We start from the raw sequence: 131,418 nt of genomic DNA on the forward strand, positions 1-131,418 counted from the left end.
CTTTCCAGCTTTGTAGTTTTTCTGAAATCTCACCAAATTTTATCATTATTCCAAAATTTAAAATATCTTTCTGTCCACTTATAAAAATTACCCAAATATCCACTCAATTATCTGAACCAAACCTGTCCTCACATGCCTGTCAATAACACTAATAAAAAATTCATCTAATGCTCTTTAGCTTCACATCTCTAATGCCCTATCAGTAAAAATTTAAAGATAGATTTGTCTGAAATAAGTTATAATTGAGAATGTCTTTTCCTATTCTACATGAAGGAGCTCATCTTCAAAGCAATCTGCACAAATCCCATTAACAGCAGTAACAGAATTTGTGCAAGTAACTCCCCAAACACCACTTTGAACATTAAGCCCTTTACTTAATTCAATATCAGATAAAAATCATGATCTAAGGCAATGCAAAGACTTGATATTCTGGTTTGTGTTTCACAATGGACTGGAGACTCACACACAGAGACATCCAGGCACATTGATGCCACAGCTTAACAACTTTAAATGAAAACAGGAAAGCTGCTTCTTATTCAAGGAATTAAAAAAAAAAAAAAAAAAAAAAAAAATAGCAACTTCATTCCCAGAAGAGAAAGAAGATAGAGAGTCTTCTTTGAGACCTGTAGATACAATCTTTTCCTCCACCATATCATTCTTAAAAAATATTTGGGTTCTTTTCTACCCGCACACAAACGCAATGTACTCCCATAAAAATTTAGATTTCACTCAGAAATGCCATGACCAAGGTACCACCCAGCCACCCTCTTAGGGACACCATGTTCTCAAGCACTTGAAGGAGAGGGAAGGTAATACACTGACTTTTTAATTGTGCTAGGGACCCTGGATCAGGGAGCAGGAGAAACAGAGTCCAAATTTTTCACTGCAACACTGCAGGGTGTGCAGGATCATCCTGGGCTGCCTCAGTGGTTCATGTGATATAAGACAAGACAGCAGGACTTCCCCACTGAAAAAGGATGTATGAATTTATTCCAAGTTCTTGGCTGAAGATATTCTCATTAATGTATTTATCACTCTGTAATAACAGAGGTTAAAAATTAAGTCAAGCTCCAAGGCACCCGAAGTTGTAGATACTGAGCAAGCACAGAACAAAATGAGGGGTTTTTCCCTCAATGAGATGATATTTGAGGGCTTTAATCCAGGTTTAAGAAGATCCTTGGAGGCAGAGAAGCCCTCAGATGGTCCAGGTTCCTGTTCTTCTCTCCTTTTGTGCTTTTCTCTCTTCTCTCCATGACAGAGAACAAAAACAAGGTGTCAGACAAAGCCTGGCACTCAGGAGCAGGGCACTGAGTGGTTGTGCCTGGGGACCCACCAATCCCTCCTTGGCCAGGGAAAGTCCTGCTCTGGAGGCTCTGAATAGAAAACTGCACTGGTAAAATGCAATTCAGCTCAATCATACATGCAGGGGCTCAGCAGAGCTTGCAGTTTTCCTGTGCAAACCTACATTTTCACAGTTTGGATGTTCGAGGTCCTTCCAGCTGTGAACAACAGTGAATTTCAGAGCAATGTTTGCATTTTGATGTGGTGATCTCCCCCAGCACACTCTTCCCTAGACACAATTGTCATCTCACCTTAAACCAGTGGCAGCACAGTCCCTGATTCCTGCAAGGTCCCCAGGTCTCAGTGACAAGTCCATGAAAATGATAATAGCACTTTCTTCCCCAAAATGCCTTTTGCTGGGTGTCACCACAGGAGGCTCCTTGGCAGGGAATAGCAGAGAGTATCTTCTTTCCTTCCTTTCCTTTCCTTTCCTTTCCTTTCCTTTCCTTTCCTTTCCTTTCCTTTCCTTTCCTTTCCTTTCCTTTCCTTCCCTTCCCTTCCCTTCCCTTCCCTTCCCTTCCCTTCCCTTCCCTTCCCTTCCCTTCCCTTCCCTTCCCTTCCCTTCCCTTCCCTTCCCTTCCCTTCCCTTCCCTTCCCTTCCCTTCCCTTCCCTTCCCTTCCCTTCCCTTCCCTTCCCTTCCCTTCCCTTCCCTTCCCTTCCCTTCCCTTCCCTTCCCTTCCCTTCCCTTCCCTTCCCTTCCCTTCCCTTCCCTTCCCTTCCCTCCCCTCCCCTCCATCCTTCAGGACAGAAATGATAACCACAGTTATTCCTTTAAATCTAATCCATCTTATCCTTAAATTTTGTGCTTTTACTTTTATTAATTGCTACATTCATCACCAGTCAGACTGAGTTCTCCAAAATGAAACAGCCATTCCATGGCAACATCAGCTCTGGGGTTTTGCCTGGGAATATCACGCTTCATCATCCAAATGCCATCACTTTTTTTTTGTTTTACATGCTGTGGAAGTGCTGGGGGAAGGCTTGTTGCTGGAGGTCTTATTTTGACACCCATCTGAAGGTCAGGTTAAACAAATGCCAAATAGGAACAAGATTTGTCTAATTGGTCTTGCCTTGCAGAGGGGAAGCAGTCAACCTGACACCTCAAGGTGTCCTGCAGCACTGTTTTTTTCTCTGGTTTTAAGATTTTATGACATATTAGAGAAGACAGCATAATTACAACTTCGGCTGAGATGTAGTTATAAAATCAACTTACAGTAATTGAGTACAGACACTACAGCAAGAGGTGTATCAGTCTTAAGTAAATATTGTAGCAGTAGAGGGACTTGGAGAATCATTAAATCTCACAGAAAGGCATGAATCTTGAAATTAAAAAAGCAATAAAACTGCTATTAACAGCAGCGGTAACAGCAACAACATGGTTATTAAAAACAGTAATTATTTGCCTTGAAAAGTCTGTCTAGAAACCTTGGGAGTGAAATTTAACTACCTGCTTGTTTTGTTCATTCTAGTACACAGGAAAGAAGGATGATGTTCCCTCAGAGACCTGAAAATAAAACTTTTGTTTTGTAGGTGTTTCTTTACAGGATGGTTGACTACATGCTGGTGTTCATATTTCCACTCATGACTGCTTGATTGTGTCAACAAATCAGATCAAGTATCTAGAAATCTTTCACGAATTAATTGCACATGAGAAACACTACAAATGGATGTGTCTTCACAATCTCAGCCTGTGATACCAGAAGCAAGACTGGCTGGTAGGTCTCTTTCTCCTGAGGAAATGATGTATGGCAACCCTCTTTCATGTGTGGGTCATTAATTTCGAGGAACTCAGTTGAAGTATCTTGCTGGAGTTTTACTAAAATCACTTCATATTCTCCCAAAATCATCTCTCTGCAGAGCTGAGTTTTGCTTGAGCTGGGGCAGAAATTTAAAAACCAGTGTCTGACCTTTGCATTACTTTCAAATGTCTATGTAATGAGCTATGGGGAGATATATGGATTTATTTTCACCTCTGGATCCTGAAGAATACCATAAACCATTCAAGTTTTTGCTCTTTTGGTTTTATGTCACCATCGGAATCACCTCAGAATTACTTCCTTTGATAAATCCTTCAGTGATTTCCGTTGATAAATCACGTTTCAGTGAGCTTCTCTGTGGCCCTGCAGGCCATTTGCCAACAGCCAGCAGCACCCCCTGGTCTGATGCTTTATCCCAAGGCTGTCTGGACAGGCCACTTCACTGACCACCTGCACCACAGAGCCTTGGATTTAGTACAGTGGCATAAGGAGGCAACCACAGGATAGAATCCCAAGACTTGTTGACACTGTAAAATACCAATTTTTCAATGGCTTGATTATTTTTAAAGTCACCCTACCCCTATCTGCTTGCCCATGATTGATGGAAAACAGCCTTGAAATTGGAGAAACAGTAGAACACGGAGGGAAGAATTTTGTTTCTCCCCTTTTGCTGTATCCACAAGAGACATCTAAATAGGACTGATGGAGCAAAACCAAAAAGAGACATCCAGACACTTGTTAGCCAGTTCTGCTGACTCTGTGCTCACTTTCTGCCATGCACACCTCAGTGGGTGCTGCTGGGGTGCAGCACCCTGCCTTCACTGAGGCACAGGGGATGGCTGAGGAGACCAGGGGCAAATGTTGGCAGCCAAGCCAGCCCAACAAACAGACCTTTAGAGCAGGACTGAGGATGCCATCGAGAGGTCTGACAGGTGACAGGACTTGCAGAGCTGGAGTTCAAGCCCAGCACAGCCTGTAAGTGCAGGGGAAAATCACAGAGACACATAATGCACACAAGGTTTTGTCTGACATGCAGGTCTGTCTGAAGCCCTCCCTTTGAATTCACAACAATTTTTCCCTACAACAGAAGGGCTTCCCCCATCTTCAGTAGCTGCTGTGCACCTGGGGAAGTTTTATTTTCTGTCTCCCTACTCCATGTGCTGTGGCCTTGCTGTAACTCTCATCCTGCCACCACCAGCTCCTCTGTCACTACCCCCTCCTCTGCCTGTTGCTCACTGAATTATTTTCATTCCTGCTCCCATCACCTTCTTAAAACATCCTTGGATGCTGCTGTGCCTCCTCACCACCTTTTTTGTTTCATGTCCTGCTTCTGGGAAGAACTCAAGATGGATAAATCCAAACTATTCAGTGTTGTACCTCTGGAAGTTTGGGGGCTCAGTGAAGGTAAAACTGATCCAGGCAGCTTGAACACACACACACACATCAAAACACAGCCCTGTCAAACAAAAAAAACACCACCCCAGAGAGATATGTGACTTATTGTTACTTTATTAACAACGTGGCTTACAACTGTTTCAAGTAAAAAGGGATTTCATTCTGAATAAAAATTAAAATATAACTCTGAATATAGATTTTCACTTATTTACATGGAAACATATATACAGAATAGAATCTTACAGCAAACTGACAACATGCCCTTCGCCCTGGGAACTTTAAAAAGTAAAAACACCAGCATTGATTGATTTATATGTATATATATATACACATACATATACACGCACATATATATACATATATATATACACACATATGTATCAACACACCAAAGGGATTATGTACACAAACTTCGAGTCAAAACCTTCAGTACAAACTGGAATGCAAAACAATTCAAAGTTTTCCAACATGCACCACCACGAATGGAGTTCACTGCTGGTTGTGGAGCCAATTCCTGCTGTTCCAGGAGAGACAGGAGGGTTTAAGTGCCTGCCTTGTCCTACACAAGGCACATGAAAAGACTCAACTCCCCTCCAAGGCTGCATTTGAGACTCTCACTCCTTTGGAACACACAGGACACCCCTGCCTGTGCATGTGGAAGTGTCATGGTACCATTCCCCAGGTTTTCCAGAAAGCAGGAACAACTTGGCACATCCTGACCAGGTTTGGCAGAACAGGGATTGGGAAATGGAATGCACACATTTACAAATTACAGACATTTATATGTCCATAATCTCCAGTGAGGCTGGAGCAACAAGAAGCAGGTGGGGTGCTTTGGGAATGAGCATTTTCATCCTGTCACATCACAACACACAGCAGAGTGTTTTGTATATCCACAACCTGAACTCAGGGCAATGTCACCTTTTCCTGTGGGAGAGAGCTCAAGTTTTAGCCTGGTATTTCCTATGGAGGTCTGGAAGGTGCAAGAGGAGTCCTCAGCCCCGAGAAGACACACAGGAGTTGGGTACAATGAAGAAAGACTCCTTTTCCCTCCTATCCAGCCAAGCAGCCTAGAGACATCTGAGCCAGATTTCTCAACTTCCATTGGGAAAACAAAATTACAACCTTTCAGCATTGTAGGTCTGAGTCTATTGCCAGCTCCTTTCCCTCCTCTCACCTGGCCCCTGCTGGGACTCAAACACCATCTCTGCTGTGGAAAAGAAAAGCTTCCAGGAGTGATGCTCACAGACCCAGCTGTGCTTCTGTTCTGAGAAGTTCTCTCCACAAAGATAACTCAAGTCCAGAACTCCAGGCTCTCTCCTCCTGAAGCCCTCTCTCCCCTCTCCCACATCCTTGGCAGTGATCAAGACTTACCTTTTTCACTGCAAAAATTAACAGGACAGACTGAAAAAAGAGAAAGGCCACGAGTACTTGTAACTATGACCCAGGTTTGTGCACTTCAGGTGTCTTCTGCAAGAGAATTCCTGTGCATGGCACCAAATCACTGCAAAACCACTCTTATTCTGCAGGACAGCTGACATTTAAAGCACTGCTGGGCTATAAAATTCTCATCTTTGATGACTGGCTCATATTCTATATGCAGCCATTAACACCATTTACACTTCTTGCTGGAGTATTGTACCAAAGAATAAATGAGACCATTAAAGGCTTCTGCTCCTTTATTGGGAGTTCATGAGCACCTAAGGACACTAGTCCTCTCTTGTGAAGTCTGGCAGACTGCAGCTGCATTTGTACCTGCTAGGAGAAGGAGGCATTTAAATTTTCTGTTAATTAAGTGCAGACTTTTTGACTTCTATGAGAGAGAAACTGGTGAAGAATTGGTCCCACAGCCCACACATCTATGAGAGCCCTATCACTAACCTCAGTTCTTTCTGGATCAAATCCTGAGTAACAGATTCCTTTAGTTCTGGGTCAGCTGATGTGATAAAGAATATTTACTGAGGGGAAAATATACATGCATCCACATTTTGAAAGAATTTTTACATAAATATACTGTATAAAACATCTCCAAAACTCCCAGGACTGTGGGTGAAGGAATATTTGTTGAGTGTACCCAAGTTAAGAAGTGTACAGTCACAAGAAAAAAAAAATCCTAATTTTCAAGATGTTGCAAATTACAGAAAACATATCCTGGAGTAAGGAATCAGCTTTGCAATCCCAAGCAGTGGAAACTACAGCGTGACAGATCTTAGCACCACAATGGAGCCCTTGGGACTGAATTTATCCACGTGCAATAAAGCTGGTTTTAATGGTGTTCAGTTGCAGCATGTTGTTCTCTTTTGGCACTTGAACTTGGAAACGAGAGGAACACTCTGAGTTCATTGTCCTCCAGATGCACTGCACCAGAAAAGCACACAGTTTTTGAAGTGCCCTGTTGTACAGAGCTGAAAACACTGCAATGGCAAAGCAGCTCTGCCAAATTCCATTCTGTGCCCTGAAAAGACCAAGGCAGGCTTTAAGGTGACTAAATGTTGATTTTGGCTGCCCAACATTGCCTGGTTTGCCTTCAAAAGGCTGAGATGGGGACACCACACAGCTGGGACTGCAACAGGCTGAAAGTTAAAGCCAAGGAATTGGGACTTTCCAGTTTAAGGCAAATGAGCTGTTTGCCCAGAATAAAATAAAGGAGTTTAGGTGTCCCACTGAGAAACCTTTTAAATCCCAGCAAGCATCCAAATACCCCTGTCAGGGTGGGTCAGGCCATCTCAGCTAGGACATGCATCTACAGGATACTTCACTAAGGAAGGCTGTGCCTGGACTTTGGGGTTCTCTGAGGGCACACAGCATTTTTAGGTGTCTGCACCCTGCAGGACCAAGCTATCAGGGGTTATGGAATATGGGTATCACAAAAGAGCTGGAAACCCTGAAATCCTCCCCAGAACTGAGAAGCCTTCGTGCCTCTGAGGGGTAGGAAAAGCCAGGGTTTGGTCATCCTGGTAGCTGTGTTTATGAGCTGAAAAAGGAAGAAAAACCCAAACCAAAGATCAGTGTTCTTGAAGAGCATCCATGTCAGCAGGAGGAAGGCAGGACAACCAACGAGGCAATCATGGACATTCCTTAAGTTAATGATTTAATCCAATTTCAGAGATGGACACTTTGAGGCTGAAAAGTGGAAACTGGCTGATTCTGTCAATGTGAGGGTTGTGAAGGGAGCAGGGACCTCCCATGGATCCGTTCAGCCTGACTGAGAGCAAGCTCCAAGGAAGCCAGTACAGATAAAGATGAGCAGGCACCATACACTCTTCAGCCCCCTGTTTTTGTTCCAAAAATGCCCATCTTTGGTCCTGTGCCTGAAGACAGTCCAGCAACACCTGCACAGCCTTCCTGTGGGAGCAAAGTGTCAGTGTGCTGAAGGTCAGCACCCAAGAGCCCAGAAACAACAGCAGGGCTGCTCCCCAGCCCTTGGCAATGGCCTTGGGCAGCCACGAGTTCAGCACCTCACAGCAGTGCCTTTTGTAGCTGGTAACACAACAAACTTCAGGCCTGGATGCCAAATTCAGAACAGGGAGGGGAGCTGTGGCTTCACCACTGTCATTAGTGCATCTCTGAAACTGCAGCAGTCTGAATTTAACTTGGAATCAACCAGGTCTGGAACATAAAAACCCCACAAACTTACAGTGGTTAACACTTCTACATTGCAAAGTAAAGTGGTATTTTACTCTAGCAAGACTGGATTTCCATCATCTCCTTTGAAGTTCATTACTCCAAAGCTTTGCTGATGTTCCAGAATTGAAACAAAGTCCAGGCAAGTGTAATTAGCTCCTTCTGATCTCTGCTCCATCTGAACACATTGCCCAGTTAAACTCCACACCAGTTATTCTCCATTTGTATAAAAATGGCCCAAGAAGTTCAGCTCCAGCTTTTCTGGAAAGCAATCAGTGCAACAGGCAGCAGTACCCCAATCCTGTATCTCTTCCCAACCTGCAGACTATAATAGTAAAGCATTTACCACACAAGGTAATTTTAGCATAATTTCTGGTTATCAATTTCTCTGAGAGGACAGAAAGAGATAAATGAGGCAACACTAAAGAACAATAAAGTGAAAGAAAAATAGTGAGGAGAGAGAAACCTGTGGAAATAACAGAGTCGGCGCAAGATAAAATTAAAACTTTTTTTTTGTTGTTTAATAGTTCGAGTTTTGAATATGATTTAGCTTCCCTGAACAACCAGTAAAGATTCCCATGTTCTTGGCTCGATGCTTCACCCATTCCCTGACTGGCCAGCACTGGGGCTGGCTGCTCTCAGAGTCTGTGTGTGTCTGCCCCCCAGTCAAGCCTCCACGAGGAATTAGCTGCCATAGGAATATCTACAGTCACAAGGCTGATGGAGACAAATAATGACATTTTTGCAGTGTGTCCCAGAAGGCATCAAATGCCTCTGACAAATCCCAGAGGCCAGAAACTCCAAGAACATCAGAGCAGCAGCAGAAGCTGGATTTGACGAGTAAAGGATCAGTGCTGTGATGCTGTTTAGCAAACAGCCTTTCTGCTTCCATTCCTTGGAACGTCCTCATGTGCCAGTTCTCCTGACAGAATCCTCCCAGGAGCTGTGTCCTGATGACAGATGGAACACCAGGACTGGGCTGAAGTGAGGAGGAGCTGGGAGAAGCAGCCTCCCTGATTTTCTCAGCTGTTCTCTCACTTTGCTGGGCACAATCTTTGTGTCTTCAGAGGCGAAACACTGAGCAACACTTCTAGGGGACCCTGAGAGGGATCCAAAGGAGTTCTCAAATCAGTTGCACTGACACATTTCACTGCTACTGTCAGTAGGAAATCCAGTCTAAAACCCAGTTTTTTAACATCTCCCCCACTATAGAACCTTGTTCCTGGATTTCTGAAGAACAAAAACCCTTCATTTGATGCATTTGAACTGATTAAAACTTGAACAAGATCTTCAGAACAAAGCAACAGCTGAGAACAGATCCAGTCCTGCTCATCTCCCATGTAAGCACATTTCTGATGAAGTCTCAGCATCTGGTCCATCCCACTTCTCAGTGACAGATCAGGAAACTTGCTGAAAGACAAGTTGGGAATTCCCAAGTGATACATGGCAGAGCCAATGCTTCTTGCCTAAAACACTCTCTGGGCAAGAGCTGGATGTATTCCAAAGTATTTATATCTGAAGGTCCCCCCTCTTCTCCAAAGAATTTAAGAAGGAAACCAATGAAGGAGAATGCAGCAGCTGCAGCCTGGTGTTGGTCAGTAGGTTCTCCTGAGCACAGGGGTCAGCAGGAGTCCCTGTCCCCAGTCTGCTGTCACCATATGGCTCAAAGACAGGTCTTTAAATGGACTTGGATTTAAGAGTTAACATTTTGATTATGAAAGCCTTCATGTTCCTGTACTAGAATGGAGCATTGTACAGATCTTATCACAGAGATATTCAGCTGATAGTGCAGAGCCAGCACAGCTCAGGATGTGCTGCTGCCCCACCAGGTCTTGTGTCACTCCTGTGAGTCCACTGCAATTTTGTCTGATATCACAGACACCATGGCTTGAGTCCCCTCTCAAAATTCAGCCAGGAATAACCATTATATGCCTGATATAACTCTTTTTCCTTTTGTAAAACCAGAGAGGTGGGAGGAAAAAAAACAAAAACAAAAATCCCATTGATCACCAAGGCCAAACTTGCAGTTAAACCCCAGGTAATGCTACAAATGATGACTTACATTTCAATATGAAAGAAGAGTGTCAGAGTTGTGTAAAAGAAATGTTAATGTCCAGAAACTGTCCTAGACAAACCATAGCCACCTGGAAATGTCTGACCCTTCTCCTTGGGAATGTGTCTTCCACTGGTAGGTTTGGTGACAAATCTGATCCATGCTGGCCTTGCACCACTGGGGAATGGGTTGGAGAGGCTCACAAGGAGATGCCAGCAGTCTTTCCATGTGCTTTACAAGTACAGAAAAGTTAGTTCCATTTGTAGCTCGTTTTCTTTTTGTGTTTGTTTTTCTTCCCCCTATGCATTACTTCCAATTCCACTTGTTCTCAGAAAAGAAAAAAAGATATGGGGGAAGAAAACCCCTTGAACAAGCTGAAAAGGTAAAAAAGAGAACAAGGAGGGGCACAGGAAGGAATGGAGTGCAGTCAGTTGGCATACTGTGCATAGAAAGCAACTTTCACTCGCTCGATCTGGTGGCACAGTTTGATGGCTGGACCCAGCTTCAGCTCCATGCACTCCTGCACCGTGGGCAGTGTCAGCAACAGGAGGGCCTGGCCATCGATGTCCTGGGGACAGAAACACAGGGAAATGTTTTTGTTTGTGGACTCTGCAGGGCAGAATGCATAAGCAAGTTTGGAGGAATAAGAAGGGCAGTTTGCCCAAAAAATTAAGTTATTTTATCCTCTGCTTTTTTCTCCCACTTTTTTGACACTGCCCATCGCCTTTTCCTAAGATACAACATGGCTTTTCAGAAGTTGTCCAGTGTCTCTTCACAGGTTCTCCCCTTAACCCCCAGCTTAGGAAAAGCCTCCCAGGTGCTGAAAAGAGGTTTCACCTCAAGAACCCCAGAAGAGTCCATCAGAGGTCTGATCAGCCCCATTTCATGCCTGAGGAACTGAAACAAGGGGCAGACTGCAGACAGACACCAGGAGACAGCTGAATGGAGAAAGCGATGCTGGTCCCCCTACCAAGTCAGACCCTCTCCCCACCTCCTCTGGCCCACAATTTGTTCAGCACAGGTTTATGTGTGCCTTGTTCTGTTGCTCTGCACCCAGGTTCCACTGCTGAATGACCAAGAGAGGGACCTGGACCACCCAACGCCCTTGCAATCTCTGATGTCCCACAATCCCAGAATGGTGTAGGCTGGAAAGGACCTCTGCAGGTCATGCTTTCCCTCAAGCATAACTGCAACAAACTCCATGAACCAGTACCCTGCGAACTTCTGTTTGCTTTATGATCTTAATAAGGAGCTTAAGTTCTCTTTATTCTTTAATGGACTGAGATGATCAGGCCACAGAACTGCTTTTTACCCTTTAGGGACCATCAGAGTCTGTGCACAGCAACTCACAGCCAACATAAACTCCCCAGGACTGCCCTGATTACACAGCACTGAACACTGGAGGATTTACTTGAAGTGTTGCTTTGATCAGGACTGCCCACAGCTCAGGTCCATCCTCCACTAAAGGTTGATGGCACAGACCATTACACCAGGGCTTCACAAGGCAAAGCTCCAGTCATCTGTGTCAGATTCAAGCCCCTATAAAACTCTCTGGCAAAGGAGAGACAGAGTTGGCTTCCAAGCCCTGGCACTGTTCCAGGCTGGTTAACAAATGTCTGGCGCTCGCTGTGACACAGCATCCTGCTCTGGGGAGTTCCACTCGCTCCAGACTCACCCTCCACCTTGTCCCAGCCCCAGCACTGGAGGAATCCATGGTGAAGAATCAGAGGCAGTTCAACGAGCAGCTGGCCACACCACTGACTAATTACCCACACTTGTTTCTTCATAACTATGGCTCGTTAGTGCTGCCCTTTACCCTCAGCAGTGGCTGCTACTCATTAGCCAAGGAATGGCTCTTTCCACATAAATTTTACACACTCACACTGGCTTGAGATGAAGAATACTGGCTTCTGCTCCTGCAAAATTATCTGCTTAATGAGGAGAAGACTGGCATCTCCTAAATTTAGGTCATCCAAGGTCTACCTGGCAGATCTTCAGAGGAACATAGTTAGGTGTCTACACACTTGGGACACTTAGGTGTTAATGGCAAAATTCAGACAGCCAGTTTGGGCTTCAAGCAGCACTTTACTGCTTCCAAGGCCAGTATTTCAGAACGGGATGTGGCCTGAAGAAAGCCTGGTATGTACCAGGTAACTCTCACCTGTTTCTACACTGAGATTCCTGCCTATGGGACATAAGTATGGTGCCATGGACCATGGCAAAAAAGGACTAAACCTCCTGCTTTCCACAAGGGTTTTGAGTTTCTGGACTCTCTGAGGATCTGGCAAAGCTCTGACTCAAGTTTCTAAGGGTTTTCATGCCTTGCCAAAATTAGCATTATAATTTGGCCTCATGGATCTGAAGTCTGGTCACAGTCTCTGTCCAAAGCCCCAGGCCCAGCCAACAAGGTGGGATGTGCTGTAACATGAATAGGCACCACAGACACAAAGGGACAAGTGACAAAATTACTTTTACCTGCTCCTGAAATATTTTGGCAAGGGGTGCACAGTCAGTGAGTTTAATAAATCTCACAACATCAGTGACAGTCCACTCCAGTGGGTTACTGTCCAGGACGAGCTTTTCTTCCTCTTCTTGCTTAATCTCCTATGAGGAAAAAAACAACAGAAAGGCTTTCATAAAGCAAACTTCCTCCTGTGGATAACCAGGGCAGGGATGCCCTCCTCAGGTTTGGCAGCAAAGTTTGGCACTGAAGGTCAATTCAAGAGGAATTCTGCTATGAAATGGTGTCTTGGCTTGCAAAGCAGGATGTAACCAGAAGTATATACTCTATCATCACCTGTTGAAACAAGGTGGGACAGTGATCCTTATCTCTAAATGGGATATCTTCTGCTAATGGGCCATCAGTTAAAACCAGGTGGGGCAGTGTTCTTTATCTTTTCCACAACACATCCTTCCTCCAGGGAGATATCTTCTGTTCATGGCCATTGAATCCCACTGTGTGACTGATAAAATTCCATCATCCCATGGGGAGATGCTCCACCCAGGGCAAGGAGCCCAACATTTCCCACCTAGATAAAAACTGAGATTTTGGGACACCAAAGCAGCCTTTTTCCACTGGTTTCCAGAGGAAAACCAGACCTTTTCACATCATCACTGGACCTTTGGAGGAAAACTGCACCTTCTCCGGGAGCACTGCTCCAACTGAGCCACATCTGTCACTGCAGGAGGATGCAGCCACCATTTAATGTGACTGCTACCTAGGTGTTAATGGCAAATTTCAGACAGCCAGTTTGGGTTTCAGGCAGGCTGGAAGCAGACTTTCCATGCCATTTTAGAACAGGATGGAACCCATGTGGCCTGAAGAAAGCCTGGTATGTACCATTACCTGTTTTTACACTGATATTCCTGCCTATGGAACATCAGTATGGCACCAAGGCCCTTGTCAACAAAGCACTAAACCTCCTGCTTTCCACAAGTGTTATTCACAAGGCTACCCTGACCAACAGGGTGTCAGGTTGGATTTTGACTCTGCCAGTGTTTTGGGTTTGTTCTTTGTTATACTGTATTTCTATTTTAATTTTCCTAGTACAGAACTGTTATTCCTATTCCCGTATCTTTGCCTGAGCACTCCTTAAATTCAGAATTGTAACTTGGAGGGAGGAGATTTACATTGTCTATTTCAAGAGAGGCTCCTGCCTTTTTTAGCAGGAATTTCAATCCAAGACAAAGAGCACACACTCACCTCCTTGGCTGGCGTGCCCTTCTCTGCCTCACTGCAGGTGTGGGGCTGGGCTCTGCGGCTGCGCCGCGCTCTCTCCGTGGCTGGGGGCCTGTCCAGCTCGGTGCTGCTCCGCAGAGTGACCGCTCGCCGGGGCCTGGCCGAGGGCACCTCGGCCGAGGACGTGTCCGTCTGGTCATCGCGCAGCTCCGAGCTCGTCTCCTCGCTCCCCGTCTCGTCCTCCATCGCGTCCGCCTCGTCGTCCTCGCTCTCCTGCACACACCAACAGCACCCAGGTGGATACAGCAAATCCAAAGGCACAGGGCACACACTGCATTCCCTGCCATGCTGGGCCGGGGTAATTTTATTTTAACTGAATTATCTCGTTTTCATTACAGCGCTAAGTGAATTAACCCTCCATTTTTGCAACAAAATGCAGAAAAAGAAAGTGTGCAGCAGAAATTATTTTTTTCCCCCCCAACTAAAGGTCAACAGTAATAACTCATCTAGCATGAAATGTTCCTCTCCTGGGCTGGTATCTCAAAACTTGTGGCGCTGCAGATGCGCAGGAGGAGAAATGGAAAATACTAAGAGGATAAAATGAAATGATAATGATAAAATTACTGAGATGAAATAAAAGCAGGAACAGGCTGGACTTTAAGCTTTCAAATTGCTTCAAATTGGTCTGGGTGTTATTGGTCCTGAAAAAAGGTAAATTTTGGTGCCTTTTGAAAGTGTCTAGATGTCCAAGATAGCACTCTTGTAGTGACAAAACTCAGGACGTCGGATTTCACCCAGATTTCCCTGCCTTCAGCACAACACTGAACTGCTGCAGGTGAAGCACAAAGTTCCATCTGAGGTATTATACCAGATTCTTGTTATTTCTGTCACACAGGACTTACAAGCACTCACCATTTTGTGCATTTTGAACTTTATATACACATAACTTGCCCAAATGGCTTTGACAGCTTATCTCTGATCCAAGTGTGAGAAGGCACCCAAAGGCACATGTTCAGGTCTTGAGTGAAAGAGCAATTCAGACAAAGATAGTTGTATTGGCTGAAAGGTTGAAAAACTTGGCTAATGGCTGATTTAGGCTTAACATAAGTTTAAGTTCCTTTGAAGCAGGTATAATCTAAGGAAATGAAGCAGAACTACACCTAAATGAGGACCAAGCCATGAAGATTCAGGCAATCAAGTGAAAGCTGAATAAAATAACCTACTCTAGCTGAAGTAGAGGGAATTTAAGTCAACCAATTTTATTTCACATTGCACAAAGCAGCAATCACTGGCACTCAGCTGAGGAACTGAAACCACACATGAGCTCTGTTATTGCCACTGTGGGAAAAGCCCCCAGAAAACAGCCCACATAGAACTGAGTCTATTCTAGGTTTAATTTGGACATGAATCTTTGCTGAGGCTCAGACACCCTGTTGTATCACACAGCAGGCTGGCAAGACTGAGCCCTCAAATTCCATGTAGTTGGGACACAAACCATTTGCTTGTATGCTAAGCCTTGATGTTGTAAAGCAAAAATAATAGGACTATTTAATGAAAAAAAATAAAATTCCTTGAAATCACAATGGCTATGAGTTATTATTTATTGCAATACTTAAGACATGGATCACAGAGCTCCTTCACCCTGCTAAATGCTGTGCAAAGAATCCAACAGGCTCATCTACCTGCTTTTAAGGAAGGAAGTAAAATAAAGAGATATTAGGCAACATGTCAGCCAGAGAGCACTGGGAAAGTCGGAGCAAGAAATCTGCTTGCTACTCCTGAAATGGAGAAAGTAATAATCCCCAAAGTGCCCCAATAAAACCAGTCTGACCTTAGAAGAACAGAGCAGCAAGGAGGGATCCAAAATAGAAACTGAAAGTGTTCAGGTGTGCTGAGAATACCCCAAAAGGAAAATGGAGAATGGGGAACAAGAAGAAGGCACCCAGGGGTTTTTGCTGATGTATCCCAGTGTGACACAAACCTCTGCAGAGCCTGCAGCATTCGAATCCACAGCTGATGATCTCCTTTTCTTCTGCACAAAGATGGATTTCCGCCTCTTTCTGCGTCTGGCTGGCTTGACATGGCCACTCTTCATGTTGTTATTTTCCCCAATCGGTGGCTTAATGATTTTTTTCCTCTTTCCATAATAATAAGCTGGAGAAATGAAGCACAATGCCTATTAAAAACTTTAACCACCCACTCGGCTTCTTCCTTGCTAGAGGGTCAGAACTGTACTCTAAGTGCAACTTAAACTTTAAACTAAATTGATTTGGAAAAAAATGTACAGCATAAATAGGTCATGTTGGACTAGCACAGAATGTCACAGCTCTTATGTATCCAGATTTACTGATGATGAATGAAGACTTCAAAATTTAACAACATGTGTTTAGGCAGAGCTGTGCAGTGATTTGAAGGGAAAGAGGCCAACAAGTTCCAGATTTTATCAAGTGCAGGTAACAGACACCCTTCCACTTGCTAAAATTTTCAGCACAGAGGGAAGAGGGCCAGCTATCCTCAATCATGTACAAAGGAATGGGTTTTTATTACTTTTAACTATTTTGTGGCGCAGGTTGAAATTAAGGATCTGAGAGTCCTCTGACCTTTCATTAAATGTTTGTATTAAATGCCTTTTGACACACTCTGGGGATGAAAGACACTGTCCTTGACCAGCAAGGGTATCCCAGGACAACTAAAATGGCCTTTGGCACCCATGCCAAAGTTCATAACTGAACTGAGCCCTTTCACCAAATCAATGAAGTTCTGAGAAAAAAAATCATCCAGTCACATAAACCATCAACTTTGAGATGGGACCACCTCAGCTGGAGCTCCCTCAGCTGCCCTCCTCCAGCTCTCCATTTGCTACCAGTGGGAGCCAGGAGTCCAGCTCATGTATAAACTTCTAAAGAAACCCATCCTCAGTGATCTCAGCAGCTCCCTGAGCCCACTCCTCTTTCCACCCCAGCACCAAATTCAAGAGAACTGCTTTAGCTCAATTACACTGCTTTCTGCAACCTGTGTGGAAGCAGGACAACACTCTCTTCCATCTTCCTGACCTGTTTAAGAGCCAGCAATACCAGTAATACTGACAACAAAAAGCACTGAACACTAACAACAGCCTTCCTGAACAGGTAGGATCATGTTTAAATACTAAACACTCTGAGTAGAGAGTCAGTATTCCCAAAGCTTTCAGCACCTCAGCACTGTGCTCCTGTCCTGTGCTGGTGTGTATGCCAGAAATTCTTTACCAAGAGGACCTAATGAAGTTGTCTGAGATGTAGCAAGTTAAAATCTCAGCTTCCCACTGCAGGCTCCTTTTATGTGCTCCTTGTGTTAACTTTAGATATGAAGAAAAGCCAAGACTGCCAAAAAGTGATGATGTTCAAACAGATGCATTAGGATGGAGTGAGAGGGACAGTTTTCTGGTACAGGACTCTAAGGGAACCTGTTGTGGCCTCAGGATTAAATAACTGCTCTCAGATGAGATGAATCCTCATCACTATTAACATCACACAACTCCTGCTCTTCACCACACACCACCTCCCACTCCTCTGGCTCCCAGCCAGCACCAACAGGCACTTCTCCAATACTCACTGTACTTAGTTTTGGTGTGGATGGAGCAGTTCTCAGGGCAGACTTCAGCCACCAGCACAGGGCTGAAGAGGTTGGGGCAGCACTCGAGCTTTGCACAGACCCTCCTGCAGAAATCTGCCACCTGGTCCGACGTGCGCACGATCTTCACGGTCGCCCTGTACGTCTTCCCTCTGTACCTAGGGAGGAGTACAGCAGCCCACATCACCCATCCAGCAAAATCCTGAGGTGCTACACACCAGACTCTCCTCTGCCAGGGAGAGATCCTCCCCAGGGATTTTTAGGAGGGTGTCTCCATTGAGAATGCACTTTTTTTAGTGGTTCCATTTCAGATGGACTGAGGAAGGAAAGGGTGAAATAAATGCAAAGTGTGGACATAATTTGTGAAGGTATCTTTGTACACACTAGATATATCTGTAGATATGGCAAGAGAAGGAAAAAAGTCTCAGCAGGCTTGGTGAGGATACTGCACAGGACAGCAAGCCCTTATTGTGAACTGATGCAAAGTTTTGGGAGAGAGATGCAGCCTCTCTTCATATACTGACCCATGATCAGATGCTATACACCCTGCAGAGCTTTCTGGTCAGCATCCTGTGTTTGGACTGAACTCTCTAAGCCCCCAGTGCACTTTTGTTTTTCTCCACTGCCATCTTTCCTGCTCCCATATCATGTTCCAGCTCCCAACAATCCCCAAGACTCGAGGTGCCATCTGTGGCTATCAGGACACACTCCTTGTGAAGAAGCACCCGGGTGAAACAACAATCTCTGCCACCCTGGGACCAGATGAATTCACCACTCTGAGACATGGGCACTACAAAAACCTGAGGAACTCATCAGGATTTATTTAACAGGGCTGCAGCAACAGGCCCTATAAACTGATTCCTACAGGGAATGCCTGGAGCAGAAACCTGCAATGAAAGGTTTGTCTTAAATTTGCTACGCCACTAAAACATTTATTTCCGTGTTTCATACGAAGTGTTTCTGAGCGATAAATGGCTGAGAAAGATACAGTTACAGCCCTGCTGTACTACATTGTAGATGTGAACCCTGGAAAACCAATTATCCCCGTAATTTATTAAACAGCAGCAGCAAGCTGTTGTAAACAGTGAGATAAGGTTTTTAAAACATCTCTGACGCATCCTGAGGAATGCAACATGAGAGACAGCCACGCCAGAGCCCGGTGCTGGCATTACAGATGTGCTCAGAGGAGGGAAAAGTAACACACAACGAAAGAAAAAGAGGGAACAACAGAGGAAGAAAGATTACTGGATGGGAGGCAAGGAAAGACAAAGATACAGTCACCAGGAAAAATGAAACAAAGCATTTTTTCGTGCATTAAGATCTGCAGTTTCCTAGCAGCTGCTGATAGATATGGCAGAGGAGGAGGAGGTGGTGAAATAAAGATGTGACCGGAGAGTTAAAACATTCAGACAGCTCTTTCTGAAACAAAGGGCTGTGGGAAAAGGGTTTGAAACTGTGGTACATGAAGTGTTATAATGGGGAAACCCAAATGAAACTTGGGTCTGAGAAGAGCCCAGTCCAATCATCCTCAGGTTGCAATCCAAATTGTCACCTCAGCATAAAACCTGGATGAGCATTCCTGCAAGGTGCCAGGCTCTGGTACCCCTTTTGGTGCCAAGTCAGTCCTGGATTCATTCACCTGAATGCATGAATGATTTAATGAGCCAACTTCTCACACACCCTTAAAGACCTGGAGAGATGATGTAAAAGGGAAAAGTGTTCCTTTCAGGTACAGAGCACTGTTATGGTCCCAGCTTCCCTATGAAACAGCTGCACAACCAAAACCACCAAATGCCACAGGCATTTAAATGCATCTACTTATAAAAGTTTTATATTTCTTTTCAATGTGTTTGAAAAGACTCCTGCACTTATTACTTCTCCAGGAGCCATTAAGTTTAATGACAGCCTGGATCACTGGGTCAGTGAGTCTGAGACAGGCTGCAGGATTTCACTGTGCTGCTTTCACCTGGACCCAAACACGCAAATAACTCTGCTTGGACTAAACCAGCACTTCCAGACAAGCACCAGCCTCGAGGGTCTCCACACTGGAAGAATCATGGCACAGGGAGCACTTTTACCTACACCTCATTTTATGTGTGGATGCATCTGAATTTAACTCACATTTATTTGTCCTTGTTCTGACTTTCACCACTAGGATGAAAAGGCTGCATCTGGTTTTGTTTCCCTGCAAAAGCACTCTAATCAAATTGCTTCTTGATCTTCTTTCTTATAAGCTAAGAAAGCTGCCTGATGGGTATTATTCAAGGATGGCTGACTTTTTCTAACTGTGTGCTTCCTATTGTGTTTGGCTGCCCAGGAAGGACCCATTGTACTACAGTGCCTGCTGAAAGGAAAAGATGAAACTAGGAAAATGAACAACTGGCTGATTTCATAGTCTGCTTTGAATGCAACACACATTTTAATTAAAAGAGAGGATGGCAAAATGGAGATCTCCATGACTGCAGCAATCTGTCTCAATAACCCAAGGTGTTAGTAATGGCCACAGCAATATTTTTTATATCATTTTGGTCTTGGCAGCACTTCCTTCAACTATAAACCAGGTTCTACTAATATTTTCCATACTCCTCACACACTAAAGATTTTTAACACAGGCACCACCAAACGTAATCTGAGCTGTTTCTAGGACAGCCATGTGGAAGGAGCTTCTTTGTCAGAAAATCGTTTCCATTAGCATCTCTCAAAAAGTTGCCAACTACTGATGCTCCTATTTATGTTTTTATACAAGGGCTTCTGTCTTCTCAATCACTTGCAAGCAGCAAGTGTCTGCATGCACAGCATGGCAGCACTGGAGACTTGGAAAATTTCTGTGTCAAGGATAATATTTTCAGTTTTCTTAGAAATCACTGTTCCTTTTTTTAAAAAAAAGATTTTTCAGCTAAAACCAAAGGAATCTTTCTTTCCTCTTCTCCTTTCTCTGCCTTCAGATCCCAAACGCAGAGAAAACCTTAAGGCTGGAACTATTTCCATGAAAAATACACTTGCTGATACATGAGCAAAAGTATTAAATGAACAGCACTTTGCAATAGAATTCTTCTGTTGAAGCTCCCTAAAATAGATTAGAGGTTCATGAGAACACAGTGCCTTCTAGAAGCTCCAGTTAGGGACTGCTGTGTGATGACACAGAAAGTCTTGTGCTGAAAAACTTCAAACAGCAAGAACACTGAGAACCTCATTTTCAAAAGTCCCATTTTAAGGTGTTCTGACAATTCTTGAGACTAATTTGAACAACTCAGTAGATAAAAGTCTCAGTTTCCTTTTGGGGGACTGAAAACTCCTTTCTATGCTTTGCAATAAATTTCTATTTTGTCTGTCTATCTTAAAGCCTGCCAAACATAAGGAGTTAACTTCCTTCAAAGCTACTTAATCACCCAGTAGCATTTTGAACACAGGATTCAGAAAGGGCACAGGAAAGCTCTGGTTCTAAGGCCTCGTCTCATTAAGTCTCCTCTGATTACAGAAATAAAAGGTTTAAGTCATTCCATTGATCCTGGTTTGGAAAGCCTTGCTCAAAATGAACACAAATTAATTTCCAGTGTTTCTTCCTCAACCCCAAACCAGTTTCCTCATCTCTCAGGCACAACTCGCCCTTTGCTTCTTGCCAGTCCCCTCCTGGCCCTGCATGTTCTCAGAAATGGCTTCCAAGAGGATTTGTGCTAATAACCTTTCCAGCAAAGTTAAGCTGACAGCCTGTAGATACTTGGATCCTCCTTCCTGCCCTTCCTAAGGAGGGGTGTGATAATTGCCTTTTTCCAAAGATTAGGATTCTTCCCTCACCCTCATCAGTTTCCAAACACACCAGCAAGTGGCCTTGCAATGACATTGGCCATCCCCCCAGGCAGAGCTGGCTGCATCCCAACTACCTGTGCAGTTTGCTTTCAGTGTCTTTAGATAATTTTCCACCTACTGTGGGTAACACTTGGTTCCCTCAAACAGGATCAGGGCCCTGGGAAGCCTGAGAGCCAAGCCCCACTAGCAAAGGCTGAGGCAAAGAAGATTTCAAACACCTCAGCCTCACCCATCACAAGTTAAAGGCAGTCTTCTAAAGCAGTGCAGTGGAAAGGCTTTCTTTGAAATGCAGCCTCATGAATAAGCAATGATGTCTGGCATGGGGTAAATGTTCCTAAAGTTCAGCTACAGGATTTGAGCAGTTCTCACAATTTCTTTTAATGAAGGAGTCCAGGAATACTCATCTTTATTATTTTGATCAGCTGGGCTTCATACAAGACCCAGGAGATAACTTTCGGCACACACTGCTTTTGTTCATGTCCAAAGTCCTGCAAAAATGGGTAAAACCAAACAGCCCCTTGTCAGCCCTTAGAAATGAAAACCCTTGAAAAAGCATAAAGTCCCTTTAGCATTTTATGTAAAATTGGGAAGGCAAATCAAGATGTAGGCATTGAACTTAAGAGCATCCAAACTTTAAGGGTTGAAAGCTGGCAGCTTCAACTACCCCTCATGGGAACTCAGGAGGATCAAGCCTGACATTTCTAACTCATCATCACCAATAAATCAGGTTTGACTCTTTTCACACAGAGCCAGCAGCACTGATGGGAAATGGCTGCCATCACACACTGCAAACACATCTCTCTGGACAATCTAAATTGTTTTATCTTCTTTGCAAGGTGAGAGTAATTGATTCCACAGTGACCACTCATGACAGCAGAGTGAACTAAATGCAGGCTGCCCCAGGACTGAGATAATGCATTCCTGGCAGTGCAAAACCCTGCCTTTGGGACAGTGGGAAAAGCAGACTTCTCTTCACCAATCCCTCTGCTCTGCTCTATTGCAGGCACTGCAAACAAACAGCACTGCCAAGACCCAAGGAGGTGCCAGTCCACATCAGAAAGAAGGTGGTGACATGATGTGTCCCATCACAGCTGGCTCTGGAGCTGTCATCCTTAGCAATAGGCACCATCCAGAGCCCATGGAGCTGCAAGTTCTCATTGCAGGTCTCTGTTACTCATTTCAGGTCTCTGTTTAAGATTCTGGAACACTGTCACACCTGGTGGAAGGTGTCATGTGCTGTTTGTATGTTCCACAGTATCTGGTTTCATGACTGTGTTTTCTGCTTCGGAAAAACCAACTGCAATTAAAACTTCTGGATGGAAAAACTCAAGCAAACAAGACGAAGAAAAAAGAAGGAAGTTCTAGGACAGCCAGACAGCCTTGGGGCATGTCAATCCTCTACTATCCACTCCTAAAAATACTCAAACCACCCACAGGCAAGCTGGCATGGCCACCAAGCCCTCTCTGTGAAGAGATCAGCTGCAGAAGCCAGAGAGCTGCAGGAACAAGGAGCTGTGCAGCCCCATGAGCTCTGTCCCCTCAGGAGCAGAGGGCAATGCCACACTGGAGGAAAATCCACTGCTGCTCTCAAAAGGCACTTCAAACCTTGCTGTCCTGACTCTGAGCCTGTGATGATCCATTCTGTGGCTTGACAAAGCTGAAAGATGCTGCCTGACATCCTGCAGAGCTGAGGTTGATGCCTGCTGGGGCAGCCAGCACAAAGGAACATGTACGTGGGCTGTGACTGGGGGGCCAACATAAAATACTATCATGGATGGTCAGTTAAAATTTTCCAGGCTGTCTCCCATTAGAAATATGGATTGCAGCAGCCTTAAGAAAGGTATTTCTGCTTTTACACAAGGCAGAGCCCCACACTCACATGGGAAACCCCAACAAAACCCTACTCAGGATACTGCTAATAGGGAAAGTGCCTACAAGCTCAGCTCTTTGCAGGATGTCAAGTAACACAAGGCATTACAACTTGATTTCACAACTGCTAAGTATCTGTAGGAGTGAATTATCTGATATTTGCAGCACAAGATGTGGCACCCTGGAATCAATAAAAATCAGGTCATGGACAAAGACGTGTTCAAATGGAATCTGCATGCTTTAGGTTGACTTTTAGATTTCCATCCACAGCATCTCCACTGACAAACACAAAAGCCTGGCAATCCACATGGGTCAAAGAAGCAAATTAAGAGTAGGATGTTTCTAGTAGATTTTTATTTTAGTTTGCAATCCTCCTTCAGGAAAGCAGTTTAAGTGCACACAGAGCAAAAGTTTTCAACTCACTCCCTTAACCTTTGCAATATCTGCATGGGTAAAGATCAAATACAGTAGCCATCAATAGTGCTGTGTTTGGAAGCTATTCATATCAAATAACCAAGAGAAAATTGCTTTTCTTTGAAAAGGAGTTACAGAGTTCAGTACAAAGGGTGAGATTCACTACATTTAACTACAGTACTTAAAAAGTCAAGGTGACCATTAGCCAACAAAGAAAGCTTTCTTCAAAGAAATATTTGTTGACATCCATCTTCAAGTGGGAAGAATTATTCTTCAGAAGGACTCTGGAGAGAGCTTAGGTGAGACTCCCCTCTTTCAGAGAGATAATGGTTGTTGAAATACCTCCTAAGTATAGTGCCCATTATTTAAAGAAGACATAAACAGGTAGATTTTAATGCTGGAAGGAGGAATTCAGTATTCTTTGGTGCTGTTTAGAAGAGAACTGAAGAATATATTCTAGAAAGGCATCCAATCTTGACCTGAATCTCTGATCTGTTACTACTCTGCCCTAATCACAATCCTGCTAAAAAATCTGTCCCTGCTAATTCATTTGAACTTTCCTTAGTGCCATTCATTCTCACCAGTTTTTTCTGCATTAGCCTGACAGGCTCTAATTTAAAAGCAGCAATACTCCTGCTTTTAGAAAGCCAAGAATTGAGTTCATTCAGTAATAGCCAAGCTTATAAGAACAGCTTATCATAAAACTCAGGACTTGACTTCATCAAAAACTGGATGGCTGCTTGGAGAAAGACAATAGAAATGAACCATTCAGGTGAATATTTCATTTCTGAAGTTGCTATGGAATGAGTCAAATAATTCAATGAAGCAAAACGATAATTAGAAAAGTAAAACTCTCACAATAGAAAAAAACCCTTCTCTTATCTTGGTTTTTTTTTTTTTTTTCCCTAGCCAGTTCCCTTTCTGAAACCTCCCAAATAAAAGAACACACATTGAAGACTTACTTTGCTTTAAGTGTTTCCTCCTGGAAATTCCACTGAGGGTCTTCCACAAGCTGCAGTTCTCGTAAAACACTCCCTGGCTTGTAAGCTGCATTGATCACCATGCTGAGAACCTAAGGGGAGATAAAACCAACAACAATGATGGGTTGAAAAGTAGTCCTTGACCACACTGAACGTGGTCCCAGGTGCTGCAGGTGTTTGTTTCAGTCCTGGCTGCACAGTTTAAGTGCTGGACGCAAGGAGAATGGATCATTGATGCCATATTATAGACATATTATAGATAACACAGACAAAAGATAAAGATATCAGAGTCTGATAAGGTAACTACATTAAATGCTGCTGTTTAACCCCAAAAATCTGCTAACCAGTAATTCTGCCTTTGTGACAGATCCTCTCATCCCAAGCAGATTCCATAGACTGCATCCATCATGGACCAGTTTAATAAAAATATAAAGACAGAAACAGTTCTGAAGGCACAAGCTGGGTCATGTGCACCCCCACACAGTGAGCACTGAAGGGGAAATTCACACATTTGAGGTCAGCAGTGTGCTTAAGAGCCTGAGAGTTGTGTGCCTTGACTGTATTAGCAGAATAGTAATGAAGTCTCCACAAAAAGAGTTTGCAGGAGGTGTGCCTGGAACCCAGTGTGTGTCCACTCCGTACAGGGGAACACATGTGCCAACCCTTTTAATCCAAAGTCACTGAGAATAAAAATGATTCCTGCTATTGGCTCAGGAAATCCAAGCTTTAATAGCCTACACTTGGCATAGGGAGATAAACACAAGGAAAACAAATCTCTTAACAGCACCAGACCGTGTGTTTGAACACTCTGCATTGTATGCACATGAATGATCCCACAGTGAGTCTGGATTGGTTTTCATCTAATTTAGCTCTTTACCTAACGCCTGTTCTTAATTCCTTGGGGGCCTGCAAATGATTTCAGTATGATGAATATTAAGTTTATCCAGCACCCATGAATGCAGTTCATCAGAAATGAAAAAGTAACTAGGTCATACTGCAGTGACCAATGTGTTTATGTTTGTTTGGTTGGTTTTCTCTGAGTTGGTTTTTTTTTTTTTGCCCCTCTAAATCCAGCAACCTGAGGATTTGCTAGCATTTTGAAAACCCTACAGGATTAATTATTTTCAGGCAAGGGCTTCACTTAATGCTGCAGAGCACTCTGTAAAATGGCACTGGCTGGAGTTGCTTGGATAGGTTATTTACTAGAAGCAAAATTTAATTTATCATTGGGCTCTTGGAATCATTACTCAAACCACTCTTCAAAAAAGTCCATTTAGAGACACCAAACACTGACAGAGGGTAGATTTAGACTGGATATGAGGAAGAAATTGTTCCCTGTGAGGGTGGTCAGGCCCTGGCACAGGCTGCCCAGAGAAGCTGTGGCTGCCCCTGGATGCTGGAAGTGCCCAAGGCCAGGTTGGGATGAGGTTTGGAGCAGCCTGGGATAGTAAAAGGTGTCCTTGCTCATGGCAGGGGTGGCACTGGATGATCTTTAGGTCCCATCCAATCCAAACCAATTTAAAATGCTATGAAAACAGTTTCTGAGTGAGCCCTTCCAGCTGCTCACCCACATTTCTTAGCCAGTCTCTCCCCACACAAACTGAGGGGCACTGGCCTCTGATGTCAGGAAGCCAGGAGTGGGTTTTCAAAAACATTGAGTGCCACACTCATTCACAGCTCATCAGGGGCCTTGATCAGCAAATCCAGGGTGTTATTTAACCCCTGTGCAGGAGTTTGTTGGCTGCTGGGACATCTGGGGCAGAAAGCATCTTGCAGAGCAATTTCCACCAACAGTGCTGTCCTGCCCCTCAGCAGAGTACTGGTGCTTGTGTGAGCTGTCAGAATAGCTGGGAAATGAGCAGGAAAAGAAAACCCAACCCTGCAATACCAGTGTGGCCCTGTCTGGGCATTCTCCCAGACACCTAATCAGCTCCAGCCCTGCACAGGCACCCAACAGTGCCAGGACTTTTCTCAAAGCTGGCTTGTCACCAGCAGAACTCTGTAAACTTCTAAACTCAGTTCAAAATAAAGAGTGTTTTGTAAGAACAATTATTTCCCTTTCAGGGAAGGAAAAAAAAATAAAATCTCTGGCTTTTTCTCTTCTTGTATCTCAAATGAGTCACTGGGTTTGGCATTCTACCCTACAGCAAAGGTCCATCATCACAGTAACAGTGGTACCTTCTAACAACAGTATCACTTCATACTGCACTCTATTAAATGCAAACAAACAGGTCTTTGGAAAAAAAAATTAACTGTGATTTAAACAAAACCAGTGAAGAAACCTAGACTAGTTTCCAACTTTCTCTGCAGATGGAGAATTACATCAACCATCTCAGACCAGTCAAATTTCCTTTGGCTGGAGCGTGACCAGTCTGAGATTTTGGTGGTTTAACTTCAGCCCTCTGCATCAGGGATGGTTTGGGTGCAGCCACCTGTGCCTTGGAGCACAGAGGGGGATTAGGCAAACCCAGCCTTTGCTTTAATCCATCAGTGAGGTTTTATTTTGATGCTGCTGACCTTTGGGTTTTCAGAGCTGAGTGAGTTGAGTCACACCAGTGAACACCATCACAAGCCTCTGCCCAGCCCCACAAGCACCTGATACTCATAAAGTTCTCCATGTCATGTATTTTCATCTGCACAGGGGCTCTTTTCTGAGTATACCTGGTGTGCCTGATGCCACTGGGCAGTTCAGCACTTTTCTTCCCATCACAGCTCTTTGGTGTTCACACATTTCCCATCTCCATCCCCCCTGAAACAGCCTCAACCCTGGATGAAGTTTTCTTTGGGGATATCACTGACAAGGTACAGCTAAAAATATGATCACAACTCTTTTCTCCTGTTCAAGACCTCAATGATCAGCATTCTTATGAGGAGAAACTGAATTTCCCTCCTCTATCTGAGATATAATCCCACACCTCCTACCTAACAAGAGATGCTAAATTCCTGCCTCAAAGCAGGGCAGCAAACTGTTATTTTTTTTAACTTGGAATACTGCTGCATCTGTGGGACAGAGGGAGGAGAGCAAAAGAGTTATCTGGGATTTGTTCATTAGATCATTAAGAATCTAAAAGGCATCTTTTGTCATAGTCCATTTTCTTTTTAAATAGAGAAAGATCAAAGTGTCTTAAAAATAGCAAGAGCAGTAAGCAATGAAGCTAGTTAATCTTTACAGTATTATTTCTCTAAGATATGGGGGGTTACAGATCATCTGGAATCTTAAGAAGACACCTTGTTTTATTTTACAATGTTGCTGAGGTGTTCTTGGCATATATGAAGAACTGTTTGTGTTTCTTAGATATTCTGACCCAAGAACTAAAACTAAAGCTGATCATGTATTTATTTTAATTTAACTTCAAGTCAGCCTTTATTATACAGAGTAGCTACCTTACAGTCACCACTTTTCAGCCCAGGTGCAGCCTGGATGGCAGTAGCTGATGTTTCCATTGTATTTGGCTCCCAGTTTCAACTTGTTTTCCAAGAAAATACCTCAGAAATGAGATAAACTTTGCAGCTGATGTCAAATAACAGGCACTGCCACCTCACTTGCTCCTCAGAGTGAAAAAAACCACAATAAACCAGTGGTCCCAGCAGAAAACTTGTGCTGGCACTGGGAACAGTGGACAGCCAGGCTGTAAAAGTATTTTTGGTACTAAACTGTACAACAGTTACTTGTTACTCACCTAAGACTTTGGGATTCAAGGGTGCACACACAGGATGATGCTTCAGTGCATCAGTGGTGGAGGCAAAGACAAGACCTTGGGTGGAAAGGGCTGAGGAGCATCAGGAGCTTCAATTGTGCTGCAAATTTTTACCTCCATCCTGCCCATGGCTCTCTGAGCTGCTGGCTTCTCTCATCTCAGCAACAGCTACCAGGAATCAGCTGTATCTCCCTTACAGCAACACTTTGAATGTTTTCTCTTCACCTTTCCAGATTTTGGAACTGGTTCTCATGGCCAGAACAAGCTTTGGTTTGTGGCCATAATAAGCTTGAATTTTTTCTGCAAAGTAACACGGACCAGTGCTGGGCCACTGCCAATGTCCTGCTCCTTGGGAAGTTGTTTATGTCTCCAAAAGGAGATGCCCATATCTCCATGACATTGCTATTTGCTCCTGTGTTGATGGCAACCCACACTAAAGCTGCTCCCACCCCACAGAACTGCCCATGTTTCAAAAGCATCATCTGCCCATCAAAACCCACACTGCAAAACCTGCCCCTCTTTCTTTGTTCATGGAAACCCATCCAGGTGCATTGTTCACAAATTCTGGGTCTGGCAAGCCATGACTCATACTTTCCTCTGAAATGCCCCCAAAAGAGAGCTGGGCCATACCTCCTTGAGGACCAGCACACACTTGCCAGGCCCCACAGACTGAGGTAGCTCTGCAATCCTGCCTTTGTTTAAATATGGACCTGAGAAGCAGCGGTGGTTGATGTAGAGCTGGGGGCAGCAGTATCTCCCATTGATGGTGCCTGCAAGGAGAAAGCAGCAGTGAGGTGCCTGTAGCATGTCTGCATCATCAATCAAGGGCACTTCTTCCTCCTAGATGTGGGAGGGAGGGGAGGAAAATAAAGAAAGCACAAAATTCTACCCCAGGATAGAAGGTAGGGAAGCCTCTGCTGTTCAAGGCCATCCAGCATGGGAAAAGGAAGTGTTTTTAACAGTGACTGATTTGGCTGCTCACCCTGCTGAAAGGAGGACTGGCAAAGGATTTAATCCATGACATGAGCCAGGGCTCTTCAGAATTCACACTGCAAGGGGAACATGAGCAACTCACTGCACCCTGCCAGGAAGGGAGGTATGAGCTGAGCCTCAAGGACAGGGAATCAGCTCAGGGAGAACATTCTCTCAGTGAAGAGCCTTAGAAACCCCTCTTCAGCTCCTGTCCAACCCCACAAGCCCTGCAGTGCCATTCCCTGACCCACCAGGGGTCTGCAGAGCATTTTCCTTGCCTGGGATAATTACTCTGGGCTCCTTTATAGCCCATGGAGAGAAATGTGAACTTCTAGATGTGCTTCACATGCCTTCCAAGTGGTTATCCACATTTTCTGGTTATCATGGCCAAAAAGACCCTGATTCTCCCCATTTGACTGTAATGGGGTGTTGGCTGCAGTACAAACATGTGTCCCACAGCCTGCTGAAATAAAGTGAGTTACATCCTGTCCCTGCTGCTGGGCTTACACCATTAATTGGATGAATATTGCACTCAGAGCCTCCTGCCACTGCTGAAGGGGAGAGAATCTGCCTTTAGCAGAAGCAGCAGCCACACCACACTGATGTAACACAGGGGACCCATCAGGTCCTGCTGTACCAATTTCATCAGTGCCAATTAACAACCTGCACCCATGCCCACCAGAGAGATTCATTAACCTTAATATCATCACCTGACATGGGCAAGCTCCAGGGGTACTCTGACAGCCCCAGCAAGACTGTGGGGAACCAGACCCTCACCTGTTGTACATCAGGTGGGTTCACTCCTCCTCACAGCCCCTGTGACAACTCACTGCCTTTCTGGGGTCCTCCCCTTCCATACAGGACATGGGTCTTTGAAATAAGGATCCTCCCCTTCCATACAGGACATGGGTCTTTGAAATAAGGATCCTCACCTGTTGTGTCTAGCTGAGGAACTGGGCAGAGGTCATGAGGTATTTTCTCAACAGGCACTGTGGATGGTAACCTGTTAAAAGAGAAACTGGGTGTATTTAATAGAACATGTGGTGTATTTAGCAGAGTTAGGACAAGGGGCCAGAACTAGTCCTCAGGCTGGACCAAAAGATACACCAGCAACAGCAAACCTCCAACACATTTCCATTTCCACATGGTTGATCACAGACCAGGGTATTGCAGATGAAGGAGCCAGACCCACCCCTTCTCTAAAAATATACTCTGATGTGTCAGCTTTAGACCTCCAGGCTTCAAATTCCTTCCCTTAAATCCCTTAAATTCGAGTTTCTACAAAGTGCAAGAGCTAGACAGGGAAATGCCCTCCTGGTACATGTCCATCTTCCCTAAGCCTCCCCTGCTGGCCATCAGGCAGGGGCTGCACAGCCCCAACCAGTAAAAAATTGCTGTTACTGTGACTTTTTCTAGTATGCTAACAAATATTTCAGACTTAAAAGAATCCTCTTGCTGGCTGTGCTGCAGTGTCTGGGCAGTAGTTACCAAGCCACACAGCTGCTGTGTATTATCCCCCCTGGAAGACCTGATGCATTCCTGTAAAAACACCACCTTAAATAACAACACCAAAACAACTTACTGTTTTTCTGGTTGCACAACTGCAATTCTCCTCTTCCTTCGCACTGCAAAAATGAAGCAAGGAAGAAAAAAAAAAAAAAAAATAGTTTTTTTACCCTTCTGTCCTGTTAAGTACAGCCAGAATGCATAAAAAGCTGTGTAAATGCACTGACTATAAAAAGGCTTCGAACACAATGAAATGGTACTTAATTACTATCACCATCTTTCCTTGGTATTTTTTAAGTAAGTCACTACATCATTAAAACCTACTTTAAGGATGTAATAATACATTTAATCTTTCCTCTGGAATGCTAATATTGTGTTTTATGGGATCAGCATAAAAGAAAAAAAATTAAAATAAAAACACAAATATTTTTCCATACAGAAACACATATGGATAAGATTACATTTTACAAGCATGATTACCTCCAGCATAATTTATCCCCAGCTATAAATTGTGATAAGGCTGCATAATGTTGCCATAGCAGTATTCTCCTAAATTAGGCTCTGGCTGTCTGATTTTTAACTTAAGCTTATTTAACTCTTCGAAAGGGCTGATAAATTTTAAAATTTGCCTTTCGGATGTTAATTAATATAAACAGTGAGGGCAATTTTTCACCTGGTGGCTTGAGATTGGGTATGTTGGAACAGGAGAATAACACCAAGCTACTGAGCTCTCATGAACTGCCTTCAAATGCAAATAAAAAGGGAAGAAATTTGTCTTAATATGCACTGGAGGCAGGACAAAACACTGTGGGCTTAATTGTGCTGTGGGGGGATTTGAACTGAACATCAGGAAAATCTCTGAGATGGCAAGGGCAGTGAAATGAGGGACAGATACCCTGGGAAAGGGCAGAAACTCCATCACAGAATGGCAGCAATTATTTCTCCATTTAGATGGAGCAGATCCTCTTGGAAAGGGGCACCCAGATGTCCATTCCACCTGGTATTTTATGGTTTGGGCTTTTTTTTTCAATTTGAGGTCTTTGCCCCTAATCCACTCAGCTGCCTGAGTGAACCTGGCTCAGCACAACAAAACCTGGCTCCCCTCTGACAACCCCACTGACCAAAGCCCCTCTGCAAACCCACAACCCACTGTGCAATCCCACACCATGGAACAGCCTTCCCCAGCACAGACAACCCCATTTTTGGAGGAGCTGATCACAGAGATAAGTACAAACTGCATAATTCCAGTCTGGTCACTAATTAAGATTTATTCCATTTATTGCAGTACACTTCCAGCCTGGTTATTGGTCTGCTGGGTAGGTTGATAGTGTCAAAAATGGGATTGTAGACCTTAGGAAAAATCCCTGATATATCCACTGCTCAGGTCTCCATGTACTTACAAACAGCTTTGTGTGGTGGGGTGAGGTTATAAGCATTTGCTTCACACCAGCCAACAGGGAAAATGTCCATAGACTCCACATCAACAATGTACTCTGGAGAGGGCATCTGTGAACCTATAAGAACAAATTTATAATGGGATTTAGGCATGGGAACACCAAGCTCAGAGCCATCCAAGGATCCATCACGAGCCCAGGGCAGGGAATGATGGAACATGTGAAAATAAATCTACTTCTCTTCACCAAAATCAGGCACCATTTCATCTACAGTTCTGCACAGACAGCAAGGATGGGGCTGCTGCATTTACAGTGCAATGAGGTTCAGAGGAAAAGCCCATTAAGAGCACTTTGAGGGTGTGCAGTGAAGCAGGGAGGTTTATCACACATGGCTTCCTCCAAGAAGATGGCCTGGCTGACCCCTGGGTATTTTGTAAAGTTGCATAAGTGAGTTAGAAGGACTTGTTGAATGCTTGTTCTTCATGGTAAGAGAGTGTATCTAGGCTTTTCCAGGGAGGTAGGTAATGTGAGAGAGAGGCTCTCATGTATCAGTGCTTCCCTTTTCTTGTTCAGCTCTGCCCTTGAGTCTCATTTTTTCCAGGGTGAGAAGTGGTCACTCTTCTGTCCAGGAGTGCCACAAGCTCTCCTAGGGCTCCTCACATGAGCCAAGAGCTGATCATCCAACAGAGAGAAGCAGTATAAAAATCCAAATGGGATAGTGCACCAAGGCCTCTGGCACAATGCTGACTCCAAAACTTCACCTGAAGTTTCTACTTAAAGCAATTATCTTCCAGTTTGGTTATTACACCTCCTTTAGAAGAAAATCCCATCTTCATTTATGTGGTCCCACTCACAGAACCCAAGAATTATTTAGGTTGGAAAAGACCTCCATGATCATCAAGCCCAACTATTAACCCATCACTGGCAGGCTCATCACTGAGCCATGTCTCTCAGCAACACATCTACAAGACTTTTGAACACTTCCATGAATAATCATCCCATCACTATGGGAAGCCCATACTTGACCATCCTTCAGTGAAGGAAATTCTTCCTACTTTTTTTTTCCTAATTTGCCTCATTTCCACTCAAAATCCAAAGATATTCCTGCTGGCTTTTAGTTCCTCCAAAAACAACTCTGTGTCCTGAGTCAAGGCACCATTTTAACTACTCCAATCCAAGTTCAACTGCAGTGGCACAGCTGGGCCAGCAATTTCACCTCCTCCCTCTGCCAATTCCACCCCAGGACAGCATGGGGTGAGCTCCTAATAAAAGGGACCAAGGGATCAGCAGCTTCCTCTGCATCACCCTCACCCTGGCATCTGTTAAAACATCTTTGCCTCCTGTTTAAGGCAGCAAGTGTTTGACTGTGCACAGCCAGATGACTACAGGGAGCTTGCCACTAATGTCTGTTCATCAAGGGCTTGTGGTGTAATTGAAGCAGTAATTGAACTCTGTGATGGGAACAGCACCGAGGCTGAGGTGCAGCATTTGGATCATTAATAAACCTGCTGCTCTGAGAGTGTGTGGCTGCATTAAAAGCATGAAGCAGGCAGGGAAATAGGTGCTGGTGATCACACTGCTGGAGGAAATAAGGAAAAAAATGCAATCATGATGTCTGTGTAGATTCATGGATGTGTTCATGTGTTTATCTGAGCCCTGTCATGTTCATGCATTATCCACTGAAAATGCAGTGCCTCTTTCACTGGATATGGGGAAGAAAATGGGATGAAGGCATAGGGGAAGGACACAACCTGCTGAATACAAGATTTCAGCAGCTGAAATTCCCTGAAAAACCATATCCCTCCATGAGACAATACCCATGGTCACTGCTCAGTTTGAACCTGATGAAAGGTCCCATGAGGAGCTCCATTTCCACCTGACACCACAAACCCAGGCAAGGAGCCCACATGACAACAGTGAGTCAGTGGCAAGACAGACAGTGAGCAAGCCATGGATCAAGCCCTGAACAGAGCAAGAAATCAACACAGACCCCACTGAAATGCCACCAGGACTGGGAAAACCAATTACTTCATTATTGTAATGGTGTTACTCTGAAGAAACAGACTCAATTATCTTAGAGGTCATTTCCAATCTTAATTATTCTACAATTCTAAATCATTATAAAGTAACCAGATCAAATGTACTTTGCTGCTTACAAGCAACAATAAAATAGACATGAAGTGTCTTTTCCAACCAAAATGGTTCTGTGAACATTCTGGTTCTGAAGTTTACAGCTGCAGCCACCCTGAGGAGCAAGAAAGCAGCACAATGCCCATTATCCTGCAGCACCTTGTTCATCTAGTAAGACATATTCACAGCTTCTCTGTCCTCCCTGGCACTGCTTCTGCCCTCTGGCAATTGATAACCCTGCTTTTCACTTCCAGCACCTTACTGCTTCCTTTGGCTCACTCACAGGAGTAGAAAACAGCTTTTCTGAGACTCATTAGTTTCATGTGTTGTGTTTTATGTTGCTCTCTGATTCTCAGAGCAAGAAACGTCCATGAGAACTGGGAGGTTAAAGGGAAAACAAGGAGACTGGAAACAGGGTGAGGAAAATGTCTGTGTCCTGCTATGAATCTTACAGGATGGGTAGAATAGAGCAGCAACTCTAGAAAACTGTAAAAGGGGAAATTACAGGAAACCTCCCTGGAGAAGTGATTAACCAAAGGGTTTTCCTCAAATTCCTGGGCTGTGCAGGGAGCGTGCATTATTACTTGTATAAATTCACACCAGAAAGCTTCAAGCTCTAAAATCTAAAATGAACCAGTAAAAATTAACAATGCAGATGATGAGTAATAAAGCAGCAGAGAGCACAGAGCATCCCATCAGTCCTGAGCTTCTCCTCCAGCACGGGGGAACCGCACTGCTGCTCATTAAACGCTCGCCCTCGAGTTTAGGGTTTTGCTACTGTACAAAGTGTGATTTATCACACAGTGTTCCCTCATGTCCAACTCAGCTCTGCTTAACTCCTGTGTTCCTGCTTTATGGCTGCAGCCTGGGCTGCCAAACTGGGAGGGCAACAATGAAAGCTTCAGAGGCGCCCGTGATAAACGGTGGGACTTGAGGTTTTCAGTGAGGGGCTCCCGTGGTGGCTGGGGAGCCTTGCTGCTTCCAGAATATAAATAATCCATTAGAAACAACACTATATTAATGGAGTCAGAAAAACCCATGCCACACTTCAAGCCACATTTATTTTACAACTCTGCAAGCAGAGGTTTTTTTGGTTGGTTTTTTTTTTTTTTTTAATGCCTGCCTTTAGCATAACACTGTGCATACTGTAGTGATGTATTCCTACAGCAGCAAAGATTTCTTTCTATTTCTGCAGTCTTTTGCATCTTTTCTGTTTATTACAGATCATTCAGTTCCTGGTATTGAGATATAAAGCAAGCTTAAAGCAACTATATATCAGAACTCAAAAGAAAGGAGATGCACACAGGATTTTTTTATGGTAAATTGTAAAAAGATATCCTGTAAGAAATTAAAAGAGAGAAAGAGCAGAGAGAAAGAGCAAGGTGGGGGTGTGTTGCCCTCTTCCTGCATCTATCCACATCTTTGGCATATACAAGTGAAGGCACTTGGTCATTTACAACAAGAAGTTCCCAAAATGGGTCAGATTCCTTGATCAGATGGGTGTAAATCCAACAACAGCCTTAGTGAGAATGGAATTCCAAACAATTGTTGGTTCCAGCAATTAAAAAAAAAAAATTGTCCTGTGTCTGGACCAGGGTGCAGATGAGCTTTGCTACCTTGAGCCTGAAGGCAAAGAATTAGCTTAAAAACCAAAACCTGCACTGCACACAGCTCTACCAAAAGCAAACACCTGGGAGGTTTGGGTTACCTGGCAATGTTTTTACCAACTTTAAGAACTTTCATTAGAAACCTCTCCTCCTGTACAAACTGCCAGGTTGGAATTGCTGTAGAAGTCTCAGCTGCACAAGTGAGGCAAACTTTTATTCCCAGGATGAAGGTGCACGATGATGGCAGGAAGGAGGTTGTTATCAGGGTGATAAAGATGGATGGGAGGGTGGAGGAACTTGCAGCTCCACCAGAGAAAGAGCAGGTAAATGGAATTCCTTGTGACAAACAGCTGGTCAATGTGTATAAAACTGAAAGCCGGAGAGAGAAATTTTGTGCAGAGGATGAAGGGCAAAATGAAGTGTGAGTGAGTGAGAGAGTGAGTGAGTGAGTGAGTGAGTGAGTGAGTGAGTGAGTGAGTGAGTGAGTGAGTGAGTCAGTCAGTCAGTCAGTCAGTGAGTGAAAGACTGAGTCAGTGAGTCAGTCAGACAGACAAACACAAGCAGCCTTTAGAGCAGGTACCTTCCAGGTGCAGCCACATCAACCGTCCTTTCACCGAGGTGATGGAGGCAACACAAATCTCTGCAGGGTTCCTGGGGTTCACTGCCTCCAGCTTCATGTTCTTGGTGAAGCCACGGCTGAAGGATGTCTGAAAGAGCCAAGAGACAATGCTGAAACGTGGCACTGCAGCACTGCACAGCTTCAACCAGACTGTCTGCTGGGAAGCATAAATTTAGCTGGTTTGCTATCCTCTGCAAGGGCAGGATACCCTGAAGAATGCAGTCCAGAGTTAAATCACATCTGTGTGCAGCCCATGGTGAGGCAGCTGTGTCCCTGCAGCACTTGGGGTCTGCTGCTGGGGTCTGCTGCCCCAAGGACCCCATCAGAGGAGAGGGATACCCAAAGGAGGCTGTGACCCTGGAGAGAGGAGCCCATGTTGGAGCAGCTTTGCACCAATATCCATATGAAAAATCAATGATGAAATGCATTTCACCTTCTACTCCTGCCCCTGACTCCTGGGAGACTGCAAGGAGGCTGCTCCACATCAGCTCCAAGTATGTTTGAATTATTTGCCAGTGATGCATTTTCTGCTAATGTGATACAACCCAGAGGGCTCCCAGAACTCCTGTGCTTAAGCACCTCTCACCTTGCTAGGAGCAACCTTGTAAAGCAAAAAAACCATCTTGTCTGAGACCAGAGAAACCTCTTCACATATTCAGTCACCCAAGCTGAGTATTTGAGTATTCTTTTCAATTATGTTTCTTTTCATGGAGTTTTCATGATGAGTACCCTGAACAACCCAATCTAGTGGGTGGCAGCAGTGTCCATGGGATGGGGGCATTGGAACTATGTCCCTTTAATGTCCCTTCCAACCCAAACCATCCTGTGATTCCATCTTAAGCTCAATGAACAAGGATTTCATTGGCTGGAGTGTAGATGGATCCAGCTGTGTTCATTGCCACTGCTCCCTCCTGTCACCTACACTCAGTCCCTTCCCAGCATCTCTCCCACTGAAATCTCTCTCCCTGAAAACACACTAATGCAATACTTGTGTCCATACCAGGGCCTCCCTTCTGTGGATTTCCCTCCCTGCATCTCTCTGCACACAGTAGCACAGAAAGGGGTCCCTGAGATTTTTTGCTAATAACAATAATAATTGCCTCTGATTCAGAATGACACCAAACCCTCACCTATGTGAAAAACTGGAAGTCAGGCTCAAATTCAATCCTTCTCTTATTGGTGGAACACCAAGGATCATGGGCACTTCACCTTGAACCACCATTGAAAGCTCTCTGAGAGACTGAAAACTCATGGCTTTCGTCTCTTTTCCATCCAAGAACATGCTGCTATCTCAAACACAGCTTGGACTGCCTCAAGCTTTGCTCAGCACAGATCAGCTTCACCCTGCAAAAGCTGCTAATGGCCAGGGCTGTAGGAATGCAGGCTGAGTTTGTTTAAATGCCTTTTATGTTGCCTAACAAGGAAACGCCATTTATCATCACCCCAGCTCCTTTCATTGCAGTTCGGTGCTGGAGGCTCATTTATACAAAATCAATGGCACAACAGTTAGGTGGAGTTTATTTTACTAAGCATTTGGGTATGTCAATCCATTTCATAACTTCCTCTCCTTGTTAAAAATCCCTCCTGGAGAAACAGCTACAGCACCTCCACTGCCAGCACCAGGTCTGGCTGCACGAGGTGGGAGATGCAAAAAGCTTCCATCAAAGAGCCCCTCACAGCCACAAACCGAGGGGACCAGCCAGGAGGCTGCACAAGTGACAACAGAGAAGCTCCCTCTGAAAAGAATTGTGTTATTAAGAGTGATAGAATAAGAGACATGTGTTCATCTGGTGAATGTTTCCTTAAAAAAACCAAAAAAAAAGACCAAAAAATGCTCAGACCTGACTTAATCTTAGAGGGTATTATGCAAAACTTTTCTCAAGGCTGTCAAGGCTAAGAGAAGAGATTCACTACTTGCCAAAATGAAAAGAGATATAAAGAAAAGGTGGGGATGCCTGAAGAAGAGAAATGCAAAAATAGCCCCACTGCATTGGTGTGATGCAGCACTGCCCAGATTCCCTCAGGACTGCTGGAAATCTTTAAAGTCCCTTCAGGAAGGTCTTTATGGGGTAAGGAAATCCCTCCTCTGGTTTGACTCTCAAGTCAGACTCTGTTCATGGTACAGGTCCTCTGAGTTTGCCAACAAAAAAATTCACCAATTCACCATCAAAGCCTCCAAGGCAGGCTGCCCCTGGGCCACTACTGATGAGGAAGGCCATGGAAAACCACAGCTGGTGCCTGTCTCCATTCTGCTTTCCATGAGCACCCCACCCCTCAGTCCTGTGACTTCTGAGCCCAGAGAAAAGCTGTACAACTCCTACAGAAACCTGTCTGGCCATCATTCACACCACCACTTCATTTTGCAAAGCCTTCTGTGCTCACTTTGGGTGCCCCACTAAGATTTAGGTACCACCATCAGGAGCATTTTCAGTTACTGATGGGATCTCAACCTCCATCAGCTGATGGGCACATCAAGGAGAGCACCAGGTCACTGGAAAAGGCAGAAGGCTACATCTGCCTTTCCCCAAGCAATGAATACCTGTCAGATCAAGCCACACAGGACTGTCAGTGCTATAAAACAGCCTGCAAAAGATTATTTCAAAAGCTGTGAATCTTAATGGCATCCATCACTCTCACATCACTGTTGCTGCATCAAGGAAGGACATGAACTGTCCCAAGGACAGAGCATCCACGAGGGCTGAGCATCCTCTCACACATTTTTAACATTTAGAACTTTAATACATCTGGTTTGGTTAAATGTATCCCCCTGGGATACAGAGAAAACACCTGAAATGTAAAAAAGAGCAAATGATACTATGCAATTTCTTTACCTAAATTATTTTTAGTAGCACTTGAATTAATTGCAATAACCAGTTGAGATCCTTTTTGTGCTGTACAAAACCAGAGAGGGGAGGAAGAGCAGGATAACTACAGAAAAAGACAAGACTAAAATAAGGTTTTTTTCCCTTTTAGGGATGGAGACCTGGAAAACTCCCCCAGTTTCCTGCCTAAGGCCTCATGGTGCTCTGGGGAGCCTCTCAAAGCCGTGCAGCACAGTTTCTGTGCTGCTTCACATGGATGGACAGGAGAAAAGCAAGAACTTACATTTCTAAAGCACAGGTGAGGTGCTGCCTCAGCTCCACACTGCTTCTGGTAGTCTGCCCAGTCAAAGTCCTGGCCAGAGTAACCTGCAGGAGGACAAAACAAAAAGAGCCATCAGCCACCAGTCCACACCACACTCAGAGGACAAAAGGGGCCCCAAGGAGATGAACATTGATGTGTGAGCATCTCACCCTGCCTACACAGCACCAGAGCCCCTGGCTGCTCCAGCCTCCACTCACACACCTCCTGCATTCCACTGCCAAGGCTCCATTAAAAACCAGTAAGCCATAATCATTTTCCCTATTTTCCCTTTTCTGTGAGCATCTCCCAACTTTTAACAAACCCATGAGAAGTGCCACTGTCCCAAATTTCCACATGGGGTAAGTTATTGACTTCCTTCTCCTGCTTTTAGCTAAAAGTCTAAAAGATGGGATCATGGAGCTGGACATGGATTATTTGCTGGTCCCTCAGGAGTAAACAGGAGTAAATCAGCACAATCAGAAGCTGATTCATTCTCTCTTTCAGAGATAAATTCTCCTCTCTTCATCCATGTACCCTCCCTGACTGACTCCCCAGCAGCTCAGGGTGTGTGAGCTGAGTCCCATCCCAGGAAGAATGTTACAGAAATCTGGAGCAGAGCAGGAAAATGAAAGCAGACTTCCCAGCCTCAGCAAGAGGATCATCACTTCAGCCTCTGCTTCTAGGTAAAATAAAGAGATTCTTTGATATGAGCATCTCTCAAGGAGTCCATCACAGAAAGACAAATCAGAACTTTGCTCATCCACTATTCTTAGCTGGCAATTTAGGCAATAAATTCTTGGGACAGAAATGTTTTTGGTTTTGTTTTTTTTAATTTGCTTTTGGGGGCTTTTTATTTGCCTGCCTCTTAGTCTCTATTTTTGCAGTGCTTGAAACCAGGGAGTGCCAATCCTGCCCAGCTAAAGGATTACCAGGATACCCTAATGAAATTACTGCAGAACCACTCTTACTGGAAAGTTTCAGGAGTCACCCAAAGGCCAAATTCTCCCCTCAATCTCCCTTCCTGGCATCTCAGCCTGGCCTCATTTCACAGAACATCCCTAAATGCTTTTTGCATTGATAGTCAAAAAGGGACCCTCAAGATCAAATGTGAATGAATCATTTATGACAATGAAAATTGTGACTTTTTTTTACAGGCAAGGACTGGAATACTGAGTGTAATCCCCTATCAGTCTGCCAGATCCCAAAAAAAGGAGGTAAAATTTTTGAAAACAATGTGCCAAGCATCCTGCTAAGATCCAAGTATCTTGGATAAGATGATTTCTAATCCTAATAATTGCATTCATGACAAACAAATTACTGAGATAAAGCCTTGAGCTATGATGCCTGTTCTCTATGGGGTATTAAAGTGCATAATAATTAAAAAACTAAATATGCACAGGGAGGGAAAAGAAGGGCAGTTACTTATAAAGAATGGGTTTTTTTTAGACAAGAAAATATCCTTGCATTGTTTTTAACAATTTCTGCAACAGTATTTTCTTCACACTTCATCTCCTTTTTTTATCTCCAATTTAATCCCCTCACAGATGGGTTTCACATCTCGATTTCAAGCTACACAGATGTTGTCAGAGTAGATGGAAAAGGCCCATTAGAGGTGTTTTAGTGACTGTGTTGTCACCACATAACTGCTGGCCTGGCCCTGCAGCACTGGAACCACTGGAATCCCTTTTCCTTTAGGCTTCAGCAGGGAATGGAACCCAGGGGGACAGCTGGGGAGTGAAAAACAAGGAGGATTCCTAGAGGGGAACACCCAGGAATTGATTTAAAATAAGCCCTGATTGGTCTGTGGCCTTTTCAGGGTGAGGCTGCACCTGCAGGGCTGTGTCCAGCTCTGGGCTTTCATGGCCAGGGAGACCTGGAGGGGCTGGAGAGTGTCCAGGGCAGGGAACAGAGCTGGGAAGGGTCTGCAGCCCCAGGAGGGGCTGAAGGAGCTGGGAAAGGGCTCAGCCTGGAAAAAAGGAGGTTCAGGGGGAACCTGGTGGCTCTGCACAACTCCCTGACAGGAGGGGACAGCCAGGGGAATCAGAGAACAGGGACAAGAGGAGAGGAAATGGCACCAAGCTTTATTTTATCATCATCACCCTCATTTTACAGAGTAAGACACGAGAAACAGTAAAAGCCCTCATAGCTTTATTGTTTTTTTTCCTTGCATCTTCAACACTCTCGCATTCTCTCACTCTAAAATTTACTTTCACATAACTTTCTGAGGGTTTTGTACCTTTTCTATTTCCCATGGGGGGGGTCAGGTTGGATATAAGGAAGAATATTTTCACCTAAAGGGTTGTCAGGCACTGGAATGAGATGCCAGGGAAGTGGTGGAGTGCTCACCCCTGGAAGTGGTCACCCTGGACACTCAGTGCTGTCTGGCTGACAAGGTGGTGATCCAAGGCTGCACTCACTGATCCAGCCTGACTGGAGATCTTCTCCAGCCTCACTGACTCCCTGATTCTGTGACCCTGCTCTCAGCTGCCTCCCTCAGCACATGGGGAGGTTCCAGGCACCCAGTGCCCCATCAGCACTCACACCCTGCCATCCTGGAAGGTGACAACACCTTTTTTTTGTTTGTTTGCACAGCTCAGCTGCTGCTCCTCAAACCTGCAACACCTTCACTGTGTTTGCCATCTCATCTCATGGAAGAGCCCAGCAGTCTAACCAGAAGCAAATATAATAATACAAATGAACTGGAGGCTTTGGAAGTGGCTTTTCCTTAGTAAGCTTTACAACTAGGAGCATTATCAAAATGTTTTTTTCCCCCCACTTAATAATAGCTCATAAAACAATGATTGTTACTCTAAAGGGAAGTAGTCTATAAATCCTGCTCTAACAAATATAAACAGAGCTTGTTCAATGTTTATACAGCAGCAGTTAATGGGCATTCATTTTTGGCACTGTACAGGAAAACACTGCTCTCTATTTCGAGTAGCAAATATTTGCACCTCTTGTTCATGACCCATTTACTCTTTGTTTGTCTTCAATAAAGCCCTGATAGGCAAAAAGGCAAGAGAATGAACATCAGACAAATAAAGGACTCTGAACTCCAATACCCCAACCTGGCACATTGTTCTGATGAAAAAAATCAGCTGATTTTGGGATCAGAAAACCTCTTTGTCAAACCTAAATTAACCAAGAGTTTGGATGTTTTTCACTTTCCATCTGCTTTCTTTTCTGGTGGTTTATGGGTTTTTGTTGTGTTTAGTTTGTGGTTATTTTCAAATAACTCATTCTAATACCATTTTAGTAACTCAAACAATGTGAAGGTGCTAAAATTCAGTTGGACATGCAGCCCTTATACACACTATAAAAGATATAGCAACACAGAATGCATCTATCTGCCACTGCCTTTATGCCTTTTTAACAGCTTCCCCCCAGGATTTCTGATCTCACAGCAGAAAGCAAATTTCATTTTCACCAGGGGAATAAGGAGAGACTTTCTGCACTTTTTCAGGTGCCCAGGTGGATCCCAATAACCAGGTGTCACAAAAGATCACAGAACCACAGAATGGTTTGGGATGGAAGGGGCTTAGAAAGTGCCTCAGTTCCACCTCTCTGCCATGGCAGGGACACCTCCCACTAGACCTGGCCAAACTGAAAAATATTCACAGGACAGATGCTTCAGATAGGTCTTAAAATGTTGGCATCTAAAAGAGAGTTCACACACACTTGACCCATAAAACACCATCTCAGACAGGCTTTGTATCAGCATGGATTGGAGATTTTTAAGCCTATGGTCTCCTTCAGTTAATTATCCTGCCTGGAGCAAGCTGCATGTGAATTTGGGTGGAAAAAACCCAAAATATTCCATTTACTTTCATTTTTAGCAACTTTTCTGTCCAGTATCAGTGAGTGCTTACACATTATCATTACACCTGGGTTTCAGCGGGGGAGAGCTAAAGCCCCAGGCAGCAGATTTATTTCAGCAGAAGCAGCAGAGCAATCATGGATGCACCACATGCAGCTGCATGCACAGGGTTCCAGGACTTTGGTGGGAATTTCAAATTACAGGTGCTGAAGAAGCACTCTGGATATACATAAGAGGATTCTGAGTCTGGGAAGGAATAACCCTTCTCTTCCCTGGGTTTGGCAGCATCATGCTTTTTCCAAAATAAAGAGAAAAGTTCACACGCAAAACTTAGCTTGTTGAGGGGGTTTTTTTTGAGGCCTTTCTTTCTCCCAAGTAACACCGATTTTTGGCAACAGACCAACAACCCAGCCAGCTTCAAAAACCTGAAATTCCAGGGAACCAACACATTTTTCAAGCAAGGAAATATTGCTAGGGCACCACAGGTGGTTGTCTGAAGTTGGGAGTAATTAACTGCACTACTCTGAAGTTGAGGAGCAGCAGGGCTGGAGGCTGTTTCTCCAGGCTCTGACCTGAACACTGCTTGCAGTGTGCCCTGGGATTTGTTGAGACAGCCAAGGAAATCCCTCCACACTCCTGGGCAGCTGTTTTTAGCTCAGACATTCAGATTTAGGAGCTTTGCTTGGCCTCAGTGTTGTACCAAGGTGGATGAAACAGGGTTTGCCTCTACAGTGACTGGACTTTTAATGCTCCTTTTGCTCTCTACACACACACAAAGAGCTGCTAGGATTCATTCCACAGGAATTCATGAGGATTTCACAAACTTTAATCAGATTTCAAGGCACAGGGACATCAATCCACCAGCAAGACACATTTGTTGAGATGTTCATGGGCTAGAAGGAGCCAGAACAGCTCCAGTCACTCCAGAGAACTACCCTGGCTTGAGATACTTCAGCTGATCCTCTACAGCAACCACCACCACAAAGTTAAAGGCAGTAATAACAAGAAAATGTCTTTCAGAGCAAACCCAAAAATGCCTGAGAAGGAATACAAACCCTTGGGAGGTGTGAGATTGACTCCGTTTTTAAGGCACCACTGTATTGGCAAGATCCCCAAGGAATCTGCATGGCAAAGCATCGAGATTTTGCTGGGTTCAGGTCTCAGGTCATCAATGGTCACTTGTAAATAATGATTGTTAAAAACCTAAGGGGTGAAAAAGAAGAGACCAAAATCAGGAGTTAAGATTTGCTGCAACATTAGGTAATGCAGAAAGCTGAAACAGCCAAACCTGGGGATCAAACTACTGAAAATAATCTGCTCTCACCTAAAACTTTTCATCAAAGTGTTTCTACCCAAGAGATCAAAGCCTGAGTTTTAGAGATGGGTGAAATGAAGCAATGGAAAGCACTGAGGTTCAGGGTGCCACAGCTGAGCAGCAATGGGAGATGATCCTGGAGACCCCAGAGCCTTCCAACTCCATTCAACTCTTTTATTTCCAAAGGTTTCTCAGATGTGCAGGGAAAATACACATGGATGGAGGGGAGACAAAGACAGAAGAGGGATCTTTTTTTTGCATTCAAGTGGTAGATGAATGTGCTCATCCCCACTGGTTGTAACTGGAATCAGCTGGTGATGCTTGTGGGAAAGAAAGAATTCATTAGGAACATCCATGGATTTTAAACCTATTACTTAATGTGTTCTCCAGCCACATAAGTTCCACTCTTGTTGTATTTTTTCTAAATGTGGTGGAAATCAGGAAGAGTTTCCCAGTCAGGCTCTTTGCATCCCTCCTTTCTGAGCACTCACCTTGGTCACTGATGCAGGACAGATATGAAATGGCTCCCTCATATTCACTGCCTCCAGCTTCATCCCCACAGTGAAGAAGTGGTTTCTCAAATCAGCATGGTCCTGTGGGAAGAGGAACATGTGGTGACACCAAGAAGGAGCCAATACATCTGAAAATCTATTTGAAAGGTGTGCAAGTGGGTTTTGTTAACTTAGCTGGTCCTATGTTCTTTTCATGCCAACCCAAACACAAAGAGAGGGGACAACCTCAGCCCTAGGGGACACATCTACAGCACCAAGCCCATCACACCTAAAGCACAGGGCATGTCCCTCTCAGAAATGGCATTCAACCATAACCTGGTCCACAAGGAGACTGTGCTCACCAAAATAAGGACCTGGCTGCTTGAAAATCTCCCATGGGCAGAGCCTCTCCATCTCTGACAGCCACCACCCTCTGGGAGCCACTGAGACTCCAGAGGTGCCAGGATTCAAACTAAAGCCCCCCAGGGTTTCACAAGATGGACGCAAACAGCTCAGCATGGCCCTGATTTACCCTGATGGATGTCCAGCACCTGCAGGGCACCAAAATAAGCACCTGGGCTGGTTTCCAAGATGGAAAGGTGTTTTGTTTTTTTTCCAGCCAGGAGACTGGAAACGGATTAGGGCTTGGACAGTGAACTCAGACCCAAAATGTGGGCAACCAGAGAACATGATGGAAAACAGGCAGCTCTGCTTGAGTACATGCTCAACATAACACTTCCACCTGGGATAAAACCTGCTGCACCCACAGGCTACACCAGAGGGTTCCCCACAGCAGCTCTGGGGATGCAGGATGCAGTCCTGAAATTCAGAAGCAACCCAGATTCACCCCCCTGGTTTGCTACCAGTTCAGTGTTTAACACCTAATTACTCCATCCCTTGTGACCCCTATCTAACAAGCTGCCACCCTAATTCCAGGGTAATGACTGCATCTTGTGTTCATTCAATAAAAATGTCCCACAGTATTTCTAAACCACTGGTGCATTAGCCAATACAAGCACAGAGATGTGTTATATTTAGCATACACTCACAAACTACTCCAAAATACATGTAGAAAGCTTGCTATCTGTAAGTGGTTAGCAACAACAATCCCATCTACATTCATTGCTACACGTGGGATTCTTGTTCTAAAATGATTTTCTATTGATCCAAAGTTGTGTTTCATTGCCCTTTCTTTTCCCAAGAACTGTCTGCACTTGTAAGGGCTTAACAACTTCTATTTTGGGATCTTACATTCCAACTGCTGCTAGAGATAAGGATTTTTACAAGCTCCAACCACTGCTAAATGAATGGTTGTTTTCATCTTACCAACCTGCAGTGTTACAGTGGTTCTCACCTTTAGGTGAGAACCAAAAAGCAGAAAAAAACACCAATTATAATGAATTTTGTCTCAAAGGAGAATGAAACACTGATGAGGAAACTGAGGAATATTTAAGAATAATGGATATTTAAGGAACTAATGGCTGAGGAAGGAGCACACATACAGGAGACTAAAGCATCCTTTTCATGAGAGCATGCAATGATAGGATGAGGGAGAATGGTTTTAAGCTGAAAAAAGGCAGATTTAGATCAGATATTAGGAACAAATTCTTTACTGTGAGGGAACTGAATTCTTTACTGTGAGTCACCTGAACCCATTTCTCTGAGAAGCTGTGGATGTTCATCCCTGGAAGTGTTCAGGGCCAGGAACCTGGATAGTGGGAGTTGTCCCTGCCCATGGCAGGGGAGTGGAAGGAGATGAGCTTTAAAAACTGCCACCTTTAATTCTGAAAAGGCTTCAGAGGGAAATGATGGCTGCAAAACTCCAATCTCACCAGCACTGAACTTCAAACCCCTAAAGGAAAAACAGCATTTTGACTGGAGGGCTGCCTCCTCCTGCCTGAGGATCCACACTCTGAGTCCCTTAATCCTTGGGGCAAGGTTGTAAAGAAAAGGCAACTTTGCAAAATGTGCATCTGGAATCAGCATCTCCCCACAAACCTTCCATGATTCAACTCACGCCCGGATCCAGCCTCAATATGCAATAAGCCAAGATCCACCAAAGTACTTAATCATGTTTATCTTTAAACATGCAAGTAGTTTAATCAACTTTTAAAGTGATTTGTTGATTGAGACCAAAATATACTGACACCAAACCATACTGCTTCTCCTTTTTATCTGAATCATTTTCTTTGGTGTTTCTCCTTCTATTTGTTTTTGCTTTTTTTCAAAGGGGAAAAATAATCAGATAGGGAGAAAAAAAATGTACCAATAATATTTAAAGGTATTTTACTTCAAAAGTGCTGTGTACCTTGGGATCAAATCTCCCTTGTCATTCAGCATAGCAAGTAAATATTTTCCATTAAATTAGCAGCAAGAGTGAATTCACAAGGGGAGTTTACAGGATCTCAAGTACATCTCCCCTTTGAGGGTCAAAATCCTCTTTGAAGCAGGAACATGCATTTCTTTGGAGAAATGCTGTGGAAGTAAAAACCCTTTCTGTGTTAAATGTCATTTTCGAGATGGAAAAGCTTTCATGGAGAAAAAGTCTTTGTATTGTACATCTCTGGAAAATGGACAGAGTCTGGATATTTGATCTGTCTTGTATACTGGATAAGAGAATCATCAAAATTTACCAAAGCAGCTTTATATTTTTGCAGCCACAAAAGGAAAGAAAAAAGATTCCTGATGCCATTCTCCGGTTCCAGCGCTGGAGCTGCCTCAGCCAGCAGGGAATTACTTCGGATTTGGCATATGCTCCTCTTCAAAACTCCAATTAATTTACATAATTTCTAAGAATAGGTTCCAGAGAAGTGATGGCAAAGCTTTTAATTAGTATTAGACTCAAAGTGATACACTGGATAATGAACTGCTCTCTCTTCCCTTTATTCACGTTGACAGGAACGACGCCTGTTTAATAAAAGCAGCTACAAGGAGAGGACTGGAGGGCTGAGACTTTCTCCTGGTCCCTGCCAGGCTCTGCAGCTGAACAAAAGAAATGCCTGAAATTATAATGGGTGGCAGAATTCAACCCTTTGCTGCTATTTCACAGCATTCAATACCACCAGTGAGGATGTCACCAGCCATTATTTTCCAGCAACTTCTCCAAGTGACTTTCAATTTCCTTTGAAATGGAGATCAACAGGCAGAATAGTTTTGACCAGCTGGAGCATTTTAAAGCCTCATGCATGGTGGGCCTTTATTCCTATTCCCAGGAGAAGCCTTGCTGACCACACAGAAGTTTGGGTTGGATATCAGGAAAAATTTCTGCACTGAATGGGCTGCCAAGCATTGGCTCAGGCTGCCCAGGGAAGTTTGGAGTCACCATCCCTGGAGGGATTTAAAAGTTTAAAAGTTGTGTAGATGTGGCATTTGGGGACAGGGTTTGGTGGTGGCTTGGCAGTGCTGGGTTAATGGCTGGACTCAGTCTTGGAGGCGTTTTCCAAACTAAATGAGTCAATGATTCTGTAATTCTATAATTTATACCAGCAGATCACCTGTCCTGGGGTTCACAAGCCCTGAGAGGGGAATGGAAACCCCCCCTGGCTGCTGAGGAGCTGTCAAGTAACTTGGACTGACAACCAACAAGGATGCAGGAGAGTCCCTTACAGCAAAGTGAAAAAATCATGCCACGAAACATTCAACAAATTAACGTGGCACAAGCAGCACAGCTGCTCACTCCAAGGGTCACAGGCTCTAACATGATGGATTACAGCTCACGGGTAATGAGTGAGGCACTGCAAAACCCCTCAAAGAACGTCTGTCACTCACAGTCCAAACCCACTGGCAACAGCCAGAGCTGTCACAGCTCTCACTATAATCCCAAAAAAGCAATTAAACTCAGCCCCACACTCACAGCTTCAGAGCAGGGAGCACATTTGCAAATGCACAGGCTGTGACCCTCTGGGCCACCTGAAAGGCAGCCCTGCTTTGGTACACATGTGCACCATGGTTTTTCTTGTGTTTCTGTAATTATTCTGCAAAAATTACTGATGGGCTTGGCAACAGCTCACTGCATCCAGCATCACACACAGCTCTGGGAACTGCAACATCTGGAGGTCAAGTAACAAGTCAGCCACAGTGCTGGGAGCAGAAACAGGCTCCAAATTCCCAGCCTGCCTTCTTTAGGGTCTGAGATAGCCACAACATTTCCTCCCTCACAGCTAACAAGCCACCAGCAGTGTGGATTTCAGAAATGCCAGGTGACAAAGCAGCCTAAATGTCATTCCAAAAGAGATTCCACAAACAGATTTAGAAAAGCACTGCAACTCTTAAGGATGTGAGTAAGCCTTAGGGAAGTATCTTTGTGGGTGACATGCTGAAGTCCTGATAATTAAGTCAGTATTAGTTTTAGATGATAGAAAAAGAAATTCCAAAATCATCACTGCCATTTGCCCAACCTGATAGCTAAATACCAGGTCAACAAATGTAATTTCTGCCAAAAAAAAATTGCCATTTGGGTGTAAATAAACTCAATTTTGTCCATGTCACAGGAGTGGAGCTCAGGTAATTTTACAGTGCACTGGGTAAAGCTGATAGAGCAGGGGAACCTGGCTAAGCTGCTTTTGTCTGTGACACACAGGGAAGCTGCACTCTGGGCTGGCTGCTCTATCTGTGTCCCCAAACCCAAAGAAAAGCATCACTTTCAGATTGTGAAATGTCCATTTTTAGCCCATTCTGCTCAAGAGCACTGGAGTAATAAAATTTTAAACACAGCAGCTTACACTGTGTATAGTAAAGAGCAAAAGGCTCTAATTTGAGCCTAATTTTCAAATTTCAGGCTTATTTTCAAATATTCTTAAAAGCCAGGACTCTTTTGGTCTAGGACAGTCAGATGCACACAAATTGCAAAACTGCAACTTAATGCAAAATTCAGAACTAAGTTTGAATGCTGGAAAGTTGCAAGGTTGAGATGCTGATTAAAAACATTGACCACTTAATACACTATTGACCTGAGCCTCCTTTAACCATTCTTGCTTTCAGTCCCACCTCTCCTGGTTTACCCTAATAAAGGACACAGAGGAGCAGGCCAGATCTGGTATAACTGGGAACATATTAGTTGATTTGGTTTTTGTTTTCAAAGAAATCACTTCCCCTCCACGTTTTCTCTAATTTCTCCAAGAAACTGGCTGTTTCTAATAGACCTAATTTTAATCACAAAGCTCACGTGTGGGAACCAGTCACAAACACTGCAATAGCAGTGGTGAAACTGCCTCCACAGGAATCTGGCATTTGGTTTTTTTTTTAATTGAGAAAAAACAAAAAAAGGAAACAAAAAAGAAATGCCACCAAATGCAGCCCTCTGCATTATCTGCAGATGAATCAGTCTTGTTTGTGATTCACCAACTTCCTTTGCTAAACACGATTTTCCCTGAAGGGAGACAGAAATCCCCTGCAAGACACAACATGTGCAAACTGTCCCCTTGCTCTGACAGGAGCCATCAGAGGAAAACCAAAATGTGGAGATGTGGGGTGGGATGACGAGGAAAAGGCGCTGGGAGGGAGATTTAGAGACACCACAACCCTGAAGCAACGAGAGCCAGCTACAATCTGCACCTGCTGAAGAGCCCCTTGAAAAACTGCAGATGCTTCTGCCGAGGATTGGATTTAGCCCTACGGATTTTAAGCTCCTCTTGTTGAATAAAAAATAGTTACCATAGAAACAGCAACATTGCAGAGTGGCCGGTGGAAACGCGAGCACACCTTCTCCGTATGGCTCGGGCCACCACAGATGGCATTAGGGCAAAGATCCCCTCCCACACAGCTCCTGCTTGGCTCTGCCTGGCCACTGGAAGCGTGGGCAGAGGTAGAAGAGATGGATATTCATCCCCTTGGGGGTTTTTTTGGTGTGTTTGGTTTGGGTTTTTCAGCATTGCAGAGCCACAGTGCTTCAGTGAGATGCGGTTGTGTTCCACGCCCAGGGGTGAAGTCACCTAAGGGTGGCACAGGTGGGAACAGCTACCTGAGTGCTCAGAGTGAAACCAGCAGGGTCTCTGCTCACACCCCCTCAACACACAGCCCCTGGACTGAGGAGGGACCGAGGATGTCCTCAGTGCCATCATGGCAGGAATCACTACTGAGAAATCAACAGGAATTTGTTAGAGCAGAGAGGATCAGGAGTCAATTCAGTGCACACTGTGGGCTGCAACCACCCTGAAAAACAGCTATGGAACAGAACTGTTTCTGCTTTCTTTGAGGACATCTATTCACCTTTAGATCATAAAATAACAGACTCATGGAATGGTTTGGGTTGGAAGAGACATTAATGATCATTTCATTCCAAAGCCTCTGCCATGGGCAGGGACACTTCCCATATCCCAAGCTGCTGCAAGCCCTATCCAACCTGGCCTTGGACACTTAGAGGGATGGGCATCCACAACTTCTGGGCAACTTGTTCCAGTGCCTCACCAACCCCACAGGAAACAATTTCTTGCTAATATCTGATCTAAACCTTCTTGTTTTCAATTTTAACCCATTCCTCCTTGCCCTGTCACTACATGCCCTTGCAAAATGCCCTGAAATGGGTGACTTTTAGGTATCACCCACCCCATACATGGGAGCAGATGCTGCTGTAGGTGCACACCAGCCCCTCTCAGTGGAAAACACTGCCCAGGGATGTGGAAGGCAGGAGCTCAGGATGTCACAAATCCTCTCACACCAAGCCTGGATGCAGTGGTTCAACTAAACCAGGCACTCTGGATGACCTCTCCCCATCCTGAGAGAACCCAGCACGTAATAAAGAAAACTACACATGCCAGAGGGATGAGAAAGGCTGAGGAACCTGGTTCTCACTCATCCCATCTGCTTGGCTTGAGCAGCCTCTAGCATTTCTCTCCCAGCCCTGATTTTCATATGGTGCTGCCAAACAGACCCTGGGGGCACCTCAGACACGGCTTGGCTTTGCCCAACTCCTTGGACTGCTCTCCCAACCCAAATCCTTGCACAGCCTTGCCCAGTCAGGAGAGAGTTGGACAGGGTTAGAGCTGTTCCCTGCTCACAGAGGCTCCATCTCACCCTCTGCTATCAGACACATCCCCACTCCCTCTGGGGTGTCCCCTGGTTCTCACAAAGATGAACAGTTTCAGTGGAGCTGAGGCAGGAGTGGATCAAAAGGCAGCAGAACAACAGAGGGATTGGGAAGCCATGCAGGTCCCCCAGCCAGGCAAACAGCAGCCATGGAACAGGGCTGGCTAGCCCAGGGATGGGGAGGAACAGATGGAGGATAAATAATCTGGCAGCCTGCAGACAACACGGCAACTCGCGGCTTATTAAAGCACAGTGTGCAGAGCCAGGGCCAGCCAAGCCATCAGGGCATGAAGCAGCTCAGGACTGGGGTTTGGCTTCCAAGGAAAACCAAAGGCATGCTCCTTTTAAGATGCTGCATCAGCACATGCCCATCCACTGAGGGGGATGAAGACAGAAAAACCCTGCTGGACTTCAAAGCTATTCATGCAGCCAGGTCAGGATTGTCCATGAGTTGAAAGATCCCATGGGTTTCTTCAATTTAAACTCTTCCAGAATAAAAACACTGGAAGAAAACACTCTAGAGCACCCAAAATGTTTACTAAATTCTGAAAGATGTTGTCTTTTTTTTTTTTTTTTAAATCAAGGTGTTGGAGAAAGTGTCACTCTTACTCTCACTACAGAAATGCACAGTTCATTCAATGGAAATTTTTTTTTTTTTTTGTAGGAAGGAGTCCTGATTAATGTTTGCCTTCAGGCTTGTGAGTGTAGAACTAGAAGCACCACTCTGTTCTGAATTTAGGGGCAGCTCTTGCCTGGGTGGTGGATGGTCCCTCCATCTGTCTCCTTAGGAAAGATCTGTCCCAACTGATTGTGCCATTAGTTTTAATATTAATTAATACTATTAACTGGCAACAGGAGACATCCAGAAGCTCCAGTCAGAAATAGGGGAACACTGGGCTGGGCATAATACAGAGAAGGTTTTTGCTAGAAATATTTAGAGTTGGATAAAACAAACAACAACTTCAGGAAAGGAGGAGAGGAGGGTAAAGGAATGGGACCAGACGCTCTAAATCAGGAACTTCCACCTGTCTTAGATAACACTTCTCTCTCCTGATAAAGCAGTTTATCAGGGTTTGGTTCAGGGATGTGGCTGGTAACAGTTCCATCCAAGCCAGTCATCAGGATTCACTTCACAGGAATTGGGAACAGGAGGCCAACAGGCAAAATCCATGGAAAGAGGATGAGCACCCCAAATCCTGGGTAGGATTTAGTTGCCCAAACAGTGGTGTCTGAGGTGAGGATCCACAACATCTGCACAGGAGACTGGAGAAAGCAGAATGGGAGGTCAGAGAGGATATCCAGGACCTCCTGTCTGCCTCTCCCCAGGAAACTAAACCCATTCACCTTACACAAGCTGCTGGGCTGTAACTCTAAAATATGCACTGACTGGTGGATTAGGGCTGTGTTTGGAGCATGGTTCCCCCTTAGAGAGCACCAGCAATGCCAGCCCTGAAGCAAACCACTGAAATTGTTCCACTGATCTCAAAATCAGGCCCTGGTAACATTTGGACCATCTTTATTCACAACAAGCCCTGACTATTTTATCAGGTGTCCCCTGCAGCCCAAGCCATCATTTATGAGCAGCACCAAACCAACCCAACAGCACTCTGAAATCAGAGCAGGCACAGCAAAGGACACATGTCCTTGGGTTGTGGCCTTTTGGAAGGATTTGTGCTCCTAAGCCATTCAAACATCCTTGAAAAAACCCTGTCTGTTTATTTTTCTTCAAGGATCAACATGTTTTCTGAAAAGCAGGGAACGACAAAATAGCAGGTGCAATGCAAAAAGCTTTTGTGAGGAGGAAAATTTATTCCAGGATGTGCAGTTTGCAAAACACTATGTTTAGTAGCTGCATAATAGCAGCATTTTCTGGCAGTTAAACATCACATTCCTTTCTCAAAGGATCCTAAAGCATTTTACAAACACTTCCAACATATGGCCAAGTGTAAAACAGCACCAGGAAAAAAAATAAAAAAGAAAATCCTGTTTGCAGCCTTCTCCCTCATTTATACAACCAGCTCCTGTGGTCTGGTGTCCTCTCCCTGGGTGCCAAGAGGGGATCAGGGTTGTGCTTCTGCAAGGGGTTTTTGGAGCTGCTGCTGAAGACCACCACGTGCCAAGCTCAGCTCTGCCACACTTCTGAGCACTGATAATTCAGGCTCAAACCCATGGTTTTGGAGTTCCCAGGCAGAACCCAACCCTGTGACACCAAAACTGAGCAGTGTCACTGCTGACAGCAGCCATGGGCTGGCAGACCCTGCGAGCAGCCACTTCTTACACTACTGGCCCTGCCAGTGCCACCTCCTGGGGACAGTTTGGTGGCACCACAGTGACACTTCCCTCACTCATGCAATGTTTTAAGGGCGATATGGATTAATCCAGCCTAGGGGACATGCTCATGAAGAGCAAGCACACACCTACACCCTGCTCAGCCATGGAATTCTGCAGGGAAATGTGGGAAAAGCAGAATGTAACTGCTCAGTGTGCAGTTACCACGTCTGCCAAAGTAGACATTTTCAGCTTTCCAGAAGATCTCTAAGAGTTGCCAGCTGTCAAACCTTGTGTTTTTTATCTCATCTAACACACGACAGCTACAGCAGCAAGGAGCCCCAGGCACCATGTAGAGACACTACTGTGCTGGGTCTGTAAATAAAATAAAAACAATTAAAATTAAAAAGAAGTTGTAAAAGACACCTCTGGATATGACACTATTTGCTGGGATCTGAGATTCTACTTGAAGGTCCCACACATTGGATTTCTTTGCAATATCAGTCGAGTTTACTCTCAGTCTCCTAAAGCCTTAACTCATGTTTAAGTCATTACAAGAGGAAGACTTGCTCACAGGCACAGATGACATCTTGTCTTTTTCTCCTTAATTCAGATGTACAAAATGGGGTTGATTCACCCTAAATGGGCAGAATAAAGTGATGCTCACACACAAAAAATTTCTTCCATCTCCTGCCTTCCCAGCACCAGGGCTCAGACAGCACCAAAGTCTGAATTCTGCCCATCTTGTGCTCACCCTCCACATTATGATAAACAGAGAAGTCCTACTGACCTAATCATGGACCTAAACATTGACATTTTTGCCACATTTGGCCCCAGAGTAACTCTTCTCTTGGGCCACTCAAGCATTCCAAGGTTTTGCATTGTCTTTCAAGAGGAACATCTTTGCAAGCTCCAACCACACAGCACAGCAACTGGAATTTGCTGAATTCAAATTTATGACCTGCATGCAATAATCAAAATAAGTGGGTATAAGTCTGGCACGCTGGGAAGAGGCAGCAACACAGCTGTTAGTTATAAACTTTTTTTTTAAAAAGGATGTTTCATGAGCCTCATCAGAAACATTCTTCACTCTTTCACACAGACAGGAATAAAATTTACATGAGAGATTCCCTTTTGTGATTTAATCCCTGCCCCACACAAGGAATTTTTGATCTTGAAGCTGCCAGTGCAAACTTTTAATAGAGCTGGCAGATGGGAGCCTTGGATGAGAGGAATGGCAGAGACCCAGAACTCTCTGCACGCCACTTCCATCCCAACTCAGGGCTCCTCAAACCCACATCTGTGCCCAAGGTCAACACACATCTTCCCTCTTCTCCCAGCACAGCAGAGCTCCCACACTGCCAATGAGCCACTGCCTGGGCCATCAGCAAAGTGTCCCAAATTACAGTAATTTCATTATTATAAGCTGCACTGAGTATAAGCTGAATCTCCGGGTGCCAGCAACTTTTCGTTCTTTGTCCATATTTAAACTGCACCTGATTATAAGCCACATGTTACAATACAGAGTGTGATCAAAGGTATCTGTTCTATCACCATCTGTTGAGGGTGGGGCAGTGATCCTTATCTCAACGGCAGATATTCTGCTAATGGGCCATCCATTGAAACCAGGCAGGGCATTGTTCTTTATCTTTTCACAACCCATCCTTCCTCCAGCCAGTCATTTTCTGCTCATGGCCATTGAGTCCCACTGTGGGACTGATAAAATTACTGCATCCCATTGGGAGTTGCTCCAGCCAGGGGGAAGAGCCCAACATTTCTTACCAAGATAAAAACAGAGGTTTGGGGACACTAAGGGAGCCCCTTTCTCCACTGGACTCCAGAGGAAAACCGGATTTCTCCACATCCCCACTGGAGCTTTAGAGGGAAACTGCACCTTGTGCAGGAGCACTGCTCCAGCTGAGCCACATCTGTCACTGCAGGAGGATGCAGCCACCATGGGATGGGACTGCTGCCAACACCCTGCCTGACGGGTGTCAGGCTGTACTCTGACTGTGTCAGGGTTTGGGGTTTGTTCTTTGTAGTGCTGTATTTCTATTTTAATTTCCCTAGTAAAGAACTGTTATTCCTAATTCCCATATCTTTGCCTGAAAGCCCCTTGATTTCAAAATTACAATAATTTGGAGGGAGGGGTTTACATTCTCCATTTCAAAGAGAAGCTCCTGCCTTTCTCAGCAGACACCTGTCCTCCAAACTAAAGCAGCAACTTTTCCTTCTTTGTCCATATATAAGCCACACCTGATTATAAGCCGCACTTCGGGTTTGGACCAAAATTTTAGTTAAAATGGTGCAGCTTATAATCGTGAAATTACTGTAATGCAGCTACATTGATGAGCTCAGCTGGGCAAGGAGCCTGGATTCCTCAGGGGAAGCTGCTGGCACGTCCCTGCAGGGAGGGTGAAGGTGGCACTGGGGTTTTGTGGCAGCCAGAATGGGACATTACAACACCCTTATTCCAGTTATGGAACCATAAAATCATTTCAGTTGGAAAAGCCCTCTAAGATCAAAGCCCAGCTATTAACCCAGCACTGCCAAGGCCACCACTAAGTGCCACATCCACACATGAACTGCACAATTCCATGGATGCTCTGGAGTATCCCACTGCAGGGCTGCTTAAGGGCTGGGAAGGAACCCAGAGGGTCCCCAGGTTGGTGGTGGGGAGGGCAGCCTGGTTCTCCAAGCAAGAGGTGACACTGGAGACATGGGGACACTGCTGTGCTCCCACAGAGCTCCCTGAGCATCCTCTCACTGCCCATCCCACCCCAGCCAGCATGGAACTGCAGGAAACCAGGATTATCTGGAGCCACCATGGTTAACACAGGGCAGATTTACACAGGAAATTAAAGCCAGTGCCTTGGGGCTGAAGTATCAGAGAATAAAAAATAAAATTAAAAGACAAGATGTAGGAACAAAATTGTCTCTCGCTTTTCTACAGGTCCCCAAAGGAGGTTTCTCTACCTTGTGGCTTGTGATCAGGTGAAAACTTTGGTGCAAGGCTCACAGAAATCTGTCCAGTTTATGTCAGCTTTTACATTCACAGCCTTACTATTTCACAGTTGTGTACCATGTTTTTGCACAGATCTAACAGAGTAAAACACACAAAAAACATCTGGAGAAATCCCTGCTGGCCATCCCCAGCCCCTAGAAAATGCCAACCAAGAAATAAATCCACACATAAAAAGTGTTTTATACAAACATCCAACCTGCGACCTTCCATGGTTATGTATTATAGCAAAGGCCTTTCTGGAAAAAGTTTAACATAAGCTGCTAAACATGGCATGGTATTTATTCATCACAGGTTCCACAAATGAAGGAAAAGTATCTTTTACCTTGAACACTTCCATTGGAAGAGGAAAATTTGCTGCATCATTAAGGGATTTTTCCAGAGCGCATTTCCACTCAGTTATAGTCTTCAGAGAATAGATATCTAAAGGGATGACAATAACACAAAGAAAAAAAAAAAAACAACAAAACCAAGAGGTGACTGTTCGGAGATCAAACATTTTTGGAAAACTCAAGTTCTTAAGTCATATGAATGGACAGAGCAAATGAAATGAACAGTGTCCATATTCCAAGCTGTGCAGCATGGATAAATTCAACACAAAAGCAACTGGCAGGGGCACACTGGAGGAAGATTGTGTTTTATATCCTGGAGTAAAACCCAGAAAAATTCACTTCCTTCAAATACTGCTGAAGGAATGAGAGTCATCCTAACTCATTACTTGAAAACAGTGAAAAAACTCTCCTTTGATTTTCATTTCTTAAAACACCTCATGTTTTCTATTTGAGGAGCCTCAGGTCTTCAGCCAGTATTAGTCATATTTGAACAAAACAAAAATTATCATTATTAAGACACCTGTTCATCAGAAAGTGTTTGGGTTTTAGGGTTTTTTTTTAATTGCAGGGTTGTGTCAGGTGTGAGAAGAAACATTTCAGCTAAATCTCCACCCAGCCACATTTTTTGGTATCACACTCAGACCAGAGCATCACACCAGAGCAAGGATTTACACTTAGGAATTTTCATCATTATACTTTTAGGCAACATCCTTGTGTAGCTTCACATTGCTTCCAGTGAGTTTCTTTACACAGGTTTAATATTATTAAATCATGATATTAACAAGCCCTTTATGGTTCAGTGCAGTGAAATTCCTAGGAATCATCAAAGGGAACAATGAAGGAAACAATACAGTGATGAGAAGCATTATATTGGATTTACTCCTGCCCTAGAAAACATATTGTTATCTTGCACATAACAAGTTATTGCAGAACATTCATATCAAGGCCTCAAAGAGAGAAGATAGGTAGATAGACTGCAACAATTATTAAAATGGAAATGAACATTTGCTCAATAATAAACTTGAACCTTGATACAGAGTGAAGAGTGTGGAGCTTTTCTTTGGCCAGTCTGGTTTCCCACATTCACACTGAGGTTCAGTTTGGCCCAATTTGCATTTAAATCCTGCACATCTAATAACTTTATATATTTACTAGCTAGCAGAAGATTTACTGCTGTATCTTACAATTCTGAAGGAGGGAATAAAAAATATGTGTTAAAAAAAAAAGGAATTGGCAAGCACTGTTTCCACCTAGCACTGATGGTACAAGGGAATTTTATGCTCTGAACTCAACAGATTTAAGACCTTATCAAAACAGGATTTGCAGAATCACTCACTGAAGTGGATGTATTTATACTTCCACTGTATCAAATCTCACTACTTCAGAACAGACATCAAGGATATGCATATGAATTTAACCACACTTGAAGGGGAATGTTAACCTTTCAAGGCAGTATTTTTAATTCCTCAGCTGTCTGGTTATTAACAGGAATACAGATTTCAAGTCTTTGTTTACAGCGTGTGCAGCGGGCACAAGTGTTAAGAAGTGCACTCTTTATCTAATTGTTCATTATTTTATAGTTTTGTTGCCCCACTTCTCCCTTGCTTGCAGGAATTCTGATCAGCATGAAGTGCAGGGAGGAGGACAACTCATCTTGTTTCTTTCTTTTTTAGTTTAATTTAAAGGGAAATACTTAACACAATATGATTTTGCCCCAGGCTGCAGCCAGCCTGTTGTTTCAAGTCTGAGTTCAGGAAAACTGTCCCTGATGCTTCCCTGCTGGAAACAGACCCTCATTTTCTATTGTGATGTCAGTGAAGCACAGGAAAGATGAAACTGGAATTTTGGGCAACTCTGGCCAAAATCAGCAAAGACAAGCAGCAACTTCTCTGGGCAGTGTCAACAAAATTCAAAACACAGAGGCAACTCCAGCGGTTTCAAGGGGCAGCAAGGAATATCATGTGCACATTTAATTAGTGGTGTCTTGCTTATGCTGTAAGTGCACGGACACCAAATTGCACAGTTAAAAGAGCATAAAGCATTTTATTTAAGTGCCAGGGCTGCAGGTAATTGAACAAAGTGTACTGTGTCAATTTGTATTAGAGTTCACAAGTAGTGAGCAATTAAAATGACTGGCAATTTGTCTTTAAATAGAAAGTAGCATAAAAGGGGATGATCTTGTCCTGCATAAACAGCTGAGCTCAGGCCATCAGTGGCTCTGTGTCAAGCAGCCTGTGCCAATTTGCACTAGCAAGGAGGCTTATTCCAGACTCAGATATACATCTGAAGGGAAAAATAAGCTATAAACCCTTTGATCCAGTTAAATGGGTTTGTGAGATATACAGAGTGCAGTAACAGGTACCAGCAACAAGTTCAGAGAAAGAGAACTGAAAAAACAAAAAAAAACCAAAAAACAAACAAAAAAAAAAGGCATGAAGGTGGGAAATCCATCCAAATGGATGGAAGGAGGAAAGAGTAGAAAGCTAATGGAATGAACAAAGAGGAAGCACAAATCTCCTCTGGGCCATTTCTATATTCACCAAACCTATACAGGCCAAGAGAGTTCAGAGACAGTCAATGAAAAAGTTGTTTCTCTGTAACACAAAGACTCTGTAATAACAGAGTGGGTGATATTCATGCTCTCCAGCATTCACATCTAATTTAGAAGTGATGGGTAACATTGATTTCTACCTATCAGTGAAGAAAAACACATTTCCAAAAAGCACTCAAGACCCAAGTCCCAGCCAAACTTGCAAACATGAGAATTGAACGTGTTGGGGTCAATACTCCACATCAGGTGTGAGGGACAGAAGCCACATCAGAAACACCTTCCCAGAGGAGGGGAATTTAACACTCACAGAAAAACTTCACCCACATCACAAAGAAAATGAGGCACAGACCTGGACACACTGCTAAACTACACAAAAGCAGGTGGATCAATCTGTGATCCCAGACTGGCTTAACTGCAGTCCCAACCCCTGATTTGAACACTAAACTCAACCCTAAAGAGCTTCTTCTCCAAGTTGTAATCTCCTGGTGTTTCATATGGTCTGACAGACTTGCAAAGACTTCAAATTAATTTATTTAATAAAGAATACAGTTCACCAGACCCACCCTAAACTCCAATTAGATGAATCTCCCCTCTCATTTGTGCCACAGCCAGAAACTCCTGACAAAGCAATGCAAATGCTGGAAAAGGACAAAACATCTCAAAAAACATCAGTGAACACCATGAAGGGAGACAATATTTCAGGGAGTTTCTTTACCTGCAGGTGGGTCCATTCTGTATTTATTCTCTTGACACCAACCGACTGGTCGAAGTCTGCAATCCAAGTAAAACAACCACTGGTCATAGGATTCAGTCTCCTCCAATCCCACATAGCGAAGGCGTAATCTTCCTCCAACATTTTCAACCACACTAACTATCCAGTACTGAAAGGGATTCTGGGAATCCTGCAGCTCTATTAAGGAATCAACTGTAATGAGGTCTACAGGGTTTTTTCCTCGCAGAGGCTGTTTGAATAGAAGCAAAACTCCTTATTTTAAACTTTATTTGAAGACTTCTCAAGGAAACAGATGACAGCAGAAGATTATTTTTGTTTTTCACACCATCATCCAAGCGATCAGCAAACAGTCTGTTCTTCTTCTATTTTACCCAATGTCTTCCAAGTGCAAATTCAGAAGTAAAACAGAAAACAACAGTTGTGCTAATTTCTCAACCGACATCATCAACAACAACAACAAAAAAAAAAAGAATAATAAAAGGTGGAACAGCTCACAAGGCACATCCATTTAGGATGCTCCTGAACTACTCAAAGCCCAGTTGTAATGGAGGGTATCAAACAAATTCTCATTGATTGCAGCTGATAAGAACCAACCACAGGACTGGACCTTAATATTTACCTAAAAAGTGACTACTTTGTGACCCAGAAATTTCACTTTGTGTACTGATCTCCTTCACCAAAGATCAGCTTTATCTTGCTCCTGCTGGCATGGAGAGCAAATTATCCCCCCCAGCCATGGATGCAGGAGTCTGTGGGAGCTATTCCAAAGCTCAAAGCCCACAGCAGGTTTGGATCCAAGCCCAAGGCACACAGGATTTGCTGGGCCAATCCACCATGCCCAAGAAATCCCAGTGACTGAGGTTATTTGCTTCCACATGGTTATTTTCTGGGATCCCAGTTCTGCAGCCTTTTTCATGTGTGTAACTTTGCACCTGCAAGCACAGGCATTAAAAAACCATGAGATGCTCTGCAGAACAACCCCTTTGGGGCTCAGTGTTTTTTTATTGTGAGCATCTCTGTGTTCTCAAGCTTTAACATAATGGTTAGGTTTCTTATTTTTTTATTAAATACAAGTTTGAACTCTTATGCAATGTCTCAGTTCCAGGGTTTTAAGAGCAGCATTAAAATGACCCCAAGACTTGGAAGCATTGGTCCCCAAAGGAGATGCTAAGCAAAGGCAAAATACATTAAAAACACACTTTTTTTTCCCTGGGTTTGTCCCACTTTGACTTAATTAAACCATATAAACATCTCACTTTACTTTTAAAAATATTAATTCTGTAAATCAAGAGTCAGTCCAGGATGGTTCTTTCTAACAGTGGCTACAGAACAAAATAAAGAGAATGCCTTATTTTTTAAAAAGTTCTTTTTCCTACTGAATATTGTAAGTACTCAAATTTTGAGATGCAACTGATTTTCATACAACCCTCTTAATCAAAAAAAAGCAGGCAAGAGAATGAGAATATGGTAAAAAATGCAATTAAAATTAACTAAGAGCTTATCACACATACAACTTTAAACAGCTTTATGATTAATAGATACTTCTCAGAACAATGTATTTGCCATATAAGCTACTTTTCTACACTGCAAGCTGTAAGCATCTGTATAATCTCTTCAAATATTATTTCATGGCAAAATGCAGTGTCAGAATTTAATAATACAGCAGAAATCCACTTTAATGTGGATTTTTTTTCTCCGCTCATACAACTGCTTCATTGCAACAAAATATTCTTTAATATGAAACGATGGTGTAATGATTTAACTTATTATAATAAATCCCTGGCTGTATCAGAGTGAATATTGCTTCCCTGATTTGTGTGCTAAATTTTAAGCCAATGGGCTGTCACTTACCCCGTGAGAACTGAATGGCTAGGATTAATAATCAGCTTGCATGAAATATTAACATTTACCATAATGCAAGAACCCTTCACATGCATAGCTGGCATGTAAAAACAAGATTTTAAAAGTAGCACTACATATTGATTTAACAGTCTAACAACAATCTGCAGCACTCATGAACAGCAAATCTGTCAACAGGGGCCAACATACATTGCACGACACAGACAGCACTGAGCACATAAAACACCAGAAAAGGGTCAGAAAGTGTTTCAAGCCAACACAATGTTTTCTCTCTCTGCTTTCCTGCCTGGGGCTGCCTCTCTTCCCTGCCTGCAGGAAGGGGAGGTTTGGCACATCAGAGATGGGGTTTGGACACCATCAGATTTCTGCATGTGCCACCCAGGAGCAGCCCAGCGATGGAGATGCAGCAGGAACAAGGGTGGGGATTATTTGGGGACTGCAAAGGCTGTTCATCCCTCAGACTGGGGAGAAAACCCTTAATGGTACAATAATAATTCTCCCTGACAGGTACATTCATACTGATGGGCATGTGGGAAAAGGATGCAGCAGGGGGTGGTGGAAGCAACCAGGGACAAAATGATCAAAAACGGTGCCTGGATGCACACTGGCCTCCCCCAAAGCCAACATGAGCACTTTCACAAAGGTAAATTCCTGTATGCCCTCGCTCTCAGCCTAAATACACAGGGACAAAGGACGAGGGGCTCCTGCAGGATCTGTCCCCACAGCAGCCACAGGAGAGCAGGGCAGGCCCTGATGAAAAAGCTGCCCAAGGTTTCAAGGTGCAGCTGTGGGATTTTTATCCAGGATCTCCAGGCACACTGAGGCTTTTCACCCTGTGGATTTGCTGCACAGACTGAACGGGTGCATCTAAAAATGGACCCTTCTGGTCTTCTGAGGCCCTTCACCCAAAAACTTCCCCTAAAGGTGACTGCTGGATTTATGTGGAGGGAATGTCCTTGAGAGAGCATGTCCCATGTAAAGATAAACCTGACAGTGCTCCCCATCAACCTACTAAACCCTCTCTCCAAGCTGTGCCACAGAATCACAGAATGGTTTGGGTTGGAAGGGACCTTAAAGATCACCCAGTTCCAGCCCCATGCCGTGGGCAGGAACACCTTCCTCTATCCCAGATTGTTCCAAGCCTGTCCAGCCTGGCTTTGAACACTCCCAGGGATGGGGCAGGGATGGACTGGCAGCTCAGCTCACCAGTTTGACAGATCTACTGGGGTTAGAAGGGCTGAGCTCTCCCTCCTGTGGATCCCCTCCATGCTCCCCTTCCCCACCAGGCCTTGCTGAGCACCCAACGTTCTAAAGAACTAAAAGGCAAGAACAAACTGCCCATGAGTGGGTCAGAAGCAGAACCAGCAGGGCCCAGGCAGGGCTGGCACAGATTTTGGGGCACACAGACACTGCAAGCACACACGGAGGAGGAGGAACTGCAATCTAATACATACGCCTTCCAGCAAATTCGCAGGGGCCGTCCTGGCGCCGGTCAGATCCTGGATGAGAAACTCTGTCCAGTCCATGTATTTCTCCTTGATTGCTGGGGAAGGGGAGGGAAGAAAATAAATTCTTAGCACAGCAGACTGCAGTAACTTGCACCTGTGTGTCACACAGTGGGCCTGGTGTATTTATTAAGAAGAAATTCTTCATTATTAGAGGGATGAGGCACAGGGTGCCCAAAGCAGCTGGGGCTGCCCCTGGATCCCTGGAAGTGTCCAAGGACAGGTTGGATGGGGCTTGGAGCAGCCTGGGACAGTGGAAGGTGTCCCTGCCCATGGCAGGGGACTGGATGAGCTTTAAGATCCTTCCAACCCAAACCATCCTGAGATTCAATCACTTTAGAAACATCTCCTTGAGATTTACCAGCTCTAAAGTTCTGGATGCAACAGCAACTCAGACCAGGAAAAAAAGCTGCTTTGTTGCCCAGTTCTTTGGGCAACCTGTGCACACAGTTAAATCCCAAACAAAGGGGAAGGTGTTGCTCCACTGTAGCCACTGACAGTGATTTACAACATCGTGGTTTATCATCCCCATCTCTCCCATTCAGAATTGGCCACTGCTTGTGCAACCACTCGTTTCCTGCTTATCACCTGGGCTCAGATGTGATTTATAAAGTCTCTCTGTATGTTCACTAATGACCTCTGGGAAAAAAAGAAGCTGTGCAAACTTTCAATTCCTTGACAGGAGACCAGAAACTCCAGGTGCTTTTCCAACAAAGTAGTAAAATCAACGCTGAGAACATCATATATCAGCTGATAAATCAATACATCAGCAAGAAAAAAAGACTTAAAAGTCTTTCCCTGATCAGGAGCCTCTGTTTCATTTAGAAAAAAAAATGAATAATTTCTGAGGTAAACACTGTGAACCTGCATTACTTTAGGACATGTAAGTAGTGTTATAAGATTTGAACTGAAATACATAAATTTTGCCTCTTGGATTCACACTGAAATAATGGACACATAAAGGCAATAATTCAGCAAATCTCAGCTTCAAAGACAGAGATGCCTCTTCATATGCACCATGCAGTTGCAATCAGAAATCCAGAAATTAAGACTTTAAATCTACCTGCCTGTAAATGAGAATTAAATTACATCTGAAACTTCATTTTCTTCCCAAAATAATCTTACTTATATGTGAATCATCTGGAATGCAGTTATGGTGCTAACTTAGAAACACCTATAGAAGGGAAAAATCAAGCATTTAAAAATTTCAACATTTCCTCTGAATAAACAACTAAATAAGTCATTTAAAGACTATTACCCCACAGTAATCCACAGGATTGGGCATGGATAACAACACAAGCCCACCTTAACCTCATTTCTGAGCTGTGCTCCTTCCCCAGAAGCCATCCAGTTTAGATATCTAAATTACTTTAAATGTGCATTTAAATGTATTTAAAATTATCAAACCTTGCATTGCTGGACTTGAGCCTCCATAAAATACTGTTTGAACTTGCCTGGAACCATTCTTAGTGTTTTACAGCACTGATTTTGCATGACTTCCAGAAGATTTATGTCCTTTGCATTATTTAAGAAGAAAGAACAGCCTTAGAAGAAGTGGTTTAGATATGACACTTTCAACACTCCTGCTGTGTACACCTCATCAGTTCCTGTCCACCTACCTCAGGATAAAGAAAATAAGCTAAATTCTGGCACCAGGGAGAGGACAGTAATTGTGGTAATGAATGAGCTGGAGTCCCTCTAGCTCAGAGTTCTGCCTCTCCCTGAGAACAGCACTGGGTGCAGCACAGAAAGGTGCAAGTTGAACTCGATTTTGGCTCATTCCCACAAAGTTGTCATCCAAATTTCTGAATGCCAGAGCTACACTACCAAGGAATGACAAATGTGATAAAAAGCACACAGTTTGAACTTTCAAAGCTGGCAGGAGTTGGGGGGGGAGACAGGGGGAGAATAGGATTTTCAAAGTTGACAAGAGATTAACAGATTTCAGGGGCTTCCACTTCCAGATGCCCAACTGGAGATGTCACAACGGTGTCTGATTCACAGATCTGGCTGTCTGTCAGTCAGTCTCCCTTCCAGAGAGAAAAAAAAAATTCCCCTGTCCTTTTTAAAAGACTTGCACCTCAGTGTTTGACATCTAAATAAGCTGATGCCTCTCTCCACGTTCAGATCTGAATTAGAAGCTTCTGAAGTCCAAAAGTCCCAAGGTGACCTCTGTTTTCAAACTAAACAGGCTCAGCTGAAAAAGAAAAAAACCTGAGCTATTCTCAGTTTCTAGGTGGTTTCAGAACCACCCTTCCCATACAAATCTAATTTCTAGGGTTTTCCTTTATTTTATTCTGCTTTTGTGGCATGGATAAAACGACTCTGAAAACCTCTGAGAGACAATAAATTGCACTGGAAGCTGTAGAAACAGGGATTTGAACGTTCCTATGTGCCTATAGAGCACAATCAGCCTTCTCAGCTTTACAGTTCAAGTCACCACAATGCAAATATTAATTTTTAGTAGTAATGAAGTGAATCTGAATGATCATGATATCTGCAAAAGCCTTTGAGGACCAAGCAAAATGTTAAACAAATATATCCAAACCAAGGAAAATCTGCTGGGTAAATGAGAATAGCTGTCAGTGCAATGCATGGGTGCCCAAGCTGAGCATCCCTCTCCAGAAATGCTGATGGTCCTCTGGCATATCAGACTCAGCACATGGGGACTGAAGCAGAGAACTTTCAATCCCCATTTCCCATTTTCCCTTGTTAGCTACAGGAAAAGGCTCTACTGAGCCTCTCCTACTGCTGGACAGGCTGGGAGAAATCTGTTTTTTTTTCTTTGGACAGCTGGTGGGAAGGGAAGGTGGCCAGGATAAAGAATCCTGCTCCATGGTGACCTAAACTCCACTAGTATTCCTGTTTTCAAAACATTTTTCCCTGCCTTAAAATAAATTCAATGAGTCAGGAGTGGTCCATGGGCTTCACCTTTCAATATATCCATTTTCCTACAACCCCTGTGAACTTCCCCTGTAGCCCTGCTCCAGACTGAGTTCATTCAGGACTAAAAACACACAGAGGAAAATCATCTGAACCCAGAGCACCACAGAAACACCTGAAAAGTTCTCAGTTTCCCTCCCCAGTTCCTGAGGAGCTGGAATGATGCAGCAGTTCCCAGACTCAGTGATGGGCTGCTGAAGGCTGAGCCCAATTGATATCAGTGAAATCATCCATCCATACCTGTAAAGTAAAAACCAGGTCCTTGTAGCTCACTGCCTCCTCCCATGAAAAAAATAATTATTTCAGAGATCACCTTCTAGTTTAGCAAATATTACAGCAAATTCTTAATGAGAAAGAAAAAGGACCTTTCTAACATTAACACTCTGGTTATAAAACTGAGTGCCCCTTCCAGAGACCTGAACTCCACCATTAAACAGATCATATCCAATATCCCTCAAATTCTTCCCACTTTTCTCTACTCAATTCACCTTGTCCACAACGTCTCTGACTCCCACTCCTCTCTCCCCTTCTGAGCCACTGCCATTTCCTCAGTTTTACTCATTGGTCTCATTTTCCTGAGTTGTGTCTTGAGGCTGGACCTGGCACCACCTGAGGAGCAGGGGGTGCTGCCAGCTGGTCACTGGCTGATGTGCAAAGTACCATCAGTGTTTATCATCAGGGTTTCCCCATCAGCTGCTCAAACCCAGCCCTCTGCCCTTGCTGTGTGTGTGCTGACCATGAAAACCATCCTGAGTACACTGGAAATGCTGGAGCAATGCACAGCCCATCCCCTCCAATCCCCCTGAACACAGAGCCAGGACAGCAGCTTCATTCCCTGCAACCCTGTAAATCTCTGTGCCCTGCCTCAGCCTCAGCACATAATGGGTTCAGATTTATCTGCCTCTCTAGAGAAATAAGAGATTAAAAGCACACTGGCAGTCCCATGACAGCACTGAGGCACAGGCACTCCATTCAATGAATATGAGATACTATTATCACATTAGCAACTCTTGGGATTTTATCTCGTTTTCTAGTAGTTGCTGTTTTGCTGAGAGTCACTCCTCTCAGGTCATGGCTTTACATGGAAATTCTCTTTTTCTTTTTTTTTTTTTTTTCCCCAAGAACAGGACACTACAAAGTGCAGGCAAAACCTTGAAATCTGAAAGACTGACCAGACAATGGAAAGAACATGGTTGGTTTTTCACTTTTCATGACTGCTTTCTCCCCCAAGGCAAACACTTGATTGGCAAGAATGAGACTCAGGGATCTGAACTGCTACATTTGGTGAAATAAAGGAATGGTAGCACAAATAACTTACAGGCACACAGCACCTAAAAATAAGCTACTCCTTGAAAACACCTCATCATGCCCCATGGACAGAAGTGCCCAACAAGCAGTAACATCAAATTGTGTTCATTTTTGTCCATACCTAAAAAAAAAACCAAAAAAAAACAAAAAAAGCAAAAAAAAGAACAAAAAAACCCCAAAAAAACCCCAAAAAAACTCTTCATGGTGGGTTTCTTTTTTGTTAATAACCCAGGATCACCAGCAACCTGTCGACACCTCTACTGGAGAATCCCCACTGGAACCCATCAACCTCTAAACAGCAGAGTTTTAATTTTCTCACATATAAAGAACAGCATCTTAAACAGCTTTATAAAATGGTTTAAGATCTTTCAGATTAATCTGCTAAGAGACAACACTCTCAGTGTGGGAACTATTTTTATCATTAAAAGTTTAACTCTTTCCTAGGACTCAAATGAACAGGAATAGTTAACAAGGGGAATTATAGCTGGGCAGGACCCAGGTAATTCTTCTCCCTCCACTGTGAAATAACCTAAAATACCAGGTTATAAATAAATAAACTAAAAATACCAGGAAATAAAGTAAAATACCAGTTGGATTAATTTTCTAAACAAATAATTCAGGATGATCAAAATTTAATATAAATATACAAACTAGATATACATATATATACTAATACAAAAATAATATATATATTTAAGATACATTAAAAAAAAGCTGCTGGTGCCAGAAAGAAATGCCCAGAAGCTGGAGAGAAGGATCACAGATCAGCAGGAGAGCACCTGAAGGGCAACACAAAGGAATTCCAGCCACTCCATCCAGCAGGGATGGGTGACATTACAGTGGAGATCTGCCAGAGGTCACCCAGGAAAATTAAGGCTGGAACATCCTGTTCTAGTGAAGGTGGGAAAAGATGATCTTTATGGTCCCTTCCAACCCAAACCATTCTGTGACTCTGTGACAAGATATGCAGTTTTTTAAAAGCTAAACAGCATATTGCAAAACTATAGAAAGCTTACAATATTGACATTTTCTTTTAATTTTAAAGTTGTCACACATTGGATGCAATATTTCTAAGTTACAAAAATATTAACACATAAATGTTGTAACTATGTTATACAGGTCTAAATGATGGAGTAGAAATGAGATGTCTTTATATCAAAATAACATAGAATGCTAAAACAATTTGTTTAGACTTCACCCATCAAAACAATTTGTCAAAACTGACATGTTCTCACAAAATATTTCCATTTTGATAAAACAGCATTTTGACAGGAAACGGTTGAATCCCCACATTTTCATTCGTCTTGCTGAACTATTTACATCCTCGTGAACCACACTGGATGTGAAAACACGATGGGGGTTGAGTGCTGCCCCTAAGCAAAAGGCTCAGGCTGTTTCTGAACCCTTCCCAAGACCTTCAGGGCTGGGAACACTGCATACCCTACAAAGCCAGGTCCCCTATTAAGAATTTCCAAAATAAATTAAGTAAAACCAACATTTCAAAAAATTTACTTAGTGCTTGAAAGGCATTTTTTTATAAAAATGACTGTTTGCTTTGAATTCTTTTGCGGGCTCCCTGAAAAAAAGCCAAATGGGGCTAAAGACATCTTCAAACAAATTTCTTACTTAAAACTTCAAACAGTCGTCTGTTCTCACAGCAGCAGAGTTCTGTGGTTTGAACTGGATCACAAAATAATGCAAATTCAGTCCAGAAAAGAAAAGAAAATGCATCAAAAGCTGTTGATCTGATTTCCTTGTGAGCCATAAGCCACAAATATCATGAGACCCCAACTTCAGAGCTCAGGCACTGCCTTCTATACACCTGTCTATTAAATAGACTGTTCAAGGAAAATATTATACAGAGAGGATTTTCATGGAAACCAGAAGCCATAAGCAACTGTCCAACAAAGAATACAGGTGCTCAAAAGACACTTCTGGACCAGCAGTGCTCTGTGGTCCCATTCAAGTGAATTTACAACAGGCTAATGAACAGATGCTGGAAGGAAGTGTGATGTCTGTAGGAGAAGTGTAGCTCTTGTATTCTCTGAAAGCTGTTAATTCACCTGCTTGCTCATAATTATCTCACTTTTAAAAAATAACACTAAGTGCAAACTTCAAAATAATGTTTAGCCCATGTGAGCTGCTTAATTTAATAACAACATTCTGCATGTTTTTAAAAATTTTTAAGGTATTTGATGCCCTCTGTTTTTTCAGGCTATCCAAACCACCCTGATTTCATTTGTAAGAGAAGATTATGCTGCAGTTTCTATGGTCTTGACCCGAGAAAGGTCCAACACACAGAATTTAATCCCTCCACGCTCAACTCTGCATGAAAAAGCAGTCCTTGATTAGAAAAAAGCAGAGAGGGGGAAAAAAGCCAGATAAAGGCTTTAGGTTCTCACCTGAACAACTCCCTTACAGTTTTTTCTGTTCACCTACACTGAATTTCAGTACAATGCAACTTTTATCCTTCCTGCTGCTATTCAGGGTTTCCAAAATGATCTATTTATAACCTCTGGATGAAAACAAGCAAGCTGATGAGCAAAAAGCTGCCTCACTGTCCACAGGACACTTTGCTTCCCAAATCCTTTGAGCCCTTCACAGACGTGCACACCATTCCCCTCGGGTTCTCTAGTCCTTAATTAACTGCTCTCTTTTTAACAATAAAAAAGCAGTGGGTGCTTTGGGAGTTGCTTTTTCATTTCTTGAAGCTTGCACTGGCCATGAACTCCAGCCAAGCTACAGAACCATAGGTGGAAGATGTGGATGTGGGAGAAAACCGACAAGGTGAGTGGATGCTATTATACTGATTTTGGTTTTTTTAAACGATGCAAAATCTTGTAAAAATCCCCTCTACTAACTCTCTGCACCTCAGGAAGCTGAACAAGACACTCTGTCCTGATAAAAGAGTCACAACCAACTACTGAGGCACTCCCATGCAGCAGGATCAGCTGTCATCACCCCAAACACAACACTGTGAATGCAGACACCTCTTCTGGGATCCCACTGCTGTGGCTTTCTGCTTCCAAGTCCAACTGTCCAAGACCAGAACAGAAATTTGCCTCAGAGATCCCAAGAGCACAGAGTGCCACAAACCCAGATCAGCCTGCCCTGACTCCCTGAACACAACAGCCTCAGGCTCCCATCCAGCAGCAAATTAACTACTCATAAGTACAGTAAGTTCACGATTATGACACACGTTACAATACAGAGTGTAATAAAAGGTATCTGTTCTATCACCATCTGTTGAGGGTGGGGCAGTGATCCTGATCTATGTGGGAGATATTCTGCTAATGGGCATCCATTGAAACCAGGCAGGGCATTGTTCTTTATCTTTTCACAGCCCATCCTTCCTCCAGCCAGTCATTTTCTGCTCATGGCCATTGAGTCCCACTGTGGCACTGATAAAATTACTGCATCCCATTGGGAGTTGCTCCAGCCAGGGGGAAGAGCCCAACATTTCTTACCAAGATAAAAACAGAGGTTTTGGGACACTAAGGGAGCCCCTTTCTCCACTGGACTCCAGAGGAAAACCGGATTTCTCCACATCCCCACTGGAGCTTTAGAGGGAAACTGCACCTTGTACAGGAGCACTGCTCCAACTGAGCCACATCTGTCACTGCAGGAGGATGCAGCCACCATGGAATGGGACTGCTGCCAACACCCTGCCTGACGGGTGTCAGGCTGTACTCTGACTGTGTCAGGGTTTGGGGTTTGTTCTTTGTAGTACTGTATTTCTATTTTAATTTCCCTGGTAAAGAACTGTTATTCCTAATTCCCATAGCTTTGCCTGAGAGCCCCTTGATTTCAAAATGCTAATAATTTGGAGGGAGGGGGTTTACATTCTCCATTTCAAAGAGAGGTTCCTGCCTTTCTCAGCAGACACCTGTCCTCCAAACTAAAACAGCAACTTCTCGTTCTCTGTCCATATATAAACCACACCTGATTATAAGCCGCACTTCGGGTTTGGACCAAAATTTTAGTCAAAATGGTGCGGCTTATAATCGCGAAATTACTGTATTGTGATTAATTACCTCTCTTCAGTCAAAGTCAATACTTGGCTTGCACTGAAGTATTTAAAATATTTTTTAAAGGGATAAAAAAGAGGCGTGCTGATAATGGGAAGTGACTCTGCTCTGTCTTGGTGGCATTACTTATCAATTGCAATCAGATTATGCAGATAAGGAACAGCAGCAAATCCATCAGCTCCACTTGCACTTTGTCACACCCCTTTGTTTAAAAGCTTCACCCAAGTGTGATCAGCACCATCCAGCCTGGAATCACCCACACAGCACTGCTCTCCCTCGGGATCTGGGACTGGGAGAAGAGAGCAGAGAGATACAGGTGGGACATGGCAAGAGGAGAGGGGAATTAATCTCCTGTTGGAACCCAGAAACCTTTTTGAGCTTTCTGGCACTGACCCCCAGGAGAACACTGCTTTGGACCTGAGGCCTTGGAGAAGGCTCCAAATTTGAGTGATAGAGTTAAAATCATAGGTGTGTAGTTAAATAGAAATGTGTGATTTCACATGGTAAAGAGTTTTGAATTTGGGGTTTTTAGAATATAGTAATAGGACTGGGACAAGATGGAGGATTTTGGGTGTTGTCTCTTTTCTGTCTTCTTCCTTCTTCTCCATGGTTTCAGGCAGTAGTTTCTGGTTGGACAGTCAGTGCTGCACTGCAGGTCACAGGAGTTTGGTTATTGGATCAAAAGTATAAATAATACAGGTGTTAGTTCCTTACTGGACTGTTTAGCTTTAAAAGACCTTGTAACCAGCTACATTCACCTCCATTTTGCTCACTTTTAGCTGGTAGCTACAAGTGTTACAGAACTCTCTGTACTTTAGATAAGATTTAATAAACAACCAAGTCCAAACACGAGAAATTAATCTCCTTCGTGTTTTTAATCCTGACTCTGAGTGAAGACAGAAGAAAATGAAGACAAGCCACTAATTAAGTGGTGCAGTTACCACATTTACATTCTCCCACCCTTCACCTTGCAGGGATGCAACCAATTCTTTCACCTGGTCCTTCAGCACAAAAAGTCACCTGTGGCCATCCAGCCTCAACAGGTTGGAATTTAAGGATGAAGCATTCAACTGTTCAGAGCATTTACCACATATTTATAGCCTAAGTTAATGGTTGCCCTCAATGGTATTAGAGGTCTTTTCCAACCCAAATGCTTCTAGATTAATTGTTTATTTTTAAGGTGTTTTTACACTGATTTCACCTGGAAGACAATTCTGCAATGTTTTCACCTAGACCAGATGCTAAAACCTACCCTCATTAACACCACCAAAAATTGGTAAAGGAATGCAAAAAATATCTCCTGGACACAACTATTTTTGAGTGTCCTGGCTTAGGGCAAATTTTTGGAGGAAACTTCTGAAGTGGTCTTTTCCAGAAAGTGAATTCAAGCAGCACCTCCCCAACCAGTTTCAAGAAAAGTGGAAAAAACTTTTTATTTAACAAGTGAAGCATTCCCATTAAAAAATGAGTAATATTAAACAATGGAACCTCTCGTTGTTCTGAAGATCTAGTTCTGAAAGCACACAACCCAATATCCAGCATAAGCAGAAATTAAGGAGAATAGGGACAGAAGTAGCATAAAGTCACCCTAGGACAGTGGGACAATTATCTGTTTTCTTGTATCTGCAGGCATGAATGAAGGCTGATTATTCTGATTTTGTTACAGAATCCAACATGGCAAAAATGGGCTGGATTTTAGTCTCAGTTACCTCTGTGATAAATTAGGGAAAAAACCTGAGGCGTAGCTAAAGTCAGAGTGTTCCACCCAGAACAAGTGGTTTGTGCTCCTCCAAAATTTCCTACCTGAACAGAAATTGCACACTCTTTAAACACAGCAACAACACTGCTCTCTGCCCCACTCAATTCCACATACAAGGTTGTTGTCAACAACTGTCTTAGAAACAAATCAGGACCGTCTGCATTAAACCATCCTGGATGTGCACAGAGTTCCTGAAAGGCATTTCTGAGAGCCTGGATTTTGAAAGCTCTGCACACACCACATAACCATAGGGGTTCTCCCATCATTAGTATCAATGTCCATTAGGGTGATGGCTCACTGTGAAAATGAGCATCCAAACTCTGCAGCTCGTGGCACTTAACCCCAAGCCTCCACGCACATTCCCTGATTATTTTTTCCGTCCGTGTGCATTAAGCACCGTGCCCAGGGCTCAGAAGAGATGGATCATGAGCACTGAGAGCTCCAGCTCCCAATCTCCACACCCAGGAGTCTTAATGAAGGCCTTGTCAAATCAGCAGTTTGGGAGCTTTCAGGGAAAAGAGGGGGGACATGGCATTGTGACTGTAATTTCTACATCAGTTTTCATCCCATAGAGATAAAAAAAATAATAACAATAAAATTGCAAGAGTGCTGTTATCCAGGGAAAATCAGCATCCTTATCAACGTGCTCAGAAGCAAAACCAGATCACAGAGCTCAGTGTGACTGTTTGAGAAGTTATGAATTCACCTGTATGAGACATAAGTACATACACCAGATTCCTTGCACTTAGCAGGCATTTGCACCATTATTTCCTTCCAAATTGTAGCCCCTCTGGGTGAAAACCTAAAAAGTATTTAGTCATCTTTGCAGGCAAAGAGATTTGCTGCTGCAGGTAGACAGAAATACACAGACAAATGTAACAAAAATTGTAAAATTCCGATTTAAAAGCTTTGAAAGCCATGGGGGAGGATGTTTGTGCTTCTTGCCCAGCCATCAACCCTGGTAAAGACTCCTGCAGCACTCCACAGCTCCTTGGGTACTAGCTCCCCATCAGAAATGCAGAAAGAGGAAAACAAGTACATCTACAAAGCAAAATGGTAAATTCCTAGACAAATCCCATCCAAGTCATAATTCCTAACCACAGCCAGAACTATTGCAAGCCAGCCACCAGCTTGGCTCAGACCTGAACCAGCATTTCTGGGCAGCCCTGGGCACACGGTTATGCCAACAGCAGGTATGAATTAGGGTCTTTCACATAAAACTGCACTGCCCCAGGTGTCACTGGTGCCACACAGTGAAAGAGAGAAAATCTAGAAGTTTCCTGAACACCAAACACCCTCCCCTTGGCTTTCCCTGGCAATGGACACAAGAGGCAGCTCCATGCCCTGTGTCTCTGGGATCCCACAGACCAGCCCTAAATAGATTTTGTGGCATAACACCACCTAAAATTTATGGGCCATTCCATCTGGGGATGTCACTGCAGTATAAATATCCTGCCCAGAGCTCTGACCTCACAGCTCCAAACTCCATCCAATTATCCCCCATACTAAGTGCCTTTTCTCACCCCCAAACCCCACGGTCGCTTTCTGAAGGATATTCTTTGGAGACAGCTCTGTAAAACCCAACAAATTTACAGCAGCACAATGTTCTTACATAAAGCATAAACCAGTTCACTGCACAATTATATTATTTTTTTTTCTCCCTGGCAGTGCCAAGAGTCTACAGCAAATATACACTACAAATAAAAGCATCAAAACACAGAAGACAAATATAGGGATGTGATGTCCAACAAATCCATTCTGATTGGGGTTGGGATTTGGGGTTTTTCATTTTTTTATTTTTTGTATTCTACAGTAAGAGGAGAATGAGTGGGGATGATGCTTGCAGTTTATTGCATGGATTATATTGTTTAACACACAACAGAAGAAATACCAATTTTAAAGAAAAGAAAAAAAAAAGGACTGAAGTTTTGGTTAATGCTTAAAATTGAGGGAGCTTTTTTTAGAATCACAGAATGGTTTGGATTGGAAGCGACCTTAAAGATCCTCTTGTTCCAATCCCCTACACAGGCAGAGACGCCTTCCACCACACAAAGTGGCTCAAAGCCCCATTCCAGGCTTGTCCTGAACACTTCAGGGATGGAACAGTCACAGACTCTCTGGGCAGTGTTTTCCAGATTTTTTCCCATTATTTTTTTTCCCCCTGCAGCAATTTCTAAGTAAAAAGCAAGCCACAGTTTCACCCTGACACTCCCAACACAAAGATCCATCCCAGAGGCAAGAGGCAAAGGGATTCTTTGTTGGAAAATTCTGTCAGGACTTGGGGAGAAGCTGGTGACACTGTGCTTGAGTTAGTGAGGTATAAACAGCAAAGCTGGACTTGTAAAGTCTAATTTAAAGATTTGCCAGTGACTCCCCCCAAATCTCACTGCTCACACCCAGAGCTTGGGACAACAATGGAAATCTAACCATTGCCATGACCCAGCACACTCCCAAATTATCATGGAAACAGCAAACAAACCTCATCCACCACGACTCCAACTTCTGACACCCCATGAAGCAGAAACATATGTTTTCCAAAAAAAAAACCAAAAAACCACCCATCAAACTCATTTCACAATTTACAGTGCGTTGTGTAATTAATCACATTTGTACTGCCAGCTCCTAATGACTGAATCCCGTTTAATCACTCCAGAGCCCCTCAGCTGTGTGATGTGAGCACCACAAATCAGAACCTGGAGGGCCTGATGAACATTCATCATGCATCCTTCCCCAAATTAATGGTACAGTCAAAGCACGGCCAGGCCCCATGAGGTGCTCAACATCCTATGCACAAAATGTAAATTCATAACCATCACCACAGTGCCATCAAAGAAATACTCCATCAAGGCTCATTTTGTGCTTGCTAAACATGTGTTTTCTGCACTTGGAAACAGAAAAGGGGCTTGAACTATAAATCCCAGGATCAAAAACATCCCCTGAAACTTTGAAGAGTTTAAATCTCAATCAGAGATCAACGCGGAACATTATGCAAGGCAAAGTCTGAAATGAGAATAACAATGTGCTGCAGGACCTGAAACGGGAGCAGTTTTTCCACAATGCCCTAAATTCCCTTTGAATTGCAAAACTTCAGCTTCTCCATCAAGCTGGGATATTCTGAGTGGAGATGATGATGCTCCAGTGAACCCAAATGCCTTCACTGCTAAATCAAATATTAGTGCAGAGCCATGGTTCATTCAACTGGTTTGGGAGCCCTTAATCTCATCTTCATCATACAATGCTTCCTCTAAAATTTTCTTTTTGGTTTCTTTCAAAATAAATTTAGATGCTCTGCATGAAGAGGGCTTCCCAATAGATCTGCTGATATCCAGGCTGAAAAGGTCAAGGGCAAAGAGCAGAACTGCTCAAAGCAAAGCAGGAATCTATGGAAGAGGTAATTTCAGCAGTCAAAACCTTTGGGGTGCAGATGCTTCACATGGGCAGGGACTCCTCAGTGACCTTCCCAGAGCTGTTTGGCACAGGGGAATTGCAGGATTTCCCCCTCTAGGTTCTGCACTCATCATGGCACAGCCTCTTCAGTAAAACTGGTACAACAGACAGCAGGATGACGTCCTGAACCTGGAAAGGTTTTCCCTGGATATAGTTAATCTTCTACATCAACTCCAGCACTTTAGGAAGTAGCTACATTTTTACACCTCAAAATGCTGACTTTCCCCTCGTTTCTTCATTCCCAAGTGACAGCATGGGGAAAAAAGCTTTTTTTAGCTAAAAACACAGGAGGTGGATGCTCTGCCTCACAACACAAAATAAACCATCAATCAGGATGGGTTTCACCATGTCCTTAAGCTCATTTGTGGGTCTAGGTTTTATTCCTTCTGTGACCAAAATCAAATGGAAGCGAGAGCACACACAGAGACATAGAAACAGTTTATTTGGGAATTCAGAGCAAAACTTTTCCAGAGTCATGCAGAAGGGTCAGAACTGACCCAGAATTTGGAATTTGGGGTAGAAGAATTGATTTTTAGCTGTCACCAGGGAAATGCTTTTTAGGAGCATCCCTTAAACCTCTGCACTGCGCTATCAGCCACCTCCACAGGCTCCAGGAGCATATGGTGTGCTTCAGGAATCCAGCCCCTTCCACGGTGAATGGGAGCCCACATTATCATGCATAATGAAGGAAAAATCAAGTGCAAGTCACAGCTGGCTCAGGATCACGCTGGTGCTTGCATCTGCCACTAGCAGCTTCCCAAATTCACTCCGTGCCCGCTCCTCACAAATCCGAGGTGCACCTGAAGGAAAGCTCTGCTGAAGACATGGCACTGGACATGTTGGTTTGTCCTTGGCCTGAAGGAGCTCAGAAAATCCTCAGCTCAGGACTAAAAGGCATAATTTAATCTTCAAATTTGAAGTGTATTTCAACTTTGGCACGGTCTGGACCAAATTTATTGTGCTACTCACCTTTCCCAGCTCCTATCCAATATACCAAAAAATCACCTCCTTCTCTGATATAAACACCCAAAACTGTATCTAACTCAGAGTATCAAAGACATAGAGGTTTTTAAGTCTCCACAGATGTCTCCAATAGAGATTAATTAAGTTTGACCATGCTTTACCTATTATATCATTAACTACCTAAGTCTAGTCTTACAGTTGAGGTGGCATTTCCATTCCAGAACTCCTCTGGGGAAAATTACAGGAGACTGGGGAAGGGAAATTAAATGCAATTATCAAGAATGACTATTTAAAAATCTCTCAAACTAATAATTTTAAAAGAGTATTTTATTAAAAATGAATTCAGCCAGACATTAATTAAATTGACAATTACAAAAATGAGTGGTCTGCACCCACTGTTATGCTTTCAGGGTCAATACTCCCATTTTTCTGTGGTTTCTGAGCTTTTTAGCTCCACATTTTCAGAGCAGCTGTCCCAGGACACGATGTGAGTGTGGAAGAGTAACTGTGGGTATTCACTGCTGGATATTCAAAGTGTGGAGATCTCCAGAGTCATGAGCAAGGTGCACATGTCAGTGGTGTCTGCTTGAATAATGACATTGTAGTCTCCTCACTGACAACACACCAAGCCTACAAATGGGGCTGTAATTCCTCTGTTTGATACTGAACACATTCTCAACTTCTCTGCATTTTGTTTCATATTCATAAGGTCTGAACCAAAGAGCTGGATGATGAAAAAAACTGGTTAAACTCAGAGCAACAGGGTCAGTAGCTCTTAAACTTGCTTTATTTTTTTTTTAGGGAGCCTCAGAGAGAGAGATTATGAAATAATTTCCATCTTGGCACTTAAATGTATTGGGAGGAGGATTTTGCTGTTTCATTCAGTGGATGGAAGAAGTTTTTTGCAAGAATTGCCAAAGGGAGATTTTTTCTGAAATGGTCTCAAAGGTACCATCAAAAATCCACCCTGCTCTATTCATTGCTAAAGATAGAGGACATCTTAGGAAATCTCTATTCTCAGAAAAGTCTGGTGTCTCTTCACAGCTTTTCCTGCAGTATTTCCTTGGAAATGCAGCCTCTCCTTTCCTGCCCTATCTCTGTTCCTCCAGCACAACCTGCACTAAACATCAGGCTCAAAACCAATGGTTTGGTGATGGTGGAGGCTGCAGAGTTACCCTGCAGACTGGGATCAGAATCATGAGCAACAGAAGGCAAAGCCACAGGTCTCAACTGCTCACCTCAAGTGTTCCAAGCATCCTGAACAGAGCCTGAGTCCCAATGAAATGAGATTTCCTTGCAGGAGGTCAGGAGTTGCCACAGAAATTGGTTCTGCCAGCATTTTGGGCTGGATAAATCAGCTGCTGCAGCTCAGCATCACTTGCAGGGAGTTTTGCTGCACCAGTATCTGCTGAAGTTAAATGCTTCTGCTGTGCAAAGGGCTTGAGCCTTGATCCACAGAGACAGAATCTCACATATTGCCTAATAACACAACCCAAAAAATGGAACTCGGATTTGTGTGGGTTTGGACAAGCAAAACTCCCTCAGTTTCTAATACAACCTCTCTTCTAATAAGAAGCCCTGCTTATATGTAGCAGAAACCTCATGGGGCCATACTCCATCCAGCCAACAGGGATTAATTTTCAGTTCCCAAAGTTTGCTCACTACAAAATCAACTGGTTCTACAAGAAAAAAAAAGAAAAAAAAGGAAAAAAAGAGAAAAGTACTATTGTTCCTTCTCATGGCAAAAGCAGCTAAGAAATGCCTCATTCCATTCAACACCAACCCCACCACTCTATGCAAGGTGTGGGGTTGAGAGGATCCCCAGCTCATGCTGATGCCTTCCCAAATTTAACTCTCCCCCTCCAATCACCCTTGCTTTATCTCCCTACTGTGCCTCGTTTGCTTTTCACTTGCTGGTCCAGCTGTGAAAACATCAACTGGCTTCAGTCCTGCTGTTCCCAAGGAGAAATCACATCCCCAGGATTTTTTAGAATTTACTGCAAAAGACATGGAACACAGAGCTAACACATGTCCTGATTTCCTCCTGGCCTTTTGTCATGACTGCCAGCCTTAAAGAAACTTCACCAGCATACCTGAGCCCCAGCCCTGCCAAGAGCCTGAGCTTGAAGAGAATTCCCATCTCCCTGCAAGAATCTCAGATATCCAGTGCAGAAGTGTCCAAGCCTCACTGGCCATGTGGGGCCAGACTCCAGAGCTCTTTGGGCTAGTTCTTGTCCTTCAAGCAGCAGCAAGCTAAGTGATGAAGGCTTCCAAAACCCCAAAAAAATCCTACTTGCTTACAATCAGAAATGACCAGCATGCTCAAGTGATTTTCCTGCTGGATAATGACCTCAGCTGGAGTCCTGTAGCATCTCCAGCTGTGATGGCAGAGGATGGATGGCTCCTCAGGTTTTAGGAAAAGGAGAAAGTCAGGACTGTGCTCTCTGCCTTGAAAACCCAGATGCACCATAAGGGCAGGATGAAATGAATCATTCTCTGATATTCGAGCATCTTGCAAAGAGCGGAACAGGTATCAGGAGAAAACAAACAGAACTGAGTACAGTGCTGTGTACAGAAATGAACTAATATCAAGCTTGACTGAAAAAGTTGATTAAATTAGTTTAATTTAAAAGCCCAAACAAACCCTGAAGGAGGTTCTTTGTTTATTGCTTTTTACCAACAGCACACTTTACAGAAGAAGCACCATGTGGGCATGAAATATTCATTCATTAAATCTTTCATAAAGCTCCACACTATTGGTTTCACTCAGGATATATTTATAACTTGTCAAAGTCCCCGAAAAATCGCTGCTTTTCTTCCTCCCCCCTCCAGACTGTTTATAAAAGGATTAGGCTTTCAGTTTTCATTGCAGTATCCCTGATCCTCAGCTCCACTGTTGCTCGTACACAAGGTGCTGCTGCTTTAATCATAACAGGATTCATCGTTCAGCCTTCCCTGCACCACCCAAAAGGGACCCTTAGGATGCTGCAAACCATCCTTTAGGATGGAAGTGAGAACACAGAATCCATCCCAGCAAGGCAAAAGCAGGCAGAGTGGATTCATTTCAGCAGGGCCATGCCTGAGACACTGGCTTTCAAACCTCATCCACTGGAAAACCACTTCTTGAACCCTCCCCTGGCTGCCAGCCAACCTCCAGATTAAACCCATGCTCTGAGCTGGGTTAATAACACACTAGAGTAAACAGTGCTGCATTATCCTCAGTGTTAGCTGTAAAACTAACTAATATTTTTTTACAAGGTTTGCTGACTACATGGCTCAGTCCAGTACAGCAATGAGGACAGGCTATAGTTACAGATAAAAAGTATTTTCCACCCAGAAATCTGCAAAAATCCAGGATTTGCATTAGGAGACAAATGCATCAGTGAAACTGCCAACCCTCCAAACTGCACTGATATCTAATCTAGGTGTAGGCCAAACCTGATTTTCCCAAATTATCCTTAGTAACACTCTGCTCTGTGGAAGGCATCCCTGCCCATGGCAGGGGGTACAATGAGATGGTCAGTAAGATCCCTTCCAACCCAAACCATTCTTGAGTTCTATGATTTAAAAAATAATATTAAAATAATACAAATAATACAGATGCTGAACAGGCACCTGAGGTGCAGGGTCCTGAACATTTTTGGTGCCCACAGTCACTGCACACATCCCTGCCTCACTGGACCACAGGCTGTCTGGTCAGACTTGCTCCTCTTTCCCTTCCTCCATTTGTTTATGAGCATAAATAAATATAAATACAGTATAAGCAGATGTTGTTGTCCCTGGAAACTAGGCTTGCTGGGCATGTTTCTGCTGAAACGGCTTCTCAGTGGAAAATTAGGTTTTGATAAAAGTGTGTTTCTTTTCTTGCTTTTAATAAACAGAGCCTACTTCATGTGCAAGCTCTGGGCTTTCTGTTTTTCACTGGAAAACTAAACAATCTTGCATGGTTCCAGTTTTTCAAATGCCTGATCCTCAGCAAGTGCTGGTCCCCAGGCACAAGAGCAGCATCTCATGGGGCACTGAAGAGAAGAATCTCAAGATGAATGCACAAGGAGGGGCCAAAACCTCCTGAGACAAAGTCTAAGCCAGGCAAAGGGCAAGGAGGGACCCTCCACTTCTGGGGTGCCCAGTCTGCTGCACCTCAAGACAGTTTTTTGGGTGTTTAAACCCAAAAACAACCATCCTGATGTTTCTGAGTGGAAAAATGCTGATTTTTTTCCCCCCAAGGAAAATACTGGTGAGTACAAAGCAGAGGCTTCTTATTGATGGTTTCACGAAGCGGGAAAAAAAGGAACTTTTCTAAGCCAGTACCACCAAATACTCCAGAGAAGCACAAAGAGTGACCTCAGGGAAAATTTTCCCCTAACAGAGAGCTGAGAGTGCCCCAAAGCCACAGGGACCCTGCAGAGCCAAGGCTGGCAGCCCTGTGCATATTCCTAAAGACCACTTCTACTGCCCTCCCAAACCACCTCAAACAAAAACACCTGTTGAACCAAACATTGGTTTCGCCCCTCAATTTTCTCCATCACTCCCAGTGGTCCCAGCCAGAGCCACAGCAGTGCACACCTTGCATTTCTCCCACCCAGAAAGTGTATTTTTTTTGTCTGAGTTTCACAACTGAAACATCAGGATAAATTATTTACCCCCCACTCCACCTAATAAACCTGCCAGCATCTCATCCCTGCCAGGCTCTCTGCAGTTATGCCTCTGGACCTGAAAAATCGTATTAAAGTAAAATCAAAACAAAAAATGTTGACCTCAAGCCCAGCAGACCTGGAGATGATCAAAACCCTCTGCTTTTGATAAAGTCTACAACTCAAACTCCTTGCAAAGCCTGACCCACTGGCCAGGCTGTGCCACATTTACACAGTACATAACAATTAATTACATTCCCAAAAGACACATGGGGGCCTGTTGTGCTCAGTTTACCCCAAAAGGGCCTCACTTGGCAATACTAAGTCTTTTGAAAGCAACTAAAGCCAGTAGCACATGCAAAAGATTTGCAGTTTCACACAGCAGTGAAAAGACCATTTCCCCTATCAAGACAACATTATCCTGATGCCACACAAGCCACTGGCAGACTCTTGAATTTTCACATCCCAGGCTGAGGGATTTGAATCATGCCAAGGAAGGGAAGGAAAAACGATTGAGGGTGCTGTAATGAAAATATGTTTTTCTCAAGAGCAATTCTGCAAGGGGCTACGAGGGGCTGGGGGGGAATGCCAAGCCATGGCATGCTCCAGTGAATTCCAGCTCCTGCAAACTCCCAAAATACACCAGAGCCAACTGACTTAATTCCTACTACAGCAAATTTCAGCCAAAGCCAGCATTTTTACCTCCTCTCCTCCTCTTTGCCGTCATCAGGAGAGCCAAGAAAAAAAAAAAAAAAAGCTATTTTTTTATATGCTCGTTAAGTATAATCTGCTAAATGTTCTATGCCAATGCATAAAGCTGCCTACTATGCTAATAGAATATTTAATTGACATTTATTTGCTGACTAGTTATTTATGCTAACGTCATCCCTGCATAATTAATAGTCTGCTAAAGTCGACTTGAAAAGCACACATAAAACACTGCACTAAGAGTCATTTGCAGCATTTAAAATAAAGAAATCCTGCCATCTATTTACATTAGGTTAGTCTAAACTCAATTTTGATGGAATAACAGGATAAAGATTGGGCAGAGATTTTAAAAAACAGCCCTGTATACTGCTTTAGAAACATCCACAGGCTTTGACAGTGCAACCTGCCAAAGAAGATTTCCGAGTTTCATTTTACTTGGCTCGAGGGCCCAGTTCTTAGCTGATGTAAAACAGCATAAGCTCAGTGAATGCCTACTTATTTTCTCCAGCCTCAAGCTCTTAAGAAGTAATATTTCAGGTGAAAGAGCTAAACTGGGGCCAGATCTGCTCTCCACACCAGTAAAAAAGCAAAAGAAGTCCACTCTGCCCATCTGATCCCTCTACCTGTGCTGTAATCACAGACCTGCAGGCACAGTTTAATTTTAATTCCTCTGGGATGAGATTACCAGGGGGAAGATGCCTCCATTAAAAAAAGACCAAAAAAAACAAAAAAAAAAACCACCCAAAAACAAGAACATTATTCATGACTGTATTTTCTGAAAGGGAATCTCCAAACACACTCATCCATTGTGAGAAACATTATCTCTGATCTCTGTCTCCCTCTTTTAAGAGCCCATGGACAAGCTTTGCATTCAGCAAGGGAGCTCCAAAAATGAAGCTGAAAGCCCAGGGTATGGGTCACATCACTTGGAGTGACCCCAAATCCACACCTGGAACACAGCAGGGCATCTTCTGGCCATTCACAATCCATTCAGAATCATCATGCTGTAACTTTTGACAAGGCAAACCAGATACAACCATGACCCTCCTCCTTTACCTCAGTGACCTCAAAGAGCAAGATTTTGCTCTGTGATAGATAATAAATAAAACCAACCAAACAAAATCAGCAGTAAGTTGTCACTTGAAGGCAACCCAACACATTGTGGCACAAGTTTTATCTCCCTTTTCAACCATAACCTGCCCAGAATCTGACCCAGCACTTGGAATCACAATGAAATTTCCCTCCTTTGGTCTAGATCCGAGATAGGAGTTGATCTCACCTGAAAGCCACATGAAAACCTGTCTCAAACAGTGACCAAATGATGGTGTTTACCTTCACAAAAATCCCAGGCAGGCACAATGTTTTAAGTCTACCCCTCTTAATGGTATATTTGATGATTAAACTTTATCAAGCTCAGCACCATGAAAGAGGAGGTTATTTCAACCCAGGATCAGACTTCTGAACTCTAATCCTCCTTGTATTGATGCAGCAGGGAACTAAAAGCTGCTTTCCCACACAGAATCACAGTGTGATTGATCTTCTTGGTGACCAAGCCCAGTGTTCCAAGGTTTCCCCATCCGCACCAGTCCACCACAAAATCAAAATACAGACCAAGTTCTCTCCCTATTTCTTTCCATCTCCAGCCTCCAGGTCAGCATGGCAAGCAGACTCCAGCTGACAGAGAGATGCCCTGTTTGAATTTCCATCTGTCAATAACATTAAAGCAGAGCCACTGCTGCAATTACAAGCGCACACAACAATCCCGTCATCCGGTGCCTTCAGCTCATTCCAGGATGCATTTACAACAGTGCCAGGAGAGACTGGGCTCTGTCAGCTCAGCTGTAAATCTGCAATCTGTACAAAACCCCCCGAGTGCCAATCACAGGATGTCCCTGCTCTTTCACGATGCATAATTTAGCTGCTACACTTGTCAGGTTCTCCTGTGCCCGATGGTGGATGTGCCCATGAACTCAACTGTCATCAACAGAGGAAAACAGCACATGGAAATGAACAGGCTAAAGGACACCTCCTTTCCTTCCACTCCTCAGCAAAGTTAAAAAGGCTTAAATTTTTAATGCTCAATGGGTAAAACAGCCCAAGGGATGAAGGATGGCTGCACTTGGAGGAGGAAGAGAGTGTTTGGGTAAGACATAGGAGGGGATAAATGCTGTCCTGGTTCCATGCTGGCTGATGTAATGGGGAAATTTTAACTAACTGGTGGAAAATCCACCTTCCATCCCACCCTTACAGCGCAGGAAACAAAGCCTCCCACCCCACCACAGTCCTGCCACTGAACTCTGAGCAGGTTTTCCTTCCTCATATGAATTACAATTGCTGAAGGGCCTCGTCAGGAAGGATGAAAATTTCACACTCAGCTACATCAGGCAGTAGTTACCCACTGCTTACACCACAGTTAATATGCAATAAAGAAGAAATCTCTGTCCCAGGACGTGACATTAGAGCTGATCAGTGCCAAAGCTACAGACCATAAGGACAGCTTCACACTTGCCTCAGTTAGTTCATGAATAAACATTCAATTCATTCAAATGAGTTCTATATTAACTAATTTAAATAATTTTCATTTTGCTTTGAATGGTAAACAGATCTATTCTGCCAGGATAGTTGAGTTTGCAATTCAAATTACACACCGATTTGTAATGAGAAAAATATAATTAATGGCAAAGCTTGAAGTAACTACAATTTTACTCCTTTGATTTCCTGTGGAGGAGGGGGCTGGAGCGTGAAGCTCACAGGCACACGTGCACTGACAGCATCCTGCCATAAACCAAGACATTTTATTGCCACCTCAGGTATTCCTGATCTGGTGACAGCACCATCACGTCACAGGAGGACAGAACATGACTTGACATTTTACTCACAGGCCACAGGCACCATGATGCAACTAATGTCAGCCCATAAATAACAGTGCAGCAGTCTGCAAATTAATCAACTTCCTTCCATTTGGATCATAAACCACAATTATTTGGCAGCCGCCTTTTAAAAGCTCTGTGTGTGCTGGACTTTAAATCAACTTCTATTGATCTGCTGAACTGAACCAGCCCATTTTTGTTGCATCTCTCTCCCATCTAATGAAATTCTTTGTCCCATCACTCTACCATTCTTGTCTGGCACCACATTTACGAGATGAGCACCGATCAGTCCAACCTGACTCGTAAGCAGAAACAAAGCATTGTCCCAGTGCTGTCATTCTGCCTGTTAAACAAGTCCATTTTGGCAACTCTGCTTTTTCACCAAAGCCTTCAGCTCCTGATTAAAATCACAGCCTAATGACAGACAACCTGGCCATGCTGTTTGCATGGTCCAGCCAACCGCTGTAATCAAGATGTGCAAAACTGATGCCTTCAGAACTGAGTCCATGCAATTTAAAGCTGGATTTTGTTTCTCCCAAAGGTTTGATAGCAAAATAAAGTGCAATGCTAAAGAGGTTTAAAAAAAACTCCATAGAGTTAATAGAGAATATCAGCTTCTCTTTTACCAGTGCATAGGTCCTATGATTCTCTAAGTCCTGAAGGCTCAGATACTCGTGGGCACTTTAGATGTCTCATTCGAAAATATGACCCAAGCTCTTTTGAAATAACAACCCATGCATTTAATTTACTCTATTTGAAAATTATACTGTGACATACTCAACAAAGCTTATTCACTGAAAATAAACAAAAAAACCCCACCAAACAAACAGGGAAGTTACTCACATTCAACACCCTGGTGTACAGTTCCATCACCCCCCAGAGAAAAGGGATGTAGGACACACTGCACACTTGCAGTCACTCAACCAAAGCAACTCACACAGAGTGGCCATGACCCAAAGGGCAAATTCCAACAGACCCATGAAAAGCAGTTGCCTCAGGTTATAAGGGAATTGTTATTTTCTATTATGACATTCAGTAAGCTTTTTTACCCCCCTGACCCTCACATTTGAGATTTAGTCTGTAGCACTGTACACCTTTCTGGTAATACTGATTGTAATCCACATAATAAAATGTAGTTTAAGAGGCCAATAAAATAAAATACCTCACCCCTCTCACATCAGCTTGATTTACTGGTACTAAGCCAAGAGATTTCTCAGCTGCATTTATCTTCAAGACTTCTTTTTTTTAAAGCAATCAATCTTGTGTTTATTCAAAACACACAGACCAGAACAAAAAGATAAGTTTAGCTCACAATTTGGGCTTATGCAAGGCAGGAATGTCAGCTTTGATTCAAAGACTGTGTCTACAGCTCACTTCAGGGGGAAGTCAGGGAACACTTACTCCAGGAGAATTCCCACATGGCACAACTGGCACATGCACTGTTTGCAATGGCCACACCTTGCAGAAAGGGAAAGAGCAACTTCAGCAGCAGAACCCTTAAATGACACTTCCCTTAAATGTATGCACAAGCTGGAGGCTGAATACTCATCTCTTCTTCCCTTGATCCAGAATAAATGGGATATATGGCAGGAATATTTAGGAGCAGCACTGACAATATGCTTCTGCTTGGAGCAATGTAGCAGCAAGGGTACACCACAGCTGCTCTGCTGATGCATATAGCCTATATATATATATATTTATTTATATTCTTATACACTGGGGATCAAATAGTATTATTAACAAACTCCTCCACATGGGCCACTCAGAAATCTACAACACTTCCATTCAGCTGCCAATCAGGACATGCCCAAACCAATAATGACCAAATTCTGCTCCTTTAATCACATGCATCTACCATTACAATTAAAAGCTGCCAGAGTCTGGCAGTGGAAGGTTTTAAACTTTCAGAGCAAAACACTTTTGAGTGCAAAGTCAACCTCTGATTCTGGTTACACCCAAACTGATGTTGCTTATTTTAGTTTGGTCTCGCTCTTGAATTTCATTTCTCTTTCTACAAGGATGGGAGTTTTCTCCTCAAAAATCACAGCATTAAGAAGTAAGAAGCAGTAAGAACACATTTCCCTATGCAAGTGCCTTTCTGTTGTCACCAACCAGGATTAAAATCACCTTTGCTGGAGGCTGACTGGCAAAGTGAATCCCGCACCACCGCGGACCTGGAGCACCCATCCCAGACCCACCAGAGATCATCCAGAGACGAACTCACAGTACAACCCTCACAACCCAGGCAGAGCTCACCATCTGGAGGCATCAGGACCTTGTTGTTCTGCGTGCACCAGCCCACGGGGTGCAGGTCTGCTGTCATCACGTCGCACCAGAAGTCCGCCCTGCGCTCGTCGCCGTAGCCGCAGTAGCGCAGCAGCAGGAGCTGCCCGCACGTGGTGATGATGGTGGCCACCCAGTACGTGTCTGGGTTGCTCTTGTTGGCCACTTCCAGTTTCATCCCTGGCTGGAAACTGCTTTGAAGGCTGATTTCAACCTTGCAAAATGAGAAAGGCGTGGGTGTTACTTGTTGGGCTTTGTAGGGAGAGCCCCTTCCCTCCCCTGGAAATGCTGCCCTTGAAGAGCAGCCCTGGGACAGGACATGAGCTGGCTGTGCTTCTTAATCCAAGCACCTCCTTCTCCACCTGCCTGGCAGCTCCATTTCCACTCCACTGGCTCCTATCACATCATGCAAGTCCCACAGGTTCCAAAGTGCAGGAGCGGTACCTTCAGGTGTACTACATCCAAGAGAGGACTGGCACTCATCTTCTATCCCTAAACGTCACTAATGCCTCAGAGTCAGTATAACTCCAGTGAAGTTTCATTTCCCACTGCACAGCTCCACCAGGCAATCACAGGACACAGAAAGGCAGGTATGAAACACCTCTAGGAGTTAAGGCCAACTATAATAAGTAGTCACATAACAACACTAAAGCACCTCTAGAGGCTGGACAAGCATCAAGGGCTGAATGCTGTACCAGGCAGACCAAGGAGTGAATTTGCACTGCACCCACCCTCAGCAGCTCAAATCTCAACCAATTCTCCCTCCCAGCACCCTGGAAAACAAGGTATGACCTGTCACTGAAAGAAGTCACTGCCATCTGATGATGTCACTTCCATTTATCTCAGCAGTGATAGGTCACCTGTAGCTTGCCTTAGGACACTGGAGATGCTAGGGCACCTCTTCTGGGACACTGCTGATGAACACCAGGGTCTGCTGTAGCACAGCCTGTGCTCCAAAGACCAGTGGGATGCCTCTAGCTGCTGCTGATAAAGAAGAGGCAAATGCCATGCACTGGTCAGGTGCCAGCCTTGTCCTCACAAAACCATCCATAATGTAACCTGTCACTCCTCAGGAGATGTTTAAGGACAGGTTCTTACAGTTATCATAGAACCTTCTCAGCTACTGAATCCAGAGGGATTATAAATCTAAGTAAACCTGTCTCTGACTGATTTCCAATTCAAACAGCAGCTTAAAGTGACTCTTCCACTTACAAAGATAAATATAACATGGCCTGCTTGGTCAGCTGAGGATTTCACAGACATGGGGATGCCAAGCTGCTGAGAAAACACTCCTCTGGCCCATCAGCAGTAATCCCTCACTCATCCAAGTCCAGCTTCTGCCCCAGGGCTGCCCAGCCAAACCCATTCACCATCTGCACTCCATGTGCCTTTCTCTGTGTGGCTACTTCCAGAATCAGTGCCCAGAGTCACAGAACACTGGAGAGGGACATTTGGAGAGGATCTAACACTGAAGGTGGTCTGTGACATGCACTGCTTTACTTAGTGCTAGGACAGGATCTCAGTGATGCTCAGAGTCCTCATCAATAACCCAGGGAACAGACTGGCCCATGTCCCAGTACAAACTGGATCTCCTGGCCTCCTCCCAGCACAGACTGGCAGCTGCAGCTCACAGCACCTGAGCCTGATGCCTGCAGAGTGATTCATGTGTTGGTTTCCTCCCTGAGCTCACCACAACACCAACATGGTACTCTGGAAGCCAAGAGACTTGTGACTGAAATCACATCAAGAGTAGAACCAGACAGACAGACAATACAATATCCTCTGACAGCTTTCAGGTTTTTGGCCAGATTTTTGAGGATCAAGTTTTGGATTGTGAAGCAGTCACCAAGGATTGTTCCCAGCACCAATCTGTCCCACAGTGACATTCCCAGCACTGAGGTGCTGTGAGACACTGCACTCAGCACGACCAGCAGGATGAGCTGGGCATCTCCACACAACTGAAAACATCCTTAAGGGCCTCATAAAGCACAAAACTCTCTACTTGGAGCCTGGAGCAGAAATCTGGGACCAGATACTCTCTCCAAACAGCTGTTAGACCAAACTCCACAATAAGCATTGCCCTGCACATCTCCAGTATAGAGAATTATGGTCCTTCACCCTGCAATTCTCTGGGTTAACTGTTGTTAAAATGAAAGCAAAACAGGGAATGGAGGACTGTACTGGTATTTCAGATCTAGATAAAAGAGAGCTTTTTCATCCCTACAGCTCCTTTAGCTCTACAAAACAAGCCAGAACATTACCTGGAGACAAAGGTGGTTTGACAGGTGATCTCCAGAGCTGCCCCCAAGTGCTGCTGGTGCTAACACAGAGCACAGACCTGTCCCTGCACAGCTGTCTGCTCCAAGCTCACCCAGGAAAAGCAGCTCTGCCCAAGCCCCTGCTTCCCACACTGAGACAGCATCTCCAGGCAGGAGAGACGGGTTCCCATGAGCCACACTGAGCTCCAGTGCTGAGTGACTCTGACAGTCAGTAAATCAGGCATTAAAAGGAGATTTGGGGAAGTAAGACACTTGTGAGATTTATCTCTGCAGGCTGGCATGGACAACAATGAGTGTAGAGGGTGAAGAGGAAAAAAAATGAGAGCATTATAAGCCAAAGGAGAGCAACATGAGCCCTCAAAAATGGAAAATTTGATGCAAACACAGAGGATAAGGGAGTGGCACAGACACAGAAGCCCAGCCTGTGACTGCAAACACACCAAGGTCACCTAACACTGATTGGGGGGCTGCTCCCACTCAGGCTGTCACATGTGGGCAGGGACAGTTTCTCCCCAAAATGTTGAGAACTCCACCACAGCTCTCCAGGGAGCCCCTGAAAAGCTGCAGGAGGAAAGTGTCCAACCCCCAGGAGGCTCAGAGGAAGCACATACATGTTTGAAGGAGGTGTGGGGAGCAGCACTGGCTCCTGTTTCCTCCAGGAACTCGTCCCAGTTGAAGTCTGTGTCCTCAATGCTGGAGCCCTCATCTGTTCAAAAGAAAAAAAAAAAAATTAAAAAATGAGGGAAAGAAAAGCAGCCTAAAACACAGCCAAAGAAGGCAAAAGTTGTGTCAAGGAGTTCAGGGTGAGAATAGCAACCAGTATAAACATCAACAGAAGGGAAAACAGAAAGCTTGCTTTAAGGATCTGTGTTTTGACCAGCTCTTACTACACTTTCAGCAGACTCTGGGGCTTTAGCAGCCAACACTGAGACCAGAAATGACTCTGCTTCCATGGCAGTGGGGGCACAGAACTGTCACAAGCTGCAACAGGCACTTGTGCTCCTTTATTTTGCATTTGGTGACTCCCTGGTTGCGAGGGAGGTGGCAGCCTGCCCACTGTCACTGGGGTGCAATGTCCTTGTGCCCTCCCAGCACTGTTAATCACAGCAGTGCCCCAGAGAGAAATTAAAGATGATTCTGTTGGCTGAGCTGTGAGTGAGACCCATTTTCATTCCTGCCACCCTTCTTCTCTCTTCTCAGCATCAGTGCACCCATAAATCCCAAGCAAAGCCCCCATGCCTCCCTCTCCCCAAAGTACACCTCACTAAACCCCTGCTGCCTTCTCACTCCCTGCTCCCCTTCAGATCTGGGGCTCTGGATGTTCTCCCATCCCCACAGGAACAGCTGGACATGACCTCTCTTTCTTTTCTTCCTTTACAACCACACTGAGGTAGAGCCAAGGCCCCAAACCATCTCTGAAAAAAACACACAGCAATAATTAAAAATAAATCTTCTTTCACTTACAGAAAATCAGCCAAATCTGATTGTTTTCATTTTGTTCCCAAGCAATCTCACAAGCCCAGTTTCATCCCCAGAGCAAAAATATTTACAGTCTAGCAATGAGCTCTTTGCAATAAGCATTTATCAGGCAAACTCTGCGAGACCCTTTACCTGCCCAAACATTCATCAGTGTGTTCATGATGTAATTAAAGTGACTCATGACAAACTGAATTAAGAACCTTCCCCAGACAGTTTTATGAAGAAAAAGGCAGGGTTAATTTATTGCAATTATTGCTACAGGTCTCCAGTTTCCAGGACCAGAGAAAATTATGTTGTGCAAGGGGAATCTCTCATTATTAAAAGGGGAAGACACAGTTTTTATTTGCTGCCTGTGGCACCAGAGCCACATAGGTGAGGAAAAAAAAGAAGATCAGAAAAAGGTTTTTGAGACAGAGCTAGCAGAGGGTAAAGATCTGTCTGGGAGTTCAAAGCTGAGCTGTCAACACTGTTAAACACTTGCATGCTGCTGCATCAAGTCTGACTCCTCGCCCTAAACTCAAGTCATCTTCTTAAATATGGAGATGCAAATCAACATTTACTCCAGTGATAAAGAGGCTACCAGAATACTCTTCAACTCAGCAAGAAATAACCCAATTCCATGATTACAATCCAAAAATAGCCAAATTCATCATAGAATAAAGAATGAGCTTTGTTCTGATTTTTGCAATCACTGCAAAAACCTTCAGGCACAGGAGCTGGCTCTACTTGAGATCTCAAACCCAGAATGAGGGGTTAGCTCAACCTTGACTGAATAATAAGCCACAACTTAACCACAAGGTAGGAGCTTGGTGGAAAAATTCTGTATCATGCAGGCAGGCAATTTAGATGAACAGGGACATTTTTCAGCCTTCATGCCTGCAACCCTGCAGAGTTAATGTTATAGGCAAGAGCTGTGTGCAGAGATTTCAAAGGCTGAGTCTCTAAAACTAAGTATGTTAGTCCATCAGTATGGGCAGATTTGATTTTCCATTCCAGGCTTAAAATCCCTTAAGCAACTTTTTACCCTGAGCACAACCAATCCCAATCCCACCAGAAGTCAGAAGCACCCAGAAAGAAAAAGAAGAAAAGCTTAAAGTGCATCATCCCCTCTGCCTCATCTCTCCCTGCTCCTGCATCCACCTGTGTCTGTGGGGTTGGGATGAGCTGTTCAGCAATCCCAAGGGCATCTCCACCTCAGGACATTTGGAACAGGCTGCCCAGAGCAGTGCAGTCACCATCCCTGAGGAGAATTTAAAAGACACACAGATGTGGCACGTGGGGACATGGTTTAGTGTGTGGCTTTGGCAGTGCTGGACTCAAAGCTCTCAGAGGCCTTTTCCAACCTAAATAATTCAGTGATTCTCTGACTCCCAGGTCAGCCCTGGGCTCTCTTCTCTCTTGGTCAGGCACTTCCATTTCAGAGCATGAGCCCTGGATGCTCTCTGTGTACTCTCAGTTTTTATTCCTGTTTTTGTTCTGATCTCCCACGTGAGTCAAGCCAAGTTTCACCTTGAGCACTGAGGTTTTCAGTCAGCTCAGTGCATGATCTCCAGCCCTTGCAAGGAGCAATGTCTCCAGGGAGCTCAGAGTCTTCTCCAGAATTTGGAAAAAGCTTTTTATCAAATATAAATAGATGCTAGTTATAGATGCACCAACCTTATTAACCCTGACCTACTCTGCCATGGGCCAGCACAGGGACTCTCACTGGCAGGTTCTTTCACATACTGCCCAGCAAAACTCACAACAGCACCTGTTTAACAAAACACCACCCAGATCTCTCCTTTCCAAACCCAAACAAAAAGGTTTCAAGGCCCAGAGGGAGGCAGAGTGAGAGCTGCAGCCTTCCCTCCCTGTCAGCTCATTCCTCTCTGACACATCACCAGCCTGGCTCCTCTACCATGTTTTATCTGCAGACTTTATCAGGAAATTACTTTTACAAGGTCTGTAAAAATAATGTCAGAGTACTCATTTATCACAGCATCAGTGGTTTATTTTGCTTCATTTCACCACAATGAATTCTGAAGGGACTGTATGTTTTCAAAATGGTTTTTTAATGGATTTTGTTCACTGCTGGAATTCTGCCAGGGGGGCACCCAGAGCAGTCCCAGAGTGGCACAGGGATGACACCAGCCCAAAAAACCCAACACCACCCACACATGCAACAGGGCTGCACACAAACCTCCTCATCACCAGAAAAACCCAACTGCTGAGCAGCACAGGACACCCTGAAAGGTGATAAATCTGCCATTAAACCTATTTTACATACCAGCTCCCTTTCCAATCATTGGTGCTTAGGTCCAGAGCTTTTTCTTAATGAAAGAGTCAAGGCTGGCTGGTTTACAATACGGTGATGTATAAACAAGCCCAGGATGGCAAATAAAATCAACAAGTCATTATCTGCAAGCCTCTCAATGGCTTTAAAGTGCTCGTGCATTGACACTGTAAAAATGCAACTGTTCCACCTGTTAACATCCCCCTGGGATGTTCAGCTATGGAAAAGAAAAGGGATAAAAGACCCAAACCCCGTGGCTCCAGAAACACAGATTTTTATTTTTTTTTCCCCAGGCTTTATTGTAAGGAGAAAGTATTGAGGGCAAATTGCTTACACATCTTATTTATAGCACCTAGATACACATACATGACTTTTTGACTGAATAGAGCACTGAAAGGCTCCCACAACAGGTGTGGGGAGAGGGAGACACACAGCACACCTGATCAACCACAAACCTCTGAACACAGCCTTGGGAGAGCCATCAAAATCCTCATCCCAGCCAGAATTTAGGTACTGCAGGCCAGTTCTTCTCATTCTCAAAAAATGTCCCAAAAAAATAAATCTTGGCCAACTGAATCTCATCTTAGATGCTTCCTATGTCTCTACCACAGATAAAAACAGATCCAGATGGTGACTAGATCAACCCACTCTAGAAATCCCAAGATCTGGAGTCCAAGGAAACAGGAAAATCACTGAGCTGCTACAAGAAGTGAGGAAACTGAAGGCTGAGTGGCCAAATTTCTGACATACTGAAGGGAGAATGCAGGGAAAAGCTCAGCTTCAGAAAGAAAGTAGGTTAGGTCTAGACATTATGTACTTTTTCATCATATGACACAGTCTCCTCCTGCTAAGGCTGGATATGGGAAGTTAAAGCACCTGATTCCATCAGAAATCACCTGAATGCAGCATCTGCTTTTCTGCATCTAACCACAGGACACCCAAATTTAGCACAGTAAACCCTCACACCTTCAGGAGCCCATCCCAGGGCATCACAAAGCATCCAGTCATGAGCACAAGGACAATGTGTGACCAGCTCTCCTCAGTGTTTGTGAAGCCCCCTCTCCTGAAGCACTCCAAAAAACAGTGAAGGGAAGGAGGAGGAAGGCCAAAACAAAGGAGAAATGCTGTAAATTTCTGAATGTTTGCTTCATCTCTCTTAACCACAAAACCTTCAGCAGAATAAAAAATGCTGGGAAAGCTGGGAGAACACAGCATGATGCCTTGGGAGAGGTTTGTTTACATTTTGAATAGCTGATCCATACTGCAGACAAGGTGCAGAAGAAGAACAGCTCCTATTTCCCATCAACCACAGGGCACAGGCCAATCCCTAAGACCCAAAAAAGGGCTTGGAGCTGTGCAACCATTCCCAACAGCTCCCTGGATCCCAGCTCTACCTGTGAGGAGCTGCAGCAGTGACAAGGGAGGGGTGGAGGGGAGCCCACCTGAATCAAACTGCTCCCCATCACCATTGGCAGGGCTGGGATCCTTCTCTGGGGACAGGTGCTGGGTCTCTCTCATGCTGGCAATGAAGGATGCCCTCGTCTCCATGGCTCAGAGGAAAAGGCTTTGCCTTCCTAATTCATCCTGCAGCAAGGAGGACAACCTGCAAGGAGAAATAAAAAACAGCAGTGAGTGATTTGTTCTATCTACACCACCCCATTCCCTCAGCCTTTCCCGATGGTTTTCACGAAAAATCTTAAACATCTTTTCCAGCCTAAACATTCCATGACTCTCTGATGGTGACCCTTCCATCCTGCTCTTGTCTCCAAGCTGAAGCTGGGGGTGGCTGAAAACCACACTAAAGGACCTTAGTGGCAATTATATCAGAACAGCAACAGCAAAAATAATGACAACAGATAATAAGGTAATAAACAGCACCCAGAGGCTTCACATCTCAAAGTTTCCTCCAGCTCCCAATGCCACCAACACAGAGAGAAGGATGAGCCCACAAGGCAGCACAATCCAAGCTAAAAAAAACATCTCCACCATCTTCCAGCCATTCCAGCCCTTGATTTCCAGCTTTTTGATGGCTAACACCATGTGAGATGTATCTCACTCCATAAATATCCAAACTTCCAAAGGGGGAGATCTGTGATAATGAACAGAGCAAACACTGAAGCTGAAATACTCACGAGAAAGAGACTGGAGTAACTCTAGAAAATAAAACTGAGCCTGCAAAATGCAGTTATCTTCATGAAATAGTGCAACTGTTTATTGAATGAGGACTGACCTAAGGTAACTGCATCAGTTTTAACATGCAGGGTAGCAAATGCTAACTCATTTTAAATTGGGTTATGCTAACAGAGGAGATTCTTCTAGAAGCAGTGACCATAGTAAATTCAAAGTGGAATAAAAACACACATAAATGAAAAACCCAGGCTGAGCAGATCCTGCATCAGACATCAGACTAAATGAGAACTGTATTTCCAGCCACACTGAGCCACCAGACAAGCAATACCCCGAGATACACCTTTAGGAGTAGATTAAAAACAACTCCAAGTGAGCTTTTCAGTAAAACTCTGGGATGCTGATGAATTATGAGGTGTCAAAGGAGGACTGAAAAAGAGAAACCAGGAGCTGGGGGTTATGGGCACAGAGGGAACCAGCTATTCACACAAGATATGCTAAAGCAAAGCCAGGCAGTAGGGAAGGTGTGTGTCCAGAATATCTGATGGGGAGGACTGGTCCTGCTTATTAGAGAAGCCTCAAAATCCTGCATGACAGAGAGGGCTGTGCTGGCAGCACCAGTGCCAAATGCTTCTGCAAAATGTGTGACTAAAAGTAGGAAAGAAGTTTACTTGCCAGAGGCCAGGCAAAGCAGGATGTAATAAGATTGTAAAAATATATGGGATTTTTTCAACTTTTACTACTCTGGAGGCATATTCTAGAAGACTAGATATGATGGTTATAAAACAGAAAGGAGGAGAGTGTTCTGCTGTGGATTTCTCACTGCCAGGTTTTAAGGCCACTCCTATGGAAATTTAAAAGAAGAAATGGATGTGTGTGAGCAGTTATATTAGAATTGAAAAAGATGAGGAGCATATCAAGTGTCTGATATCTGTTAACTGGACCATGGTGGGACATGTCTGCTGGAGCAAGTCACAGCTGCAATTAAAACCTGCAAAACCCACAGGTGTTTCACAAAAAAATCACTGGTGGCAGCAAATTACCAAGGCAGGTGATTCAACCCCCACTGAAGGCTCTTCAGGCAAAGTCAGAAACTTTTGCTCCCCACCCCAAAGGAATCCTGCTAATGAAAGGAATAAAGTATTTTTGGAAAGGAAGATCATAACCCAGCTCAGAGCATTATGGCTATTTGGTCTCTTCACACTGCTCAGCAGACTTTAAGCACTCCACAGATATGACCCTTTTCCCTCTGCCACTACAGCACTTCATCTCTATTCTTTGTTGACATGAGACTTGCTAATGAATTAAGTGTATTATAGACTCCAAGAATTCTGAGTGCAGCTAACCTCAGAACATACACATCACTCATCCCCAGTGTATATTAAGTTTCAATTAACCATGAAACTAGAAGCAATCAGTTTACTGAAAGTAAAAAAAAAAAATAAAAAACACTTATTTGATAGAGACACTTCTGTAAATAGCATTAATAATAAATTAGCTAAGTACCAGGACTTTACATCAGGCTTGTTAAATGGGAGAGGAGGGGAGCTGAACTGGGGAGAGCTGAAGCTGAACTTTGGGTAGATGTGACTGTTTAATTTTTGCCAGGGACCAGACAAGGATGGAAGATAACCTGGGTCTACTAAAAAAAAATTCAAAGAATGGAGAGAAAGAGAGAGCTCAATTTAAACACAACAAATCCATCATCTTAAAGAGAGCTCAGGGGTAACAATATAAATACCAAGAAGAAACATAATCCTCTTGGTATAGTAGTTAAATCTTGTGATGCCTCTATGATGCTGATAAAACTAAGTTATGAGCTGATAAAAAGCTGAAGGTGCCCAATCAGACAACAACAGTATTTGCTTTTTTTTTTCTTCTCACAGCCAAGCCACAAATCTGCCACCAGACCTATAAGAGGGACTGAAACCTCTGGATCATGGAATTTCCCATCAGAAATGGAAAGTGGATGGGCAAATCAGCAGGAACCTGCCTGAGGTATCTGCAACCCAACTTGGACCCACCCTCAGGGGCCCCATCTGGGACTGGGTTTGAGCCCACCTCAACCAGAAGGGGGAAATACAGAATCTCTGAGGCACAGTCAGCACATCATCAACATTTCTGGGCTTTTTAACTCTACTTTAATGTATTTTTTGCTTAAGCTATGGACAATTTACTGGTTTTGAAACATCATGTCAAGAGCATCCACATGCCAAGGGAACTGGATCTATTAGAGGCCATTACTTGGTTTATTTTGGGAATAACAAGTTTACCAGTTATGGTAGGAGAGTATTTCAGTATTTTCCCAACACCATGTGACAACAAAACCAAACCCTTATGCAATCACCAGCTTCAAAATAGCTCTGAGCTTTAGTGTTGATATAACTAACTAGCAAAAAAGCTGACAAAGGGTATTAATTTTTCACTTCTTATTAATTGCTGCTAATTAACACTTCAAACAGAGTCCCCAGCCATACTGTTAACAGTAGCACACTGGCTGGCCTGCAATCAACATTACACAAGCAGCACACACCACTGTGCTCCAATTCCAAACCAAACCAAGGACCACAACCACTCTGCCAGCCTGGGAACAAGGTGATGGCAAATAGCACCAAAAGAGACTCAAGGTGACATTACAGGCAGGAGCACAAAGGAAAATCCTATGAAATGCATTTGAAAGAGCAGGGAGGGGGGAAATTCCCTGGTTTCAGATCCCTTGCTCATTGTTTCTGCACAGTGGTGCTTCAGACTGATCCAATTCTTCCCCCCACGCAGCTCCCATTCCCTTGGTATTTAATTCAGATCCAGGCTCTTAACTCACAGGCAGGAAAAGTCAGGCAATATAATAAAGAATCTCTTTTATTTCCTTCTTCCCACGGCTGTCAGTCTCAGCCCTGCCTTTATCTCCAGTGTGCTGCCTTGTCATCTGTACCAATATTGTACAAGCACAGCATTGGCTTCCTCACACCGTTGTACAGTTCTCATCTCCTGTCAGCTCCACCCTGCTTTTTCTTCCTCTGGAGTAATTCTCTGTAGGGAGAGGTCCCTTACCCACACACAAATCCAGCATCCTTAGGGCTCTTCCTTAAAGCTACTCCTGAAAAACTCACTTTCTCCCTCCAATGCACACTTGGATTGGCACAAGGGAGACAAAAAAGATCCTGCATCCCTGAAACCTCCTGCCTGAATAGTGAACCAATGGAATGCTGAGTCCTGAACGGTGGGAAAATAAATTCTGCTGCTTACCAGTGATCTGGGATTGATTTTGGCCCCTCCAAAACCCAGCCACAGACATTGACTGGAGATGGTCCCACCCCTCAGAAGGGTGACACCTGAGAGGGGCAGCAGGGTCAGAGCATCACAGGGTGTCCAGGGCTGGAAAGGACCCACCAAAATCCCCCCCAGCCCAACTCCTGGCCCTACAACAACCTCACATGCCTGTTGTGCAAACATTTCATGGTCTCTGTGAGGCTCAGTGCTGTCACCAATTCCCTGGGGAGCCTGTTTAGCACCCAGCCACCCTCTGGGGGAAGAACCTTTCCCAAACACCCAGCCTAAACCAAGCCAAGAAACATCACATCCAAAGGAAGACTGAAGTGGTCTACGTCAGACACCTGAAATTCAGATGAGATGAACATCCCTCAGGGGGTTCCTGTCCTTGCACAGCACCTGCTCATGTTTTAAATATCCAAATTTCCCAGCTGAATCAGTCATGGAATGGTCTGGGTTGGAAGATGCCATAAAGATCATCTGGCTCCAGCCCTGCTGCCACGGGCAGGGACACCTTGCAGAGGTGAGGGAGATGCTCAGATCCCACATGGTGCTGGTCCTGCTCATGGAGCAGGATGAAGGCATCTCATCCCTGTGGGAATGATCCAGGATGTACTGCTAGTGGTAGCCTGCCACAATATTTACATCCCTGAGCATCTGCACAATGCAGTGGAAGCTCATTCAAAAGGGCTATTGAACACATCAAGCAACAGTTTCACCTCCCAGAAAAAGGGCCTGTCTCTCCTCTCAGACAAAGTACCAGTTGGAAACCTTTTAAGAACCTTTTCTTCCAAATTCCTGTGAGGGTTTTTTTATTATTTATTTGAGAGCTTCCCCTCGCCAAATGTTTTCACTTACATCAACTGACAATTTCTCTTTCATATTGAAGACCCCACAGGATTTTAATAAGGGAAATTTACTGCTTTGAACAGCTCTGTGTTGTACTCTGGGGTGGAAGAAACAAATCCCACGTACTCTGGAGAACCAGGAATGTTCACAATATTCAAATACATAAAAAACAGCTGAATGGGGAAAGAATATAATCTGTTTTCCATGTTCTTGGTGGATTGAAGAAAGCAGCTTGGATTGAACTGTAAGGAAGGGACACAATTTGGGCAGGAGAAGAAATCACAAAGAATCTGGTGAAGGAGAGGGATACACTGTGGGAAGGGCACAGAACTCTGCTTTTTGGAGGAGTTAGGATGCTAATCCATTCAGAAAGTGATGTTGGTAGAGCTAATCCTGCCCTGAGGTAAGGGATGGTCAGCCCAAGATCCCTTCCAGCTCCCTGCTCAGCCACTCACAGGGCTCATCTTCCTATTCTTAAAATCAACATTTGTGCAGCAGCAGAAAATAAATGAATAAGCCTGGAAGGAAAACGTGTAAAAACAGTAAATCAGGGAACCACCAGAGCAGGGATGGTCTGGATTGTCCATCTGAAAGCCAGAGAAAGACAGGAACCAAACTTCTCTGAAGACACAGGTGGAGAAGGGATTTGCAAGGTGGTAGCAGCCCCTGTAACTCAGCAGGTCCTTGCTCTCCTCTCTTCTTGCACTGGTGCCAAAAGCTTCACACTTCTGATGCCAACAGAGACAAACCTGCTCCACAAAGCAATTTTCTCCTCCTTCCTACCTGGCACACTCCTCAGAGTGTGATACAGGGATACACACAGAGATAAATGGTACTAAGATAAGATAACTGAAAGTAAAATAAACCTAATTAGAGACTCTTAACTTATTTACAGCAAAAAGCCCTGCACTATTAAAATAAAAAGAGAGAGAGAAGACAGGCAGACACCCAGGCTTGGGTACACATCATCCTTTCAGCTGTGTGCAAATAAAACTTAAGGACCTAGAGAGGGACTTCAAGCCAAAACCTGCCACAAACTTCTCAGAGGACTAAATCAGACCTCAAAAATTAAAGCAATTTCTCAGCCACTTTTTCTTCTCCTGAGTGAGTTTGACATTTTATAAGCAGGGACAAGGGGCCATTGCTGCCCAACCTGTACTCCTGCCACTGCCCTGTGAACCCCACAAAGCAAGGGTCCCAAGGAGAGGGGGGTCTCCACATAATAATCTCTCCTGTTCCCAGCTCTTCTGTCACCTAACAGGTGCCTGCCACCTTCTTCATGACTCAATTTCCATGATGCTGCCCCCCACTTTGGTGAAACACTTCTACACACGCTAAGCACCCAGCATACACCAACTAGAAATACGGTATATTTAAATTTGGGTATCTTCTAAAGCTCTCAGCTGAACCAGGGCCATGGAGAAGATTGGGACAATGTCCTTGATGCCCTTTATAGCAGGAAAAAGAACTGCAAGGAAGAAGCAGCGCAACAACCATGTGCAACACTCTGCCTTCTCCCACCTCTGTGTTTGAAACAGCTGAAACCAAGAAGCCTTTGAGATGGGTGACTTGGAGACACAGAGCTGCTTTATCATCCTGAGACACAAAGGCAAAAATCACAGAACAGAGTGGCATGGGCTGGAAAGGACCCTAAAGATCAGGGAGTTCCAACCCCCACCATGTGATGCTTGTCACCTCAAAACAGCATCCACATGGACCAAATTAATCAGTCAGACCCCCTGAGTGGGAACAATCAGCCCAGCCACAGAAGTCACCCAGCAGGAAACACAAAACACTGTTTTCACGGACTTAATTTAGAGCCCAATTCACACGTCCCTCATCAACCAAACTCCCATTGTCCAGGGCAATCAGTTCTGCCTTCTGTGTCTTTGCAGCAGTCAGACCTGCTTAAAAAAAAAAAATATAAGACGCAAACCAGAATTCAGGAAACATCTGCCATCTGATTCCAACACTTTTTAGGAAAAAAAAGACATTTTAGATCTTGGCACTGTTTGGCTCATTTGAACAGCACAGCTGATCAGCACTTGGGCTTAGTCCTACACACACTTACAACCCTGTCAGTGCTTTACATCCAGAAGCAGCTTCACTGACTGGCAGGACCTGCCAAAAAAAGAAAAATTTTAAAAAGATCCAGCCCTCAAAACCATCTCTCAGCACAACAGCAGGAAGAGGAGGACCCTTCCCTTCGCCAAGCACATGTGAGGGCAGCCAGCAGAGCCCTGCCAAAGTCTATCCAGAACCAAACTGCACAAGACATTTCAGCTCCTTGAGTCCTACAAGTCACGTTTACAGGGCTAATTCCACCCCATTTTTTCAAGGTAAAACAAATCAGATTCCCTTTTGCTGCAAAACATCCAGGTTTAATGCCTCACCACCATCCCAACAAAGCATCCTGGAGCCTGATCCCACATTTGCACTGAGCTCCCACACTTGAAACACCTTCCAAGAACCAGTTAATTTTTGCTTTTTCCTGAACTTTCTTTAAAGATGCATTTTTGATGCACCTAGGAGAGCTATGGCTTTCTACCCAAAAGGGACTTACAACCCTTTAGACTTCAGGGATCCTCAGCCTGTGGTTGTCCTGTCTGATCTCCCACTCAGCAGGGACAGGCAGAATGTCACCTCCTGGATTTTAGGAGGGAATTCCACTTCCTTGCCAAGCAAATAAAAACAAGACTCTTTAATTAACTTATATTCATTTATCCAGGAAAAGACAGCTCCTTTGCACAAGCCACCTAGTGATGCTAAGAGTATTAGTCATGAAAGCAGGAATTGGGAGTAAAAATAGCAAGGATTCTGCACATACTTTTTTTAAGCCTCACACCTACTCAGAATTGATCTCTGGGTCAGCTGTCAAGAACTGCTTGGTTTTAGACTTTTTTTTCTTTCTATTACTATTTTATTTTAGATCAACACTTCTGATTCATAAAAATGGGTGTATCTGTGAAGACATTTTCCAAATCAGCCTTCACAAGAATGCTTTGTTACAAAAGGCCAATCTCAAAATAAACTTTTTCAGGAGTTTTTTAAATGTCAGTGGAGAAGTCTTTGCTCTTAATTCTGTATTTCCTTATTTTGCAACCAAAACATTTTTAACCACTGTAAGAGTCATACCCCAAGACAGAAAATAAAGGAAAGAGAAATCTTTTGGCAAAAAAAAACCTGTATGATGGATTTGACAGGTTTCATCAGGGTCTGTCATGCAAAGATCAACAATTTCAAATGATGAGTTTTAAATATTGACAAGGTACCATCAGCTACTCTAATCCTAAAAAAAGCCTTGCTCCTAGGGACCAGATGTTACAATGACAGAATAAACTCAAATTTGCAGGTGGCTTCACTATTATGAACAGCATTTCATTTTCAGCACTGAGGACCCTGCAGCAGCAGCTGATAGACTCTGCATCAATATTCATAGTAATACAATACTTCTGACACCTTCAGGTCATCTAAAACACGAACCCTGTGATCACCACATTGATTTTTTTTCTGTGAACCCTCATGAACACACCTCTGGCTCCTCTACTTTAAGTTTTGAAGTTTTTCACAACTCCTTTACTTTATCATTTGGACACAGTCAAGGACAAGCCACCTCCTTCAACCATCACCATCCCTGTGAACCTCCTCACATGCTCTCCATGCCTCTGCTTACCCCACACCAACATGAATTTAACCAGTGAAATGTCCCTGAAGACTCACAGACACACAGAATGGTTTGGTTTGGGCTTCAGGGACCTTAAAGATAATTTCATTCCAGTCTCCTGCCAAGGGTGGGGACATTTTCCACTGTCCCAGGTGGCTCAGAGCCCCATCCAGCCTGGCCCTGGACACTTCCAGGGATCCAGGGGCAGCCACAGCTCCTCTGGGCACCCTGTGCCAAGGTCTCACCACCCTCACAGCCAAGAATTTCTCCCCAAAACCTGCTGGAGAAACAAGGTGGCCCCTTCTCTACCATGTCCTGTCCTTCAGCAAGGTTAGCATCACATCCCCTCACCCAGCTCAGACCAGCATCCCATAGCTCTGAAAGGCCAGAAACAGTGACCCAAAACACAGCAGCTCAGCACAGCACAAGCCAAGAGTGGGGAAAAGCATCCCCAGTCTAAAGTGTTGGCAGTTGTGGTGTTTAGCCTATTTCTAGTAACACTTCCATAAAAAGTTTTAATAAATGCTTCATTAAAACATCAACTGTCTGTCCAGCCAATTATCACTCATAATCACTGCTATATAACTGTATACTGTCTTCTACAGATGTTCTTACATCTGTGCAAAACACACTCTCCACCTCTGCCACATGTAACATCTGTTGAGTATTTGCAAATGTTTTCTCAATATAGAACTGATATTATACTGTCTTGCTTATAAAGTATTTACTGTCCCACTACTCTGTGCACCCCTTAAAAATCACTAAAAAGGTATTTCCTTGCTGTGTACAAGGTACCAATCTCTCAATAGCTCTTTGCTGCATTTATTCAAATGGCTTTTAGATTTTTCACTTAGTAACAGATTACACCAAGCCTCCATCTTATCACAGAAGTTATTAGGACCTAATCCTTTACAAGCACTGAAGTTATTAGACTTGTGAGGATATTTTCTTCCCTTTCATAAATAATCTGTTGGAGAGAGGAAAAAAAAAAAAAAAAAGGAGGAAAAAAGCTCCTTCCATCCCTGCTCACCCAGGCAACAATCCCAACCCTGGAGAAAGAACCTGCCTCACCTGCTCTTACTTTGCCAGTAGCAAAGAAAATAAAATTTGTTTTCATCCAAAGCCTTCTAGAGAGGAAAAACAAATTGCACTAAATCCTGGCCAGTACCCTTCTCTGCCACAGCAGGAAGAAACTCCTTGGAGAAGGTTTGTCCCACCTTCAGAGGGATCTCTGGAGACCTTTCCAAATCCCTTCCATCTCCATGTCCCCATCACACAACCAGGGGAAGCTGCTTCTCTGTTTGCTACCACACTTCCTTCCCCAGAGCACCAGGGGCACAAACTGATTTTAGAAACTGTCCTGTCCAAGGAACAGCAAAGTTGGGCATGGGGAGATGCAGGGGGGCAGAGAGGGAAGATACTTTCCCATTCTGCAATGGCTCCATCCCATCCCATTGCAAACAAAATCCCACTGAAGCTCTTGGATTTTGCCACCCAAATCCCACCACAGTTTGATAACTGCCTTCCAAGCCTCTCTGCTTACAATTAATGCCCTTTTCTGCTATTTTGATGAGAAATCACAACTTCACCCCCATCTTCTCCTCCGCCCCCTCCCCACCACCATACCCTGCAATGTTTGCTGGATCCCTGAGCCAGAGTGGTCCTGGCAGGGCTGGAAAAAGGGGAAATGGGTGGGTTGATGGATCAGAGCCCTTCTGCAACGGGAAAGCTCACCCTGCACGACAAGGTGTGCACACAGCACTGCCAACCAGCCCTGCTAAACAAAACCACGGCGAGATTCTGGGGAGCATGTCCAAGGGGCACAGGGAAATAAATGAGGCACAGGGAAATAAATAAATGAGCAGCACATCAGCTCTCCAGCCACTCCTGCATTCTCCCTGCCTCCTCCATCCACACATCCTGCCACGCTGGAGCATCCCATCACCTCCCACACCCCAAAACACTGATGCCCCAAAGTGAACATCCCACATCCACGCTGGAACAACCCCAGAGCAGCAGCATCAAATCCTGCTCGGAACCGGGGAAGTTTTCCCTGCCTCACTCCTCCACTCCCCTGGAAAACACACTTGGAAAAGGCAGCCGGGAAGGGCACGAACAACTCGCGGAGAACTCTGTGCCAACTCCTTCCCTTGCTCTGCAGAAGCTGCGATTCGCCTCCCCGGGGTTTTGGGGTCTCTGTGCAGAAGATGCAGCTCGCACTGCCCAGAATTTCCGCGTGCAGCGATTCCACAGCGGTTTTGCTTAACAAAAAACATGTAAAAAGCCAAAAACAAAAAAACCACCCAGACATCCCCATCTGACGGCGCCCAGGAAGGTTTGACAGCTCCAACAGGACATCTCATCCCACCACACGTCTACTGCTAATGCAAAAAAAAATCAGCGCTGTCTCCCCCCGCATTTTATTCTTTTTTTGTTCTTTTTTCTCTCTCACGGCACGCCTGCGATTTTGGCATTCAAAGGCAAATCCGGCCGCGGTTCCAAGTGCACTCGTCCCTTCCCAGCACACAGAAATGCCCCGGCACTTTTCCCGAACCGGGATCGCATCCTCATCCCTCCGCAGCGCATCCACCAGCGCACCTCTCCGACAAAAGAGAGTTGAGCCAAACGCCTGGCACCCCGCCTTCCCTCTTTTCCTCCTCTCAAAATGTTTATTTGCAGTTTTTTTTTTGAAGACACCTTAACCCGCCATGTTGAACAAGCTTTATAAATATTCATTTACCGCAGTTCGGGAAAATACGTCTAGATCAGGGTTGTACATTTTGGCATAGCTGACTGCTTTCTTCTCTTCTCTTTTTTTTTTTTTTTCCCTTCCTTCTCGCCTCCTGCAGTAGTTTTTTTTTCCCCCCTTCCTTTTCCCCGGCAGACTCAGAAGAAACCCACCCGCATACCCAAAATAACTCTTTCCGAGAGATGTGCATCAGCCTGGCAAATCCGAAAGGAGGTCGCACGAGCGTTTGGCAGGAAAGGAGGAAAACGACAGGCATAACTTTAAAAAAAAAATTTAAAAATAAATAAGGGAAAGAAAGATGAGAAAAGGGAATAACAGAAAAAAAGAAAGGGGAAAAAAGAGAGAAAGGAAAAAAAAGGGATGGGAGGGGGGAAAAAAGGGGAGGGGGAGAAGGAGATGAGAGCATCCAAAATGCGATGTAAAAGAGAAGAGGAGCAGCCCCGCGATGCGGGCGAGGGGAGCGCGGAGCCCGCGGGGAGCGGCAGCCGCGCTCCGAGCGCCGGTCCCGGCCGGGGGCTCAGCCCCGGCACCCAACACTTCCACAACTCCACCGCCGCCTCAGCCTCTGGGAAACACGGCGGGGAAATGCCCACACCCCCCTCTCACGCTTAAAAAAATAAAAAAATTAAAAATTTAAAATTAGAAAAAAATTTTAAATATATCTTCGAAAGGGGGGAAAGCGACTCTCTCCACCCAAGCGGTGCCAAACCAGATATATAAAATAAAGGGAAATACCAGCCGGCAGCGCTTGGGAGGGGTGGCTGCCGGCCGCGGTGCCTTACCTGTGTGAGTTTGGCTTATTTTGGGGTGTTTTCCCCGTTTTTCCCGTGCGCGGTGCTGCGCGGAGCGGAGCCCAGCCGTGCCTGCGCCCGCACCCGCGGCAGACTCATTCCAATATGGCATCCGCGCAGTGCGCATGCCTGCCGCTCTTTTTAGGGGTTTTTTTTTTTTTCTTTCTTTCTTGCTTTTTTTTTTTTTTTTAATATTTAGCGGCCAACTCCTCCGGCGACCTTTTCTTGGCGGTTTCAAGAAATGAGGTTTAAAAGAAAATTTAAAAATTCTGTATAAATAACGCCGCGCGCATCCCACCCGGCTGCGCCGCGCTGCGCGCCCGCGGTGCCTCCGCGCTCCGAGCCGGGAATTCGGGATTTGAGCTCCCTGGTCAGGGCAGGGAGGGGATGCACGCCTGGAAGTGATGCCGAGCTCCGCGTTAAATCCCGTTAAATACCGACCCTTCAACAGCGGAGCGCTGCCTCCCCGCTCGTCCTCCCCACCGCCTTTTATTTGGATTTTTCCTCCTCGTTTCATGTCGCCAAGAAACTTCCAGGGAGGGAGATGGGGGGAAAGAGGGAAAGCAGAAAATGCGGCGCATCCCTCATCCCGCCCGTTCCCTCCGCTTCGCTGGGCTCCGGCATTACCTGTTTATTCCTTGTTGCCGAAAATAAATCAAATAAATCAAGAAAAGCCGGAGAAGGCGCAAGGCAGGGTGTAAAATCAACTGGTGGGCACCCTGCGCCCTCCCGGCGAGCAGGGACACGCACAACTTTCCTTCTTTTGCTGCTCAGGTTATTGGATGGGGTTTTTATTTTTTTTTCCTTTGGGGTTATTAGATGGTTTTTCCTTTCTTCGGCGAGTGCGGAATCGCGCTGCACGCCGGTGTGCGCGGCTGTGCTGGTGCGGGGGTGTTCGCACGTACACTGCGGGGTTTTTCAGATTGCATAGATATCCTGCACTTTCTACTATTCAGAATATCTACTGCATAGATACCCTGTTCTCCCCTCTGGAGAAAATCAGCCCCGCTGCGAAATGATGCCAGACACCACCGCCCATACCCCCGCCGGCTGGTCCTGCTCTCGGGAGGATCAGAAAAATCCCCCTGGGTGGGAGGGATGGGGATAAACCCCAACCCTCGGGTTTCTTGGGATGCTCCGGGATCCCAGAGCTTCCCCCAGCCAGGTTTGCTCAGCAGCGGGGCTGGGGGTGAATTTTGCAGGGATCGCGTAAAGCATCTTTGTTTGGGATTTTTGGAGCCCCAGCTCCCGTCTCCCTGCAGGCACGGTTGGTACGATTGAGGATTTAAGTGGATGCTTTTGGAGCATCCTCCGAGGTGGGGGTTGGTGCAGGGCACAAGCATTCAACAGGTCTGGAGGAGAGCAGAGGGAAGGGGCATCTCTGTTTTGGGGTAGCAACCAGTCCTGGACTTTGTGCTTCCCACGAATTCCTTTGGAATTAACCACAAACACTGCCCAGGCTGCCAAATTTACATCACCCCTCGTGGTCAGATGCAAGTGCTGTCTCCACTTGCCTTTCTCCGGCCATTTCTGAGCCAAAGATTGAAGTTTCCAGGTTGATTTTGTGAGCATCCCTTGTTGCAGGAGCACAGAGAGTGATCTCACACCTGGGGAAGTGCTGATTTCCCACAGGTGACCCCAGCCCTTCTCTGCTCTATTGCAAGCACCAGCACCCTTTTCACTGGTTCTTGCTGGGGATTCACCACTGAACCTCCCAATTCCCTTTCTCTTCCACTCTCTCCAATCCCTTCCTCTTCCACCAGCCTCTCAAGGATTTTGTGCAAGAAGACAACTGAGGAGTGGAATAAAGATGAAGAAATATTTTCATTCTGAAATACTTTTGAGAAGAGCAAATATTGCAGACAATATTTCTTCACCACAGTTCATGTTCTTGCCATTCTCTCCCCGAGCCCATGGGCATGGGCTCAGCCTCTCCTGCTCCAGCAGATTTCCTGGAAAACACAGAAATCAAGCAGTTCTTATTCTCAGGCTTTGGGCTGGATGGGATTTCAAAACAGCAAGGGAACACTGTCAGAACTTCAAAATAAGACCAAAAACCCAACTAGATGTCAGGAGAGCACTGAAGTCCTGTTTATCCAGATGATTGTGGAAGTGGGTGACATTTTCAGCATGGTGACATTTCAAATTTTCTACATACTTTTGAAAGGAAGATACTCTGCAAACACCATATCTGTGTTCTCTCCTTTTAATCTGCTCTGAATTAGATCACACTGAGATTCCTCTGGCTGCATCTAAATCTGGTGGCATCATCCAGTTTAGGGACAGACACAGCCACAGTGGCTCTTACAGCATTTCAGCTGTTTCCTTTCCAGATGTCTTTGTGTTTTATTTCCAGGCAGCCCTAAGGGGTCTTCTGAGAAGTTTTGGTTCCACTGTCTTCTCTGGAGCTTCTTCTTCCCTCTTCGCCTTGATTTTCTCTTTTAGTTTTATTTAGAGACTATTTCCAAAGCACTGATGGTTCAATTGGTCCTGTATGGAGAGATGAGGAGTAAAACTTTCTATGAGTTTATGATCTAAATTAGGTCTGTGGATGGTGTCCAAAAAGGTGGTTAAAAAAAAAATAATAGTAGTTAAAGCCGAGGAACAAAATTCCTTTGGAACTTTTCTAAGTGGCTGCTACAACAAAGCTCTGAAATATGAATGAAAAGGTGCAGAGTTATGTCAGGTCTGAGCTGGAGAAGACTCAAGCAGCTCCTGTTGGCAGCAAAGACTTTGCATCTTGCTCATTGCTGAGAATACAGATTGGTTTAGTGGACATGAACTGCAGTAATCGCTGAGAGATTTCATTTTAATACCACCTTTGAGAGCATCATTGGGAAAAAAGTGCTTTGAGAAATACTGAATTGTGCCAGTGTAGCATCCCAAGAAGTAAAATGGATTTAAGCCCTGGCAGAAACCCACACTGAGATCAGCTCCAGTTTCAGACTCAGTGACTCTCAGGGTTGTATCTTCCTCTGATCTAAAGCAACTCCATTAATTTCACTGCTGTCCATGCTCCTTAGAGCCACATTTGTTGGCAACCATGGCACCTGATCCTGTATTTCAAGCTGGGAACAGAAGTTTCACATCTGAATTTTGTTGTTGTTTTTAACTAAAGCACTTTTGTTCAAGTGGCACTGATAAAAAAAGATTTACCTGAGTACCAAGTACCCAATGAACATCCATCTGCTGTTGTCTCTGATGATAAATCCCACAGGATGTAACTGTTCACATTCCAAATTCTCCATAGCTGGACACAAGAAAACTGTCCCACCCAGTGAAATTCAGAGTCCCATTACTTTAGATCTGATATTAGCAGTTCCTGATCTGCAGGATAAGATTACTAAGACACAAAAATTTCCCATTTTCCAGGCTGTTGCCTTCAGCAGGTTCATATTTTTGGAGGATAGATGGAGATGTAAAAAGATCCCCCACACAAGGAGGCACAAGCACACACAAACAGAGATGTTATGGCATGAACAGTCCTAATTTTTCTCTTTTCTCCTGGCTTGGAAAGATAAATGCTCTAGAAGACATTATGGGATTTGTAGGTGGTTGTGTGTTTGGTTATCCATTTCTGGCCCAGATTTAAGCAGGTGCCTGAAGGACTCAGAGCATGCCACAAGCTTAACATGGTGCTGAGATGACATTTGTGTTCATAAACGAGTAAATGACATTAACCTTGCAGACAGAGCAAATGGGGGGATCTGAGCCAACTTTGCCACAGGTAAAATGGCAAAGTCAGGCTCTGGAGCTTCATGTGTGAGAAACACTGTGAGAGAGGGCAGAAGTCCCTTGGTGGCAGCCAGGTTTCCTTTTAACCCAAAATAATGTGGTGATCTCCACTTTTGGAGGTATTTGCCTGCTTTTGGGATGCTGGACCAAGGGAAAGGGGCAGGGCTGTGCAGCTGCCACCAGGGAATTATCTGGGGCTGGTTAGCAGTGCCCAGCCTGAGTGAGATAAAGGATGGAGAGTGTCTAACAGGAGCTTGGTGTCACAGAGGAGGCTCAGGGCATCACCTGGGGCCACCTCCACAGCCAAGTGCAGCTCCTGTAAGTTCCTCACCTCCTGGGACTGCTCCTGGGCTCACAGAGAAGCTTCTCTGCCTTTCCCCTCTCCTCTCAACAAACTGTGGCCTTGATTTTCCAAGTTTTCACCCCAGCTTATCACAATCTTTACAGGAGGTAAAGACCATCAGGCCCTTATTTCATGGAAGCCCCTGTGTCAGGGCTTTCACTTCTACTTTTGTCTTCTTTTATCCATCAGCCCTAATTCGGAGAGAAGCTGGTCCCTGGTAGGTGGCATTGGGATGCTGAAAGACTTGTTTCACAGTGCCATCTCCTGGAGATCATATTTAGGCTGAATTTCTCTGATACCTTTTTTTTTCCCCCAATGTATTTAAGCTTTGAAGGCACGTGTTTAAGGCATGATCTAAAGAAGAGATTAGCAGAAGTGAAGTTAATCCAAAATTTAAACTCCCTCTTTATGCTTCACAGTAAAAGTCCTGCCTCTTGAATGCTGGGAACAGCAAAGAAATTTCTGCCTTGGGATTCATAAAATAATCACTGGGTTATGATCTCACAGGCTTTGCACCTCTAGGCAGCACCAGCCCTGTGTGCAGTGATTGCAGAGGCAAAACAGCCCCTGGGGAGGTAAAAGCCCCTTGGTGTAGCTCTTCTCCCACAGGAACTCAAGGAATACCAGGGAAAAGGGATCATCCCTCTCAGATGGGAGTTCTCAGGGCCAGGCACCCCAAAGCCTCCAGCAGCAGCTGCCCTGCACACCCTGCCCCAGATTCAAACCCCATCTGGGGACCCACACACCAACTCCACAGCCCAAAGCACTTTATTTACCCAGTTTTATTTATTTTTATTGCCTGTTGATTAGAAATCGCTGCGTAGGGGTTGTGGTTATTCAGCAGAGAGGCAATAACTGGCTTTAATATTAACTGGAAAAGCTGAGCCAGAGCCTCATGCCTGCAGCTCAGGAATGCCCAGAAAGCATGGTCTCTGTGCTAAACAACAGCTCTCCCACCTTAGCAGTAAATGAAAAGGAAGCACATGTTATGCCCAATAAATCAAGCACTGAGGTTCAATACTGAGGCTCATAGCCACGAGCCTTATTGATCGTGCCAGCACTACAGGAGAGATCCACTCTCATATCAAAAACTTGCTCATTTCTACCATTTACTAACAGCTTCTTGATTCATTTCAAGTATTTACAGGCTTTGCCTTGGCAGGAAAACTCCTCCTGGTTTTTAGCCTCTATCAGCTGGTGCTGGGAAGGGAGGCTGGGGAAACTGAGGCAGGAGGAGCTGAGCTCTCACACACAGATATGCAGCCCCAGAGGAAGGCTGTGACAATGGAAATGGGTTTGGATCTCAGTTGCAGCACTATGGTCACAGCTTTCAGTTAACAGGGGTGCTCCTGCCAAGCTCTGTGGGGTCAAACAAGTAAATTCTCCATTTCCCTCCTGTTTCATCCAGGAATATCTATAATGGCAGAACAAGACTTAAATCTCTGACTGACAAGGATGACCAGGAGCTCACATTTTATTAAAGTGTAAATTATGCATCACATCTGCATTTCTTGTCATTGCTGCACGTGGAGTGAATTCTGTATCATAGTCTGCAAAATATTGAGTTGGTCTGGCTCTCTCAGTGCCCTGCTTGCATGGTGGGCTCCAAACCCAGCCCAGGCATTTCCATGGTTTTGGTACCTAAGAGGATTTAGGAGCTGGTCAGCTGTGGGCAGAAATGCCCTGGAACATTCCCACAACACAATTTGTGCCCAGAATTTCTCTGGCAAACATCTCACTGTGCAACAAAACCTAACCTTGCAATTTCCCATTCAACCTTCTCCTCCCTCCTTCTAGCCCCCACTCAGCACCACCCCAAATTCACAGCCAAGTATTCAAAGGTCAAATCTGTACTTGGAGGGATTTTATTTTTTTTTACAGTACTAAGGTGAAAATGATACATTTAGAAGTGTCTCTCTGAAGCTGACTATGAAAAAGGCTCGTGGATGGCTTTTGCTCTTTTAATGGCTCCTTCTGTATTAAGGAGGAAGATTAAGAAGGAAATGCCACTAATTGCACATAAAGGCCTCGGCTTTCACAACAGAGTAACTGTACATTGTATTCAGCTTAATCTCCATCTGCCCCTAAGAGCATAATTGATTTTTTATTTTAATTTGAAGAGGCTGACACTTCCACTTCTTCATTGCCAGGTTGCTAAGCACATTTAATAAGGATGCATATGAGTAGAGGAGTCTACAGTATGCCATTAAAGGTAATAGGTAACATATTTAAGGTCATAATGAGCTCAGGACTAAGTATCTCAGAGCAGGGATCAGGAGGGAAGGTGTGTAAATACTTTTCTTACTAGAGCTCTGCTGAGTAAGGCATGGCTGTGGGGTTCTAAGTAAAGAAGGAAACAGGGTTTTTTTTCATTAAGTGAATTTTCTGATCTCATTTCAGACCAGCCCCCTTGGTAGTTCATGTCCTGCCTGCAGATAACCATGGTTTTTCCCTAGATTGACAAGTGACAGCCTCTGTGCCTCAGTTTCCCCATCCCCAAAATGAAAAGAGGAATTATGCCCTGTTTTTATGAACTGCTTGAAGAATTCACTGCTGGAAAATGCCACATTCTGTGGCTTATATCCTGTACTTTGTCTTTAGAAAGGAAGCATTGTACAGATGGCAGACTGAAATCAAGGCAAATTATAAGCCAGGTCCATAAAAATATTTAAGAATTTTAATCCTTCTTGGATTTCCTATTGTAAATAATAGGTTTTAGGAATGTAGGGAGATTTTCAAGGAACTGAAAAAACAGCTTTGGATGTGACTCCAGCATCAAGTCAGTTCCTCTAAGTCCTTACTTTTATTATGACATTGATACCCTTTTCTCCACTTTCAGACTCTCAACAAGCCTGCCCAGGACATGTCTGGTTACCTCCAGGCACCCCCAGGCTTGCAGGAACCTCAGGAATATTTGGTCCTAGCGCAGCATCTGCTCTGTTTGAAATTCACACCTGCTCTGAAATCCTGCAGAGAGACTCAGCTCTTACGTCTGTCACAAACTCGCAGCCAAACCTCCCAAAAAATCCAAGCTTGGATAAAAACTGTAAGTGCTGCCACACGTAGAGAGGGTGAAAATCCTCAGCACCCATCCTGGCTGCTCAGAAATTCCTGCTAAGGGGATGAGATACAACTTCAGCCCCCAAAGCCAGGGCTCTTTCCTGAGTGTCCCACCAGTTTAAAGTGACTTGGGTTTTGCTGGATCCCATAAAGGCTGCGCTCTTTCATAATTCACATAGAGGAAGGATCATGGGGAAAAGCCCTGGGTTTTGGCTGTGTGCAGACACAGAGCTCACAGTGCCAGGGGGAGAACGTGCCCACAGGCACAACTGTGTCATCTGAGTCAACCACTCTGATTTATGTGGTGGAACTGATCTGCAGCCCTAAAACACGGCATGGGGCGTGCTCAGTGAGAGCTGGTGACATTTAATGAGACAGGGATTTTGTGCAATTCAACCTCATTGCTGATTCCCTTTTGATTTTATAAACTGGCACTGCTGGAGGCCAGGATTTACAGTCTGGACAGGACTCTTTTCTAGTGGGCATCTCTGGACATCTCCTAACTTCTGATATTTGTGCCAGTCCTATTTTTCTGTGGGTTCAGCTGTACTGTGAAAAAAAAAAAACTTCTCTAGCTCATTTCTGTCACACATTATAAATATTAACCATCTTTCAGGTTTTCTTTTGGATTGAACCAGGTTGTTCCCTGATGAATTCAGGGTTTCTTTTGGTGTCACTTGAAGGATTTCCCTTTGTACAGTGTGTGACTGAGTTGACCTTCCTCAGTCCTGCATGGCTCTCCAGCAAGAACCCTTAGGAGATTCTGCCAGGTTCCCAAGGGAGGGATGTGCCACATCAGTGCCACCCTCATGGGCTGTATTTTCAGTCTTTTTGTTCTGCAAATTACCTCTTTTCTTGGGGATAGAGAGATGCCTCATTAATCCCAGAAAAGAGCAGGGTGGAAATGGTCAGTGGCCTTGGGAAGAGGCTGGATGGACAAGCTTGTCCTGGAGGCTGGAGATCTGCCCTTACAGCAAACAACACTAGCAGATTCAGGTAACATTTCACTAGCACTCAACAGGATTTTCAGGATCTTCACTGAACAGCTAAAACATTTTAACATAAAAAAATTCTTCTCCTTCCTTGCTTTTTTGATCATCTCTCTTTATAAATGCAAGGTATAAATGTAAAAGTTTCTTAACATGGTGTTGAGAAAAGAATAGCTTTTAGTACTCTGAAAAAAAGTTTTTGTCTAAAGGAACAACTCTTTACACAGGAAAAAATACATTTTTGTTTGCTTGGCACATACAACTGCTGCTTTTTTACTCACCTACAATTTCATAATGTAAAATGAGAGAAGGGCTTTACCTTGGCAAATCTTCTTAGTCTTCATCTCAATGTCCTTTAAATTGCCTCCTTACAAACAAAAGGATTGCACAGTCCTGTCAAGAGGCAATGCTTGCTGACAAGCATTGGATTTAAAGTACTGTTTAGGTAAACAAATCATCATTGCAGTCGATTCATTGATTATGTTACTGTCTATGAAATATCCTATTTATCCAAGATGCACAAAGGCAGCTCACTAGCTGTTAGAGCTATTAAGAGTGAAAGGCAGGGGCAAAAAGCAAAAGGGCAAAAGGGGACTTTGGAAGAGATGCCAACAAGACAGGGCCAGGGAGAATGATTTCTTTTTGAAAAGCAATGTCAGGGATGAAAGCTTGTGTGAAAAAGCCTTCTTAAACTGGCAGTGCAGTGTCCCTGTCACATCTTTGGAATATCTCAATGGATGTACCCAGGACTGCATTCTGAAAGACAGAATTGGGTTTTTTTTCCCTGTGGAAATGTCAGTATTTTGGGGATATTTCCATGTTCTATCCCTGCAAGTGTTCAAGGCCAGGTTGGATAGGGCTCTAAGCATTCTGGTCTGGGGGAAAGCATCCCTGCCCATGGCTGGGGGCTGGAATGAGATGATCTTTGAGGTTCCTTCCAACCCAAAGCATTCTGTGACTCTGTGACTTTTATGTTCCTCTATTCCTGTGCAATGACTTGTGCCCAGCCCAGTGGTGGGATGGGAGCAGTGAGAAATGTCCATGGGGTCTCCAGATTTGATTATTGCATCAGCACAGGGCACAGAATCCACGTTCCTCCTCTGCTGAGTAACAACAGGTGTCGAGGTAGGAAAGGACTTGGATTTTCCTCATGACAAGCTTTAAAATGCATTTGATTTTCAGCTCAGCTTTTCAAAAACTGGGGGCAATAGAAGCTTTTTGGACAGGAATGGGGCTGCTCTTCCTGGCAGAACAGACTCCAAAGGCTTTTCCCCAGCTTTGCCATAGAAAAAAGGCAGAAAACTCAGCATGCAAAGTCATTCAAAGGCATTTGCACAGCAAAGGCAACATTTTCAAAGCAGACTGAGAAAACTCAGACCCAGTAGGAGAGGGTCAACATTTCCTTTGGACTGCTTGGAAAATCCTCCCTGTGTGTGCTCAGAGAGGTGGCCCTTGTGGGGGCAAACCAGGCAATTACAGAGAAATATCCCAAAAGTGATTAGTGCCAGCTCTTGCAGGTTGGAGGCACAGAAAGGTGACTTCCCCACCTGACTGGTCACAGTCCAAGGATCCATCATTAGGCTGTTCTGCCTCCCCATTTTTCATCTCACCAGGTAGTTTTAATGCTAATCTGCTTAACTGCCTTTTTATAGCTGGTAGCTGGAGGCTGGTTGAGTTAAGAAACCTTTACAGCTGTACAGTCATTTACAGGGCTGCTTTAAGACATGGCATATATTATGTATGAAGCTTTATAACAACCATCCATATCAGAGCTGATGGAGAACATGAAAGCAATACAGCACTGCTCCTTCCTACAGCACTTTGTTACAGGTGACAAGAGATAGGAGATCCAAAGGCTCGGTAAAAACGGGAGCAGGAAATTATTTTCCTAAGAGACTTCTAAAGGATTTAATGATAAATAAGACTTTTAGAGCCACAGTGAAACAAAGGGCTGCTTTAATTAAAGAGAAATCTGATCCCATGAAATGTTGAAGGTTGTATTCATCTGTATGAACTGGGAGATATTGAGATAAGTGCAGCTGAAGTATTAATCCCCTTTGTAACTGGGGGGAGAAATCACTGCAGGGACCTGCAAAAGAAATTCATCTCCCTCCAGGGTAAATAGCAAATATTTCATCTGTGCTTGAGACTTTCAAACTTCCACATTTGAGTATTAACTATGATCTGTCTCAATAAAGCAAATCTGGTTTCCAGGCCCAAAGCAGCCTGTGAGACACCTTGGTCTGGAACTCTGGGTGAGAAGAGCCCCAAATCCAACCCAAAGCCAAGAAGAAACCCTGGTCCCAAGATTCCAGTAGGGAGCAGAGATTCCCCATAGGATAAGTTCTTGTATGACAAAACTTTGCAGGTACTCATGAGGTTTGCTCCACTGAGCTACACTGTTCTGAACTTCTTTGCATTCAACCCTTTGTGAGTGTGCAAACTGTGTGGAAGATTTTTCCTTCCAGAGTACAAGTCAGAGTCTGCAAAACTATTAAATTCACTGTCACTGTATTCCTTCCCAAAGCAAACACAAGTTTAAATCATCCTCCCCACTATCCCAGAACAAAGCTCTCTGCTCCCATCTCCATTTCAAGGCTAATTATAACCAGAAAATCTTGCTCCTCCTGGAGTTTAATCAGTTTTGCTTTCATGCCAAAGACAAACACAAAAGTTGATTTTCATTCTCAGTGATTTTTCATTCTGGAGAGCTCAAAAGCCAGCTCCTGTAAATAAAACCACTTTCTAGCACTAAATACTTCTCATTTACACCTGCAGAGCACCTGGGCAGCTTTTCCAAGAAATCCATCTGTGTTCTCACTTCTCACCTTGGCAGAGCATACACAAAGGTGTGTGAAGGCTTTATAAGAAGTTCATGAGAAAGACACATGGTGTAATGAGACTAAATGAAAATATATGTAATGAAAGCTTGGAGGAAAAGCATTCACACACTGGTTACAGAGAGCTAATGTCCACTTTAAGTGGTATCAAGAGCTGGAGCAATTGAAAGATATTAAGGAGAAAATGAGTAATGAATCAATTTTATTGTGTGCTGTTGAGCAGTCCTCACTGGAGGAGAGTGTGTTGATACTGCCTGATAAAAGGGATGGATGGGATCTGACAGCAGCAGGGACAAGTACTCCCACATTTTCTGAAGAAATAAATGATTTCTGGAATTATTTTTGCCTCAGCCAATAGGATCCCACTGAAAAAAAATGGGATGTTTTCTCGTGGAGATCAGTATAGACACAACAATTGAACAGCACAATATTTATGGAGAGTGAAAATTCCAGCTCCTTTGGAGAGACAAACTCTCTTTGCATTTTTCTTGAATGTGGCTGTGCTGGCTCCCCAGGAAAAGGGACACTCACCCAGATCTCCCTGTGGGACTCATCTCTGCTGGCACATCTCCCTTTTTTATGCATTATGTAAAATCTAAACCACCACTTTGCACTTCTTTGGTTTGGTGTGGGTTCCAGATTCACACTTGCCTCCCTGGACTCACAGAAGGGTTTGGGTTGGAAAGGACCTTAAAGATCCTCTATTTCCAACATTTTCCACTAGACCAGGTGTCACAACCTGCTTCAGGAGGTGAGGGTAACTCAGCTTCTTGTTAATAGAACTTTTGGGGCAGACTGAGATGACACCACACACCCAGAAACCTGGAACCAGCAAAGCACAAAAGGGCAAATGTTGGAACCATCAACCCTAAACATTTCAGTGTCTCACTCCAAGCTGCTCAGAGCCCCATCCAGCCTGGCCTTGGCCAGACACACTTATCCAGAAAGCACAAAGCTGCTGTAGTACATTCCCTGTTGAAAGGCATTTCTTGCTGCTATAGCAAGACAGATTCCTGTACCCAAACTGATTTGGGTGTCTTCACTTCAGTCTGAAGGGTGGAAATCCATTTGGCAACTGTTGTCTTACTACTTCTTATGTTTCAATTTTTTCATCCCTGTTTAATTCCTCATCAAAGCACCATTTATGCCTAATTGTGGAAACCTGAATCAGTTCTGAATCTCACTGACTAATATCATTTCATCCACGTGCTAACTTGCAAACATCTGTGATGGCAAGCAGATGTCTTCTGGCCCTTGGAAATCCCTGGGCATTCAGGGGTTTGTATTTCAGCTGTAACATCCAGAAGGGAAGAGATGGGGAGGAAAAGAACATATGGCCTACATCAGCATCAAGCTAAGGGGTCACCTGTTAAAACAGCAGCCCTTGATTAGGGCGAGGCTGAAAACAGAAAAGAAATAGAGTAGAAGAAAGTAGAAACATCATTTAATTTGAAATAAGTATTGGATTAAAAATAATTTCTTATTGAATTAATAAGGCCTCTTCCTCCTAGGCAAGGAGGAAAAGTCTCAGGCTTGAGACCACCACCTTGAGCTGTGCCAAAAGCTGAGCTCTGCAGAAATCATGTGAGCCACTAGGCACAAATCTCCTTGAAAAAATTAGCTTTTCAGCCTGTAGAGTTACCATTCTGGTGCAATAAGTAAAATTAGGCCAGTTAAAAGCCTTTTTTCAATCCCATGTACCAGAGGAAGGTGATTGTAGAATTCCACCCCTTCACTGGGACAACATTGAGAAAAACTTTTAAAGAGCAGATCTGGTGTCAGACACAAACTGGGGGTGACTGGGGGGTTATAAATCACTCTGCAAAGCAATTTTCTCACCCTTTTTGTTATAAAAAGAACTTGTAGCCGTGTTATACTCATAGAATTACTCGGATTGGAAAGGTTTGTCTCGCCCATGCAGTCATGGGAGGCAAGGGCAGGACTGCAGGGTGGGATGGATTTGTTGGATCATCTCTAGCAGCTGCTGTTTTGCTCCTTCAAATATTTCTCTTCTCCTGTAAAGATGGAAATGCAGTAAAGGTATGACTCCTCTGGGATGCAGCTGCCAGGCATTTTGTACAGCTCTGAATCCACTCAGAGCAAGGCTCCAGAGCCAGGGAAAGCTTTGTCTGTGAGCTCTGCTCCTGACAGCACTGGGACTTCTCTGTAAATAACTTCAGAGATCCTTCCAGAAGCTAAATTCAGGTGAAGTGGCACAATTTGAGGAAGCCTAGAAAGCCAGTTTTGGCTGCAGGGCTACATCTCAAAGAGCTCAAAAGCAACAGAGCCAGGTCCCTGCAGTGACAGGCTCCCCTCCAGTGCTGAAGGAGACTCTGAGCTGAGTCTGATTTATGCTGCAATAATTCTGCTTGAAGGGAACTTGTACATTGTGGCCTGTGCCCAGTGTTTGGGAACTAAAATGTGAAAACACAGCTCTGGTAAATGGATTCTTTCAGGTGAGATTGTTTTGTATCAGATCTCATCTAAGGGTGAGATTTACACATCTGATCTAACTCCAGCTGGAATTGGGAAAAAAATTCTCCTTGAGTTCATAAAACACAGGGATGATCAAAGCAAACTCACCACTGTGCTTACTGCTTTGGAAAACCACTGGGTATCATCATGAAAAAATAATAACAGCAAAGTTATTACTTTAAATTAAATGCATATTTTAGAGTAAAATGTTTTAGCAAACACCACCAGATCTGAGGCTGCCCATCCCAGGAGAAATGAGCAATCCTCCCTTGGTGTTTTGTTTGTGACTTTTGTCCCTTGCTTAACTAGATGAAGTCACTAAGAAGGGATTAAACCTAAAATCAAGATTCCAGCAGGTCCTTAGGAGGAACTGGCTTAGCTGAGCAGCTCTCTGTGCCTCCTGTAGAGCACACTCTGCCTGTTGGATAATGACCTGGGGTGGGACTCAAACTGACTGATTTCCTGGGCAGGATCCTAAGAAAGGTAATGCACATCTCCTTGCTTTAATTCCTCCTCCCATTTAATACCCAATAGGATCCCTGTGGGATTGTGTGTGCATTTTCTCATCAGAGACCAACCTGGTGAGTGAAAAAAAACAGTTTTAAGAGGGTTGATGGGGTTTATTTAGACTGTAGGTAGCACAGGGGCAGATTTGACTGAGGTTTCTGAGATGGAGACAATCTTCTTGCTGAACCTTGAGGAGGTTTGTTTGTTCTAACACTTGTTGCACCATTTCTAATCCAAACACTGCTAACACACCTTTTCTTCCACATCTGGGTGGTTTTTTCCTCATGGAAATCCATCCATGTGAAATTCAGCCAAGGTTGAGCTGTCTTCTGAAAGCTTTTTTAAGGATCCATCAGGCTCCTGCCCTGCAGTTCTGCAGCTGAGATTGCACAGCAGATGTGGAGTCCTTGAGCAGGTTATTAGTTTAAGGTTAGGTAGCATGTGCTGCTCTGGAAACACCTCAGGAGAGGTAACTGAGGTCCCTTCCAATGACTCTTTGCAGCCTGAATGGAAATAATATCTCTGCTGCAGCTGTAAAAAATGCATTAAAGGGAGTAGAAGTGATGTCTCAGCTATAGCATTTATAAAACATCAAGGATGGCTTGTGAAGGAACCTGTGGTTTTCAAGTGCTAATGGAGAAAGGTTTGGGAGCAGGGAATGTTTGCCAGGTCTTGGCAAATTAGCATTTTATTTCAGGGCTCTCAATGAGTGATAGAACTCCGGGGAAAATAATCAAGGTCCTCTCTGGTTCGTGCTACATGAATGTTGTGAATATTTAACATTTCTCCTATAGGGCAGTCTCCATTTCCTAACTGATCTTTTTGCATAAATAGTGGCCCAAGCTGTCAGATTCTAAGATCCAGACCTGAAAGGATTCATCCAAACCCACAACTGTGCAGAGAAAAAAAAGCTTCCTCTTTCCTGAGGCAATCTCAGGTCTGCCAGAGAGACAGGAGAGCTGTGAGGATTTTTTTCTCTTTACCCTTTTTTTCTGTATCCTGAGGAGGAGTCTGATCCCCCTGAACTGGAAGGATGTTGAAAGGAGTAAGATCTCCAAAAGCACAGCATTAGGAGACTTCCTGTCTGTCCAATAAACAACTGCAACACCAGGTCAGGCTGGAGATACAGGCTGGCAAAAGGAAGCAGGGCAGCCAGGAAAATGCAGAATTTAGGAGATCAGCTCATCAACTCTCTCACCTCAAGCAGGAATTACCCAGCTATCCCTGAGAGAAGAATATTGGATAGACTCAATTAATAGTTGGATTTGATAATCTTAGAGGTCTTTTCCAACCTGCATGCTTCTCTGATTCTAAAAAGATGGATATTCTTAAAATCCTCCAATGGCAGAATTTCTCCCTCTGCCCCCAATAACTTATTGCATCTCTTAACTAGCCCTAGTCCTGAAAAGGTGTCCTGATGCCAGCCTAAATCCACTCTACTGCAGTCCAGACCCAGGGAATTTTGCCCAGGTCTCAATGGCCATAAATTCAAATGTATCTTAAGCTTGAAGGAACTTGTACCTGGCCATTCTTACATAAGAACAACACAAGTTTAATTTTCAATAAATAAATTGATTGAAAAAGCAAATGTTGAGCCTTTCTAGCAGCTCTGTCCTTGTCTAAACAGTCACAAACAACCTAAGGACCATCTTAGAACCACAGAATGGTTTGGTTTGGAGTGACCTTAAAGACATCTGATCCAACCCCTGCCAAGGGCTGATCCATGACCTCAAGGGAGTCAAGCTGGAAGCAGGGACATCATCCCACAGGGCTGTGGGACCTTTGAGGGTTTCCTCAGTGCTGCTGTAGGATCTCCCACTCTGTCCTGGGTGGAGGGATGGCCATGCAGAGCAGTGGGCTGTGCCCAGGAGTTTGCAGAGCTGAGCTGCTCTGAACAATTAGAGGGGCAAAGGGGAGCTCAAACCTTCCTGAACCTTCCTCTTTCTGCCTTTCAGAGCTGGGCACAGCCCTGAGGTCACTGTCCCCTGCCCCTCTGGCTCACACAGCCAGGGTGAGCAAGGCTGGCAATATTAGAGAGCCTCAGCTCCAAGCCAAGCACAGCCAACAATGCCCCTGTAAAGTGGGAAATTATTCCCATTCATCCCGAGCAAGACATGGAACATCTCATAATAACACAGCTAAAGCACTTATTGAAAATAGAAAATAATTACCTTGACAATTACTCCTTGGAGTATCCTGCAATACAAAGTCCTGGCTGATACAATAATTTGTGTTGGCCTCTTGCTTATGAATATAACCTGGAACTGATTGTTAAATGTGCCAGGCCTTGTAAAATGGGTAATTCAGCAAGAATAAGGTCTAGCCACTATTTAATCAGCAGGGATCACTGCTGCTGGCAGCATGAATAAAGTCTGTTCCAAGTATCAGCTAAAGCAAGTTTTCTCAAGAGATCTTGTTTTCAGAAGTCATTTCTTCACCACATGATAAATAAAACCAGATGAATAATTTATATCACCCTGGAAAGGGCAGCTTCATGTGTCCCCCTCCAATTTACCACAATAACCATCTGCAGACCTGCACTGCCTTTTCCTCATCCCCACCACCCAGCTGGGGACTCTGGGGGTACAAAACACCTGAGTGTTTTGGGGGTAAGAGAGTTGAAGAAAACAAGGCTGTTGCACTGTTATTTGGGGGCTTTAGGGTTTTTTGTGGAGGTTGGGGGTTTTTGGGGGATTTGGGGTGAGGGGGTTTGGGGGGCTGGGGGGTCCTGGGGTTCTTCCTGTGAGGGGAAAATGGGGTGAGAAAGGGGATTTGGGTTTGGTTTTTTTTTTTGGGGGGGGGGGTTGGGAGGATTTTGAGGGGAGATTTGGGGATTTTTGGCATGAGGGGGTTGGGGTTTGGTAGCTATAAAAAAATGGACATCCATGCCTTTGTGACTTTTCTGGCATGAGGCCATCTCAGAACTGCCTGGAGCTGGAGCAGACTGAATTCCCCTGCCCAGGATGGTGGAAGGGAGATGTCCTAAAAGAGGATATTCCCCTCCACTGCTGTGAAAGGACACAAGAGATCTCTCAAAAGGAGACATCTGAAGCCAGGTAAGGTGGATCCCACCCAAGAGTAACTTGTGCGGAACAGGGCTTGGATTTTTCATCCTGTGACCACACCAGTGCTGCACTAAGGGCATCCAAGGCCATGGCAATGTTACAAAAAGGAGTAGACTAAAAAATATGTATCCCTATGGATCCCAAGCCAGCAGCTTTTCACAGTTCAGTGCCCTTGAAGCCTTGAAAAGCCTTGTCCTCCTCTCAGGTCTGTTTTGAACTCAGCACAGGCTGAGTGTGAGCAGGTACCTGTGCTGAGTGTCAGACATGGGCTGGACAATTTCAAATAATTTTTACTTTTTTTTTTTTTTTTTTTTGCATTTATTTTTTTGGAAACAAAAAACCTGACTTGTCTTTTTGAGGCAGAAAAATTCCAATAGCTTTACTAGTTTTTTATAACTGTACTGGAATAGTTTTGCCACAAAGCCTGTTCCTCCAATGACAGCTACTATTTCTGCCTTTTTTTTTTTCTGGAGGAGAAAATATCCCATTTCCTTTCTGTTTCTTATTTTCTCAAATGCTTGCCATTCTTCTTTGCTTTCTCCAGACTCCAGCACATCCTTGTGTGATGGCAAAACTGGGCTGAACACAGCAAGTGCCCAATTTTTCTACAAAACTCTCCAGATCATCTCCCAAAACAGGACGTGCCTCATTGCAACACTCTTTTTGTTAGCCACTCACATTTTGTCTGCAGGACATTAGCAGCTCCTGAAACTCTTTCCAGCCACTTTTTGCCTCCTTCCTTCCCTACCACTCATTGACTTTCCTTCTGCTGACTCTGGAAACATCCCTTCAATTCAATGAAATAATTCCTAATTTTCATCCTAACCTCATGAAGGGGTGTAGACTCTTCTAGTTTGATATCCTAAGGGTTTAATTGACCTCACACAGCTTCAGATGCCCACCTGGAGCCATCACACTGCTCCTGGTGCAGCAGCAAGCTGTGCGGATTTTTCTAGAGGTGATGCTCCTGCAGAGCTCATGGGAGCTGTGCATTCCCTTGGTTTTCACTGGGGCAGCCACACAAACCTTCCCCAAGTCAAGATATACCCAGTCCTCTTCTCAGAGCAGAAATAAAACTCTCTTGACATGATTCATTCTAATCAAATCCACATTGGCTGTTTTTTTTTAATTATCTTATTATCTGCTAGGTGCTTTTAAGTTGATTATTTGATAATTTTTTACCAGTGTCCTCCTGGCTACTGGAATAAAGCTGGTGGGTCTCTGATTCCTCACAGCCCATTCCCCTCCTCACAGCCAGGCACAGCATTTACAGTAATTTCACGATTATAAGCCGCACCATTTTGACTAAAATTTTGGTCCGAACCCGAAGTGCGGCTTATAATCAGGTGTGGCTTATATATGGACAAAGAAGGAAAAGTTGCTGTTTTAGTTTGGAGGACAGGTGTCTGCTGAGAAAGGCAGGAGCTTCTCTTTGAAATGGAGAATGTAAACCTCTCCCTCCAAATTATTGTAATTTTGAAATCTCAGGCAAAGATATGGGAATTAGGAATAACAGTTCTTTACTAGGGAAATTAAAATAGAAATACAGCACTACAAAGAAACAAACCCCAAACCCTGACACAGTCAGAGTACAGCCTGACACCTGTCAGGCAGGGTGTTGGCAGCAGTCCCATCCCATGGTGGCTGCATCCTCCTGCAGTGACAGATGTGGCTCAGTTGGAGCAGTGCTCCTGTACAAGGTGCAGTTTCCCTCTAAAGCTCCAGTGGGGATGTGGAGAAATCCAGTTTTCCTCTGGAGTCCAGTGGAGAAAGGGGCTCCCTCAGTGTCCCAAAACCTCTGTTTTTATCTTGGTAAGAAATGTTGGGCTCTTCCCCCTGGCTGGAGCAACTCCCAATGGGATGCAGTAATTTTATCAGTGCCACAGTGGGACTCAATGGCCATGAGCAGAAAATGACTGGCTGGAGGAAGGATGGGTTGTGAAAAGATAAAGAACACTGCCCTGCCTGGTTTCAATGGATGCCCATTAGCAGAATATCTCCCACAGAGATCAGGATCACTGCCCCCACCCTCAACAGATGGTGATAGAACAGATACCTTTGATCACACTCTGTATTGTAACCCAAGACAGTTGCCAACACCTGGACATGTGGTTATAATCAGGTGTGGCTTATAATTATGAAATTACTGTACCCTTCTCCTGTGGTAACACCTGAGGAGCCAGACTTTACCCTGCCCACCTCCCAGCTACTTTGCTTAGATTTCTTCAGCCCCTTGAATCCATCAGTCTTGATTCCTCCCATCTTTTGACCTGTTCTTGTGTTATCACTGCTCGTGTTGTTTTAAGCTAATTTCACTTTCTGATGCCTTTTGGAAAGATGGGAAAATTGAAGTGTATTTTCCATTTTTCCATTATTTGGTTTTCCATTCTATCACAGAGTAGAATACTGTTCTTGCAGAGAATTCACAGATTTCCTCCATCCTTCATTTTTTCCTTGTATTTTCATAAATAGCCTGGGTTAGTTTTTACATTCCTCATCACTTCAAATCACTTTGGTGTGTCTGATTTTATGCTTAAGCACATGGCCTAATATTTTAATTCATTTTCATTAGGTATGTTTTTTCTTTAATGATTCCTTTATTAAGTGCTTGCATAGGCACTTACTTGGCTTGCTTTTTCTTTTGCTGGGTGTTTTTCAAATGTTAGAAACACTGAATGGTTTGGGTTGGACAGAACCTTGAAGATTATCCCCTTCCACCCCCCTGCCATGGGCAGAGACACTTTTCACTATCCCAGGTTGCTCCACGCCCTGTCCAGCCTGGCCTTGGACATTTCCAGGGATCCAGGGCAGCCACAGCTGCTCTGTGCCAGGCCCTCACCACCCCCACAGGGAAGAATTTCTTCCTCACATCCCATCTAAACCTGCCCTCTGTCAGTGTGAATCCCCCTTATCCTATCACTCCATGCCCTTGTCCAAAGTCCTTCTCCTGCTCTCTTGGAGCCCCTTGAGATACTGAAAGGGGCTCTAAAATCTCCTCAGAGAGAGGAAAACCTTAGGGAAAAAAAGCACAAAAACAAATAAAAAAATTTAAAAATCAGGCAGCCATTGGTGAGGCATCTTAATTCCCAAAATTCTGGGGTTATAACCTATAACCAAAGCTCCTGGACTCCACGTGGGATACAGACAAAACTCCAAGACTTTTTGCACGGGTTCAGAGAACACAAATATTTTGAAGTGCAAATGGTGCTTTTGATAAAGCAGAGCTGTGTTTTCACGGAGGAGTGTGGAGCATCAGCAGCCACAGGAGGGTTTCTGCCTCTTCCTGCGAGGGGGGAAATCCAGGTTCTGTTTATTGGCCTCTTGGAGCCTGAGTGTTTTCACACATGGGAGGCACTCTGCTCTCTTGTAAAACCATCAGCACCTGGAAATAAAGCCTCAGACAACTTTGTCCTGCTGATAAAGCAGCTGGGAGAAATCACCAGTAATTGGGCTTGAAGAAAGGGGAGGAGGCAGCTGGCTCAGAGGGAGCTTTTGAAAAACTGTTCCCTTGGGCAAGACCCTGATACATCGCAGCTAATTTGCGGGTTATTCACAGAAAATGAAATCTTGTTTAAATGTCTTTTTTCCCCCCTTTGTTTTCTCCAGTTGTTGTGCTGTACCTGGCCCAGCAGACCCCACGGCACCTCCCAGGGGAAAAATTAGCAACCAGCAATTCTTGGAAATGCCTTTTCTGCAGCAGCTTAGGAAATCTGAGAAAATGCAAAAAAAAAAAAAAAAAAAAAAAAAAAAAGTTAGAGCCTGAAGAAATCTCTTTTTAAAAGTGTAGTTGCTTAATAGATGCTTCCACATAGAGTGTGTTCAACTGGCTTATAAAAAGTATCAACTTTAATATTTGATTTAGAATTTAATATAAAGGCAGCTGACTGAGAAACACAATCAGATTTACCAGCTCAGGGGAATGAACCTTTTTATGAAACTAACAATTGCACATAAGAATCGGCTGAAAATGAGTTAGTGAGATGAAACTTCCTCCTTCCCGGCTGAAGTCGTGATTAAACCATGATTAAAGTCAGTGAGCTAAGTGAACAGCTATCAACCCAAAATTCTATTCACCCTTGGGGGAAAAAAAAATAAATTAAAAAAAATAGAGGAAGGACTATTTTTGTTATTTCAGTGATGTGCTGACTGAGTTGAGGAGGGACAGGGCTCCAGCCTAAACTGCCTGGCACTAATGACCTCTCCAGAACAGGGGATTCCCAAGCCCAGGAACAACACAATTCCCTCCTGTGTTGTAAACTGGACCTTTTTGGGAAGCAGGCCAGCTCCCATGACTTTCTTTTCTCATAACATTTACTGCTTTCTAAGGCCATCACTCAGAGTCATATGACAGGATAAGATTTGCAGCTTCTCTGGTTTTGTAACTAAACACAAGCTCCTACCCTGCAAAATCAGGGAGGGAAATTCCACTGTGGGACCCCAGTGCTTCCTAAAGATGGCCTCAAGGGTATTGAAAAGAAAGAGAAAATGAAACCTGCCCTGTGGGGAAGAGCCTGTAGAGGTGGGTGGCAACAGAGAAGCAAAAAAAGAGATTTGAGGCTGCAGTTTGAGAACCCAACCACATCAGCAGACCCAAAATCCCACCAGGACTACCCCCAGCCCAGCACTCCAAATCCTGCTGGGATCCTCTCCAGCCTGGTACCCCAAACCCTGCTGTGACCCCCCAAACCCAGCACCCCCATCCCTGCTGGAGCCCCTCAGGCTGGCACCCCAATCCTGACCAGTGTCCCTCCAACCCTCCCCAGTCATCCCAAACTCTGCAAGGACCTCTCCAGCCAGGGCAACCCAAGCTCTGCTGGGCCCTCCACATCCCAGCACCTGAAACTCTTCACCACAATCATCCCCACCTCTATCTCTGTCCTCATCCCCACCTGTTTCCATCTTCATCCTCATTGCATCTCCACCTCTCACCCCTTCCACATCCAATCTTAATTTCCATCCTCATCTCCATGCCTCTCTCTGCCTGTTCCCATTGCATCTCCATCTCTGTCCCCATCCTTGTCCCCTCCCCTATCACCACACTCATCCCCATCTCAAACTCCATCTCCATTCCCATTTCCATCCCCATTCCTGTCCCCATCTCCATACCCAGTCCCATGGCTGCATCTGTTTCAATGTCTGTGTCCACTGCATCCCCATCTCCAACCCTTTCCACATCCTCACCTCTGTATTTGTCCCTGTTCCCATCCCCAACTCATCTCCATCCCCATCCCCATCTGTCTCCATCTCTGTATCTGTCCCCTTTGTATTCTCATCTCCAACTTCTCCCACATCCCAATCTCCATCTCTGTCCCCATCCTTGTCCCTTTCCCCATCCCTGTCCTGATCTTCATACCCATCCTGAACTCAACTCCATCTCCATCTTCATCTCCATCCTTCTCTGTCTCAGTGTCCCATTTGTATCTTCATCTCCAACTTTTTCCACATCCCCATCCCAAACTCAACTCCATCCCCATGCCTGTCTGTCT

At 44.2% G+C, this 131,418-nt stretch overlaps 1 protein-coding gene across 3 annotated transcripts; it reads right to left on the reverse strand.

Moving 5' to 3' along the window:
- Positions 1–4,588: 4,588 nt before the first annotated feature.
- SFMBT2 (Scm like with four mbt domains 2) lies at positions 4,589–109,696 on the reverse strand. Of its 3 annotated transcripts, none has more exons than XM_033057826.1 (21): positions 109,546–109,696; positions 96,911–97,071; positions 92,329–92,423; positions 89,412–89,652; positions 64,445–64,533; positions 61,113–61,359; positions 57,840–57,937; positions 45,202–45,303; positions 44,451–44,598; positions 39,561–39,643; positions 36,417–36,543; positions 32,106–32,219; positions 30,782–30,824; positions 30,132–30,202; positions 28,858–28,997; positions 24,512–24,621; positions 17,442–17,617; positions 15,832–16,004; positions 13,875–14,123; positions 12,647–12,775; positions 4,589–10,739 (listed from the first exon to the last, which is right to left on the reverse strand). In XM_033057826.1, exons 2-21 carry the CDS (start codon positions 97,014–97,016, stop codon positions 10,599–10,601), a joined length of 2,682 nt encoding a protein of 893 aa, XP_032913717.1. In that variant the 5' UTR covers positions 97,017–97,071; positions 109,546–109,696; the 3' UTR covers positions 4,589–10,598. The 3 variants fall into 3 exon arrangements, with proteins under 3 accessions (XP_032913717.1, XP_032913716.1, XP_042635125.1); XM_033057825.1 differs by lacking the exon at positions 109,546–109,696 and adding an exon at positions 108,910–109,015; XM_042779191.1 differs by lacking the exons at positions 89,412–89,652; positions 92,329–92,423; positions 96,911–97,071; positions 109,546–109,696 and having other exon boundaries at positions 61,113–61,168; positions 64,445–64,526.
- Between the last annotated feature and the right edge of the window lie 21,722 nt (positions 109,697–131,418).

Source organism: Catharus ustulatus, chromosome 4 (genome assembly GCF_009819885.2).
Source record: "Catharus ustulatus isolate bCatUst1 chromosome 4, bCatUst1.pri.v2, whole genome shotgun sequence".
Taxonomy (NCBI): domain Eukaryota; kingdom Metazoa; phylum Chordata; class Aves; order Passeriformes; family Turdidae; genus Catharus; species Catharus ustulatus.

Excerpts from the sequence above, each read along its gene's own strand:
- SFMBT2 (XM_033057826.1), bottom strand. The coding sequence starts at position 97,016 with ATGGAGACGAGGGCATCCTTCATTGCCAGCATGAGAGAGACCCAGCAC. Across the intron at positions 44,599-45,201 it reads GTCCTGCATCAGTGACCAAG|GTTTTTAACAATCATTATTT; the intron begins GTGAGTGCTCAG and ends TTCACCCCTTAG. Across the intron at positions 14,124-15,831 it reads ATGCTGCAGGCTCTGCAGAG|GAGAGCGAGGACGACGAGGC; the intron begins GTTTGTGTCACA and ends TGGTGTGTGCAG.